We start from the raw sequence: 125835 nt of genomic DNA on the forward strand, positions 1-125835 counted from the left end.
GAAATGTGTAAACTGATCAACTGACATTTCCTGCCCAGCTTTAAATAACTTGACTTCCATTGACTAGACCACTTGCTCCATTACCAATACACTGCCATATTGTTTAAATAATGGTTTTCTATAATAACTTCAATTCAGCTAGCAAACCACTTTTCCATCCTTTCACGTTTGCGCAGCCTGTAACTTTGGTTGGTTAATAATATCAGCTTAAGGTCCCCTAATAGAGTGACTTATATCATTTTCATAGCTCTCCGTGTCTCTTACAAGAAGTCAGCTGCATTAGAATCAGAGACAGTTCCTTTCTGTATGAAACTCCTGATTCCTGGTATAGGGAACCTCCGTTGGACTCCAAATCTTTGGAGAGGTTCAGAACAAAACCTCTTTTTGAATCACGAGAGGCATATTTGTTAGGGAAGCTTGAAGGACGGGACATATGTCTATCTACCAAAAAAAGAGCCCCATTCAAATAGAGCTAATCACATCATTATGTACAGTTGTGCAGAATGAGGGAAGGTTATCTGTCTACTAATACTGCAGCCTTATGGACAAAAGGCTTATCGCAATAGTAAGTGTAAAATGATAATTCGTCTATAAAAGTAAGCTAAGTTGGAGTTAGAAGATAGGTTTACTGATACGCACCACTATCTCTATATATATACCCATGTAAATGCATATTGAATATGTATCTATACTTCTATACTCCTTTATAAAGATTATAGTCTCCCCTCCTTTTAGAAATAGTTACAGTTACATTGAAAATGACCCAATTTCCCCTAATAAACCCCCTATATTAGGAAGAGTCATTAGAAATTATCAATTTGCCCTTAGTGAACTAATTTACACCTTAAACCCTTATCTTAGTAATTTACACTCGAATCCCTTATCTTCTAAAGTAGTTCAACCTACACCAGTTGACACCGCCGTTATCAACACCCGTCGCCCCCATCACCATATCGTCGTCCCCACCGTCACCGCTCCCTTGCGCGGGTACCCTACTAGTTATTAAATATGTATTTCTCATGTAGTAAGCTTAGGATCTATAGTTATGGACGTGACCACGTACTACTAATATTAACTTGCATGTTTACTTTATTTCTCCAAAAATCTAGGATAGGCAGTTCTTAGTTATTACTATTTATATATGTAACTTGCATTTGAGTAAAGGAAAGAAGAAAAATATTTGGCAGTTGCTTCTCTCTCTAGTTCTCTATATCTTTGGGAGTTTTGTAGGTTTTTCTCCGTAAAGCCTATCAATTGGTTCTTCCATTGATCCTTAGCCCCCATGGCTTTGGAAGAACTCGGGCTCTCCATGTCTCTACCTCGCTTCACCGGTTCCTATCCTACTCGGTGGTTTTGTGAAGCTGAATGGTACTTCTCCTTTATGCAATCTATGAGAAAGAATGATTTCCATATGTTGTTGAGTTCTTTGATGATAAACCTCTTTATTGGTTCAATTCATGGTATTGAGGACCCGAACATCTCACATGATGAACGAAGTCGCTACCCAAACTTCCTCTTCCGCTTCCTCGTCCGATCCAACTACTAAATTGACCTATGATATGCCTAAACATGGGGTTGTCACACAAAGTCAGTTTTCCCCACACTGTTGACACCTCCTATTTCCATCCCAACTCACAAATGTCCAAAAATTCAGGATGTGATATCCATGGTCCCCTCCTCTCCGCCATTTGTTCACATCGTTATGACACACATCATCATCACCACAAAACTATCTGGCTTGATTCCCAACCGATCAAAACTGACAACTTCATCAAAGACGAGTCTTAGCATAATTTTGTTCGCTAGCCAGTGTTCAGTGTTGAAGAATAGAGACCCTAATGCCACCGGACGACGAGAATGGCGACCAGCGTGGCAAAATCGAACCGTCCTTGAGGACAAGGACGTTTTTAAGGGTGAGAGTGTAGATACGCACCACTATCTCTATATATATACCCACGTTAATGCAAATTGAATATGTATTACTAAATATGTATTTATCATGAAGTAAGCTTAGGATATATACTTATGGACGTGACCACACACTACTAATATTAACTTGCATGTTTACTTTATTTCTCCTAAAGTATAGAATAGGCAGTTCTTAGTTTTACTACTTACTGTGTAACTTGTATTTGAGTAAAGGGAAGAAGAAAAATATTTGGCAGTAGCTTGTCTCTCTCGTTCTCTATATTTCTTTGGGAGTTTTGTAGGTTTTTCTCCGTAAAACCTATCATTTACAGATTCATCTCTTAGAGAAATTGTGATCTAAGGCAAATATTGAGTTAAAAGTATCTAGTTTTGGGTTGGGTTTACTTTTGATACATACGTGTGACAAAAGAGACGTTACAGAATCTGAAACAACATGTGATGTTTATCGGTAGTTAATTGTTTATAAATCATAGTAGTTGTTCTGTTCTAAGGGACAGCTTGCGAGATAAGGTGGTCTACTGTGATAGTAGAACCAAGGTCGGATTGTTATGACAGATTTCGGCCAACATGTACAAAGCTTAGCATGTAAGCCCAAAGAAGTTCCATCCTACAACTATGTGGCAATAGGAGGAGTAACCCACAAGCTTGTATAATTGCTTAAAGTTTTTACATGTTCTAATGTGGGAATTTGGTTTTACACTTTTACGTAACAGAACGAATTGCATTGCCTACAATTGGAATTGGACCAAACTATGTTTTCTACGCATATAAACTGAAACATTTTTATATGGATCGATGTTTGACTCATTATAACTGTTACGAGTTTAAGAACTATTATGACAAACTTTGATGTCTTCTTTATAATAACAATAACACATTTCGGTAAACTGATCTTACGTCAAGGCAAGGAAGCCAGAGATAAATTGGTTTCAGATGCTTTTGCTAAAAGAAAAAAAATAAGTATTTCACCCCTGTTCAGATAAATCTTACTGGTTTCTCCAACTATTCATCGTTTGCATATTAGGTTTGTTAGAGTACAGATATAAGTTGATGATCCAAATCAAATACCTTGATATTTATTTCTTTTGTGTTTAATTATAATAGAATGAGTGTGAACCCAACAAACAATAATTGCAAGTTAAACTGAATTTGCAACTAAATAGAGGTCAAAATCTATAGGGGTATTCCCTCTTGGAATCCATACAAAAATGCCTGTTATCTTCCTACCCTTCCCAACTTTCTCATCTTACATAAAAAAATTTAGGAGAAAGGCCTACTCCAACTAATGACATTAAACAATTAACTCTTCTCGCCGTATTTTTATTCTTTAGACGGCTATTTGATGTTTTACTTTTATGAATCCCACCTACATATCATGCTCACAAGTTACAAGTCACGTCAACCAAAACAACCCTTGATCACATCTTCATTTCTTTTTACAAATTGTTTCTTAGCAATGCAACTTTAACAAGAATCACATATCACATATGACTGACCAAAACATATAACCTCACTATAATATAAGTTGTTCCTGTATATAATCAGATCATTTTCTTCCCCATAAATAATTTACTTCTACACAATACTCGCAAACTTATAAAATACATTTAAGCCGGGATCAGTTTGGAAGCAGTCTTTCTACCTTTGGGTAAAAGTATGACCGTCTAAATCTTACCTCCACATACCCGGCATATCTATATGATTGGGAATCGTGGTGGTTGCTATACAAAAGTCATAACTTATAACTAAATTAACAGAAAAGACTCCCACCCACAAATAGACAATCAAGATTCAAAAAATACATAAACAAGATAAACATAACCAACAATATAAAAACAATGAAAAGATATTCAGAAAGTGGACTAACCCAAGAACAGATAAAGTAGTTAGAACAAGAGGCTTAAGTTGTAGCCAATAACCAACAGGAATAGCACCACGAAGCTCAATCACAGGCAGTGTAGCCAAAGCAAACACAACAGCTTCATCCGGCCAACCTGACCCTCTTAAAAAATTTGCAAACTTTAGCCCAAAGCTTGAAGCTTTAATGGATTTCACACCAATTTTTGCTTGTTGAGCTTTAGACTCGCTAGGTGAAAATGCAAACAAAGCTACTGAAACAGAAGCCCATAAGAATACCCAGAATATGAATTTGGCTGGTGAGGTTTGAACCAATGGTAAAGTTTCATCCTTTTCAAGATTTTCAAGGATTTCATTTGTTTTTGTTGATGAATATATTGAAGAAATTGGTCCTGTAGAGCAAGTTTTTAGGTGAAAAATGAATTGGGGTGAGGGCGAAATTGGTTTTGAAATGAAGGGGGATTGATTGTTTTGAAGGAATGTGAAAGATATTTGGTGGATTGAGGTTTTGAAATGAGGTTTTTTGGGGGATAGTTTCAAGATTGTTGTTGATGGGTGTGAGAGATAGGAAGCCATTGATAGTGAGGAGTGTGTTTAATTTGTGAGAAATAAACAAGGGATTTTATATGCAAGTTGAAAAGGGTTTGGTTCTTTTGGTACCAAAAAAAACATCAAAATCTTCCAAGGTTATACATTTGAAAATTGAAATGATTGGAGTATTATTTTTTGTATTCCATGATATGTAATGTGTTATTGTAAAAATAACTACATCAAACATTTTCTAGTTACATTTCAGTTTTAAAATAAAAGCTACAAATAATCAAATATATGATGTATATCTTTTTTTATTGTTATAATTCAGTTATAATCTCACTTGATTAATCTTGTTTCAAAAAAGCTTTATAACTATAATATGTATTTTTGGCACAATTTTAATGGTCACATTTTAATTTACACATTTTCATTTTATTTAATCTATGGTGGATTGGTGTCTAGTATTTAGCCAATTAATTCAAGAAGTAATTGAGTGACGTATCTTGAGGAAAGTCGGGGTGACAAAAATTGCAGGAACTAAAACTAATACTAAAGTTTTTATTTTTCAAGCGAAGTATGGATAAAATAATACCAGGGAGTAAAAAACCAGAATGGGTTGATGCCCCTATGGATCCTTAAGGCTATGAGGAGCAAGGCTTCCTCATAAAGCCCCTCCTCGAATCATCTTTTGACAAGTGTCAATCCAGTCATCTAGGGGCTTTCTCCCATATTCACATGAAGCAAGGCTTCTTCATAATGTCTTTTTGTGGGCCAAACATGTATTTTTTATTTTTTTGTTTTATGTTTTGTTTAACAAAACTTTGGTTTTACAATTTATTTACCTTTGAGTTTTTACTTTTACAAAAAAAACCCTTCAAAATTGAGAATGTCCAAAATATTCAATATATTAGTCGTCCTTTGATATTTAATAAAGTTCAAATACGAGAACTCGAGTCAGTAACTCAGCATGGCAGTCATGGTGTTGGTTTTGAATTAACTCTCAAAATCAAGCTTCCCGCACCATTATATCTTTGTTGAAAATACCTATAATTCCTCTCCAAGTCACCGGTAATCCTTAAAAATAAAGGTTTATGCATACGAAAATTGTCTCGGGTTGAATGTTGGTGCATCAACAAAATAGTCTTGCATCAACCGTCGTTCGGCCTCCTCTCGTCGCCTATCAATAACAACCCTACGATGAAATCCCCTCAGTGGTGGCTCTTTATCTTCATTTTCGGCCACAACATGTCTAACTAAGTTAACAGCTAAAACTACCGCACTTTCGACGGCATCAACATATTCGTCGGAGCCTATAGAATTAAAAGAAGATGACGTTGATGAAGATGATCAACATTTCGACGGCTAAAACTACCGCACTCAAATTTTATGATAACATGTGTTACGGTTATATTATTCAATGCAGCAATTACAAAGTTATTGAACTTTTTATTATTATTAACTAAATATTACCTTATTTTAATCAAATCGAATAGTACTGTTCTTTATTTATAGAGACGTTGATAATGATTGATGGACAAAAGCGCATATGAAGACAAGGAAGGCAGGGGATTAACCAAGGGGATAGGTAATTAATCAATTAACTATTGGATTAATTGTCCATTTTCTATGATTCCAAAAGGTGTTTGAGAGTGGGATATTGCCCCCTTTTTATGTTATTTTGTGATGAGGCTATCTGGTTTACTATCCATGAAATGACAATTTATAACAAAAATGACAATTTATAACAAAGCGAAGAAATAAACAGAACTGTAATATATACAAAGACTTGGGATAATATAAACCTAAAAAATGTTGAGGCCATTTCATGTATCTACAATACATGAAAAGTTGCCTATGTTAGAAAGATTACGTCATGTCATATTGATAGAGATTGATTTCTAGAGAGTGGTTGAATGGTTATGATGAAAATAATTGTTAAATTTATTTAGAGTTTTGGTAGGGGTTAAATTAGAGTTTTCGCTCGCTAGACATTTACAGGGATGCAACCTTTTTCACCATGCTATAACGTGAATAATCGAATTAGCTTCAACACGCATTAACATCACACTTACCAACTCTTTTTTGAGTTTAACCTAAGATTCATTTGATTCAAATAAATAACAATACCACTAAACTAGCATTAGTACTTGAGCAATGAGGCTTGACTTATAATTTGTATTTCATAACTATACGAACTAACAAGGGGTCAGTCGCGAGAGATAGAAGGGGTGGTCCAGCGGGTAGGCTGGAGGGGGGCTCGTCAGGGGGATAGAGTTGTAAGAAATTAAGAAAAATCATTATGTATCATAGGTTTTTTTTCCTACAATATATTCAAATGGCTAAGTTTCAACATTCTCATTATATTTTCGTGTGCCGATATTGATTTAAACCAAAATATATAGTGTATTGACTTTATAAACCAATAAGCATATCGAACAACAAACACCTAGTATCATCAACACGCAACAAGGACTTAAAATAGCACACTAAACCATCTAGCCTAGATGGTGTACATAAAACTTATTTCTAATATCACGCATTAAAATACATTCGAAATATGACTTGGACCGTAGTGTTGACCTACTTATATAATATTCGTTAAATACAACTTCAGCGAAGGTACTGGATCCGTCTATCGGTCTATGGCCCTATATGCTCAAGTTTGTCTCTTTACTTCCTTATTTTATTGGAAATATGCTATATTGATCGAGAATAAAGAAAATTCGTATACACTCTCCAATTGATTGCACGCATCAAGAATCTTTTGTGGCATGCATAGGTACGTGGACAATTGATCCAACCCCACGTTTTTTCTTTTTGTTAGTATCTGCTGGAAATTTTATGTAATAACATAGAATATCCAAGTTAATAGATATGTTAAAAGGAGTTGAAAGAATAATTAACTAATGTGAGTATGTCCCACATTGGTAGAAGAATAAACATTAAGTATGTTTATAAGGAGGAGTGTTGGAGGAATTATAATTCCTTATAAGGGGCTACACCCCAAGTGAGCTAGGAGGGTGCGAAGCACCCGACGCGCCCGCGCCTGTGCCCGGGGGCGTGGGCGATGAGGCGTAATGTGACGTTTTAGTGGCGCACTTTGCACTTATTGGCTCGGTTATGGCTTACATGGCTTGATTATGGCTCAGTGGGTAGTTGTATATGGCTCAGTGGGTGGTCTTATTCCAAGCCTTGCACCTGGCAGGACACTTGACTTAGCCTTAAGTGTAACACATGTTGTTTAATCATGCAAACCAACATGTGTCCCACTAAAACATCCACTAACCAGTTTATATAGTGGTGTTTTGGTAGTTCAGAAACAACAGAAACACTCTCTCAAACTGGATCATCAACCAGATTTTCTTTCATTTTCTTCATATCGTTTTGTTCTTGAAGGTATAATTCCGGGTTGTGGTTAACTCCGGCAGTACAATTTGCTTTGGTTGTTGTACCCTGGGAAACTGTCGGGTTCACTTGGGTGGCCCGAAATCAGTTTTAAGGGACCTTGGTTTAACCATATCCTCAGCCCGTTTTTTGTCTTTCTTTCTATTTCTGTTATGTTCTTTATTTGTATTCTTGTATTGTTTAGTAGTACTTAACTGTTGTAATTTAATTATTGTAATTCAAATATATCTTCAATAAAATTGTTGTTTTCTTGAATGGTGTCCAACAGTATCGATTGTCACATTACATTTCTTTATTGCTATGAAATGGATATATGAAATCTTATCTAATTTTAGGTGGCCTAAAGTCTATGTATATCACTCATAATGTTTTTTGCGTGGTATCAAACTTTCATATACTGCTAATAATGTGCCTATTCAATGGTACTTTTAGAGATTCGACACTCATATAAGTTGCACATCATATTTCAAGTTAGATCAATTGTCCATCTCCTTAATTAGCCATTGTGCCATTTACCTCCAACACTTTCAAGAACAATTTTCACATAAGAAATGTATTGGTTCTATCTTTACCAACAACACAATAGTTTTACCTTTGTTTTTTTAAACTAAGCAAACATTTGATTAACATGTTTAAAAAGACATACATATCACTCATCGAAATAGAGGTAAGTTCGAACGGAAACGTAAAATCCCACATAATAGGAGTAGTAGAAGAAGAAACAGATCTAGCGGCCCGTTGGCAAGTTTGTTACATTCTTGATTTACCCACACATTTCCAAGCATTAACAAACATCGAAATAGATCATCAAGACACCATGGAGGGTCCGGTACACAACAGTAACATAACTAATTAGCCGTATGAGAATCCTACTCCACAATCCAATTAGCCCTGTTATTATATGACATGCAAAATAACAAAGAGTGGTTTTGAAAGCAATAGAATGTAATATGCATATAAATTTCATGAGAAAACAAAAAGTAACTCTGTTGGTCAACGTTTTTGTCCAACCGTGAGACTTATCGGAGCAAGGCTTTCTTTTAAGGCTTCTCATAAGGGCATCTCGCGACATGTGGCAGTACAATCAGCAAAGGATGTTTCTTTACTTTTTGTGGGAGCAAGGCTTTCTTTTAAGGCTTCTCATAGGAACCTACAATTTAATTATTTATATACTACTAACTAAATAAAATAATTAAAAAGGGGAAAAAGTTGGAAAAGTTACAGTTGGGCAGTCGCTCAAAACAAGAACAAATTTTGATAAAGTTACATGGACATGCCAAATGTCCACATATGAGTGGCCTAGACAATTAATTTCTTACAAGTTTAGTGGCGGGACCTGTGATGATTTCAATTCCAACTGAAATGTGCGTGCAGCTTTTACTCGTTTCAGAGGTGGGGTCCATAAAAAGTAAAGATGAAAGAGGCGTCCATTTCTTCACGCCATCTCTCCTTTCTCTCTCTCTCCAAGACGCCCCGTGGGGCAATGTACGGGGCTTTCCGGGGCTTCCCGAGGCGTTTTCAAGCCAAAAAAGTGAAAAATAGCGCCTTGCTCCACATAGCCTGAGGGATGAAAAAACAAGCTGGAATGCCTATCGGAACCATGTAGCTTGTATTACAGGGGCGTTCCGACCCAAAAACGCTTCCATTCCGTCTTACACCCTTCAGTCTTAGTACCCCATTTATGATTCATCCGCAATCCATGACTCAAATATACAAATCACACTCCTCGGCAATTGTTTATACAACGGCATCCAACCTGTCCACGGATGACCGCGAGTTTGTATAGTGTACGATCTAAAGATGTTGGTGTCGTGACGATGATGCCTCGAGGACGAACCCTCTAAGACTAGTATGAGCAAGGGGTTCCAAGAACCCCATCTCCTCCACTTTTTGTGACATGTGACATTAGGTGATGATATAGGAGTTCTCTTACACTGTGTTCTTAAGTTTTTTTAAGGGAATAAAAGAAAGGTTTACAAAATATTTTAAGATAAATTGTATTCTTGAGTTTTTTTAAGGGAAGAATGGAAATGAATTGAATGGAATTTCTAGTTGATTTTGTTCAAAAAAATTTCTTTTCATTTTTTGAATGATTTGAAATGATAGAAACTATACCCTTTCTCTTCCATTATTGTCTCTTCTCATCTTTTCATTTCTTTTAAAAGAAACTAGAGAACACAGTGTTAGAGCAAGGGGTTCCTTTGGATGGGGTTCTTTAATTTTTTTTATTTTACTTTATTTTATTTTTTTTCTAGTTTGACTTCTATTTTTTTTATTAAAATTTATAATTAAAAGTATACTTAAAAACATACAACAACTTAATAAAAACTAAATAATACATACTAAATTGAGTTATTACATAAATATTACAACATTAAGTTCTTAAAAAAAAACATATTACAACATTATTTAAAAAAACAAGCTACTCATCGTCATAACTAACGTACTCGACGAGATCCGGGAGGACCTCGTTATCGGGATCAAAGTCATGTGGTTGGATCGACCAAAGATGATCAACCAAGTTAGTCGTAAGCATGTTGTGTGTTTCTTGGTTTTTAATGGCATGGCGGTTTTTAATTTGTTGTTCGAGTGGAGTCATTCGTTCCCAATAATCCGGTACTAGAGAAGGTTCATCCCGATTGTAGTCTTGACATATGGTCTTGTCCTCGTCCTCCAATAGCATGTTATGCAAGATGATACAAGCATAAATCACGTCTTGCATGAACCTTTTGTCCCAATACTATGCCAGATGATTAAGGATCTTCCACCTCTTTTTTAACACACCAAAAGCCCTTTATATATCCTTTAGTGCCGACTCTTGCTATTCCTTAAAAAACTTTCTCTTTTCATCAACCGGATCGGTAAAAGCCTTGATGAATGTAACATACTCGGGGTGTATGCCATCGCCCAAGTAGTACCCTCTCTCATAAAAGTTACCGTTTGCATAGGAGGAACCTACATATAAGTAAATAAACATATAAAATTAAACATATTAGTAAATAAACATATAGAATTAAACATATTAGTAAATAACCGTATAAAGTTAAACATATACCTGAGGGCGCCAAACGGGATATAAGATCTTCAAGAACATGAGACGACTCGAATACGTTGATGTCATTATAAGACCCCTGTGGCTTAAAGAAAGCATTCCAAATCCATAGATCATACAATGTAATCGCCTGAAGAATCAACGAAGGTCTACCTATGTCACCCCGTGTGTGGGTGCCTCGTCATGTCGTGGGACACATCTCCCACGGTCAATGCATATAATCAATACTACCAATCATACCGAGAAAATCATGAACTCTTTCATGCACATCATATATACATACGCTGAAGATCGGTCCATGTTGATCTACATAGATATGTAGGTCCATACAATTGAATTACACCTATAAATATATTATAATTTTTATTGTCTTGTCTCATCAAGTCATATATATACATAAAAAAAGGGCCTAAACATATGTATCATAACATAGACAAAAGTATTTTCAAGAACCTTAAAAAAAGTGAGAACCTTTGAGAACTATTTAAAATCAATCTCAACCTTCAAATATTTTGATCAATGGATTACAATAAATATGGTCATTTTGTAATTAATTAAAATTATAATTTATTGATTTAATAGTGGTAAAGGGTAATTTAGTCACATAAAATTATTAAAAAAAACTACCCTAATCTATTAGTGAGCCGCTAATGTAGCCTTTTTATTGGAAAAGAAACTGCCATAAACTAATTTATATTCTTTATACAACCCAGTGCTCTCTTCATTCTAATAAAAAAAAGTTTACATTTGTATTGTGGACTGACTTTTCGTTGAGGCTGTAATATTACAAAAATACCAACTCTCAACTTGATTTGTGATGGTATGTAATTTACGTCAATTGGTTACCGTTCTAATTTTTGATTTTTTAATTGTTAGTATATATAAATGTTAATTTTTATTATTATTATTATAGTTAGATCTTGATTGGTCTATCTATGTTGGCCGATGAATGTGACAATTCACGTTTCAACACATGGAGATGATAAGGAACTCTTCAACATGCAGCTAGTTCGGAAGCAATAATAATTGTCTTATTTTGATGTTTTTTCATATTTTAAAATCAGAATGTTGAAGGAGACAATGGTATATATTGTGAATGAAAACAAAGATGATGAAGATGATAATCAAGTATATGATATTTGTAACAATAGAATTACAACGATTTTTCTTGTTTCTTTATAAGAACATATGTATGTATTTATTTGATAAATAAATGTATCATGAGACAGTTTGTAATCATGTGCATGAACAATCATCTGAGCATATGTATGCAATTGTATTGTAAATGAACATTTGATGTAATTAGTTTGTGCATATGTATCATAGTATATTATATACAATGTTTCATAAAAATATTTGGTGATTACATGTGCATGAATAATCATATTGGTGATCACATGTGCATGAACAATTATTTGAGCACATGTATGCTAGTATATTGTATATAATGTTTCATAAAATTAGTTGATGATCACATGTGCATGAACAACTATATTAGAAATCACATATGCACTAACAATATTAATATTGGTGATCACATGTGCATAACTATATTTTTTTTATTTACTATTAATTTAATTAATCAATTAAAAAAGTACAATATTACCCTTATAAATATGGATGGAAAAAAGTTCATAAAGGTTATTGCCTTTTTAAGGGTTTTTAAAATAACATTTCTCTCATAACATATACATAAACTAACTTATATATATACATAAAAAGGGCCTAAATATATACAAACTAATAATACGTGGGACAATCAAATAAGAACAACCTTAAAATAAGAACATGGTGAGAACACTTAAAAACTACATTTTGATGTATTAAAAGTCCATAAAACTAACATAGTTTATAACTAATTATCATTATTTAAGTGTTTAACAAAACATTGGTCTGTCAAAATTGAGAAAATCATATTTTTTATTTTGTGCATCCATCTTGGATGCATATTCATCAAAATGATGCATCCAACAAAAAACGTGATTTTTTTCAATTTTGACGGATCAATGTGTTGTTAAACACTTAAATAATGATAATTAGTTATGCAATATGTTAGTTTTATGGACTTTTAATGCATCAAAAATGATGTTTTTAAGTGTTCTCACCGTTCTTAATTTAAAAGTGTTATTACCGGAGTATTACACCTAATAATATAACACACACACATATATATATATATATATAATGGAACGTATATAAAAAGTAACATAAAAGCAATGTACCACTACAAAAATGGCCAAGCGCCTCTCGTCATTTGCAAATACTCGTCTAGCAAATCGCTCGTCACACCGTATGCTAGTTTTCGAATTGCGCTCGTACACTTTTGAAGTGCAGTAAAACCTAGCTTTCCCACGGCGTTCACTCTTTGTTGAAAATATCTATACCCCCTTTCCATGTTGCCCACAATCTTCAAAAACAAACCTTATGCATTTTAAACCGACGTCTGAATTGTCTCGGGGTGTAAGTTGATTGATCCGCGAAGTAGTCTCGCATCAAGTTCTCTTGTGCCTCTCCGCGACGACATAGATTAACTACCTTTCTTGTAAAACGCAGTTGCTCTTTTTCTTCCTCCTCTTGCGCGACCCTCATGGCCAAAGTAACGGTGGCAACAACCGCACTTTCAACGGCATCAACGTAATCGTCCAAACCGAACAATCAAAAGACGAAGATGACATTATATGATGATGATTCTAATTTAGTTATATGTGTTTTAGTGTGTGTGTATATATATATATATATATAGGGGATGTGAATATGGGGTTGTCCCCCATTTAAGCTTAGATGGGGAACACCTGACATATGGTTTTTTTAATCATAAAATTCATGGGGGCTCATGGTTTTATTTAAATTACAAAAAAATTAAAATATTTGATTGTGAGGTGTTCCCCATCTAAGTTTAGATGTGAGACAACCCCATATTCACTTTAGTTGTATGTTGTGTATGTTTTATAAAATGAAAGAAATGTAGTATATATATAGAGATAAAAGAATTAAAAAAAAAACTTAAAATCTGGTCAAAAGTAACGTTGGGATGGGGCCCAAAAGAATCGTTGGCTCATTCCCATAAGCAAATGTCTCCCCTCTCTTTTCCTTCAGGGTGTACAAAATTTTAACCGGAAATGTCGTGTGGAGCGGTGTGCCTGACGTCTCACAGGCGTTCCTGGCGTTCTTGGACGTATTTGGCCGACGGACGCATTACTCCTAGCAATCTAAAGTGTAGACAACGACAACGGAAGAAAGTCAAAAACGCATAACTTTACAACAAATCATGACCCGCGCATACGAATCTAGTTAATCTACTAGATTTTAGACCCGTGTCCAACACTGGACACGAGGTTTACGATATTATCAACATTAGATTTTTATACATTTAAATTATAAAAGCTTATAATTTTAAAGATATACAATTCTAAATGTTATTTTTTGCAAGTTGTAGTACAATAATCATAGGCTTGTCATTATCGTTATTAGCCGAAACATATTGATGAAATTGTTTGTTGTAGTCATTCCACAAGGCACATGCTATAATAATTCTTCTATTATAGAATTTTTTAAAACCAGTTGTACTCATAATGTGATATTATTATGAAAGATAATAAAGATTTAAAATATAAACATACTTGTGAACCTGTACTATATGTATTTGATCATAATGCGAGCCCATAACACGTATATGTTTATTTTCAATCATCTGTTTTATAATAATTAGATAATAATTAGGATTGTTTTTATATTATTTGATAACAATTAGGACTCTTGATTTAATTGACAACTGTAACTTTAAACATTAATACGCAAAACTAATATATAAAAAAGGAAAAACTTATGTACCTTTTTGTGTTTATATTAAATATTAAACTAAATATTTATAATTTATAAAAATCTAATCTAATATTTGTTAATAAGTCATTAGGTTTTGAAATTAATTTTTGTAAACAATATTTCATATGTCAAAATTTTTAGTTAGTTAAATGATTGTAAATTTTAAAAGGTTCTCTCAAGTTGATGGCTAAAAGTAAATATAAATTGAGTATTCAAGGTTAAAAAGTGTAAATTATTGATGGAAAACAAAAAAAAGTGTAAATTAATGAGACTTTTTATACAAATTAATATAAATACTAATATAATAATATATTTGGATAATGATTATTAGAATTTTTGTTTTGTAGTTAATCTAAATGATAAATATATTAAGTGGCTGAATGTATAAATAATGTGTGAATGTATTAAGTAAAAAATAGGTAATTAACGGTTATTTTTATTTATTAAGTAAAAAAAAACATAAAATTTAGCTGAATACATTAAATTCTTAATTAGGAAAAAAAAGAACTGGGCTAAGATTAAGATTATGATGTTTGCTTTTGACCACCAACATCTTGACACCTATACTCTTAATCCCTCCAACTCTTTGACCCGACCCGACCCAACTGCAAACTCTTGTACAGCTCTTCTTCAACCAAAAACACAAACTCAAAGTCAAAAAAACAGATCTAATAAAAAAACATGAGTCGAAAAAGAGATAAACCCTATAACAGCAATTTCACGCGCCACTCTCCCTACAACCACTTTCCGAAACGCCGACGTCCTCTTCCACCCCCCACCGACAATGACGACTACCACTTTTCCGACAAACCATCATCATCGGTCAATACCAACACCAACGCTGCCGTCGTGATCACTGGTCTATCCACTGATTGTTCTGTACTTGACATTAAATCAAGGTTTGAGATCTACGGTTCTATTTCACGTACTAGGATAGAACCCGGAGGTGTTGCTTACGTCACTTTCCGGTCAAAAGATTCTGCTGAATCAGCTATTGATGCTTCACTTGATCCTTCCTTTGGCATCACTCTTAATTCAAACAAAGTAATTTTTATTGAATCTTTATCTTAATAATATTATAACTATGATAATTATATATATGCATGTATATATTATATTGTATTAATTTTTTTTATAATATCCATAGCATTTATGATTTGATGCTATTTAGATATATAAAGTTGATTGCTTTGTCTAGTTTATTAAGTAAATTTTCAAGGGCTGTAATTTACTCCATTAACATTAGAAGGTGATGTTTGTGTAACATAAGTAATGGTTTTAAAAGTGATGATCTTTATAATTAAATGTGAAATTCATAAAAATATGAACTTCATAGTCTTATAGATACATTGTAGTATATGGTCTATAAAAATCGTTTTTTCTAAAAGTTTTCAATGACTGCAAAGGTACATAAATATAAAGTTTTAAAACCATCTTGTAGTGACCCGATTAGACGGCGGCATGGAAGTAGCATACAGGGAAGTAGGTCAGTTTTTAGGCAAATACACCCTGTAAGTTGGTTGTAAATTTTCAAGGGTTTGGAGATGGACAACTATAGTAAATCAAAGTTTTTAGGAAACAGCTATCTGATTTGATCAATTAGAACTATTGAATGGTCATTTAATAGGTACTTATAATGCATTACATGTGGAGATTAGAATGTAAGATTGATGTTATGTTGTAGGTGCAAGTGACGTGGGCTAACGATCCAGTTCCACAATGGAGGGAAGGGGTTAAATCGACGTCAAAGCTAGTGAAACCAGAGCTGCCTCTTAGTAGACATGGAAGAGAAAACAAGCTTGGATCAGCTATTGTCAACCCCAGAGATGAACAGAACGAGGCTCATGCAACTGTAAACAAAGAAAAAGTTAGTGTGATGAAAAGATTGAGTTTGCCAACCAGAGGTAGGGAAATCGTTGCCTATGATGATATTTTGTGATATTATAAAAATGGTAAAGCTGGAATAATTTATAGCATGGTGATTCACTGCTAAGATGTAGTTAAAAGACTTGTATATTGTTCTTAATTCTTTGTTTTAGGATAGGAGGTAGCTTAAAATCGCAACAAATAACAGGAGTAAGTGTTCTTGTTGTAACATTAGTGATTTAATTTGTAAGTGTAGCTTGTTGAGATTGGATCTTTGAGTTATGTTGGCTTTTTGCTTCATAATTGCTGTTGTGTTATTTCTGAGTGTTGGTTGAAGTTTGTTGGTCTTTTGCAGTAGTAGTATTTTTCTTATTAAGTGCATCTTTTCAAATGCAACTGGAAAAGGTTGACAGGGATGGCAAGAATATAGCTTTTTGTTGATCATAAATGTATCCTGGTTTCCATGGCTAAGTATGAGCTGCAGCCTGCAAGTAAACACGATTCGTGAAGATGACCGAACTTAAAGAAAAATGAAAATATTTGAAGACTTCATTCTAGACTGTTACCTGATATATCTCTTTTAAAGAGAATATAAAGGCTCAAGATTGGTGCTCAAGTATTTTCATTTTTCATCATATCTTGTGCAGGTTCTCCCTGCAATTCTATAGCCGAAAACAATCATTTGTAGAATTGACCTAACCTTCGTGCGGGTTTTCTGTCAAACTGCAACATAATTTCCGATTCTCTGGGCCTTTATTCATCATGTTCTGATCCATTGAGATGGTTATCTTCATCGTTCCAATACATTGTATCCTGGTGGCTTAGCAATTTGATTAGACAATGTTCTGTTATGGTTCATAGCATATCACAATTGTAGTATTTAGTATTTACAGAAGTATGGCATCTTTTTTTACCCAGCTGGAGGCAATGACTTGGGTCATTCATTGCAAATTTGCCATCACTACTACTTCAAAATCTGCTGAAAAAGTCATAGGTTCTTTCTACGAAGTTCATGCAATCCTTTTATACAATAACAGTCAACAGCCTGGTACAAAGCATATAACCCAAATCTGTTCTCAACATTTTTTTGGAAGGCATTATTATATAAGTATGTAGTTGTATTCATACACCACATTACCACAACCCGTATCAACATGTTCATAAATACTTACGTTGTGGTATATAGAAATATAATATATACAAAACTACTCGTATATGTATATTATATCCAAGATGATGTTTCAGGCCTGAACTTTTTTAGGTAAAAAATCGGGAGTAGCGAAAGAAACAGTTAGAAACGAAAACGATCAATTGAGACTCTGGTTAGGCCACATATATCTCGGTTAGGTTGCGTATATTTGAATAAAGAAATAACTTTTTAACCCCTGGTAACAAAAAAAACCTCATCGGTTCTATACAACATATCATTGTTTTAGTTTTTTATGGTGTTTATAACAGGAGTTGCTTTTAAAACACTAGGCTCTATGCTCTAAAAGGTTTTTAAAAATTGTTTTAGGGGTGTTTTGAATTGCATATTTAAGTACGAGTATATATATATATATATATATATATATTTTTTTTTTTTTGTAGAAAAGCCTTGATTAGCAAATTTTTTTGACAAATAAATTCTGACGAGAACCAAATAGTCAAACCCAGACTAAAATAAAAGTCAAAATTGAAGATTATTGTTTATATCTGCCTTCTGCAGTAATAAGCACACTGAGGCTGCAAAAACAAACATCTGAATCTATCACACAAGGTATTCATCATATTTTATTCTCAGTTGCAGTTTGTAGAGTTTATTATATTAATGTGTATTATAACGTTTAGGGTTTAGGGTATCATCCTATATCTATATTCGGATGAAATTTGAACAAAAAAGTTGCTAACTTTGGATGTTTAAATAAAACTTATCATTTTTATGAACTGGGTCTTTAGTCTTTAAGGCTATTCGATCATAAGTATAATAGATATAGGATAATGGAATCAAAAGAAAGAATTATAGATACACAAGAAATACCAGAAATATGGAGTTGGGGAGCAGGTACAGATGGACAATTAGGAACTTGCAAGCTTCAAGATGAATACATTCCCCAATCTCTCCCAATTCGCCATTCGTTAACTCATCTGTCGTGTGGCGGTGCTCATGTCATCGCCTTAACTCATGGTATTATGAAACCTTTTAATTTGTGTTTTTATCCAGGGTTATGTTTTTTGTATTCAAGTGTGTGTGTGTGTGTGTTTGTGTTGCCATTGTTTTGCAGGTAAAAAGGTGTTGACTTGGGGAAGAGGCTCGTCGGGTCAACTTGGTCATGGGAATTTACTCAATAGCTTAGAACCGAAACTTGTGAATGGTTTAGATGGTTTGAATATAACTCATGTCTCAGCTGGATGGAGCCATTCGGGTTTTGTTTCAGGTTTGTGCTCGCTTTTCATGAATTCGGGTCTGTTTCAAAATTTATGAGATGCTTTTTTAGTTTATAATCTGATTTTGGTTATTTGGTCCTAGAATGTGGACAACTTTTTACTTGTGGAGATGGGTCATTTGGTCAGCTTGGATTGGGTGATTATGGGTCTCAAAGCTCTCCTGAAAAAGTCTCGCATTTTGCATTGAGGCATGTTGAGCAAGTGGCGTGTGGGATGCGTCATTCGCTAGCCTTGTTGAAAGGTGAAGTCGCATTGAATCTTTAAAAAATGTTTTTCAGTTTTGGTTTTCATAATTGAATTTAGAATATGGGGTTTACAATATTTAGGTGAACATGGAGACCAGGTATATGGTTTTGGATCTGGGAAGCGTGGTCAACTAGGAATATCTAACGAGAAAGTCAAATCTGTAAGTCTCCCGCAGAATGTTTCTGGATTGCAGGAGGTAAATGTTAGTAGTATCAGCGCAAATGGAGATCATAGTGCAGTATTATCTGGTACCAATATGTTAAGATCAGATATTCGTTTATAATAATTTACAGATTGATAGTTTCTTTCCCCAACACTGATGTTATTTTTCCATGACTTTTTATTATTAGCTGATGGACCTTTGTACACTTGGGGAAGAGGGTTCGGTGGTGCGCCAGATGCTTGTTGCCCCAATCGTGTGAATTCATCGTTAACATTTACGCAGGCTGCCCTAGGTTGGAATCATGCTCTAATTCTCACAGGTATAGTTTGAAATGTGTCTTGCTCCTTCTTTTGTATTTGTATAATAGTTTAACTTGACTTTGAAAATATCAAATTTATGTATATCATAAAGTTATACTTGTACCTTTGATGATTTAACCATAAACTGGAATTTTTATGGGTTTTGTTGTACAGATGAAGGGGAAGTTCTGATGCTTGGCAGCCATTATGGGACTAATAGCAATCCTCAGGCGGAAAAGTTGGCCACGTGTATGTAATTACTCTACCCATGAAACTCTAAATTCCTAAATTATGTCCATAATTAGATTCTTAAATGAATGAATACAATTCTTTTTTAATTAAGAAATTCGCTAGTCTCGTTAAATATCAGATCAAGTGGTTGTTCAAGGAATTTATCAGGTCAATTTATTTCACCTTCAACTCAATCAAAGGTTTCGTTTCAATCTTACATCTACTTTTGATACTTTTTTTTTTTTTTTGCAAAGCTTGATCAGACCAAGACAATGAGGACATAGTTCTATATAACCTTGTTTAATGAAAAAACTATAGAAGAATCTTGCGGTTCTAAATCAATATTGTTAGTTTATAACAATATAGTTAACTGAAAGCTCTATATTACTATATATGTGCGGTAATGAGAGGAACTTGTTTGAACTTGCAGATGAGTTGAATGAAGCCCAAATAGTAAAATTTCATGGTTTGGATGGGATAAAAGTTGTGGGAGTTGCATCAGGATCAGAACATTCTGTCCTTAGCACAGGCAAGCAATATGACTTGCATCTTCATTTTCTATTTCATACCAATTAAAGAATGCATTAGGCTTAAGAAAGTTTCTTGGAATGCATTTTGTGGATGTCAATTCTCACAAAGATCGTATAGAAGTAGCAACCATCATATGTAGGGTATTTACTTGGTGTACTTAAATTTTGTGCAGAAAATGGAATGGTAATGACATGGGGATGGGGCGAACATGGTCAACTTGGATTAGGAGATACCTCTGATCATACTTGTCCCCAGAGTGTAAGCATAGCCAAAAACAATGCCCACAAATATATAACTACAAAAGTATACTGTGGAAGTGGTTTCACATATGTTGTTCGGACCTGGAGGCTGGAGGACTAGCCAGACTTGAAAAAGTACGAGTTGGGCAGGACCTCGTAGGTCACTAGATTTGTCCACAAATACATTTGGTGAAACTTGGAACTCAATGGTAAGAAAGTGTCAAATGATTCAAGTTATTTACGATTAGCTGAAAAGAACATTTGAGCTACATACTTCTTTTGTAGCAAATAGACTAATTAAATGTACATGACAACATGCATAGCTAGGAGATTACAAATATACTCATGAGTTTTCTAATATGATACTTATTGCTAACTTTTTTCATTAAGGTGAGAGTAGGTTAAGTCATCTTAGTAAATGCAGTAAGATGGATAGATTCACAAGAATACGAGTATGGTAGGTTTTTGGTTAATTTAAGTTTTCATTGCTTAAATATCCTTATACGATCTGTTATAACATCTTGTGAGATTAACCTGTTCAACCCTCACAAATCCTAAATCAATTAGTAAAGTAGTATTGTAGAGTTTTCTGATTATCGAAGGTAATTTGTTGTATATATAGAGTTTTCTGATAATTAGAAAGTAGTCGACCAAATTGCAAAAAATCCACTGGCCCTTGCGATTTTCAATCTGGTCAAATCATAGGGTAAACCTTGTGATTTGGTCAAATAATATCGGTGAGATCTTTGAACATTAACTCAATGATGGAAAGACTATCCTCTGTTAATGAGATTTTGTGTTCAAGTTTTGGGGAAGACATAAGAAGTCCTTTTATGAGGACTTGGTTTGGGTATACCCAGATTGAAGTATGAGGGGCAAGGGTTTTTCCCTATTAATCATCGTGCCTTTGAGAGGATTAGTAGGGGTTTTTTACTAATCGGGTATTTGAAATAGGCATTTCTATTTGGAGGAGCTTTTCAATGCGAACCCGGTTAAGACAACATATGTAAGACCTCCTGTTATTGAATCGTGATACGAACTTAAAGCGAAATTCATCTTTTAAAAAAATAATAATAACATCGGTGAGCATGTGAGTTGGACCAAACTACAAAACGCCTTCGGAAGGCTTACAAACGGGCCATAGACAAACCAAATAAAGAAAGGTAAGATTTAGTCCGTTATTAAACGTTTTACGATTTTTGATGTCTAATCCATTAACGGATATGCGATTATTGTGCATCTTTTTACATAAAATGAAAAATGGTATAAAAATTAAGAAAATGATAATCTTTTTAAAGATTAGCTCAAAAATCTACCTAAAACTATAAGAAGGTGACATGTGGTATACACTAATTTTCTCTTTCTTAATTTTGCCTCCTGATTTTTTCATATGTCATCATCTTATTGTTAAAAGAATTTTTAGGCCATTTAGTTAGGATAATTAATTATTTCTAAAAACTAGACGAATACCCGCGCAATGTGGGGTGTAGGCGGCGGCGTGGCTGTGACGACTTGTAATGACAACGGCGACGAGTAAGATAGATAATTGATGTGAAATAATTCACGTGATTTAAGAGTTAATGAAGATAATTTAGTTGATAAAAGATGTATGTTATAAATATTTTAAGAGATTAATAGATTCTAAATATAAAATACCTAGTTTGTATTATAAGTCAGTATAAAAAATAATTAAGTGATGATATTTGGTAAGTGTTCATCACTTTGAGTTTTCTTAGAAAATTTTGCATTTCTCTATTACTTTTTACATATCTCTCATTTTGGGTCATCTAGAAGACTCGAGATAAAGGTACTGTTTCGTTTTTGTTTTTTTCTCTTTCATTCGTAAAGCAAATATGCTGAATTGTTGATTTGTAAAATATTTTAATTACTTATTACTATTATACTAGCATGATGCCCATGTAATTTGACGGCGGTAGCGGCGTTGGTGACGGGTGTCGGCGGCAACCGATGGTGTTGTGCTGAAGCGATAGCTCACGAACTTTGAAAACGTCATCCCGATTCTTCGATCTCCTTTTCGTGATTATCTTTCAAAACTAAAAATTGCTAGTTCCCCTTCGATCATCAATCGTCATTATACGGGTTGACAGATTAAAACAAGTAGTCGTATATAGTTTGTTTTATCTTAAGTAGAAATAGTAAATAGAGAAGGGATTAATTGGCAAAAACGTAATCAGGTTGATCATTCGTTGAGAAGAACTAAACTTGGAACCTTTTGTGCATTTTGCTTATAAGTTTTACCCGACAAAGTAAAAAGCGAAACTCCACATATATATATATATATATATATATAGGTTTAGTGTTCGGGATCGTATGAAATACCACATTACCCGAAAGAAGAAGTACGTGATATGATTGTGGCACCATAAAGCTTAAGCTTTAGATTGTAAGGGGCAAGGGTGTAGTCGGCTTGTTTTATCGGCAAAAAAACATCGGCTAGGATCGGCAAATCGGCAACCCTATAGCATATGCATCGGCAACTTTAATCGGCAAGTTTGACAAGTTTTATCGGCTAGTTTTGACCGATGCAAGTGAACGTTGGGAGCCTCTTTTTTTTTTTATAAATATGGTCAAATATGCATCGGCAACTTTAATTGGTAACTTTTTGCACTATACCAAGGAATTTGACTAGTTTTGGCAAGATTTTTGGTATGACAAATGGTATGGTTTTATTGGCTTATTTTTTTTCTTTTTGCTAAACTTATTAATTTGTCAATACATTGACATTACACCATTGTCTTTAAAGGTACTAATTCTGGCACAGGCAGTAAAAACTAGATCAGTCAAGTGACTTAATATGTGTTGTGCCAATATCTGCAAAAAAATTGAAGTCCACTTGATGAGAATCATGCCAATATATTCCCATTCAAAAGTCGCATTGCCAATAAATGATACATATAATATGAATCATAACTTTTCATAGGAATTTGATCAAATTTCACCTTTAATTACTAATAATATATATATGCCCCACAAGAACTTCTGTGCATCTACTTATTATATTACCTTCGCCTCCCATATCCCCTTAATGAGAAAAGACATCTGTCACATATAATTCTATAAAACGTCGATACATTAGTAAGTTCTATATATGCGCATCTAAAGTGAATACACATAGTACGTGGCATGCATCTTGTGAAGAATCGCCATTATTATAATTATTATATGCACGTATCAAATATAGCTAGCTAGATAACTAGATATATACCATGAGCCGGCCATGAGGTACTCAAAACTGGGAAAAAGAGAAAATAATCATAGAACGTACTAATTGTTTGGTTTGATCGAGTTTTTATTTTATTTTGTTAGATTAATCAATCGCTATATGATGTACTATGTTAAAGGTCCACTATCTATAAAGATGATTTTGTTGCCATTTTCTTCATAAGTGACTGGAAGACTAACTACATAAAGAAGATTTTGTTGCCATTTTCTTCATGTGAGGATATGGTATCGTTGGATATTACTGTTGCAGCTACTAGAAGCTAGATGCACATTATTTTTCAAATAAATAAATCATTTTGTGTGAATCTTGATTTTAATTAAATGCAACGACTTAATCCTTTAATTATAGAGAAAGAAGTTAATAGCTAGCTAGCTAGCTTCAAGTAGTTCATGATCGATCATTTGATAGAACATACAAGTATCATAATTTTTTTCGACATATACATATTATTTATATTTATTATGTTTTCTTATGTTAATATTTGACATCTTTAATGTACGTACGTACCTTCTAACTAATTATCAAACTGAATTGAATCGATCGACAATTAATAAAAAGGAGAGATATAATGATACAATTAAGTGCATGGATATATAGGAATAGGATTTAGGGGGGGAAATGATCCCTACACAACACAATTTTACCATACACAATAATATATACATTAAAAGATTGTATTGTACAACTGTCTGATGCATGTATTGTTGTGTATGGTAAAATTGTGTTGTGTAAGGATTAGCTAACTTTAGTGGACATGAGATATATGATGGGTATTGATGCCTTGATGGGTAGGCAAAGTTGGGGTTAAAGTGGGGAGTTGGTCAATGTACGTAGAGACAGTAGAGACCACTTTGACAAATTATGGTGGAAAAAACTTTTCTATTTCTCTACATAATTATATTCATTTTTTTCTTCCAATAACTATAATTATACCAATTTACTCTAGTATGTATAAAACTTCTTAAAATAAAAAGAGAAATCGTTTACAATATAAATTGAAATATGTGTTTTCGTTATATTTCTTGGTCATACGATTACTAACCTTTTAGTCATATAAGTTTTTTGTGTATTAAATTCTAGTTCTTTCGACATTAAATTGTGGTTGTCATCTCATCTATCACATTAAAGATTGCTCATGAACCAAACTTCATTCGATATTATTTTGGAATTTGGATGTGAAGTATTTTAATGGGAAATGATCAATCTTCATAACAAAACAACTTAAAAAACTCCTAACGATTAGATGATGACATGTGAAAAAAATCAGGGATTAATATTAGAAAAGAGAATTAGTTAATAACACATGTCACTTTCTTATGGTTTTAAAAGAATTTTTAAACTAATCTTTAAAAGGATTTATTATTTTTCTATTTTAATATAATTAAACATACTTTCACCTGAATAATACAGTTTTGCAATTAAGTAGAAATGCCGAAATCAATCATTATTGTAAGTTTGTAACTGTTCATGGTTAGTTTTAGCGGAGTTATGTGATGGTCAAAGGTCATCTCAACCCACAATGTTGATATAACTTTAAATTTTCAATACTATTTTTATGTATTTAATCAGCTTTAAAGGCAATTAGCAATATTAGACTGATGTAAATTAATTTTATAACATAATATAATACTTGTTAATATCATGAAGATTGTTAGTTCTAAATAAACTTAGAGTGTTTGGTTGAGGTTAACGGGGGAGCAAATGAAAACGGTAATGAATAAATAGGGATATCAGGATATGATTAATTTGATTATTAGAGGGATTGCAACAATTTTGCTAAGTGACGTACGTGACACCATATCAGTTGGTAAACTCAATTCCGCTCGTCTATTTAGACGACGAGGCAGATAGGAACGCATGTAGGTCCTTTCATCTACCATATACTACTTGTTTTTACTATTTATAATTTTTCAAGATAATAGATGGTTGGATAATATGAAATTAAGCGATGAGGAAGTGTGAAGTGTTATTAGTGGAGGTATAATAATTGAAAATCATTCATAAAAGTGATGAGGTATTTTGCTAATTAATAAAAAAAAAACGTTAACATTTCAAAATTGATGGCTGAGTTGATCGACTAGTCATGTGCCAAACAAAAGCACTAATGCATGGTGTGTTATGGGTCACATGAAGTGCCTCACTACCCCAGTCAAAGTCGCTAGCTTAGAAATTGTTCACATTTTGTGTGTTTTCTAGTATTTGTTTTTTCATGTTATTCTTCTCAAGTTGTTTTGTGCTATTAGCTAGGACATGGCAAATTGGCAATCATTTCACAATTAGGAACCAAAACCTCTTTTGGACTCCTCCACCATAATACCTATATATTGTAATGATTAATTATGCATCCAAAAAGTGCACCGGTAACCAAATATAAGCGTATAATTACGAAAATGTGGGACACAGAACTTTAAAGGAGGTTTGCAGAAACTTAATTTGTAAAATATGAGCACTGATCATATCTTGAACTATAAAACTTATAAAGCATGACATATTTTATTTATTTTACAAAATAGTTACCTATGCAATTGTTGTTTTTCTGTGAAAGAACTCAAAGAACTATTGAAGTAGATCTAAAGGTTGTTGTACCCTAAAATGCAAAGTAGGGAAATAATTGTTGATTTCACCATCGTTATGATCATTTAATTTTGTTGAAACAAAACTTGTATCATATATAAATGTAAACATAATATACCAAGTCGCATGCATGAAAGAACTGATCATATTCAATAAAACTTGCGATAATAGAATATGAGATAAGTATCTTGAAATGTAACAAACTTTGAACGAATGTCTATAGTAGGAAATAACTAAAGTTGTGTGTATTATATGTAAACAACTCGAAAATAATGTTTATTGTATGTAAGAAAATGTATTCAACCAATTAAAATAAGACAAATGACACCTCTATATGGTTGCCACGTATGTTTTCTTACATACAATACACATTTTTTAAAGTTGTTTACATACAATACACACAACTTTACTTATTTCCTACTATAGACATTCGTCCAAAGTTTGTTACATTCCAGGATACTTATCCATATGCTCATAAGATTCCGTAGTTGATATTAAGGCGATCTCCAATGCCAAGGATATCTTGAGCTGTCACATCATATTATTAAAAATCCTTAAAATTCTTACACATTCTTAAAATCTTTTAGTTTTACCTCCAACCGTACAGACATACTTACATATCCTTACATCTATATAGTTTTGAACAACCTTTAATGACAAAAGATATCCATAGACAATTAAAGACACCTAAGGGCACCCAATTATACACCCAGTGGAAGAGCCAGGATTTTCAACCCGGGGTCGCCGAATAGTTTTCATGATACACACAGTACACACATATACACATACCCTAATATAAAAAGGAATATCGAATTGGGGGAGGAGATGGATAAACTTCGGCGTGCCAACATGATCGTCGTTTTCATCATAAATGGGGGAGGAGATGCCACCATCATTGCCGTCTTCATCATCGTCGGAATGGGTGATCGAGTGATTTTTTCCGTTCACCGTCGACCCTTTTTCTGGCCGTCCCTTTCCCGACTGATTTCACCGGAGATGGTGATGTTGAATAGATATATAGATAGATAGAAAATAGAGATGGGGAACGGTGGATCAGCGTTATAAAGAAGAGACAGAGATGTGTATATATATATATATATATATAGGTTTTAGGTAAAACAAAATAAGTATTAAAGTAAAACAAATAAAACAATAGGTTTCTCTTCACTGAAGATCACCGTGTATCATGAAAATCATCGTGCATTAATTGCTTCATGAATCTTCATGCATCAATTTAACCTTGATTTAAGGGTCAAGATCTTGTCTTACTTGTTGTTTAATACTTGTTTTATAATACCCAACCCATATATATATAATTATTATTTTATTATTCACAAAAAGCCAATCAGTACATTTTATCTCCCTCTATTTTGATAAACTTTGGCAAAATTTGGCTTATTTCTTGTTTGGTAACATGTCAAGCTTCAATTGGGTGTAGCCTTGTCAAAATATTGTCAAATCGACACCACATCCTTACCCCTTAAACTCAAATCAGATTTAAATTTATTGTTTCTATTCAGACACGCATGGAACTCTTTTGGAATACCAAGGAACCTACACGTATGATGACATTTTGTTTGTAAACGAGTTTCCATTCAAAAAGAAAGAAGATATTGTGTGGGCTTTGGGTTATTCAAAATATATTACTACAAATTTATATTTTGTCGATAAAACAACGGGATCATGATCTTAGCTTCAATTTTTGTCGTTTACGCGCAAGTCGGTCACCAATAGAGACAAAAATCCAGGACATACGTACGATTCACACATAAACTTACATTTTAGTAGTGTAAAATATAAGGAAATAAACATAAACTAGAGTTTTACTCCGGAATAAATAGTTGTACATTTAACCAATTCAGGGTTGAGTTTTGATATGAAAACGTATAACTTTTTTATACATGTTAAGTAAAATTTTAAAAATTTTGTTTAACATTTTCCAATAAACTATATACTGATTATATTAAATTTGGAAAAATGAGTTACATAATGCAATGATTAGTTAAATCGTTATTACATGTATGAAAAATAAAACATTGAGTTTTAATATGTAAATATAACTTTTGACTATGTGGTTTGTTTGAGATTGCATCAAGAAAATCACGAAGTGAAAATTAGTGGTTCGGCTTTTGTGTATAGGTGTTTTTTTTTGTCTTGGGTAACTGAAATTGACACAAGTTTTTTTTAATCATTTTAAAATCTTAACCGTTGTAGTAGATATTAGTTGGTGTAATTGTTGTATAGCTGGACATGTACATTATTTGTATCTTGAATAGTTGATATACTTTATATACTGTAATATGTAATACTATGTTGCCATTTAAAAAAAAAAAAAAGGTTTATTTATATTTATATTTCATATGCCAATCGTTAATACATATAATGATGTGTTAAGTCGAGCTCCAGGGGTTATGATTATTAGTTCTCTTAAATTATAATTCGAGTAATATTTTATAGAAAAATAACAATCATAACCATTGGGGTTATGTTTAATTAAACCATAACTTGAAACACTCCAACAAAAATTTCACTTATATATTCACACTTACTCTAAAGAAGATAAATAAATTTTTTAACATATTCACAGTTGAAAATGTTAAAAAAAATACACATGTAAAATTGTAAAAAAGTTTAAAAAATTATAATGTTTTCACACTTAAATATGTGAAAGTTAAATTGTAACACTTAAATATGTGAAAAAATTTACACTTAAAAGTGTGAACAAATATCAAACATATTCACACTTAAATATGTGAAAGTTAAATTGTAACACATAATTTCTTCACACCTTTCTTGTATGAATAAAATTTGGTGTTACAAATTAATCCTTACATTTCTAAGTGTGAACAATTGATGTAGTTTTACACACTTAAAAGTGTGAACTTTTTTCCCCCACATATATAAGTGTGAAAAAGTTATGATTTTTCAAATTTCCTCACACTTTTAAATATGAATACTTTTTTAACATTTTTAAGTGTAAACAAATTAAGAAATTTTTTCACACATCTTATAACTAAGTGTGAATAAATGACATTTTTGTTGTAGTGAAAATATGCATAAATATCGTATAATAGAACAATACCATGCAAGATGAATGTCAATTAACTATAGCCCGGCCTTATGTTTATCGTTTTTCATATCTTAATTATTATCATTGTGTCTACATCGTGAGATATAGATTGTTACCGAAAACAATTAAATTTTAGGTTACATCAAAATTACGTATGAGATTATGAATTTTGAACGTAAACTTAAACTTTTCAATAACTACATGGAACTTGAGGGAGGTGACAATGTTTAGTTTTTCCAACCGTCAATTTAGAATATATAAATGATTGAACGAGGGATCTATTATGATATTTTTATGTAATTATAAATTGATTTTGTAATTAAAATTTAATTTTATTTGTATAAACAAAGTGAATATATATTTTGTGTCTTTGTTCATAATTAATTAAGCAATTAACTAATTACCTAAGCTTACATGATAGAAATATCAAAACTACATAATTTTAATAAAATGCTATAACAAGTTCAAACAAAATATTATTTGTGTTGTTTTATACGAGTAATTTCTTTCTACACTATAATGTTCAATTCGTCTAAATGTCTAATCTCCATCTATTTCTATATTTTTGGTTCTTTGATCGATGTCCACCCATCGATCAGTGGCTTCTTAGATTCATTTAAACTTATTTTTCCTTTCAGTTTGATATTTGATTTAAAATAGATTGATATTTGTACACACTAACACACACCGATTGAGACAAAACTTGCGACATATAGGCTGCACCATATGTTAACTTGCCACCGGTTATTTATGAAATAGATCTAGGTTCTTGCTAGAACAGCAAAAGCCACGAAGACATTGTACGGTTTTGCAAGGAGTACGTACGGAATGGCAAACCTTTATAATTACTAATATCATGTCTTAAATATAATGCTTCATTAATATCCATCAATTGTTGATTTTAATCTATAGCAAATTGTCTTGAATGTTTTCTATTTAATTATACCAAAAGGTGAAGTCCCAATAGTATCGTCAGCCTCGTCACACAAATAAATTCTGCAGATTACATGGTTGAAACTTGACAAAGTCAAAGACTCAAATGTATAAACTATATTTTGTGAAGGATGATGTTTTATTGGAATGAGTTATATACAATGTTTGATATAGCAGGTACCATAACAATACATGAGACAGAGGATTTACACTCACTTATCATTTATGCTTTCTATTTATGGTTTTGAGATATATATGTTTCAAGTTAACATTATTACATTAAACGTAATACGAGTAATTTTTATGTAATTCATTCATTCATTGCATACAAGTTTAACTATATATATTTATATATCGAAGGTGAAATAGTTATCATGTTATTTGTTGTGTACGTTCCTTTAAATAATCAAAGGATCGAACATAATACTTCGTTTAAAAAGTTATAAAAACGCTCTGTTCGTATTCGTCCGGTTTATATACAAACCGTAATACAATTGATGTACTTTGAACTTGCTCAAAAGATAACTCTTACGCTCGTACAAAGGGAATAAAATCAAGAGAGGGTTTGAGAAAGAAGATGACTTCTTCTTTTCAATTTATGAATAACTTGAGAATAAAAAAAGTAATCATCCCGTCTATCATCAGATGGATTATTACATATAGTCTTCAAAACAAAAGCAAATATAGAAAAGATCTCATCTTGAGGAATAAGAAAAGATCATAACCAAATAATGGTAAACTAATAGTAGAAAGTATCTTAAAATAATGGTAGGAAATATCTTATTCCTTTATTTCTTGACACCATACTCCCTTGCTAACATAAGATTCGCCCTCGAATCTTGCTGATCGTCATCAATGGCCTCTGAGCTGCTGGCATCTTCATCTGTAACATAGGGAGATAAATCTGAGACATTAAATGTTGCTGATACATTGTACTTCCCAGGTAAGGCAATCTTATAGGCATTCTCGTTAATCCGCTTTAGTACTTGAAATGGTCCATCAGCACGTGGTTGTAACTTTCCAAACCTGCCAATCAGGAATTGCTCCTCACCAAGTCGTATCCATACCAAATCTCCCTCCTCAAAGATGACTTGTTTGCGACGTTTATCAACATGTTCCTTGTATTTCAGATTATTCTTTTCAATCTGGGCTCGAACCTGTTCATGCAACTCCTTAACTTGGCGAGCACGCTCTTCACCATCAGAACTGAAGTTAGTGGAAGTCAAAAGTGGTGTGAGGTCCAGTGGAGTAATGAGATTTACACCGTATACCACTTCAAATGGAGTCTTTCCTGTCGTACGGTTTTGTGATCTGTTGTACGCAAACTCGGCCTGTGTTAACACGATATCCCATTGACGAGGCTTTTCCCCCACTAAGCTCATTAACAAATTCCCCAAACTTCGATTAATTACCTCAGTTTGTCCGTCAGTTTGAGGATGGTGTGATGAACTAAATTGTAGTTGGGTCCCCATCTTTCGCCAAAAATGGCTCACAAACTTGACATCTCGGTCTGATGTGATTGTTTGAGGCACTCCATGTAGTCTCACAATCTCTTGTAAAAATAAATTAGCTATTTGAGATGCATCAAATGTCTTGTTGCAAGCAATGAAGTATGCCATTTTTGAAAATCGATCCACTACCACCATAATTGAATCTTTGTTTCTCTGAGTACGAGGCAACCCAAGAACAAAGTCAAGGCTAACATCCACCCATGGAGCTACTGGTATAGGTAAGGGTTGGTAAATACCACTGTTGATACTTTGGGTTTTAGCAACGCGGCACACCCGACATTTAGATACAAGTCATGTAATATCTTTTTCCATTCGTGGCCAATATAAATGTTCACTCAACCATGACCTGGTCTTATCAATCCCAAAGTGTCCCGCTAATCCCCCAACATGTGCTTCTAAGATAATCGACTCCCGTAAGGAACATTTCGGAATACATAAACGATTACCCTTGAAAAGAAACCCATCATGTATAATAAAATGCTGATAAGGTTGGTTTTGACACTTTTGCCATATACTTGCAAAGTCGGAATCGTCACCATATAATTCCTTCAATGTCTCAAACCCAACAGCTTGAACTTGCAAAGTCGTCAGTAGTGTATGACGACGACTCAAAGCATCAGCCACCTTGTTAAGTGCTCCAGCCTTATGCTTGATCGAAAAACTATAAACTTGTAAATATTCAACCCATTTGGCATGACGCGGTCTCAATTTGTGTTGTCCATTGATATACTTTAGTGCAGCGTGGTCAGAATACAAAATGAACTCCTTGGAAATAAGGTAATGATGCCAATATTCCAGACTTTGAACTATTGCATAGAATTCTTTGTTGTAAGTTAAATACTTTCGTCTTGTCTCATGTAACTTCTCACTAAAAAAAGCTACTGGCCTGTTTCTTTGACTTAATACCCCTCCAATGCCTACCCCAGATGCATCACAATGAACTTCAAAGACCTGATCAAAATCTGGTAGGATTAAAACAGGAGCCTCGGTAACTTTCTTTTTCAATAACCCGAAAGCTTCATCAGCCTCTCTCGTCCAACAAAACTTGCTTCCCTTCAAACACTCGGTAATAGGTGAAATAATAGTACTAAAGCTTCGAATAAACCGCCGATAAAATGAGGCAAGGCCATGAAAGCTACTTATATCATGAAGAAAATGACATTTTTTAATGTTAGCATATAACTTTTGAGCTCTTAAGGCCTCAAAGACTTGTCTAAGATGATGAATGTGAAAATCCACAGTGGTACTAAACACTAAAATGTCATCAAAATATACGACCAAAAACTTACCAATAAATGAGCGAAAAACCTGATTCATTAACCGCATGAATGCACTTGGAGCGTTAGACAACCCGAACGACATGACCATCCACTCGTATAACCCATCGCAGGTTTTAAATGCGGTCTTCCACTCATCTCCGGGCCGAACTCTAATTTGATGGTAACCACTACGCAAGTCAATTCTTGAAAATACTGTTACTCCATGTAACTGATCAATTAGGTCATCAAACCTCGGAATTGGAAACCGGTATTTGATTGTTATTTTGTTAACTGCACGACTATCAACATACATCCTCCATGACCCATCCTTCTTCGGAACCAATAGTACCGATACTGCACACGGGCTCAAACTTTCTCTAATAGATCCCTTATCTAATAACTCCTGGACCTGTCTTTGTAACTCTTCGTGTTCTCTAGGATTCATTCTATATGCAGCTTTGTGAGGTATAACAACACCTGGTACAAAGTCTATAAAATGTTGAATATCGCGCATAGGGGGTACCCCAAGTGGTAACTCATCCGGTACCACGTCGTGAAATTCTTCAAGTAATGACTTTATATGATGAGGGATATTTGAAACTGTGTTGTTTGACTCCACAATAACCATGGCAAACATATAAGTTGCTCCATGTACTTCTGAAATAAAATCTGTCCCAGACAACAAATAATTTCCCACCTCTTTTCTAAGATCAGATGGACCAAGGGTAATAGTCTTACCTTCCTTCTCAAAGGTGTATGTGTTCTTATAACCGTCATGCTTAGTTTTGCGGTCGAATTGTCACGGCCTCCCAAGTAACAGATGACAAGCATCCATTGGAACCACATCACATAATATTTCATCTGCATACTTCTTCCCAATGGAGAACTTCACCAAACAACGTTTAGCTACCTTTACTTCATTACCCTTCTTGAACCATGACAATTTATAGGGATTAGGATGATCTTCGATTTTCAAGTTCAACTTATCAACCATCGTCGTGGAAACTACATTTTCACAGCTACCTCCATCTATAATGACATTGCAAACTTTACCTTCACAGGTACATTTAGTATGGAAAATGTTGTGCCTTAACCATAATTCAACTTCTGTTACTACGCTTAACGTTCTCCTGACCACTAACGCCTCGCCAGAATCACCATAAGTAACCTCTTCATCAAAAATATGTCCCTCATTCTCATCCCCATATTCATCAAATACGGGCCCATGGTCTTCTTCTACAAATGTAATAATCTGGCGGTTTGGGAAATCTGTAGCAATATGCCCAAGACTCTGGCACTTATAACACCTCTTATTTGTTGTCGCCCCTACCTTGCTGGAATTTGTGTTTGGGTTTTTGTTTAGAGCCGGGTTATGAGTTTGACCCATATTAGAGTCTTTAGAAGTATTTTGGTTTATTTGTTTACTTGCATCAGGTTTATTAAAGTGGCTCACATACCATGAGCTACTGCCTTTATTCTTCAGTTGTGATTCTACTTTTAGGGACAACCGACAAACATCATTGTATGACCAATATTGTTGAAGATGGACCACATCAGAGATCTCTGGTTTTAACACTGCTAAATATCGAGCAATTATCTGCTCCTCTTCCTCAACAACATCACACTGCATCCACAAACGATCAAATTCACTTGTAAAATCCTCAACAGACATACTACCTTGTTTCAGATTTTGGTAGTCAATGAATGCTTCTTGTCGATAGTGCTCTGGTAGAAACTTTGCAATTAGTTTCTTTTTCATCTTGGCCCACGTCACAATCTTTGATTTTCCTTCTTTAACACGTTGTTTCTTAATATGTTCCCGCCATACAGAAGCATTTTTTGTTAACTTTATGGCTACCCATTTGACCTTTTGCACTTCATCCATACATTTATAATCAAAAACCCGTTCCACTGTATGTAACCAGTCGATAAACTCATCAGGTTGAGCTTTGCCCTCAAAGATTGGGATCTCAACTTTTACTCCGAGGTCTCGTGAAGGAAAATAACGACCCTGCCTGAAACCAAGAGGTCGATTAACCCCCCATGGATTTTCTTCTTCTTCTTCTTCTTCCATGCCACTCTCAGTCGAATTTGTTTCAGATCCCTCACTTTTTTCATCATTTTCGTGATTGACATCACGGAATGCGCCCAATCTGACCACCGCAAGTTGGCGCTCTAACTCTCGGATTCTTCTTCCCTGAGCTGCGATCTCGAGATCCCGCTGGTCCCGGCGATTTGGTCGTGTTTCCTCATCATAGGAACCCCCGCCACGACGAGGTTGTCTGCGCCCACGTGTAGCATTACGTCCACCACGACGAGGTTGTTCGTCTGCCATCTGTCTGATTTGAGGAAACTTAGCGCTTTGATACCAAATGATGTACTTTGAACCTGCTCAAAAGATAACTCTTACACTCGTACAAAGAGAATAAAATCAGGAGAGGGTTTGAGAAAGAAGATGACTTCTTCTTTTCAATTTATGAATAATTTGAGAATAAAAAAAAGTAATCATCTCGTCCATCATCAGATGAATTATTACATATAGTCTTCAAAAAGAAAGCAAATATAGAAAAGATCTCATCTTGAAGAATAAGAAAAGATCATTATCAAATAATGATAAACTAATAGTAGAAAATATTTTAAAACAATAGTAGGAAATATCTTATTCCTTTATTTCTTGACACCAACAATCGAATACTAGTATACTACATTCATCCCCGGCCGGGGTCCATGAAATAGTATACTCAAAGCAATTTGCTTAAAACTTTCATGTAAATATTTATATTTAGAAGGGTACAAAAGGACAATAACTATTGCATCCTCCCTCTGCCTAGAAACTAATAATTATCAAAACTATATCATGTGGCTGATGTCAAATTATCAAGTATAAATATATATATGGTGAAGTAGAAGGGAAAATATAGTAGGAAGCATTTGCCACATGAGAACCACAACAAGCATTTAAACTCTTCTTTTGCAAGTGCTTTCCGATAACATCGATCTCTTTCAAGCTAGCCCAATGCCACCACTATCTTTGCCGGAAAAAGATGTCGAAAAGGATCATAGCGACCACCATCCTCCACCACCAAAGTCACCCACCAAACGAAAACCCGGTGGTTGGAAGTCCATGCCTTATGTCTTAGGTATATATCATATATACCTTATTGTGTATTATATATATGTAACCTTAATTGTTACTACTAGCTAGTACTTGCCTTTGTAAGAAAATTATCTTTAAGGAATTACTTTTTTTTATTAACAGCAAAATTATATATACACATCGGCGGCAAGGTGCCGAAAGATTACATCATGTACTTTTGCATTTGTTACAAAAAGAAATAAATGATCATGATACAACCATTATTTTTTGTGACATTATTGCTCATTTAGGCTTGATGATATATAATCGGGCACTATTTTTATGCAATTAACACATTCATTAAATTAATGCATTGCACGAGTCATAACCTATATTTTATGTATTATAATTTTTTTTCCTTTCAATTTTAGACGTTTTATCGATTGTATGACAGGAAATGAATCTTTTGAGAGATTAGCATCAATGGGATTGTTGGCAAACTTCACAGTGTTTCTAATGACGGTATTTCACATGGACCAAGCATCATCATCAAATCTAATCAACATTTGGTCCGGTATCAACAATTTCGTGCCTTTCATTGGTGCTTTCATCTCCGATGCATATGTTGGCAAGTTTTGGGTTATCGGCGTTGCTTCCTTCTTTACACTTATGGTACGTAATTAATTAATTTCTCAACAATATTATAATTTCGATCATTTCTCAAAATTGCAACAACGGCTATATATATAACTGATGACTACAGCAAAAAATTAATATTACGAGTAAAATATTGGTAACATCCAATTAACTGCTACAATCTTTGTAGTAATTTTTGGTTTTTGATATTATATTATAGGTACATCCAACTGCTAACACTTCTAAAATTGGCTTAACATTACAAGAATAAACATATGACGTAAAATCTAAATATTAATATCTTGATTTTTATCATTGCACTTTACAAATCAAATAATAATCAATAATAAATATTTACTATAAGAAGTCAACATATATATAGGTATAAATAAAAGGGAAATTTTCATATATATCACATTTTAAAGACATAATTTTATATATGTTTTAAATACAAGTTTTTAATGCATAAATATAATGCTTTTAAAGATGCTTTGAACATATATGAAATTATGTCTTTAAAATGAGACATATATGAAATTGCTCCTAAATAAAATTATACTCTCTTTCTCTCTCTATTTTTTTTTTATTTTTTATTTTTTGATTTTTAATTTTGTAAATGACGTACCGAGGATTACATTTGCAATTAATTGAAGAATATTTATGTTTGGATCTTATGAACGAGAGTTTATTTATGCACTAAAAAAAATCAATATAGACATGATCAATATAATACTACTCTCCGGCCCATCCATACGCATGATACACGAGGTTCATATTTTATATGCAAACATAATATAAAAAAGAATCATGAATACATCAACTTCCTATATAGCAAAATCAACCACCATATCGATCATGAAAAGTAAAAAAATAAAACATATATAATCCCATCACGTCATCCACTGTGTCTCAAAGTAGTGGAAATTAATATATTTTATACGGATGGAAATCTTTAAAGTTATAGACAACTAGTCAGTATATAGTCGAAAGTTTTGACTTTTGAATTGAAATAAATAGTTTAGATCAAAAGTCATTTTTAAATTATGACAAAGTAAAATTTCCTCAACATTACTAATTTTTCAATTTTAAAGGGTCTTCATCTATTTTATACGAACACTTTGTAAGTTTTCATGGAGTCCACAAATCGCCATGAACGTCAATACATTATAAACAATTATTGCTGTTTTTGTATTTATTATAAATATATGTGTTATAGATATTAATGTAGCAAAGGGTGTTCTAGATATTATAGCCTCTACTCATTCATATTTAAAAAAATTAAATCTGATTATACGCAATAAAAGTTATTCATCTGTTTGTTCTGTTGTTATATTATTACAAAAATTATTAAACTAAAAAGATGGTTAAGAAAAGAATTGTTTTCTCGTTATAATGATTATTTTTTTCTTTAATGTGCTTATAGTATTGTTGCTTTAAAAATCTTCGCGGGACTTATATGAATTCAGCCAGAAAATATTTGAGACGTTTGATAGAAAAACTTAAGTGATCGATCGATCATTTGACTACGCAATACACCGGCGCGCCTTAGAAAATATTTTATTTTCCTTCTTTTATTACAAGTTGCGCGCGTACGTACAATTTAGAAAATCTATTGTGATAAATGTCATTTAAAATACAAGCGGCCCATCACATCTGCCATAAAATAAAGTCAAATCACCATAAAAATTGGCACTTACTTCAATTCCAATTCCAATTTCTGTGCATGCCATTCACTTACAGTACGTGGCACATGCAAAAAACCTTAAAACTCTAGAATTAAGAATTACTTTAATGTTCAAAAAAAAAAAAAATTTACTTTAATAAAATTATATAAATTAATCATGCATGAACAATAAATCTACAGACACAAACCGACATTTTGAAAAATCACCAAAATACGAATGAATAATTTATTTATTTATTTTTGAACGGCACCAATAATTCTTATTCATAAGATTTTTAAAATATACACCATGGTCATCCTCGTCCTGTCCTAATTAATAGCGGTGCACAACATTACAAATACATGGTTGAAGTAAATGCTTTTGAATTATTTAATCATTTACTAATAATAATCTACTGCTCATTTAGATGGTTTTGGATTTATTCCACCAATCGTTTAAGATATGCAAAGGCATCTTCTTCCTCTTCGATCCTTGTATAATACAATTATACGTACACATATTAATATTAACTCTTATTATTAAATTTTATAAGCCAATGAACGTCGGCCCAGTTGGTTAGAAGCACGTACTCTCGGTTTTATCCAAGGTTTTAAGTTCGTTCCTAAAGAATGACAAAAAATCTTGAGGTTTTTTTTTCTCTGATTATATACTGCTGGTAACGACTCATGGTCAACATCTCGTTGTCTAAGATACGTGCAAGGCTTCACTATTATACGGTGAGGTTTCCCCGACTGAATGTTAAAAAAAAAAAAAAAAAAAAAAAAGAATTACTCCACATTTTATTAATTTTAACTCAGACGGGCGGGTACTTCGATTGTACGAAAGTATACTACTAATAAACTTATTAATGAAAGGTATATCTATCCTTAATTAACTACTTCATAGTTCATACTCCATATACATATAATAGTAATAATAGTATATTGGGTGTTTTTATGATCATGATTCTTTTTCCCATGATTAATAATATGAGTATTTGAAGTGAACACTACTAGCTAATTAATTAAGTTAATCAATCGATCTTGGAGTGAAGTGCAGATATACTCGTATTGTTTATATTTATGTTTTTACAGGGAATGGTGACCATGACCTTAATAATGGCAATACCAAAATTGCATCCACCATCATGCACCCAACAGCAATCCCTACTCAATCAATGTCAAGGTGCAACCACTAAACAATTCGGCATCTTAGCCCTGGCCCTCGGATTCATCACCATAGGGTCGGGTGGGATCCGACCCTGCAGTCTACCCTTTGGGGTGGACCAATTTGACCCGACCACAGACGAAGGAAGGAAAAGCATCAATAGCTTCTTCAATTTGTACTACACAACCTTCACCATCATTTTGCTCATTTCATTGACTGTCATGGTGTACATCCAAGACTCCGTGGGTTGGGTTTGGGGGTTTGGTATCCCAACCGGGCTGATGGCATGCTCAATCGTCCTGTTCTTTATTGGCACGCATATCTACGTTTATGTCAAACCCGAGGGCAGTATTTTCACTGGGATCGCTCAATCACTTGTCGCAGCTTACAAGAAACGTAAACTTAAAGCTCAAAAAGGAATGACTAGAGAAAAGTTGTATGATCCGCCTATTACAGGAGGAACATATCAATATCCAAAGTTGCCTTTAACTGATAAGTTCAGGTAATGTATGTATATTTCTCGCCTCAAAAATTAATTAGTATATCAATGACAATTTTATATATGTACTGTTTAGCTAGTGATCACAGCTTTATGGACTGTCATTAGCGCAGTCATCAGGACTCCAGTCAGGGGCGGTACTAAAGGGGGGCAAGGGGTTTCAATGCCCCCCTCCAAATTTAAATTTTGTCATGTATTTTTAAATTTTTCAGAAAATTTCAAAAATTTTCTATAGGTTTTTAACATTTTGCTCCCTTTTAGATTTATTTTTCATAAGTTTTATAAGTTTGCCCCCTTTGAAATTTTTTCCTGCTACCGCCTCTGACTGTAGTTATGATTTCCTTTAATTTAATGTGGGTAAAGTTTAAAGATCTTTTTCATATTGATCAATGTAGGTTTTTGAACAAAGCAGCAATTATTACGGATGATGGTGAAGTAAACCCGGATGGAAGTCGATTAAGTCCATGGAATTTGGCAAGTATACAACAAATTGAGGAAGTTAAATGTGTGATCAAAGTCATGCCAATTGTAGCTTCGGGTATTATTTGTTTCACATCAATCATCCAACAAAGTACTTTCACCGTGTCGCAAGCCCTTAAAATGGACCGTCATTTGGGTCCAAATTTTCAAATTCCAGCCGGGTCTATGGGTGTTATCTCCATGCTCACCATTGCCATATGGCTCCCTATCTACGATAGGCTCCTTGTCCCCCTTATTCGAAAATACACAAAAAAGGAGAGTGGGATTACTCTCCTCCAACGTATAGGAATCGGTATCATTTTCTCTATCTTGTCAATGGTTGTCGCCGCAATGGTTGAAAAAATGAGGCGTGATTCTGCCAATCACCACAAACGGCCCGATGGGCTTGCACCCATATCGGTTATGTGGCTTGCTCCCCAACTCATCTTGATGGCGTTTGCCGAGGCATTCAATATTTTAGGACAACTGGAATTTTACTACAAAGAGTTCCCGGATAACATGAAAAGTGTGGCGAACGCGATGTTTGGTGTGACGGCTGGTTTAGCAAATTATATGAGTAGTATATTGGTTAGTATAATTCATAATTCCACCGGAAAACATGGAAGACCCGACTGGTTAACCGCAAATATCAATGAAGCAAGAGTTGATAAGTTTTATTACGTGCTGGCTGGATTTGGGGTTTTGAATATGATCTATTATCTCTTTGTTGCCTCTAGATATGAATACAAGAAAGGCATCCAAGTGCAGATCATTCAAGATGAAGAATCCAAGTTGTTTGTCGAGGTAAACGACATCAAGAAATGAGTGATCAGTTTGTTTATTTAGGTATATAATAGTACCCGTAGTAGTAAGTATATATATCTAGTGTACTGCTAGCTTTTAATAAAACATCGACTATAGCTAGTTTTCTAATGAATTTTGGTAATACAATTACTTTGATTGTTCTATTCATGCATATAATACGCACTTAATTACACAAACATATATAACACTACCCACGTCAAGGTTGTTCATGAAAAATTTTGTGACGGCGTGGATCGAGAATGTTTGTGAAAGATATTGCTATGGATCGATGATGAGCTAAAAAATATCCATCATTGGATGTTTATGAGAGAGAATGACAAATTGATGGTGATGTTTGTGTGTGTACGTATACTAATTGTTGTACTCATCTATGTTAATTGGGTATTTGTGGAAATGATTGATGTAGAATATAAAAATAATGTAAATTAAACTCAAAATTAAAAATAAAAGTCACATGAGTAAATTGACAATTATTATTGGTCGATAAGTTATTAAAACAATTTTGTTAATTTTAGTATATTAGATGAAAAGATGAAAAACATGATTTTTTCGATTTTGAAGGATCAATGTGTTGTTAAACACTTAAATAATGATAATTAGTTATGCACTATGTTAGTTTTATGGACTTTTAATACATCAAAATGATATTTTTTAAGTGTTTTCACTGTTCTTATTTTAAGAGTGTTCTCACCGGAGTGTTACCCATATATATATATATATATATATGAACAAATTTGAAAATTGATTAAACAATTAAAAACTTCGTAAATTCAACCGTGAAAGTGAGATTTACGAGTATATTAACATTGCAGTCCTTTACACATATGCGACAAATGCTTTATGATATCTCGCATGCCCAAATATGTTACTATCATATCGTCTTTATCTTTGTTTTACTATACTAGTGGTATTCTGTTGGTCAAGACCACTTCTATCTCTTTGAAAAGCATAGTCACCGTATAGCTAGCTTGTTTGCTTTATTATCTTCTAGAACTTTATATAGCAAATCGTGGACCTAAACTCTAAATTAAAGTCACCAAACTGAGGTAAATGAACCTCTTCTAATATACGAGTACTTAGTTAACTTTTACTCTCATTATAAATATGACTCAAACTTTTTTTTCTTATAAATATTAAGGAAAAGGATATAGACATATAGCAAAATCAATGGTAAGAATTAAGAAAAAAAATGTGTAGTACAAACATAAATGGAGTAAGCCTATGCTTAAACATATCTTTTAAGCATATACTGTAAATCATAAATCATTACTCCTAAAAAAAATATATTACTCCGTACTTTGTATAAAATTATTTAGTTGTTTTGAAAAGAATTTAGAGTTAGAAGATATGAAAGGTGTGAACACGCGTCACAATCCTAGTTTGAAATTGTCATCCAATATCATCGGGTTGTATTGGCATTATGCTAATCATGTGAACATCTCACAATCAAGCAAATTCTGCAAGTCAAATGACAGGTTTCCCGATTATACTTCGTTTTATATGTGACACCAAAATAAACAAGTCAATTTGGGGCCTTTGTTTTCTCTAATTAATCCTCCAGCAACTCAATATTCACTCACATTATTATATTATAACCTATATAAAAATTTTTCAAAGTGAATAATGAACCTAGCTAGTTGACGGTTAGCTGCGTGCTTAACTTTTTTCCCCTATTATTAGTTAATGTGTTGTGTAGATGTCACTTTTCTTCTTTATGCTTTTATTTTTTATTTTAATTTATATCATTATTTTTAGAGTAGTAATTATAACCTATATAAAAACTTTTCAAGTGAATGGTGAACCTAGCTAGTTGACTGTTAGTCGCATGCTTAATATTTTTCCCCTATTCTTAGTTAATGTGTTGTGTAGATGTCATTTTTCTTCTTTTATGTTTTTATTTTTTATTTTTATTTGTATCATTATTTTTAGTAATAGAACTTATATAAAAATTTTTCACGTGAGTAGTAATGTTTTAATGTTTCACACTTAACCGCTAAATCTTTTTTAAGACTTTTGTATTTTTGCCATTAAAGTTTTATTTTCAAAGATATCAAAACTTTTGGCGTGAATAAAGAAGCAGTTTGGCTGACGGCTGACTCAGCAGCTAGCTTGTCTGCTTAGGTTTTTTTTTTTTTTTTTTTTTTTTCATTTCTATGTTGTATAGTTATCACTTTTTTAATTTTTTTTAATTTTGATTTATATCATTACTTTTAGAGTAGTAATGTTTTAATATTTCACACTTAAACGCTAAATCTTTTTTAAGACTTTTGTATTTTCACCATTAAAGTTTTATTTTAGAGGATTCATAGTACTACATTTTTAGTCCTTTGTTTTCACCGTCAAAGTTTTTATCTTCGTATTTTTATCTTCCAAGAAATGTTGCAATTATTACTTCGCCACCAAAGTTGTGTTTTAAGATTTATGTTGTATTGTTTAACGATACGTTTTTTTCGTTGTCCGATGGTAACGGTTGACATATTAAAATTAATGACCCACATTAAAGTATATATCTGATTGTTATCCCTGACCAACGGCCGGGTATAACACTAGTTCGATATATTTGATGTATCATACCTTACTACTCTTGCATCACGAGATGAGGTATCCAGGAAACTTAACATCGGATGATAGACTGATAGTCACCACAATTTTCCTACTTTAATTAATTTTATCAGGTTATTGTTGCTATACATAGTTACGTTATAAGTCGAACAAAAATAAATCGTTTGAAACAACCCTCACCCGAACATACACACATACGCATAACGTATGTGTATCAGTGTATATGAAAGGAATAACTTAAAAAATTGCCACCATATATCAGGCATATTTAGGGCCTATAGTGAAATTATGAAATGGGGTCTCATCAGTTCAAAGTGTTACATACTGAAACTCGACTATATTATAGCTTAGACACACTTTTAGGCTTATTTGCTTTCAATTCGTCTCCAAAGTAAAATACATAAGAGACACTGAAGAAAGGCCGTAACTTTTTTTTTTTATATATAATTTAAAAGAAGACTATTACATATACATATCTATACTTTTATACTATCTTATAAAGCATTTTGCCATTTTTGAAAATCTCAATTCATGATTTGAAGTACCTAAAATACTTTATGACTTATCACCTCCTATGACCTATCACCCCTACCATCTCATCGCCGCAATACGCGGACACTTACCCGTGTACACCAAAATGTGGCTATCAAATATCGAGGCATAAAGCTCCGGTTATGACTACTTCATCTTTGAAGTACCATATATATACTCCTATAGCCAGCCATACATGCTATACATGATATATAAGTACTAGATCGTTAAAATCGTCGACTATCATACACTTAAGCGACATTTTATTAAGTAGTAGTCGTATAATTATTTACTTTTTCCATAAACTTGCATTAAATTTAAACAAATGGGCTAACATACTAATATCCTCCAAAGCCCATATTGTTCCTGGGCTAGAAAAAGAAGTCCATATGCATACACACAAAAGCCCATAATTTATCCTCCAAACATCACTATCACTATACTATAAATACTTTACTTTGATCATCCATCACTTCCTGCTTTCTTTCACTTGGAAGTAAATTAAGATCAAGAAAAACCCTCACTTTCATTAATCATCAAAATTAATAGAATAGATTATTATTAGTAAATAAAAAATGGATTCATCATCATTTCCAGGAGCAATTCATTTAGCAATAGCCACTTTATTCGGAGCATCAGTTATGGCAATCTCCGCTTTTTACATTCACAAACGCAGCGTTGATCAAGTTATCGACCGTCTCATTAAACTCCGTACCCGCCCCCACCAACAAGATGACGTAGATGATGATGATGTTGTTGAATATGCAGATACAAATGATATTAATTATATTCATCTCGATGATGAAAACAATAATGATGATTTAGATTATATTGAAGATAATGATGATGATGATTATGTAATGATGAATAATAGTAATACTGGTGGTGGGTATGGTATTTCAACTTCTTTGCCTAATTATGGATTAGGAAATACTAATAACGAATGGGTGATTAATACTAGCAGTAATGATAGAGTTAGTAAGACCAATACCAATACGACGTCGTTTGGTTCTATGGAGAAGCTGCTCCAAGATAATAACTTGCCGCCTCTCAGAATGAACCAAACACAAGGTTTGTTTTTCTGTTGTGTTTGTAATCTGATGATATTATCGTTTATTAGGTGTTATTATGTTTAGTACTGTGTTTGTGAGGTTTCTAGGTTACTGGATTGATTCATAGATTGAAATTTGATGGTTATTATTACTTATAAGTGACAAATAGAAATGTAGATGGGTATTTTAGACGAAATAAAACGGTTAGAAAGCTTGGGGATAATTAAAAAAACTTATAGAAAAAAACAGATTAAAAAGCCACCACCAAGCCAGCGTTAGACGGATTGTTATTGATGGTCTTAGAGTAACCATTGTAACAATGGTCCTATGTTGTGCCTGGTTTTTGGTCTTATTGCTACAATATCAGGGTGCAGGGCTGTATGTGGTCCAAAAAGCTAAAGCAAAGTTTTCATGTGTTGTTGATCAGGTGAACATCACCATGATCATCAACCTAATTCTAAGACTAGGGTAGGTTCTTATGGTCGGATACATACACCAAGATCACCAGCCAGCTATGCATACGATGGTACTGAAAACTCCGACGATGATGGAACTGAGACTGCTGTTGGGGATGACACTCAGTATTTTGATGAGAGCGTTAGCACTTCTGCCCATGTAATTTTAAGTCGCTTGATCCTTCTCATATGCAATATATTTTTATTTACTGGCATTCATGCTGTACTTGCTGCTTTGATCTTTGTAATGTTTCTGCTGGTTTCCTTTAAAAAAACTTTTTACTATCTAGGCACCACTTGTTTTATTTCAGGAAATATTCTCGGGCATTCAAAATATGTCTTTGCTTTTGCCACAAGCTGAGAATTCAAACATTCATCAAGCTAATTTACATAATAAAGTGGCAAAAGAAACTGATTCGACTGTGGATCATGTCAGCGGGAAAGTGGAGCTTCTTTCATCTAACATCCCAGTCAACGATATCCCGCAAACAACTATGATGAAAGGTAGTTTCAACGTCCTACTTCACGCTTCTGACTTTTTTGACTCTCTATCTTTAAGATTTTTCAGTTTCATGATCTTTATTGTTTCGCATTCAGAGTCATTGAATCATGAAGAGGAAGAAGTGAGGAAAATGCTACGTGAATGCCTAGACTTGCGGGAAAAATACGTTTTCAGGGAAAAAAATGTTCCGTGGGCACAAGAACATGCTGGAGAGTCTCAATTGTCTGTGAATAAAAGTGATCCATTTCGATTTGTACCAGTGGAAGCAACTAAAGTAAACTGGACTTTATCTCTTCTAGTCTACTGTTTAACGTGTCTACTAAAAAAAATTATAACCTTTTTCACTAAATATTTAAGCAGCACCACTTCAGGATGGAAGATGGAGTTGTGCATGTTTATGCAACTGAAAATGGTAAGCCCAACAAAGAAGACTTGATCATTCTGGTCAAATTTTGTATAAATGGATGCCTAGGCTGATTATTTTTATCTTCCTTTTTTAAGATTCTGTTGAACTCTTCCCTGTTGCAAGTGCGACCACTTTCTTCACTGACATGCATCATGTTCTGAAAGTAATATCCGTTGGAAATGTCCGTTCTGCGTGTTATCATCGACTAAGATTCCTTGAAGAGGTGATGTTTCTTATTTTCTTTAGAAGTTTTATTCTGTCTATTCATTTGACTTTATAATTGTGTCCTCATACTGAATACCATGCAGAAATTCCGTCTTCATCTGTTGGTAAATGCAGATAGTGAGTTTCTAGCTCAAAAAGGTGCGCCTCATCGGGACTTCTACAATATTAGAAAAGTTGACACCCATGTTCATCATTCTGCTTGCATGAACCAAAAACACCTTCTGCGGTTCATTAAGTCTAAATTAAGGAAAGAACCTGATGAGGTATTGTATGTTTGTCATATGTATCCACTAAATGTGCTTAGGCATTTAATGTTTCTCGCATGTGCTATGTATTCTCTCTCTTGTGATCTTCTCTCTTGATTTATCCATGTGTGGTCTTCCTCATAGTCACATCTTTAGGCAAATTTTTATGAGTCACTTTTCATCTTCTAGTTGTTTTATAGTTACAAAGTTGTATTCAAATTTTATTTGCAGGTTGTGATATTTCGTGATGGACAATATCTTACATTGAAAGAAGTTTTTGAGAGTTTGGACTTAACGGGGTTGGTATTTTGCTGTGTATCTTTAATTTTCAGTTCTATATTACCTCAAATACTGTCTCTCTGATAACTAAAAGCTGACTTCAGGTATGACCTTAATGTTGACTTGTTGGATGTTCATGCGGATAAGAGCACATTTCACCGGTTTGATAAGTTCAATCTCAAGTACAATCCCTGTGGACAAAGTAGACTTAGAGAAATCTTTTTAAAGCAAGACAATCTGATTCAAGGTCTGCCTCCTGTAAAATATATAAAATTTTTGTTTACTCATCCAAGTTAGGAAATATATTTGTTTGAGAACTTTGAGTCAGAAATGGACATAATATTCTTGTGATCTCAGGCCGTTTCTTGGGAGAATTGACGAAACAAGTTCTATCAGATCTGGATGCAAGCAAATACCAGGTGTGATTACGTAAACATTGATATTATCTCTATTTGTGTACATTCACAACTTCATAAATTTTTACCATGCTATTATTTTTGAAATTACCAAATACATTATGGCGTGGAACTTAAGCATAGCAATGAAAAGTTTTCCTCATCTTTAAGACACTAATGCTCTTTTCCTTCCAGGTGGCAGAGTATAGGGTGTCTATATACGGAAGGAAGCAAAGTGAATGGGATCAGTTGGCGAGTTGGTTCATCAACAATTCAATTTACAGTGAAAATGCAGTGTGGCTAATCCAAGTATCTATCACTATACACATGCATTCCCAATTTCTTTGTAAAAGTTTATTTTTATCGCTAAAAGATTGTGTGGGTCAATTTTCAGCTTCCGCGGCTATATAACATCTACAAGAGTATGGGAACGGTGACATCCTTCCAGAATATCTTGGACAATGTGTTCATTCCACTTTTTGAAGTCTCAGTTGACCCAAAATCTCACCCTCAACTGCACGTTTTCTTGATGCAGGTAAATTATAAAATTTGCGAACAACATTGTTGATTACCCATAATATTAGGTTCGATGTAATTAATATTTTTTTCTAACAGGTTGTTGGGCTTGATCTTGTGGACGATGAAAGCAAACCCGAAAGGCGGCCCACTAAGCATATGCCAACGCCAGCTGAATGGACGAATGATTTTAATCCTTCTTACTCTTATTATGCATACTATTGCTATGCAAATCTCTATACCCTTAACAAGGTTAGTATGTTTCTCTCTTACTTTCAGAGTTTTATCTTAGTTTTTTAGTTTTCTAAGTTAAGCTCATGTTCCCTTTCTCAGCTTCGTGAGTCGAAAGGACTGCCAACCATTAGATTGCGTCCTCATTGTGGAGAGGTTCTTAACTCACTCATTTCTTATGTTTAGCTTTTGCATTCTTTAACAGTGCTGACTTCATTTTACTTTAATATTTGCAGGCAGGTGATATTGACCATTTGGCTGCTGGATTCCTTCTATGCCATAATATTTCACATGGGATTAATTTGCGGAAATCTCCAGTATTGCAATATTTGTACTATCTTGCTCAGGTTAGCCATCGACTTACTAACATGGCTTATGAGGGCTGATGCGGCCAATTAATTAAGTCTTGGTAGTTATTAATGGATATTAACTTTTGCAGATCGGATTGGCTATGTCTCCACTGAGCAACAATTCCCTATTTCTTGACTACCATCGCAACCCATTTCCCATGTTTTTTCAACGTGGCATGAATGTTTCACTGTCGACTGACGATCCACTGCAAATTCATCTAACAAAAGAACCTTTAGTGGAAGAATATGGTGTTGCCGCCAAGGTCTGATTCCCCTGTTCTGTGTTGTAAGCTGTAATCACTAATCAGTGTTGTATTATTGTTTATTGCCTAACATAGTCGTGGCTTACAGGTTTGGAAGCTAAGTTCATGTGACCTTTGTGAGATAGCAAGAAACTCAGTTTACCAATCTGGATTCTCACATGCAGCCAAGGTAAGCCACATACAATTGTCGAGTTTAAAACCTGTATGTTGAGGGGATGCCAGCTGATTGGCGTTGTGATCTATGCAGGCACATTGGCTTGGAAACAAGTATTACAAGCGAGGACCCGAAGGAAATGATATACAAAAAACAAACGTACCCCGAATGAGGATTGCTTTCCGTCATCAGGTAGTTCCATCATTTTCATTATCATCCAACAACAAATATCAGATGTAAGGTTGCCAGCTTTTAGTAATATTTTTGATATTTTACAGACATGGACAGAAGAAATGCAGTATGTGTATGCAGGAAGGGCGAGACTACCACAAGAAGTTGAGTTTTAGTGGGGAGTTTGGAACCTAAATGTTATCTCTGATATCGGGTTCACGAATTAGACCCCCCTCCAGCCTCAAACCCAAAATCACATTCAACACATACACAAAAGTTAACCAATATCCAGGTCCAGATGGGCATCCAGCACCCCATTTTGTCTACTCACAGCTTCAGGGTTGGTGGGAGTTGAGAAATGCTTTTGCGCATATGCAACCATGCGAGTTTCTGGACTAATTAATGTTTACGGTAATAATATTTTGTGTTTGTTGTCACTTCAGATATGAGCAATTTTATTATGTTACTCTAAGCCACCATCTTGATATCTTTTTATTGAGATTTTCTATCTCCGTTGTAGCTAACCAGTTTTTCATACGGGAAGTGTCTTTTAGAACATAACCATCTTTCTTGACCAGATGGCGTAAGATTGAAGCTAAACTTAGCAAATGGTTATGTTGAATATATATTGCTGATCTTTACACATTTTCTTTAGTTTCTTTGTTTAAGCTATGGGTTACCTAATGTGGCAAAGTGGGTATGTTGTATATTGGTCCAATTGGGAATCTATTGAGACCTAATTACCTAAACACATTAGATATTATATTACAATATTACAGGTCATCTATTGTGTGTTTGTGTGTCTGTGTTTAACGGCAAAGTGTCCTATTCCTATAGCTACTAGAGATTTATCAAAATATCTGATCCAAAGTTATAAAATCTATAAGTAATACATGATCATGGCACAATAGATAATGAACAAGAGCATCAATAAAACCTTGCAACACAGAAACGTTCATTAAGACTTGTGAAGTTGTCTAATATAACATCATCTTTCATAACTACAAATAGCAGGGCGCTAATACAAGTTCATTCAAAACTTATGAAGCTACTTATTCATTCAGACACTTTAAAACTAGACCTTTAAGCATGAACCTTTTACTTAACTATTGTGTATCACCTAATTATGGGATACAAACTTAGAAACTCTTGACGAACCTCAAGTCTCTTGATCAAACAAGTTGGACATGAGATTATTGTTGACTAAAACCAGGAAATCCTTTTCTTCTTGAGAACTCTATACAAGTACTACTATCATTTTGTATTGCCTATAAACTCGAGAAATCTCAACAAACCAATCAAATTTGTCAAAAAATGATGTAAGTTTAACATTTCTAACAAATTTGATTGGTTTATTGTGTTTCTTCAGAAGTATCCCTTATAAGATGACCTTGATGAACTCCGGACCCTGAAACGATATTGTTTTTCACCTTCATTAGAATTTTGAACCACCACAACTTTCATGGTTACGTTGTTTGGGGGAAGTTGCAATCGAAGGGGGTAAAGCTTCCCGTCTAAAGGACTTTGAGAACACACTGTTATGTTGCGTAGTCTAGTTTCTTCCTCCAACATTTGAGTCAACTCATTAACCCCATTCCCTTTAAAACTAACACAAAATCCTTGTGCATTTTGATCAACTTCCCCATCATCGTCTGAAATCACATGATAATATATCGCTCTCCCTTCTTCTCTCTTTAGTGGTGAGTCAGACTGCAAAGAAAACAAACGAAACAAGAAATTAAGTTAACATGTGTAATTTCATTTAGTCAGTGGTGAAACTTGAACATTTGTATATATACCTCGTGGTTGGAGAAGGTTGGGGACTTAGACCAGTTAGTTGAAGGTGAGCTAGATGCAGAGGAAGTAAACGAATCCGAATAAGGAACCAACTGCATTGATTGTTCATTAGTATCTACAACCTCAATTTGCCACATGATCCAATCTTGTGTAGCACTCCTTTGAGGAATATCATGTGTAACCGAATTCCTCCACGGTGGAAGACCTCCATTCGCACGCAAATAGTGTCCATATCTCGTCTTGAACTTCACTTGTTTCCCATTTCCGATAGGCTCCCACTCGACCGAGGAGTCTAGACGACTAGGGACGGTTTGGAGGACTTTCTTTCCAGTCATTCCAAGCAAGAAAGGACTATTAGAAGCCGTTAAGTATTTATTGTAACAAGACTTTAAACGAATGATAGTCACATCATCGGGTGTATCCTCAACAAACTCAACAGTCCAACGGTTGGTTGTGGCAGTAGCGTCATGACCATCTTGAGAAACCGACTCTTGGTCATGGTTGGCGTGGAGGTATTTACCATGGAGGCTCCTTAGTCTAACCACTTTCACGTGGCGTAGGATTTCCATCGAGGATTGTCCCGAGTCGTGTAGGACCCCAACAGAACGTTCCTTGTGTTTGGTAAACTTTGTAGGTAAATGTAGTCGTAAATGTGGTAATTTCTGTGGAAAAGAATGCAAACGGTTGTTGATAAATTTGGTGACTTTAGTTTGTAATAAGTGTTGGGTATTTGTCACACTCATGGTACCTCGTAACATCTTCACCTGTCGTATACATTATACATATATGTATATATGGGTGTCAAACTCAAAGCAAACAAACAAGACTAATTACGTGTATAGATAGTTGAGTTTGGTGATCAATAAAAGTTAGTAACTTTTATATATTTGTTTTTAAAGTGAATCATCGACCACTTACCAAAATACCAAAAAAGTCGCATTAACTTCGAAATAAAAGTACGTGTGGCTTCTATCTAGATTATGAAAGTGATATTAAAGTTTATAATATGTAACATTTTTTATGAATTTAACATTTATAAGATATGATATAGAGATAGGGATCGTGAGTGTCACAACCAAACTCGTATCCACCGGCTTTTGCAAACTACAAAGATTTATTTATTTATTTAAATATATACTGTACTTAAGTTTCGGTAGTACACATGGCTGTTTATCTTTTTTGGGCTAAAATGACTTCTTAAACTAAGTTATCATATATTGATTGCGTACTTACACTTTCGGGGACTTTGTTGCCAAAAGATATAATAAATTCAGATATCAATAATACATTAATACGTGTATGCCTAGTAACATGATTTATTGTTCATAAGAGATATTATTGTTCGTAAGAGATGATAGTGTCAACCAAACTCGTATGGCGTCATTTTCTTTTAAAGAACCTGTTGAGCTAAAAATTCTTTATGATTATAGTTGTTTCAAATTGTTAAGACTAAATGGTATGAGGCCTTCTCATGAAGGGGTCTTCTGCCACATTAAAATACCAGGCGTTTTGCAAAAATGAGGGGTATAAGGCAACTCACTATTATGGGGTATCTTCCAATACTTGTTTCATTTTCATTGTTTGGAAAAATAGAAAATTAGAAAAATGAGGGAGAATGAGAGAAAGTTGACATAGAAATGCATTGAGAAGAGGAGAAAGTCAAATGATGGTCCACGGTTTTGCCCATCCGCCCAACCCATTTTTTAAGTTAGGAACGCCTTCAGGGGCAATGTAGTCGGCGTTCCAGGGGCGTTTCGGCTCTAAAACTCCTTGAGAAGGCCTTGTATCGCACAGTCTAAAAGTTTGTTGTGGTCAGTTTTTGATGTAACTTACTTTTTGATGTAATTGGTTACCCTCATACAGTACTTGTGGATTTTAGAAAAGTTAAAAAGTGTACTACGCTACTTTAGAGAATTCAGTCGCAATTTCCAATAGATTCACAAATTGTGGGAAAATGGTAAATAATGCAACGACAAAGCCGTGTAACAGGGACCAATGTGGGAATATATGTAGCGTGTATGTCAGTTCGGAAAAATGTACAGTAGTGTGTTATGTGACAAGACAAATGAACGATCACCAATGGTTTCCCTACGTTCCAAACCCTCCCCTCCTAATTGTCAAAAATTCGGATTCAACCCTCTATAGTTTTATAAACTCTAGCTTACACCCTTCAAGAATTTGTGAGTTGACAACTAAGACCAATCATTTTGGTAATACACTTCCTTTAAAACGAGTAGTTCGTTATTTTACTTTTATTTTTGGATATCTATAACTTATTCAAAAGCACTATATAGAATGCATTGCTTTTTGAACGGATGGATCTCTATCTTTTTTGGACACCTTACTATACCAAACATACAACAAATATATACTGTACGTATATAGTTGTATCAAGAAATCGTTTTGTTTGTCTGGTAGTGTAAAAACTAAGATATGATATTCAAAAGTGTTAGATATTATTTGTCATTATTCTTGGGAGTTCAAACTTGGTCCATCATTTGGTAGTTCTAAGCTATGAAGAACCAGATTCTTGTGTATGTCTTCAAATCTTCTAGTTATAGAATACAAAAACACCAAATATAATAATTATAGATACACTATATGATTATTTTCATAAAATTAAACATCAATTACTGTATTTATACTAAGAACAATTACACATAGGTATGGGGTTTCAAACTTTCAATATACGAACCTTAAAAAAACGTAGACTTTAGACAAAGGTCACTTAAGAAAAAAAAAAAGTTGAAACATAAAGAGCAGTTCATGTTGACTCTTATAAAAGAAGAATAAATATAATTTAATTAAAATTCAACGACATAAGTTAATAACATTGAACAATTTCTTAAAAAAAAATACCACGCCTAGTCTACACTCCACTTGTTGTGTAGGAGAAAGCATAATGGCTAGTAGTGTGTAGAAAAAGTGGTATGCCCAAAGATAAGCATTTTTAGAGGTGTGTATCTAATATGTCCACTAGTATGGTAAATGACCATATTATCATCCACCATATATGACACTCGAATTTTGACATATTATTAGTGGCTAATAACTCGGTGTTCTCATTTTTTTTAGAAATTAAGTCCACTATTTGCCTTCCCATCCACATATTTTGTGCCTTTTTTTTTCTTCTTCATAAGAATGGTGCTTTTTCATTAAATAATAGATTTTATAATAAATTGATGCTAAATTATCAAAATAATCATAATAATGATAATATGTCCATTTGTTTCTATCGAAAAGAGGTATGCAAGAAAAGCCGATTAACCTCAACAGTTTACAATAAGTACAGTTTCAAATAATATTCCTTACAAACACACACATTGTTTTATTCATTTAGAATCTTTTGGACCCAAATATCACGTAAGGATTTCTTCAACTTTATTCCTAAATTCTTTGGCTAATTAAGGACTTGGTTGTGTACTTGTGTTTGTTGTGTGGGTTTTAGATGTAGGGAATGGATATGAGATGTGAATTGATAATCTAATATCACATATTGGCAACACTTTTTTTAGGAAAACTACGATTTTGTTTCTCCAAGTATGTTATCATCACAAAATTCATTAGTGCATCATGATTGATATCTTATTTTACCTTTTAAATTTCATGGTATTAAAAGCTCTTTCTATTTTGACACATCTCATAAAAAAAAGCTAACAAATGTTTTTAATAATCGTGATTACTTACCAATAACCCTTGTTTTTATATACCAATTAAGTTGATAACATATTCAATATCGCTATTTCATCTATTGGAATAGTAATACTTTTAATGTTACTATTAGTTACTTATATTAAAATATACTCGGAGCATATCAAAAACTTTTACACCTAGTACATATATTTTTCATCCATTTTTATAGTTATTATAATAATAAGTTATTCAATTCCGTACTTTTTAATTTGAACTTAAAAAAGAAATTAAGCAAGCTATGAAAAAGAAGAAAAAGTACCTTCATCATAGAAAGAGTACGAGACCGAGGTGAAAAACCGGGAGAATGAATCGGTACGGGTGATCGAACCTCCGGGCCGAAAAAATCACTAGGCGGAAAACTCGGAACAATTGACAAACAAACATTATTATGATTAACAACCTCATCATCGGAAACATTAACGGCCTCAACATCCCACAAAATCCAATTATTAGTAGAACTAGTAAAACTTCCATCATGTGTAACCGTATTTCTCCAAGGAGGCATGGCACCATTAGCCCTTAAATACGTCCCAACCGACGATTTTAATTTAAATTGAAACCCGTCTCGAACCGGCTGCCATTCGATAGCTAAGTCTCTTGTATTTTCTGTCACGGATTGTATAATTCTGTTCCCCGTTGTGCCTAAAAGAACTTGTGTACTACAAGCGGTTAAATAACGCCCATAACAACTTTTGAGACGTATGACATGGCTGTTTGTTTCTACACGTTCTATCAACCATCTTCCTGCGTTTGTCGAACCGGCTTTTCGGCTTTGTCGAACGGTTAGACCGTCGTCCCCCGCGACTAGGTATTTGTCGAGATGGCTTTTGAGTCTCACGGCTACTGCTTTCTCAAAGAATTCCATGTTTTTTTTTATTTTTGGGTATGGTGAGGGAAGGAATGAAGGACTTGGAATTTTATATGTGAATGAAATTTGGGTAAAGTTATAAAATCCACCCTCTAACTATTTTTTGTGTCACACATGGTAATGTGTTTGTCACATGTGTTTGTTTTAAAAGTAAAGTTTATCTTGTGTTTAATGAAAAGTACATTTAGACTTTAGTGTTATGATCGTTACTTTTTCCATTTAAAATTAAATTTCTATATTTATATTGTGAACTCTAGAGAAAATTACTAGTTATGTTTTGTATTCACCATTAAAATATTAAATACACATTTTCTTAATATATGTATTTCTAAAAGTGTGTATCACGAAAAGTGTTAATTATGCCGTGTTTGTATTAATCGGTTACAAGTTGATATAAAGTTAATTAATATATCTCAAGTCGAACTATGTAATTAATACAGCGGGTTTAATAAACTAGTTCGTTGTATCGACATATTTACTGCACATATTTAATCAAAATATGTATACATAATACATATATATATATATGTATTGAAATTACGTCCGACAATAATGTAAAACCAGGCAAAAAGTATGTTAAATACGTGAATGAAATATCACAGACAAACATATATTATAAAAAAATACAACTATAAGTCTATAATAACACTTTCAATGATACAAAATATGAGTGTAAACTTTTGATTAATAGTTTTGAAAAGGTTAGTAGGCTGTAAATGACTTAGCTAAGAATTTTTAAAAATAATCATTAAAAAAGTTAGGCCATCTTAACATGGTTAGTAATTGTAATATCATTTAAAAATCAAATTTTTTTAAAGATAACAATTGAAAATGCTTAAAATTGCGCATTCGAGCAGTACATATTTCAGTTCGTGAATATTTATCTTCAAACGCAATCAAGCGAACATATTTTTTGATTTCATACAATTTTTAACGATAATTCTACCAACTCCTAAACTTTTCTAAAATAATCTTAAGATCATATCTGACCATCGAAGCAAGTAATCTATTGACCCTCACTTTCCGTCCATGCTACAATCGCCACGAAGGACCACCACTTTCCACCATTGCTATCAATCATATCAGACCAACAAGATAAATAATTAGACACCCATGTGAGTTGAGTGTACTATATATATGATGTGAAGTTACTAAAATCGTTAAAAAAAAATCTTGTGACTCGTGAAGAAATAGGTACGGGTATGTCCTGGTCTTTGTTACCCCTTGTTCTAGCTACAACTACATGTCCATATGAAATCTTATCTACTATCATAATGCATCTGATTCAAGTATCTTTAAGTAAGTAACCCTAACCAAACACTCTAAATTAAAGTGAAACAAATTAAAAATATATACCGCCTCAAATCAAATTAAACCAACCGGCCATCTATATATTTCCATGTTTACCATCATACTTTTCAAAAATAACCAACATGTTTCACAACGTTTTTCCTCTTCTTCATTACTACATAAAGATTGGCACCAATATTGCCTAGAGCAACAGAATAAAATAAAATGCGTGACTCATGACATAAAAATAGAAATATCATGGAACTAATTAATTATTTGGGTGTTTACTTTTTATTTTTTATGGATAGATGGAGGTCAACGGAACGACAAGTAGACAAATATCACGTTTTATAGAAATTTTTATTTTATTCTAATTAGGGGGATAAAAAAAAGGTAAGAATAACAATAACAATGTGAAAATACGGGGGTGTTTGTTATTGAGATTGCAAAACAGATTTTGCGTTTTCAAAATAGATTATGCGTTTTTAAAACTGTGTTTTGAAAAAAATAAGTAGGTACATGCTTCTTTACAACTGCGTTTTTATAGCAGATAATCACTTTTTTACACAAACACTTTTTTAGATTATCTGCGTTTTACGAACGTAATAATCAGATAACCAATTCAAAACGTATTCCCAAACACTCTATGTATATATAGACACTAAAATAACTCTTGATGGATACCAAAGAGTATTGATTCTAAATTGATATTGGTATATAGTTGAAATCTACTCCACCGTTTTTCTTATATTCTTTTGACCACAAATATCTAACAAAAAGTATGATATATGATGGAAGAGGTCATATAAATATAAGTTCTTTTCTTTTAGTTAATGAAATCAACTTACCCGTCATATATGATTCATTGTATCCTGTTAAAGGTCATCCTAAGAGGCCTCTACTTCTGGTGATGCAATATAAAAGACCAATTTTACAACCATATAACCTTATTAGTGATCTACGTAGCTTTAGATGTAAGCCTTTGAATGAAGCCAAACCGAACCAACTTGTCACCTCGTAAGCATATAAGTTAAGTTAGAAAGGTCTTAAACCTGCTGAAAGATTATTAAAGCCTACGAATGATGCCAAACCTTATGGACTAGTTCGAGTTTTGGTACATACGTTTGAATGAAATATGGTATCTAGTATGCACCTATTGCAACAAATCTCTTATATAAATAAAAGAATATTGTTTCTAAAAACTTTTTATCTATGTGGCATGTCATTTTTTTTTCCTAAACTATTTTAAAAAATATATGATCTCATAAAATATTTTCTTTTATTTTAAAAACTATCTTTTATATTAGGCAATATGCCATTTCTTCTTTTTTTTTTTAATTATTTTTTTAACCTTAATTATTTTTAATTAATATGAAAAATAATATCATAACTCTTTAACTTTAGTTTCATATCTACCATTGATTTATGATAGTTACTTTTTAATTTTTTATCACCCTAATCGGTTTTATGTATTAATGTTCATCTTTACAAGTATATTGCTATCTCCGTATCAAATTATAATGTATTGACAACAAATTAAATACATATTTCTATATATTTTTTGGTTTTAAATTTTTAATTAAGCGTCCCGGGTTGATTAGCTAGTAAAATCAAAACTAGAAAAGTAGCATACAAAATTAACTAAAGTATTAAGTTTCTCTCGTTTGGATTTGTTTTAATAAAGGAAACTCTTCCAAGCTATAAATGAACTTTAAACTGAATTTCGCACAAATGGGTTTGATTGGATATGAAGCAAAACAGATAACATTGTCTCATTTCAAACCAAATCGAATTTATGGTATAGTCTCTTTTTCTATGTTACTGTATTATTATTGTTTTTCTTTTTGGCGTTTTGACATACAATTGTCGATGGAATGCTAGAGGACCCAAAGTCAAATAAGGAACACATACCAACATGAAAGAGTTGAACCCAAGATCCATAAAGTTATTTGTATATCTAGGGTTTATCAACCAATGACCAATCGTGCCTTGATCATATTTAAGTTAAGCTAATGTACCAACATATTTTGATGTTAAAACAAAAGACTCTACATTTAGAAATAAAATACAACATTTGACTATTTAAGCAGAGCTACTCAGACAGAAGCAGATCTGAGGCCCAATAACGGCTAACGCTGTTAAGATTACATCTAACCCGGTCCAAATGTCCGAAAGATTGGTCCATTAAGTAAAGGCCCAGTCTAACTAAAGGCCTCTCATAAACCCAATCATTGATTATTTTATTTATTTATTTATTTTGAACGTCTATCCTTGTTTTAATTTTACTTTACGTTAATTCTAATTCCAAAATTGCATCGAGTAAATATGCACTGTTGTTTAGGCTGCTTGTCAATGAGCTGAATTGAAGAAAAGCTTGATAGGGTTCGAATTCGACTTAAAAATTTTTAATGGGCTCATTTGCTTCACGGGGTTCATCATAAAAGCTCGAGATCTACTTGAACAAAATCTGTAATAGTTTTGAATCTGTCTTGAAAAGCTCAAAAATATTTTCAAATACATATAAGAATTAGTTCGGTCAAATACATATAAATAAATAAAGTCAAATGCAGATTTAGACGAGCATATTTACTTTTTTAATATTTTCACTTTTGAAAATCTTAATTGGTAACCTACAATTTATTTTAATCAGAGTTATGTAGTGGCCAAGAGTACCCCATGATATTTGTAGAACCCTTTATTTATAATGCTTGTTTTTTAATGTATTTATGTAGTTTTAAAGGTAATTTTTTTTTTTTAACAACAGTGGTGATTGGACTCAGCGGCATGCATCTTCAATGTCCGGTAGAGATTGATCACGTCACCAGCACAGTCAATCCGAGGGCATGACTGGCGGTGGAAGTCTCACTACCGTTCTGGAGGAAACTAGCTAATGCTAGAGAAAACTCTCATGTTCCACCTCATTGGCAAAGACTTCCCAATATGCCTTTAAAAGGTTTTGAACACGTGACCAACATTTGGCTGAAAAACATAATGGGCATTAAATGTCCAGTTGGGCTAAATCCCAAGAACTAGTTTTAAAGGTAATTGACAAATGAAGACTCATGTAAATTAATTTTGTAGTTTAAGTTTACTCTAATCAATATCATAAAAATTGTTCGGCGATTCGAAAATTAAATTATTGACTCCGCCACTGATTTTAATGTTTGCCTTCTAATTACTTCATGAAATACAATATCACGCTATCGAGTATAAGACGTTCATCTACATCACCACTAAAATGAACTTTAAGATAGTTACACAAATATGAACATTTAAGTTGAGAGATATTAAATTTGTAACTTAAAGTCGTAAACCATTATTGCTAGGCGGCTTATAGAATTGCGACTATTTCACTCAAGTCTACCCAGCAGCCCTTGCAGGGATGTTTCTCGAAAACCCCTTGACCTTTTCAATTCGATATTTAAGCTTGTCGGCGATTTTTAAGCTGCAAATAAGCTTATTTTAATTTGGAAAATGATAATGACAGCCTTAAGGCTGTCACTAACAACATATTACATGTTTAAAAACTTGTACATTATATATTAAAAACCGCCCCTTGATTTTGGTATAAACTTTAATGCACCCAATTAGTTTTTATTGACAACCCTAAAGGCTGTCACAACCAAAACCCAATTTAATTTATTACAAGGTGATATTCGTCAATATGGGATTAGCTTATTTAATATAGTTTTTTTTTTCCCCTTAAAAGAAAAGATCAAAGTTTTAGTATGGATATATGAAGTATTATTTAGGGTATTAAACTGCAATCAATAATCATTTGTGTTTCTAAATTTTTTTGGAAGATAATAGCCACACAACAGTCTCAATCTCAGTGTTTAAGATTTCTTATCTTCAATATCAATAACTAGGGATAAACCTTCGTGCTCCTTGTCAATACGGGATTAACCTATGTGATTGAAAATTATGCTTTTTAAGAAGAAAACAACTCAAAAATTTGGAATAGGCATATATATATATATATATATATATATATATATATATTTAGAGCAGTAAGATTATGAGTAATTTTGTTGTAATATTTTACTTTTCGGGAAAAACCTCAAAACTCTGTAACGAGGTCTTCAATTACATTACAAATAATGTTTTATTTGGTTACATTTTTATTTAGCGTGAACAAACTAAAAATTTTGTTACGATTTTATATGTGTAAAAATTTATAAAACTCAAAATGTGTAAAAACTAATCTACACTAAAAAGTGTGTAGAACTAAAAGTTCATACTTTTTAGTGTGAACTTTCATAGTTATTTTGTAACACACTGTGAACAAATGGGGTGTTACAAAATAACTATGAAAGTCCATACTAAAAAGTGTGAAATTTTAGAATACCATAACTTTTAATTTGGAGAAATGTCTACACTCTTTTAGTTCTACATATTTTTATACACATAAAATGGTGATTTTTTTTTTCAATTTGTTCATGCTAACTAAAAATGTGAACAAATGTAACATTATTTGTAGTGTTTATTGCATATTTTAATTTGAATTATTTGATACATTTATCTATATACATGTATAGCGGTTGGGTATTGTAAAACAAGTATTAAAGTAAAACAAATAAGACAAAATCGTGACCCTTATATTATGGTTAAATTGATGCACGAAGATTCACAAAGCAATCGATGCACGATGATTTTCATGATGCACAATGATCTTCAGTGAAGAAAAACCTATTGTTTTATTTGTTTTACTTTAATACTTATTTTATTTTATTTGAAACCTACATGTATATATGTAATTCAATCGTGTAGTTTTCAAAAAGTTTTTATTAACCATGTAGTGTTAACTTTTATCGTCCTTTCTCTTTTATCAATCATAAATTCATAACTTACTTTTAATTTTCATCTCTACCACAAACCATCCACTGGCTAAGGGGATATATTCGATCATTTAAATAAACATTAGGGGAGCACATGTAATCTTCTTGGGATTCGTATTTTAAATGTAAATTTTACACAAATAGTTATACTGTAATATGTATCGAACTTCAATCACGTGTATTGTATGTAATAAACTTTCAAATTTTGTGCATTGTATGTTTCCGACTATATGTGACACCCATATAAGTTAGCACTTGTAAAGTTTTTATTGGTTGAATATATATAATGCACAAAATTTGAAAGTTCATTATATACAATACACAATATAATAATTCATATAAAGTTGTTTACATAACGATACTAATGACAATCTTCTTTTATCTTTTATTTACATTTACATATGTGCCTCCTTCTTAGAGTATATATGCCCCATATCATATATCTCTTTGAATATATATCCGATAATGGCAAAAGAGAGTGAGATGAAGCTTCTTGGAACCCCAGCAAGTACATTTGTTAACCGGGTTCAGTTTGTTCTCAACCTCAAGTCCATTGAGTATAAGTTCATTCAAGAAAATCTGTTTTGTAAAAGCGAGCTCCTTTTGACATCAAACCCGGTTCATAAAAAAGTTCCGGTCCTTATTCATGGAAACAAACCACCCATTCCAGAGTCTCTTATAATCATCGAGTACCTTGATGAATTGTATCCAGATACCCATCCAGTCCTCCCTTCCGACCCTTTTGATCGGGCTGATCACCGGTTTTGGGCATCCTACATTGACAACAAGGTATAATTAAGTTACAACTAACATTTTTAAGCAAATGTCCTTAATTAATACTCTCAATACAAAACTATTATATAAACAAATATAATTACTACTTTTTGGGTTTTTTTTTTTTTTGTTTAAATGCTATCCTTACGTACTTTTATTAAAATTTATTAAATAGTTGTACATTTACTAAAAAATGAAGTGGAATTTTGATATAAAAAGGTACAAATTTTTTTTATTATTATAATTTTTTTTTAATGTAAGTTCATTTTCCTTTTTATAGATAAACATGTTGCTAACATATATATGTTGGGAAACTATAATTAAAAAATCAAACAGTTTTACCCCTTGTATGAAGAGTTGAGGCGATCTCCAGAGGACGGAAAAGAAGCCATAAAGAAACAAATCATCGAAAAGTCGCAAGTATTGGAAGAAGCATTTGTGAAGATTAGCAATGGCAAGGACTACTTTGGTGGAGATGATATAGGCTATTTGGATGTGGTGCTTGGATGTTTTATTGGTTGGATTAGCATTTTTGAAAAGCTTCACAAATTCAAGGTGTTTGATGAAGCTACAACACCAAGGCTTCAAGAATGGGTAAAATGTATATGCTCACATAAAGCCATCAAAAGTAACATCCCAACTCAGGAAACACTCACCAACATATATTTGTTGCTTCAAAAATACAATCCATAGATATTATTAACTAAGTTTATATTTAATTGGCCGATATATATAGTGTCATCTAGCTAGCATCATTGTCTTTCAATCTGATTTGAAACATGTATTTTGTTTATATATTGAATAAATAAAGATCACGTGGTCTCTTTTAATGAGGCGTTAAAAGAGAAGTTTCCAGCGTTGTTTAAATTCGAAAAGGTTAAAAGTTGTAGGGTCTGCGATAGATATAATGCTGAGACCGAAAGGTGTGGCCGGATGTACGGTCTTGTTTTCTTGAAAATATAAAGTTATCGGAAAGAAAGGATAGTTGGTCATGGATTGGGGTAGATAAGAAGGAGCTATCGTTAAGTCTCTTAAAGGAGTTTTTAATCAGCAAGCGGACTAGAAACTTTACGTAAGGCCCCTTCCTAGTAGCACGGCCGACATCCAGCCTCGCTTCCGGAGCGTTTGGTCTGACTTCGGGTGTGCGTTTTGTGTAGAAGGTGGGCCCATTTTATGATAAAGGCTTCCAAAATAAAATAGAGCGAAGAATATGAGGTTAGAAGGAGAGAATTCTTCGAGTGTTTTAAAAGAGAATAAAAAATGAATAGTTGTAAAAATAACGAAAAAATAGGAGGGGTTATAATAAGAAAGAGCCTAATATGGTGTTTAAATGGACATCTATTTTATGCAAGTACGTAGTAATACTGACGAACAAATAATTTCCACACTTATAATTGCATTAAGTATGAAATTTGTACACATTTATTTGAACATTTTTTCTCGTACTTTTAAATATAAAGCTATTAAATTAATTTGTACGCATTTATTGATCTAGACACTTTTTACTCATTTAGTACGAACAATTCAACATACATAGAATCGCTAATTTGTTGTAATGTTAACACATATAAAATATTGTGATTGTGGTATTGTTCTTACCAAAATAATACTTGTGATAACGCTTAGTTTTTGGTTTTCTTTAGCACCGCAACTCATCAACGCATAAGCTTTCAGAGATCGAAACCGCCCATCGGGCGGTATGAATTCCCTAGTTGATCAATAAGGAAAGTCTTTCTAGCTACGTGATGATCGATCGAGCGAATAAGATAATCAATTAATCAGAGTTAGAAAAAAACACCAACCCCTAATTTCATGTGATACAGGGGCAAATAATAAAAAATCATTCATCGATTAACAAAGGAAGTCTTCCTACGTGATGCTTGAGCGAATATAATAATCATTTATGACTCAATGGGGAAAATCTTCTTATAAAGTTTTTCTTACGGCAAATTAATATATTCAAACTCTTAAATTGCACGTATGTTCGACACGGAACCAATACACTCAAACCCCCCAAGCCAATGAAGCTATAATCAAATTCTTGATTTGGTTCTTAGCTAATTAAATTAGATGGGTGAATTTAGGAAGAATAATTACACAACACTTCTTGCATGAATTAGAAGATTTGAGAAACAAATAATGGAAGAAACGGAATGAGTTTGAGTGGAAAGTATGAGTCATAATATAAACTAGATCTAAATCCCGCCTAATAGGCGAAAATGCCGAATCTATATTGTTATTTGATCTGTGTATAAATTTTTTGTGATTTTCAAACTTTGAGGAATAAGACACCTTTAAAAAAAATATTTTTTTCAAATTAAAAAGATATTAATTATTTATGATAACTCAAAAAAAGTTTATAACTATTTAATAAATTACAAGAGAAAAAAAACATACTTATGTTTACCAATTTATATTTTTTATATATGAAAAATTAGTTTATCTAAAAAAATATGGATTAATGTTAATCAATTTATATTTTATATATATGAAAAATTAGTTATCTAAAAAAAATGTGAACTAATGTTTACCAAAGTTCCGGTGTTGTTTTAAAATCAAATCATGCTACAAAGTAAGAATGTGTTGTATTGAGAATATCCATTTATTATTAGACTCACATCAGATCCAAGAATTTCATAAAAAGAAGCACACTATCAATTATTGGTATGTCATTTATATTGATATTTCAATTATTACATAATCAATCAGATATTGTCACTCTTTTAAGGACCTTTTGACATTGAATCCAATGCAACTTTCTCATGTACGGATTTTTTGCATATAGTATGTCATTAAATATGGAAGCAATGATTGAATCATTATGTATCTGAACAAAAATATTCATACACAACATGGTAAAAAACCTAATCTTATACATATGCAACTTTGAGTATTGATGAACTTACTCCAAATCTTTCATGTTAAAGTTGTTAGTTTCTTTCCCTCTAGACGAGCGGAAGATGTCCAGATTTCCACACCAACATACACTTCCAATGACATCTTTTATAAGTAGAAAGAACAATAATCATGAGAGTTGTATCAATATGACAAAAATGGAAATAAACAAAGCTGAGGACATGGGATTCAGATTACTTACCAACATTTTCAATTTCATCTTTGTTATCCGCCTTTGCCTTAGTGACATTTTTTATAAGTAGAAACAAAAATTAAAAATAATCATGAGAGTTGTATCAATATGACAAGACTGGAAATAAACAAAGCTTTGAACATTAGATTACTTACCGCCTTTTGCAATTTTATTTTTGTTATCCGCCTTCGCTTTAGTGACTTCATTAAAAGGAAGAAAGCTGAATCCGCCATATGGATGGCCAGTGAAACAGACTTCAGGACACACTTCAGTACATCGATAAAAGTTCATCTTAAGATCACCCTTTACAACACGATTTGAATCCTCAAAGACGCCACAACCAAACTTTTTTGATCAATACAACAACATCCTCCTTAAGTTGTTGATCAAAGTTTGGAATCAATTCCTTCTTCACAATTGCTTGAATCAAGTTTCCCTGAGATCATCAAAACAAAAAACCCAAAACAACAGATCTGTAAATGGTCTTTGAGATCCATGACCAAACTCTATAAACCGAATATTGTTGTAACCCAGCATTACAAAAAGGGTTTGATAAAAAAAAAAAAAAAAAAAAGGTTTGACAAAAAAAGGGTTTGAATCAATTATGATTAACCATAACTTTTTTACTCCTCAAAAAAGGTTTTGTTCACGAAATTGAGGAGCTTTTCATCATTCATATTATAATTTAGGGAATAAAGAGTTCATAACATGTATACCTTCTCATCAATCAGGATCATGTGAATCCCCACCCAGCTTTGTTTAACTTTACGGATGATCTTAACTTTCATGTTCACGAAATCTGCCTTAGCATTTAGCTCATCAACATAGTAAATTTTGTTGTTTGCCATGAGAATGGCACTTTGAATATCACAGAGAAAATAGATATGGATTGATGTGTGTATAATGTATAATTGTATCCATCTATATGTGATTACAACTCATATTTCCAAGAGACATACATATGGAGAAGAGAAAGAAAGGGATTGTTACTGAAAGCCTATAAGTGTCTTTGACAGCACAGGATTTTTTTCAAAATGAGATCAAAGATTCGACTGAATGCTTGTAGCATTGGTCAAACATTATTAGCTATTAGCTCTCATAGTGTATTTTATTTATATAGATATATTACAAAATCATGAAAGGATACAACAACCCTTTCATCTCCTTATTCCACATTTTCCCTAAAAGGGTATCTCTACACACATACGCACAAATACAAGTTGTCTAATCTATACACAGATACACACAAATAATACATACAAAAGCCTATCAAAAAACGTGACCCACTCACATCTCTCATTTGAATTCAAATTCCCTCCCTTTTTGTGTTTGACATAACTATATTGTATATACACACACTCTTTACACTATCAAAAACACACCATATGCATCATCAATGACACTATAATTCTCCTGGAAATGGCCTTAAAACTTGACAACTAAGCCTTCATGATGTCATTCCTCATGGAACTTTAATATATTAGGGAGATGGTTGGCTTTCTCACCTGATTGTCACGTTTTTATTAAATTACAAAAGATATGTTTGACCTGTTTTTCTTCAGTCATTCTTATATTCCGGCCTCTTATTTTTCCTCATTCTAAGAGATGTTATTGAAATACAAAGAGATGTGGCGACTTTTTCTAATTGGAAAAAAAAAAGAAAAACAGAGAAAGCTGACGGTTTACGGCGACGATGTAAATTACAGCGAGCTAGAGTTCATCTTGAGGAAAAAATGTGATCCCATATTCCCATGCATGGCAAACTGCATGCACCACGTATGATGGCTTATTGTTAGTCGCTTGCCGTATCTTGAGATGATCGAATAAGCCACGTCACCCACGTGCCTAGTGTGAGTCACATTTTCTAGATTTTTTTTAACTAGTAACGTTACTCGGGCGCTGCCCCGGAAGACATGACGTTGATTTCAGAAACCTTATATAGGTGGGAAACACATTTGTTTATTTATTATCTAACACGTATCCAAATATGTATTGTCGTATACAAACATTAAATATAAAAATCAATTACATAATCATTTATATGAATAGATAAAGTAGTAATAAACGATTGTTTAACATGTAACAACTATATATGATTAAATGAAAAAAGAATAAATAATATAAAAAAAAATGTGACAAAACGGGAAGAAAAAAAAAGAATATAAATGCACTACATTAAACTCTTATATACTTGAATACAAAATGAAATAAAAAGTACTTTACAAATCATTGTTGTAGGAAAAAAATAAATGAACCATTGTAAAATAATTTATAAAAAGTCAAACACGACAAATTTAGTTAAGTGTATATAACAAAAAGAAAAAAAAAGTTAAACAAAAAAAAGTTACGCACTTTTGTTAAACTAGGCGACCGATAAACAATAACATTTTAACAAAAATACAACACAAATACTATGTACTCTTACGTCCGTTAAATGAATGGATCTGATTTGCAGCAACTTTTTTAACTCTTATTAAACATTCAAGCAGCATCTAACGATAATTAGAGAAAAGGACATCATTTGTATCCGTTATTTAAATTTCTGCCCAAATAGAAGTTAACGTTCGTTAGCCCTCGGTAGAGTTTTTGTAATATATTTTAACGATAACGACGATTGTTGCTTAAGAATTTAACAGTAGGGGCTCACGTATAAAAAAAACTAAATGGCTTATGTGGCCCACCAAAATAATAAAATAAATTTTTTTTAAGATGTAGAGCGATTTAAAAAAAAACTAAAAAAAAATGTGGGCCCTAGTAAAAAGTAGTAAAAAGAATAGAGAAAAACACAAAACCTTAAAAGCCATGTGGGCCCCCACCAAATTAATAATAAAAAAAAGAGATTGTGAGATGGCACGAAAAAGCTTGCACTGGTTTTAATTCTATATACTACTCATATTATAGAATGAATAAGTGGTGAATTACGTTATCAAGCTCTCGTATTTTTTACTAATGAAGAGCGCATTTAATTACGAAAAATGTAATTTTGTTTTTCATTTCTAATTTTTAGAAAAATGAAAGTAATTTTTCATCTCTCAAAAACAAATGAAAAATTTAAAAACACGTTCAAAAATAGAAAATTTAAAAACAATTTGAGGTTTTTAAAATTTAGGAAAATGAAAAATAAAAAGTAGGTAACAATAAATAGTGTTTTCAAATTTTTCATAGAAAAGTAGAAAACATGGTTTTCTGTTTTTCATGTTTTTTTGAAAAACAAAAATGAAAAACAAAGGACGTTTTCCTTAACTAAACGCACCATAACCTTTTGGATTTTCAGTTTTCTACTTCTTTCTTTTGCAATCTATATTGCCTAGTTGGCCGATAACCATCTTTTCTACATATCTTTTATTATTAGTTGAATGAAAAAAGTCGAGTCTTGTTTGTAATATTCCATCTATTTTATCATTAAAATCTAAGCATTAAAATCCCTAAGTTTCATCGCATCTGTGATCACTGATCACAATTAAGGTATTAATGAGGTATTATACCGGCGGGGTGAGTCAATAAGTATCCAATTATGATATCGGAACTAGGATTCCCTCCATTATAGCATAGGGTATGGGGCTAAAATGCCGACCCCAAATCCTACCTGGAAGTCCGATTTCGTTCCACCCACCGTACCCCCCTCTTGGTTCTTGAGAGGCATTCTAGCGCCGAACGTCGGGGTTATTAGTTTCAATTGTATGTTAATTTCTTGGTTTGTAGTGTGAAAAGGGAAAAAAGATATAAAAAAGTTATATAGTTCGTAGATCTAGATGGACTGTATTTTCTTTCTCTTATATTGTAGATAGTAAAGGGATTACGGCACCTGAGTGTAACCACCTATTCCCAAATGGTTATGTAATGTAACCACCTAATAGAGTGGCTATGTAATGGAAGATCCTTTAATATTTGGGTTATGCCATGTAACGCGTTACCTGTTGTTAAGGTAACCGGTTACCCTCACCGTTGACCCTCGTTGACTTGGACACGTGGCGGCTGACTGATGAGTTTCCACTTATAAATATCATATATGTATACAGATTCTTTTAACTAGCAAAATTAAATCCCAAACAATAATTAAAAGATATCCCTTGCGAAATTAATAGCCACTGTTTATGAGTTTGTGTTTCAAACATTGAATCGAGTAGCATATTGAATTTGACTCTCCAAATTCCGGTTAAACATCCGTTACATCTACAGATTTCGGTTAAACATTGAACTTGAGATTCTGGTGAATTGGGGTTCTTCAATCCTCCAATCAGAACCCGACCCTGCAACCATAGACGATGGTTTTGTCACACCACGAGTTCATCATTAACCGCTGCCATGGCCACCCGCTCATGGTGGCCGGCAACCCCTCCAGTAGCAGTGGTCAGTGGCGGCTAATCGATGGTAGGCGGCGACGGAATTGGATCTTGATTGATAGCCGCCGATTTTAATGAAGAAATCGATTATGTAGGTTTCGATTGGAATGAATCGGCAACAAACGAAGCGAAGAAGAAGAAGATCGAAGGTGATAATTTGATCGATTAACAGAAGAGGTAGTCGAATTAAGGCCGACGGTTTTAGGGTCTACACCATCGAATTTTATCTCTATCTTTTTCGATTTATTCCCTACTTTCTTACGATCTTTTGGTGACTTTCTTGGCATGGTTAGGATCAGATTATGATAAGGAACATGAATTGGGAAACAGATTAATGATTTCGATAAACACGTTAGGATCGGTTTTGCCTAGGGAACATGGTTAGGATCGGTTTTGCCTAGGGAAAAAAACACACACAAACACCATCCCAAGCCCTCCTCTTTTTTAATAAACACATGGTATGCATGTGGCCTAACCGGTCACAAAAACTAGTGTTAGCCGGTGCGTTACATGGCATAACCCAAATATTGAAGGATCTTTCATTACATAGCCACTCTATTAGGTGGTTACATTACATAACCATTTGGGAATAGGTGGTTACACTCAGGTGCCATAATCCCAATAGTAAAAGATGCCTTCTAAGTGGATATGTATTATGTGACATAGTTAATGGAAACTATGAAGAAAATTATAAAAAAAAAAAAAAAACAGCTCTTTTGTTAGAAACAATATATACATCTGATCACTCTTCTATAAATTTGTAAAAGTTTCTTGGAAATTATTAAACGGGTGCATCGAGTTTGTAAATAAGATGGTTTGAAGATTTATGTATTTTTTTCATAATGATGTTTTGTTTTTCGTTATTGTATATTTAATGTTAAATGAAAGTAGTTTAGGTAATAATCTATATTTAATTTTATATATCTTATAAAAGTTAAAAAAAGATGAAAAATAAAAAAAGTTATATACTGCGTTCTCCATTGTTTTGTATCCATAACGATTCAAATTTAATAAAATGATGAAAACTGATGTGAAGCTAAAGTAGCATTCTGGATGGTTCATTCTGTGGCATGTTTGATGCTCTTACCCTTTAAATTTGTGTCGGCACGGGGAGATCCATGCCTCACGTGTCACGTGGAAATGAAAATGGATATATACACACATGAACATATAAGCACTAATTAAGGTGTTCGTTACTTAATAACACAAAGGCATAGCACGTGTGAACACATGTGTCGCACACATATGATATATCAAGGATGCAACTTATTGTGTTCATTCAATTCGCTACTATATACGAGTATATATTTATGTAGGGCTGTCAATGGGTTTTGGTTTCGGTTGACAGGTTCAGGTTGACGGGTTAGTGGGTTAAAAAACTCCGACCCTAATCCAACCCATTAAAAGTTTCAGGTCAGAAATTTCAATCCTGACCCACAACCAGTCAACCCATGACCCAACCCATGTGACCCGAGAAGCAAATATATATAAATATAAAATGGAATAAATCAACCAATATAAAGCTTTATTATTGATGGTGTAAGTTGAAAACGAATGGTACAAAAAAGAAAGAAGTACGAGGGTATTGTTAATACTTTGCACAAAGTTAACAAACTTAACGCCTCATCCTACATCACTTATCATCTCACAGAATTTTGAATCCTCCTTTTATTTCATATTTAAAGTTACTTTAGGTTAGAAATATAAAAAATGAGAATATGACGTATGAATTAGTGTAATGTGGAGTATGAACTATTATATATAATTCAATTATTTTAAAGATATTGGGTTGGCGGGTCGATCTGACAACCCAACAACCCAACCCGGACCCAACCCAGAAAAAATCAGGTTGGTGGGTTGGCGGGTTGACGGGTTGGTGGGTCGAAAATATACTCAACCTTAACCTGATTTTTTTCAGATTGGGTTCAGGTTGGGTCGAAATTGACAACCCTATATTTATGGATACGTTCACATATATAAACACGGAACATTAATGATAGGTTCAATATTAATTCATATGTCAACACGACATCAACGTACACATATAACTCACATTGGATGTGTGATACAACTAAATTATACTGGCTACCTGTTAAATAGTTTATTGTTAATATGAATCATTACACATGGATTAAAATAAATTAAAAGATTTCAAACAATTAATCAAAGTATTCAGCTAATTAATAATTAATGAGACAAGATGTTACGCATATATAAATTATTTTCGGCGCAAATGGTTTTTCATTTCTATATATAGACGTGTTTCTAATTAATCATCCTTAATTTTAATTAACTGTAATTATTATCAAATCAATATCAATGGCGGCAGAAAAGAGAGAAATGATGCTTCTTGGGTACCATGCAAGCCCATTTGTGAACCGAGTTCGGATCGTTCTGAAGCTCAAGTCCATTGAGTACGAGCTCGTTAAGGAAGATCCGACTCGTAAAAGTGGGTTCCTGTTAACATCAAACCCAATTTATAAGAAAGTCCCGGTTCTTATTCATGGAAACCAACCCCCAATTTCAGAGTCACGAATCATAATAATGGAGTACATTGATGAATTGTATCCGGATATCCACCCCATTTTCCCTTCCCTCACTTCCAATCGGGCTTATATCCGGACGATGAGGCGCTCATGAACTTGTACAAGGTCCGCCAATCTCTTCTGAAGAAATGAATTCAATATATATGCATATATAATCATGTTTCTTTATATAGTTTATCTAAACGTACGTACTATCGTTAATTATTTGCATATATGTGCTCGTTATAATTCATAGTTCAATTAGATTTGAAATATGTAATTTGGATTGAGTGAATTGAAGGTCTCTCTGTAGTTCTTATATAACGATTATTATCAATTCTTCAATAAATTGTGGTTAACGTACGTAAAATGTATTTTATTATTCTTCTATGCCTTTGTCACTTGCCTTCATTCACTCTTGTAACTCAAGTAATATCCCAATGCAAGTATAGGCCCAATTAATTAATTAAATTAATTAAATAAGAAACTTAATTCGGTGTGTAACCACCTTCCTGTTTGATTATATTGATGTTGCAACTTGCAATTAGGTTACATATATATATAATTGTAGATAATGGTTATGTTTTTTTGGCCATGTACTATGTCTTGAACTGTTAACACAACATTTTGTTTTTATGAAGGTAAAATGCTAAACAATATGCTTAAAATTAGTCGAACATTTTATGTAAGTTATAAAAATAGATAACTAACGGCAACGTTTTTTCACGTTAGTTTAAATACGAGAAATACTATAAATACAAAGCATAACCAATATTAAAGTAATGGTTTCAAACCAGGTAGAACCTGGAAGATAGTTTGAAAAAAAATTAGAAAGGTCCTACCGGGAGTCGAACCCAGGTCGCAGGATTCAAAGTCCTGAGTGCTAACCACTACACCATAGAACCTTTGTTGTCACTACATACAGTTTGGTAACATATATCTTAATGTAGAAAAATATAAATTTAGGCAGGATATGCTATTCTATAGCACTAGAGCACTGGTGCTTGTTGAAAGCTATTATATATCGTTCGAACACGATTCAATAGGTAGAGTATTGATTATTGAAGCTTTACGTATGGGAAGCCCTATTAGTACCATTGATTTTTATTATTGTACCATTTATTACTACAAAAAAAGCAGACAATACAAGTATGATATACACAGAACTGGTAGATCAATCAAAAGTTTTGGTACGATTATCAATTCTCTTTATGTATGATCATGACGTGAAGATTGATCACTTTTTGTGACTATTGAGGCAATGTGATTAAAAGATATTTAGATGTTAGAAATATTAATATATGTTGTATGGTATGACAGTCATTGGTGGTTTTTGGTTAGGAGGCCTTGATGAAGAAGCTATTTAGATGTTTGTGATTTTATCAGAAATGTTTGATCAAAAAGGCCAGTATTTATAGGTAAATTTAAATGACGCTCCCCCAACATTCAAAAAGCAAAATAATTTACACTTCCAGTCCCTCCAACGTTTGATCAATGAGGGTGGTCGATGATGTTTTTAAGGCCAGTCACACGTTGGGTGACCAATGCAATTGGACAGAATCGTACCACGACAACTGCGGAGAAAACAAATCAACGTGGAAAGTCAAATGCCCCCAACACGACAAGTGGTGGCTGAACGAATATGCTAATCGTGGCTTCGGGAAAATGCTAGTCAAAGATAATGACGAGTAATCGAAACGTTATTATATATTTCGTGTTTTAATCACGTAATTTGTTCTTTAATTATGTCTTTTAATCATGTAATGTCGTTTGATAATAAAATGTGTTTGATTGTTACAAAAAAGTAGCCGTTAAAGGGACTAAAGGTGACACTTCTAGGAACCAAATTAATACAAAGGTGACACTTAAGGGACCTGTTTTGCCAATATTCAAAACTTACAACTATCCGTTGCATTAAAAAAAAAATCAAACAAACCGCTCGTCCCTGCAGGAACGAACCACCCGGACGAGTGACCCGAACGAGTCCCACCCAACGGTGTGGACTCGTCCCTGTATGTCGAACGAGCCTAGGGACAAACCCATTGGCTACCTTCTAATAGTTCCGAACAAACCCTTAAAAAAATAACACTTTATTGCGTTTCAAAACTATTATCCCTAGCCTAGGATCACATAATTTAATAGAAATGGAATTATTATGTTGGGTTCGATTCATGAAAAATGATACCTTATATATCTCATTTTAATTTGAAATGTCTGCATCTCAAGTGAGTCTCTACTACAAGCTAAAAACATAGCCATGAATTATGGCATGAAAAATAGGAAGTAAGATAACATCAGAAGCTCAATGAGGGAAGTTCCCTTCAAGGCCATTGATGGTGTGGAAAGACATTAATACGAGTAAAAACGTAACCTCTAACCGTGTGGGCCTTTTATAAGTAAAAGGGGACCTTCTTTTTTAGGCTATGGCTCTATGATGATTGTGAAGGGAATAAAGTAGAACCCACAGCACCCCAAATGTACGTTTCTTTTGCTTATTTTGAGGAGGGTGGAGTTGGTTATGCATATCATCTACAAAAATAAAAATGAGGGCTAATATGTGCCTCTCATTACAAAATCACACCAATAATCCAATTATAAGCACATTATGTTGGGAGAACTCATCATGAATGCAACTAAAAAACCCCTTTTGTAGATGCATATTATAATCTTCCAATAAAAGTTGTGAACACATTAAGTTTTTGCTTTTTGTTTTAATCAAATTAACTTCTATGTCGTGGGTTATGGCCAAGGTCTTAATGCAATCTGTCTATCCTGTGGTAAGGAGAAAAATTATCTACATCGTATGAAATGACACACTTATTGAGTGAAAAGGGTGAAAGCAAAATGAAAATGAACATCTAAAATGATATATATGATTCCTTTTAATTTAACTACTCCACATAGTGGATCACATTATTCCCCGAGTTATGCTATGATCTTATCTAAAGCAAAGAGAAAAGGGTAAATATTGGAGAATCATATTCTTTCTTCAATATTCCATTACCTTTCATCTATTTCTATTTACTTGTACAATCTATTCACTGAGACTGAATCATGTAAAAGTTTTACTACTTAAGCTTAGTATTTGTAAAAAATACTAAAGCATCAATTTGTAACAATCTATTCACTGAATTATGTAAATGTTTTACTACTTAAGCATAGTATTTGATACATGTAACAGTGTTACTTGTAATCATTTTTGTTGGATCATAAAAAGAGATTTTCAACTTTATATTACGAGTAAATCAATATTTAGTTCAAGGGTTTCATTTACTAACATTAGAATATGAGAGGATGACCTTCAAAAGCATATGGAACCAAAGCATCAATTTTTGTACCTAAGATGCACCGCAAACTAGATACATACAATAATCCCCAAGAGACTATAAGGCCGGTGCTTATAACCGTCCTCCCGAGCGTCCTAGGTGCTCCAAGACGCAGCCAAGCTATAGGCATCGATCGTCCTTGCGTTAGCGTCCTTGTGGTTGTTCTTTGCGGAGAAGTTGAAGGACGACCGTTGTGGGACCAAAACTAGCCGTTTGGCTTTTTTTTTTTCTTTAACCGTTGTGGGACCAAAACTAGTTCAAGCGCTATCAAGAGGCTGCAAGAAAGGATGTCGAACGAGCTATCGGGGTGCTTCAAGGTCGTTGGGCAATCCTTAAACATAATGCCCGCCCGTTTTCGGTGAACAAAATAAAACGTATTATGTATGCCTGTGTTATTCTACACAACATGATTGTTCAAGACAACGGTAACGCAATATCCGACTTTGAGGAAGATTATTTGTCCGATCCAACACATGTGTCCAACACGTACGTGGGATGAAAGGGTTGCAACACAAATGCGGGCCTTCGGTGAGTTACGTGATAGAAGGACGCACCATCGACTTCGCAATGCTCTAGTGGAACATGTTTGGAACCTCCCGGAAAATTACCGTCAACGTTGATGATGTTTTATTAATGTTTTTATTATGTCGAGGATCGTAACTTTTTAAATAAATGTTGTAATGTGTTTTTTTTATTTATGTTATCGTGTTGTTGTCGTTATGAATAATTGTGGTTATATAATAAAATGTGTTTTTTCAATTAATTAAGTGTGTTTTAATGTTAAATATATATATATATATATATATATATATATATATATATAGTTATAAAAAATGTTAAAAGAATTGATAATGTGGTGAAGAAGTTCTGAAGAAGTTGTCCTTATAGGCAGTGTGTGTCCTGGGGAGAGTTCTAAGGAATGTGATGCTGACGTGGCAGGCAAGAAGTCCTGAGTACGACCTGCCTATAAGCACAGGCCTAAGTACCCCATCCATCCATATTCCATAAGACTCAGCAAATACAGACTTTTTTGACATAAGTATATACAAGCCATGAAGCCATTATATAATATAAACCCCTTATGTAGCTTTCTCTTAATATATACATCTCCTGATTAATCCAATACTTCCCCTCCCCATCTCAATCAACAAAATGTCACTTCACACAAACATTTGGTTTTCTTTGACAACCAAACTAGCCATAATATCCATTGTGGTCATCCTCTCCTCTTCCCTGACCACCTCACAAACATGTAAAAGCACATGCGGCCAGGTGCCGGTAAAATACCCGTTTGGAACCGGCTCGGGATGTGGCGACCCTCGGTTTCAAACCAAAGTAACTTGCAACAATCAACATCTCACTTTTAGTACACACACTGGAAGCTACCCGATCACAGACATTGACTACTCGAACCAAATCATCTATATCACCGACCCATCGATGTCAACTTGTGCTTGCACTCAACCTAGTAAAGGCTTTAGTCTTGATTGGGACGCGCCATTTAGCTTCCATGACGATACTGTTTTTGCTCTCCTTAACTGTGACGTCTCCTCATCGCCAATATTTAAATCAGAAGCTGGCCGTAACAGCTCAGTTTCGCCAGTTTGTGATTCTGGGAGTGGGAGTCGAGTTTGTGCACGCTTAAACTCTTGTCAAGCAGTTAGTCGGCTTGAGATCCCTGTTTCAACATGTTGTGTCTATACACCGGTGGATCTTGGGCCAGCCTTTGAGATGGATTTGCAGAAGTTGAACTGTGACTCATACTCGGGTTTGTATGGGTTTAACGGGCAAGCAGAAAATCCGGACACCTGGAAGTATGGTGTCACATTAAAGTATAAGTTTAACTTCAACAACGAATATCCACCAACGTGTGCTAATTGTGAAAAAACCAACGGAGTTTGTGGGTACAGCGGACCTTATGATTCATTTGTCTGCAATTGCCACAGTGGAATTAACACAACAGCAGATTGTTCGTTTGAAGCAACATGGAATGATTCTTTTAGGTTTCTTCCCAACAAAGATGGTAAGGTTACTTAGCGTTCGTTCCAAGTACCACCCTGTTTTCTAGCTATGCTATGTTTTATATGACAAGTGTACGTTTTGAAATATCTGCAGGAGGTATTTTGATGTATGCAGTGGGATGGCTACTGACATGGCTAGTAGTGTAGATCACAAAGATTCTGATTTGAATCAAGCAGTTCTTAAAATCATAATCCAAATTCATCCTGTCTAAAGAGAATTCGTTCTCAAATTGTTTCTGGGTATTAAAAAAGCAGTGATTAAGTCAAGTGATTGCAGTTTCCCGATGAGTTCTTATATTTCGCATGGTATTTGGTAGATTTCATTGTTAAACCTCTGTACATATGATGTATTTTATGACGAAGATCAGTGTTGTAGTGTCGGTTTGTACCACTAGAATATTGTATTTGTTTGCGATGAGGGTTTTGGTCATATTCACTCCAATAGTCCAATGGAATAGACTAGTGGTTGGTTCAGGCTGGGGTTCCTCAACAGGAAGTAATTTCAAGTTTAAGCACACATTGCCTTACAAAATCCCTTTGAAACCACGCCCAGGTATACGTGAAGATTTGCCGGGTTTATGTGGAGTCCGTTTACGTAAACCATGTGGACTAGTGAGTAGTGAGCCACCAAAGGTAGTGTTACTACCAGTCACGGTCAGAAAACTATATCTATATTATATTACAATAGTCCTCCAAAACTACTAATAGAAGAAACCAAAAGTTGTAACCCAAAACCAGAATCGAATAAGGTTCTCATTCCTGCACTTATAAGAAAAAGTCTAAATTACAGCCTTTTGCACTATTATTTAGCAACTCTTTTTCCAAGGCTCTAGATAACTTCATTAAGTTATAGATGGTGAAAAGTTACGATATGGTCAAAGTCCAATCTCAGTTGCTTGTTAAAGCGCACAGACTATGCTATAAACAATCAGTACCACATATATACCGGCTCTTGATGCAAGTCTACATGTGATCCCATAACCATTTTGGATTTTCATATAATGTCTTCTAGTTCTCTATGATTTGAATGGGATGAAACTCGACTGAACCAAAACATAGAGAATACTAAAATCATGAAATAGACATCCTAGTACTCAGCCTCGAAACTGACAATGAACAGGCCTCTAATTGTGGGTTTGGTTTCATCTTGGGTCTTAAATTGACTTTGAGAAAGCTAATTACTACTACGTCAAAGTAAACAGTCCTCTACTAATTCATACCCAAATCCAATTGGACAAATCCGCTGTGCGATTGTGTGTGCATTAGCAACCCACCCATGCCTACCCCTTCTTACAAACCCAAACAACCAAGGCCATAATGCCTTGTACTGGTTAGAAAAGAGCCACATACTATATACTATTTGAAAAAGCTTTGCTCATGTATTAGGTTACTTGCAAAAAAAAACTGCTATCTGTTGAATCATGCATACTTCCTTAAAAATTCCCTAATAAAGAATAGACCTAAAGTGTTCTACTGATGCATGGAAACCTCGGGAAAATGACAGAAAATTTGTTAATATAAAAGCAATTTAAAGAAATTGTAATCTTGAACTTGTACTACTGAACCTTTTATGAGGACGTAGAGTCCAATAGAGGTGGGAAAATGGTCCGCTGGGAGCTTTTGAAATTTAAAATAAAATGGCCAGGTTAGATAAAGAGTCAAAATGGATAATTTTATGTACCGCCAGAAATTGGAATTTTTTGTACGGATGGGACTAAAATTTCATCCATTGGTGTAACTAGGAACTTTACCTAATATATTTGCAAAAGTAGGAAGTTCGGTGTCTTAAACACCGGACTTGGCCACGTACATTAAAGTGCGGTTTCTACACCACCGAACTTGCCCACTTTGTCTTCATTGTATTAATGTTTACTCAAAAAAAAAAAAGACACCTGCATAAAAATTAATGGAAGTACGGTTATGTAGGTACCGAACTTCACTTTTTTGTACGGCACATGCAGACCATATATATTTATTACTTATTCAAAACAACCAACTTCAACCATTTTAAGTGATAGGAGCCAAGTCCGGTGTCTACATTGCCGAACTTCAAACTTCAAATGCTAGTTCGGTGTCTGCATTACCGTACTACCTTTTCTGAGCAACACGTGGGCAAGTCCGGTGTCTACTTTTGCAAATATATTAGGTAAAGTTCCTAGTTTCACCAAAGGTTAAAATTTTAGTCCCATCCGTACAAAAAATTCCAGAAATTGGGCTAAACTTATGCACATTCTTTCCAAATCCTTTTAAAAATCTTCAATACTTAGTATGTCACATATGATACAGGAAATATATTATTTTGATAAAAATAAAAACAAATTAAAAAAATAAACTAGAAGGTATCGTTAAAACTTAAAAGAGCATGACTTCCGACCCATTCAATGTATTTATTGATAAAACATAACCTGACTGGACAATTACATGAGTAAATGGGGGTAAGATCACATATTCAATGATGATTACCCTCAATATGTGCTCTTATTTCTTCATCCATGCAAGACTACCAAGATTGTTTTCACAATTTCACTTCCTAACTTTTGCGTACTTATTTTAGAAAACCCACATGCACTGATTAGCTCACTTCAAGAGCAGGGCCTACTGCTGATAAATGCAGTTGGAGTTTGCATGTGTGCATTTAGACCATTACCAAATTTGGGATCACAGCAGGTGTTGAACTTGACTTACATTCAATGCAGCTCCATGCTACTCCTATCTGGGCCCAATATATGCGTTACCAGAGGGACCCATCACCAGTGCACACGAATGTGTACAATGTACAAACATCTATCTAAATTATTAGGGATATATTATTGGCGACAGAAAAAAGTTTTACCCTCTTGGATATGGATTCCAGTTTTCTTTAAGATTGAGAACCAAACAGAAAAATGCATATGAAAAGAGAAGAGAATGAAATAATCTTTAGATATTAAGCATCATGTATTCAATTGGAAGCTTACACTATTGGCAAATTTATAATAGCGGTTCTTGATTTAACCCCAACATGTGGTATCTCATATGATCAATTCCATTTAACCTTACACAGCATAAGATCTGCTCAGGCAATTCCTCTGTTTTGTTTCCCTAATTCACAGAAAAAGAAAATGACATCGAGTTACAAACTCAAAACAGAAAGAAAAGAAAAAAATAAGAAACCTAACTAAGTTCTTTGAGTACGAAAAAGACTCGCCTGAATCGTGAGACCCACATCTAATATGCAGTTTTTTAGTCTATTTTGGAATGCTTCAAACCCTTTCCTGGAGATATAACTAAATCTATGCATATCCAAGTCAATCTCAAAGTAATTTTCTCCCTGCAAAATAGTCCACCAGTACTAAGAAACAGGAAATTGAATAGAGCATTAACATGGTTAAAAAGTTAGGTAGTATATATTGAAAGGTTTAGGAAAAAGGACAAACAGAAACTCACTTGATAGAATTCATGTTGTGGACGTGAAAGCACGGGTTTTTCATTGTAAGCATGCATAAGTTTCCTCTCCGGTGCACTTAACTGAAGGTCATCTACATTTACAACGCGACCCAATATTTTCAACCTTTCACGGTATGGTACAAGTGAATCAACAGGGAAACCTTTGACTTTTTCTATTTCATCATCTAGAATCCTCTGTTTTGGGAAAAATTAGTAAGTTGCCATGAAGGGATAATCAGAAATAACGGGATGATGCATATGTTGATAGTAGTTTCTCACTCTCATGTTGTCTTGAAACTGAGATGAAAGTTCCTTTGAGTAACTATCGGAGACTTTAAAATACAACACAATGTTCATTCCTTCGCCGTCTATTTCTCCTTGGAAAAAGGCAGCAGGGTACAATGGAACCTGTAGCGAGGCCACAACAACAAAAAAGTTGTTAGTTTTAAGATGAGTAACCACAACATGGAATTATAAAGAAGTATGGAAGAAAAGAAGTACCTGAACATTTACAACAAGAATTGATGGAAGTTCACCAGAAGAAGAACCAACGCCAGGTAGCTCAACAAATCGAGCAATGTGATCAATTTTCCTTTGAGATAAGAATACATCAACACCAAACGGGTAATATGCTGCATAGTTAGGAGCATGCTCTTTCTTTTTATCCCTGTAAACGTTCAATACAATAGGTAATTAAATTCAGAGACCAACTATATGTCGATATCAACCAATCATAACTTCTTTACCTCAAATAATTATCCCCTCGTACCCTAAAAGTCTTTGGTTCAACAGGTGACCATGAATCAAGTGCTGTTTTGTCTAGTGGACAGAAGGGTACTTGTGAACCAGCTATCGGTCTTTGTAGCTGCATCTTAGAAGAAACTAAACAAAGATACAAAAAGTAGGTCAAATTACAATCTAGTATTCATGACCCCCATGAAAAACAACAACCGAATGACAAGAGAGTAGCTAAAGGGCTCACATATGCTAGCGTTGGGATGTCCATCTTTCCATTTAAAGGAGAGTTTATGTGTAGTCTTTTTCCTTGCATTTGGTGGGCTAGATGTGGAACTTAATGACCTTCTCTTCTCAACAGAGGGACCTGTAGCAGCCAGACAAGGTAGACAATTGCTAGGGATTATTCCACAGTCCAACAAACCATCCTCTCTTCCGGCATTTTCATCTACAGAAGACGATATTTCATCAAGATATACAGGCTTAATCTCATTAGACGGTCCATCTGCTTTCAGTCTCGAACTCATCTCTTCTGGATGCACAGAACTTCTACGACTCTCACCGTCTCCATGATTGATATCCCTGAGAGAAGCAATGCTTGCTCTGGAAGCGCCTTCTGAGCCAGTTAAGGACATCACATCTAGTAGTGCATATATATGCAATACATAAGATACAATGACAAGATTAAATTTTACCCAAAAACCCCAAAACAATAAAAATAATTTGACTTTAAATTACCATCAAGAACACTTTGGAAATCTTCTTCACTGCAATCAGAATCAAGAACTGCAGCAGAATCATACCATGATTCATCAGTGCTCCCTGCTAATTAACAAATTAAATTCTAGTGAGCTAATACATTAAGACAAGAATCATAAATTTATATAACCATCACCACATTGCTTAGTGGCAAGGAATCATATTTCCTCAAAAGAGGTCTCAAGTTCGAATCTTCCCCTATGCAGAGTGGCCAGGGAAAATAATAGACCCGGCCAACGGTTAGGCCGCTAAAAATGCTCGTGGTTAAAAGAAGGAAAAGCATATTTCTAAATATTTATCATAGAAAATGTAGCCCTTTTTATTAGCAGATACATACACTGATACACAAAAAGGATCTCTAAAATTAGTAAAAAATTGAATATTCAAGAACACCGCCGCTAGAAAGTAGTCCCAAAAAAGAAAAACCATCCACAATTACACAAATAACATATTATATAAACAAATGTGCCGTCTTGAGTTTAAAATATTCTTAATTAATAAAAATCATTCAATATATTCTACGAGAATTTTCTAGATCAATATATTCAATTAACCAGCTACAGTTTTCACATTTCAGTACATGTATAATATATATATATATATATATAGAGAGAGAGAGAGAGAGAGAGAGAACCGCGAAAAGTAGGATTAACGAAGGAGCGATCAGAGGGGAGAGATTTTGATTGATCGGAAAAGCGAGTGGAAACACGACGGTTAAAGTCCTTGGTTCGTTTCCGACGGAATTTCCTCTTTGATGACTTTAATTTGCCTCCGACGCAACTCTCCGGCGTCGACAGGCAAGCTCCCATCTAGCCGGCCTCTATATATAAAATATATCTGTTTCTGTTTATAAAATTTTGTTTTATTATATCAACAACACATTATTATTAAAGGATGAATCCATCCATGTATAATAAGTAAAAAGAAACGTGAGAATTAAGATATCATCAATTAGTCATATACTATTCAACAACCGCTTCGTATATGTCTTCATTCTAAAATTTTCTCTCTCTCTCTCTCCCCTCTCTTGTAGATATATAAATATATATATATATATATATATTGTGTGTGTGTGTGTGTGAAAGAGAAAGAGAGAGGGGGAAAGAGAGTTGGCGATCGATGGAGAAGATGTTAAGGAGAAAGTCAAAAAAAGACGTAGGAGTTGAGTAGTGAAGACGGGTGGGTGTTGGGTTGGGGGGATGGATGAAATTATACGCATGTATATGTATGTATTGTATATTTGTATTTGTATTGTTTTCATAAACTTATTAAAAAGTTGGTTGTAGGTCCCTCACTGGTGGTGTACAATAGGCACTGCCATCTGGATATACTGCTTATTAAATTACTTACAGTCTTACACTATTAATATATCTATCTTTTCATTTCATGGGAAATCTAAACGTGTCTCTCCCGGCCTGCCTGTGTTTGTATGAATTAATTAGGAGTGCTATTATCACTGCATTTGTGGGTGGCGTCAAATGATTTAGAAATAGATACAAAGGTAATTCATTTATAATTAAAAAATAGTGTAGATATTTTAAGAAATAATACATCTATAATGTAAATATATGTAAAAAAGGTATTATGAGTATTTTTCATATGATTCTATAAATTTTATAGCTTTGAATATGAACATTTTAATAGGTAATATCGATAATATATTGCCTCCTTCTTTCCTTTAACAAAAAGAAAATTAATCTAACATGGGGGTAAAAGCTAGACAAAAAAGAAAAACAAGGATTAAAGAAGAATTGATGGATATAAAAATGAATTAAGTTGGAGCGTGTTATCATTCTCTCATTCTTATTTTTATATTGTATGTATTCCAGATATTCATATAAATATAGTTAGATCGTATCGCTAAATCCTTCTTCCTAAACTTTTTTATAGTTTATAAATCTTTGTTCTGGTATTGTTACTTAAAAATAAAATACAATAATAATAAAATTTCTGATAAGGTTTTAAAATTTTTCACCGTCTCAAAGCAAGGTTCGTTTAATTTAAAGCATAAGTTAAAAATACATGGTAATTCTCCTTTGTCTCGTGACATTTGTCATATAGCAAAACAATTTAAGGAATCTTTCCCTATAAGACCATTTGTAAAGTCTAGGTGAAACCCTTAGGTGAAATGACTAAGCATGAAGGTGAATGGTTGTGAAAGGTAGGTGAAGGCTTAAGGTGAAAATGGTAGGATAAACTCTTCACATAAGTGAAAACGAGAGTGTGGGTCCATTTTTTTTATTTATATATTAGATATTTTATTTTGATTGGATAGTGGAATATTAATTGTAAGACCATTCTTAAGAGTAAGGTAAAAGGGGTAGGTGAAGAAAGGTGATGAGAAGGCGAAGTGTTAAGAGACATAGATGAAATCGAAAGGTGAAGAGGGTGTAGGTGATTTGGTTCATCTAAGGTGAAAGAGTGATAATGTGGTCCATTGTTTTGTTTCTATTATATGTGGTATTTTCATTAGGTACATTGTAGGATATTGTAAGACATTTTGAGATATAATAAGGTATTATATTAGAAGGTGAATGGTTAAGTGGAAAAGAAAAAGTGATAATGATGTTGATGTCGCAGGAAAAAGTGTAGGTGAAAAAGGTGAACGGTTACGAATGGTCTAAAGGTATTGTGTTTTTAATTAAATAAAAGTGGGAACCAAATGATACGTGAATGGTTAAGGGGAAACATAGAAGGTGAAAGAAATAAGAAGGTGATGCTGATGTGGCTGAAAAAAGTGTAGGTGAAAAGGTGAACGGTTACGAATGGTCTTATAAGTTTCTCTTGGTGATTTGATTCATTTGGATCTTTTGATATAGGGATCAACACGGGTCAAAACCCGGCTCGACCTGCGAGAGCATGAAAACGTGAACCGTGACCCGACCCGTGTCTTCACAGGCCGGGTCGGGTTCGGGCGGGTCATGGCTTTCCTTCACACTTTTGTCGGTTTTTGCCTTCACCCGATCTGGCCCGACCCGACCCGTCCAACCCGTGACCCGCGAAAACACCAAAAGCTTGACCCGTGACCCGACCCGTTAAGGATTCTGGCCGGTTCCATGTCGGACACGGATCAACGGTTTTTTTTCTCATCCTATTTTGATATCCTTACAAAGACATGTAGACGTGTAATGGGAATCAAATTAAATTCATATGAATATGTATTTACATGGAATTTTACCCTCTATCCCGGATTAAAACCGCATGACGTATGCCATATATTTTTCACTTTAGCTTATACGGCAATTTTGCTTAAATTTGTAGAAACATAACGTTTTGTGAATTGTTTTGTAATTTGTATGTTACTATGTTCCGTATCTATTTGTCTATTTGACAATCATCATCGAAGGGTACTTGATTTTGGAATGTGGGGCCATATAACTTGTACGCAGTTTTGCTCTTTAATATGAGTTGTAGTTGTCTCAGCTGTCTGTCACCAAAAAACTTTTAATTATTTGATTCTATTTTACAAGAAAACCAAAATCTTTGAAATCATTACATTTCAAATACCAATTTTTGTATTTAGTATTAACTATTAAGTTGTTAACAAATACGTTACTACTTGCCTCACTTTTGTCTTCTGAAAGTCTCGAATGATAAAAGGTTTGTCAACGGTACCATTTGTATGAAAATATTTTTCAAAATGTTAGATCGTTTAGTAATCTAATGGTGTAGACGTTTAGTATTAGACCAAAGCATAGTATTATAACGTGGGATAGTTGGTGTAATTTTGCTTTACTTAATCCCTTTATACAGTTTTGCTATATTGACTGATGTGAATATAAGTTAACTTTTAAAATAAATAAATAAAATAACTTAGCCCAGAAAATATTAGTGTAGTAATAAATACTATACTATACATAAATATAACTATCAAAAAACCTAGTCCATAAAATACTATAGACGTTTCTAATTTGTCATTTAAAATGCCCCAAATAAATCCGATAAAACGACAAAAAAAAATAAAAAATTAAGATGATTTTAACAATTTGTTATATGATGATAAAACAATAAACAAAGAAGATTTGTTGTACAGGTTACGGTGATGACAAATATTCTTCTTCAAAGATGTACACGACTTGTCGACTTACTAGGGTATTGATAAAATTGTTATCAATAATTCTCAAATCACCACATGATATTTTACTTTTAGACATTTCCAATTGATATCTCACAAACATAATTCTTATATTTAAAGGTAAAATTTTTTCACAACGACATCCGAAAACTTATGGGGCATGCAGAAACCATATACAGATTATACTATGATCAAATTTACATTATACTATGAGCCATTTCTAGATCTTTCTCTATATAAAATAAGCTAATCAAATTGCTATGAATCATAAATATATATATATATATATATATATATGAAAAAAATAAAAAATAATTAAATAGGAACTCCCTGATCCCATGTACCCACTAATCCTTCAGTCAAGTTAGTGTCCATGTGAATCTCAAACACATAATAATCTCCTGATTATCTTAAGTTTGCTTTTGACAAGAACTCAAAACCCCCCTGAAAAATGTTAGCTGGTGGCCACTGGGCTATTATTACCCAATGGTTAATCGCTATGCATCATAAGTGAACCAATGTCCAACTTTTTATTTTGAAATCATCAAATAAGAAATCGTTCTTTAGCTCTTCATAAACATGTACTATTATATATATATCCTAAAAAGCAAGTTTGCTTTGTGAGACAAATGTACTGTAGCTAAAAGTATAAGTTATAAAGCTAGAGATACAACTATATAATGCATAGATAAAACAAAAACATTTAATAACTTTAACGGCCGTTAAATATAACCATAAAAAGTACTACAAATCAGGTCATTTTTCTAACTGTCGTTAACTTTCATATTTACAGTTTGCTCCCCCAAAGATTTATTGTTGCACAACCAAAATAATTAACAACGGTTAAGTGTTGTTTGACTAACTAACGGTAGGTACAAAATGGCATTTAACGGAGATTTTTTTTTCAATTTTAGTTTTTTTAACTTTTGCCACTAAAATTTGTCTTAATTACTTTTTGTCATGTAACTTTTGGTTTTTAATCTTTACCCAACAAAAAATTTATTTTTTTCTTATTTTTAACAAATATCTTTTACTTATTTCATAACTTTAACAAGCTTTGTTTTCATGTTCAAGTTTTTTAACTTTTGTACTTTTTTCTTCGTAACTTTGCTTTTTTTAGGTCTCGCTCTGAAAGTATTCTTTTATTTGCTTTTTACTACATAACTTTTGTTACCAAAGTTTCATTTTCTTTACTTTAAACAACGACTTTTATTTTCTTAAATTTGTTGGCACGAAAATTTTGTTTTTTCGGCTTAATGTTTTTTAACATTTGTCACGAGAGTTTTGTTTTTCTCTCGGTGCAACGCCCGAGTAGAAATACTAGTTTTTTCAAAAACAAAACTCCTAAAGACTATTACCAGGTAATTTGCTCTATGATGGGTCATGCATGCGCAAGTGCGCAACCTTCCAAATCCAATGGCACAAGCCAAAGAGCAGTATTTGTTTTTTAAAATGAATTAAAAAGAGCAGTTTTGAATAAAAAATTACGGTATTTCGAAATATTCAATATCATCATTAACAAAGTTTTGATTTTATAATCTTTGAATTTCCCTAGAAGAGTGGTTATAATAATAGTGATAGTCATAAATGAAGGTAGTGGGTACTTTTTGATGGATTCGAGTAAGGTGTGAATGATACCCAAAAGATTCGCTTTTTGCTTCTTCAGTCTTCACAGTCTACATTTTTTGAGACCATTTATTTTTAGTTTGATTTGTTAATTTATATCCTAGGCACATATTAAAAAATAGTAATTATAAAATTAAGTTAACTAACTTAAATATATATTTGTTGAAGATTTGATAAGTTTGTACCTGAAAACACAACTGAGCAATATCCATTATTAATTCAGTCTTCATCAGTGTGTAAATAACTAAACTAACAGACTTGGATAGCTTGTGGCTCATAGTAAGTGGCTGGTCGAAGACACACGTCAAACTTACATGTAATAGTTTTTAAGTTATTATTTAAATTGTGTAACATTGTCAATAAGTTATTGAAGAACAAATTAATCAAATTATTGATCGTAGCCCACAAGAAAAAAATATTACCAGTCCAATCAATGGGCTTAAGTTGTAGTGGTACCCTAATGATAAATGATCCATATATAGGGCTACAATTGCAAGTGGGCTTAAAACTTTATTGAAGACCAAGCCGGGCGCCGAAAGTCCAAAACTGCCAGAGATCTGATTTGAGTATTTGAACTGACCCAGAAAAATAACTAAGAAAAAAAAAGATATATGAATGTGTAGAGCGGGGGAAACTCAGATCCCAGCTGTGACATATATTCGTAAAGGACATAAATTTTTTGAAAATCACAAACTTGGAAGAGCTAATTAATCAAATTGTCATAAAGAATGCTATAAAAGCTTCACGAATAATCAGTTTAACTAAAACTAATATAGTATGTATTAGTTATTATTTCTCATTCTAATATTATGATTTTGTTATGTAAAGAGAATATGTAGTTTGATTTTTATAACGTTAGTTATTATTAACAAAAAAAAATAGTTTGTACATTTGAATTCGTTAGGAATTATGAGTTAGAAACATTTTTGTTTTTGTTCAACCTGGGCACTTAAATCTTTAAGGTCGTCACCGCAAGATATATCACTAAGATGTCGCAAGTTGAGATAGCACTACACTTTCGTCATAAATCCCGCTTCCAAGGCCACTTTGGTCTGACTCTAAAAGTCCCAAGAGCAAGTGACACTACAAGAAAAATGTCTTTTAGCGACATGTTTAGCGTCTTGTTTAGCGACTTTTTTTAAGCTAGCGATTTAATTGGTGACTTCAGGCTTGATGTCTCTAGAAAAAAGTCGTAGATTTTTGCGTCATAGAATGAAAGACGCTAAATATTGCGACACATATAGAGACACCGCATAATGTGACGCAATTTTATTTAGCGATATTATTCTTTCTATCGCTATCAACGGCGCTAACTTTAGCGACTGTGCCTGCAAATGCCGCTACCGGTGACGCAAATTTAGCGACTATGCTTGTGAATGCCCACTAACGGTGACGCTAATCTGTAGGAATGTCGCAATTTAAGTCTCTAATTAAGTCGCTGATCTTAGCAACATTTCATGTCCCGTGGGCCATGTCATCTTGTTCGTTATGACGAAGCTTCACTTAATACTGAATAAACTCAAGCTTGTGAGAGCTAATAACTAATAATTACAATAAAAATAAAGAACTTGGTATTCAAACTCAAAGTATTAAGCATTGCCACCATTCATCATTGTTCTAAAGTAAACTAAACATCATATAGTAATATAGTATTAAGCTAAACAACCAGCTCTGTGATAATTCCATTGCTTGATCGGCTAAACAAACGTGACTTGCTACCCCTTTCAGATTGTAATCGTTTGTCGATCTAGAACTAGCTGCATTCTGTGGTGGTTTGAATATCATCATTGATCAACTCCTGAAACGGGAATTCATATAATAAATCCATATACTATAATTGTTAGAAGAAAAATAAGACTACGACTGAATAGAAAATCACAGAGTTGCATAGACCATAACTACATGACTAATTGTCAGGTTGTTATTTGCATTGCTATTACTCCTATATAGTATTGCACTCGTATATTAACATTCTGCATGAACCAGAAACCAACACTCGTGCAATATTAAACTCTAGAGCAGTCTCTACAATAATACAAACCTGCTCTTAGCATAACCTTAATACTAACCCGTTGTAAGCAAATGCCCTCCAAGCCCCGAAGCCCGTTGTAAGCAAATGCCACACGACTAATCTGCAAGAACATTATTCAGTTTCCTAATCAATTCACAAACTTTTAGTTCAACCATTTAAAAACCCTTATTAAAAACTAGTGTTTAACCACACTCACCTCTGTATGTATGCCTAACCTTCAATTCAACCCCATGGAGAACCTTTGCAACTAGTTCTTGACTACGCCGACAATATAGCAAAACACAAAACTGAAGATAAATACTAGCACACACATACACAAATATAAAACTGAAGATAAATACTAGCAGTCTAGCACACACATACACAAATATAAAACAAGAGACACACAAGCTACCTGGGAAAGGTAGGAAGGGATGCACTAGCTTCAGTATTTAAGTACACGAAACTTTCTCAGATTGATTCCATGTTTAATGTTAAAAGTCGTACAGGGGTCTGCACTGCATACCTTCCCAATGTAAATAGATACTATAACATATGTACTAATTACAATCATATTAACCTAATTATTTATACTCAGCAGCAATAACGAGCACTTAGTGTCAATCACAAACCTCATGGATATCGAAACAAACGCATAATACAATATCAAACAGTGTCAGCAAACATCAAAAACCTCATGGATATCGAAACAAACGCATAATACAATATCAAACAGTGTCAGCCAAACATCAAAAACCTCATGGATATCGAAACAAACGCATAATACAATATCAAACAGTCTCAGCCAAACATCAAAAACCTCATGGATATCGAAACAAACACATAATACAATATCAAACAGTCTCAGCCAAACATCAACATGTACTATTTTTCATTTAGTCATTTGATCGAACAGTTAGTGTGCGTTCTAAACAAGTCGCAACTCAACAATAAAACTCACAAAACACAACAATTTGATATCAAGACTATTATAACTTCAAACAAGTTTATGCAGACTTTTGAATATATATATATATATATTCAATATATATACACGCAATATTTAGGAACGTGATTGAGAGATTACGATAACTTATCATCAAAGTTAACTAAATCAGCTGATTGAAAAGTTGTAATTCATACCGTTAATGGCGGTGGTTCTGAGCGGCGAAAATGTGGTGAGATGATGCGGTGGACTGCTTAGATTGTGCGATTGTGTGGTGGAGCTGCGGTGGATAGAGCTCCGATCTGCGATTGGATGAAGCTACGGTGTAAACCTAATTTTTATGCGATCTGATAGAGCTCCGATCTGCGATTGTGTGGTGGTGCTGCGGTGGATAGAGCTCCGATCAAAGTGATCTTTTTTTGTGAGATTTTTTTTAGAATACTATTTTTTATGTGGAAACTAGAAAGCCTTTTTTATGCCGCGTTTTTATGAGTATTTGGTGAGACTTCTTTTGTTTGACCACAACATTTTATAAACATGATAGCTGCCCATCAGTTGATTTTTATATTTTTAAATATAGAACCAGAAAAAGTCTTTTAAGTTTTTTTTTTATTACTTTCTGTTTAAAGCTTATTAATTGTCATCAAACAAAAACAAAAATAAAATGAAATGTTTTAGTCAACATAATAAAAACTAAAACATTAAAGCCACATATTTGTTTTTAATTAAACTATTATTATTATTATTAGTTATTAATAAAAGGCCAACGACATCATTATCGACTAGTTCATATGAAGACGCAAATTAGCGACATCATTAACGACATTCGTTCGTAAGTCGCAATATTAGCGTCATCATCAGCCATTTTTCATAGACGTCGCTAAATAGCGACTTAAGGGGCTACAACACTTGCGTCTTATTAAACTAGAAAAATTTTGTGACTTGGTTTTCGACTTACGTTGCGACAAGGACAATTAAAAAGACGCTAAACAAGTCTCTAGTTGAGTCTCAAAATAGCAACTTTTGATAGTGTGTCGCTAAATATGTCTCTAAATGAAAGTTTTCTTGTAGAATCGGAATTTGAATACTTAAACCACTTTTGTGAATGACGTTGAAAAAAAAAATCACTTGATGACACGTCAAAACGTCAATATTATTGCTATTTGTTATTGTATTTGCATACAAACCAATCACACAGACAAAACCATACAAATTATGCATAAATCACACAACTCAAGCACTTTATATTTGATAAAATCATACCAACCAAGCAAGGCTATAACTCGTAATATCGAACTTGACACAAATATGAATAACTACTACATCATTCTCTTTGTTACACATCTACGTTTTGGATTATTGGATATTACTTTGTTTTAGAAATAACATGAGCAGAGAATATATCGCATCATTGTCTATACTATACACGCGACCCTAAAAAGCATTGAATGGACTCTTCTATGTTCTTTCTTGAGGAACGATCAAAATTTCAATACCGATCGAGTTGACTATGTAGACATGTAGTTACCATAGAACAACATATCTAGGTCAATGCCACATCGTGGGCCGTACCAATACCTTTAGTTCGACCCATTTCTCTCTTAAATAACATTGTCATGCAAAATTGATCCGAAAATGAAATAAAGTTAGTAAACAAGGTGGATATATATATGATTATTAATTGTAACTTCCTGTTGTAGTCCATATTTGTCAAAGAAATTATATGCCCTTTGGATCTAAAATGTGGGTTCTATTAATATCAAGGGGACGGGAAATCGAAATGCCCATCTAACTATGTTTCACTTTTTGGTTGTATCTCATAATGGGCTATTCCTTACTGTTTTTAATTAAGATCATCATAAAAGAACATTTACAAATGGGCACACTCATCAGTCATCACATATGACATAATGACATATGTTTTAAGACTATCATAAATGATCATGGTGGTTAGTTAGCTTGAACCTATAAAAATGAATATATCACGTCTCAAAGACAAAGTCGATCGAAAACTAAACAGTAACTAACTAGATTTTAAACCCGTGTTCAACACTGGACACGGAGTTTACGCTATTATCAATATTAGATCTTCATAAATTTAAGTCATAAAAGCTTATAGCTTTAAAGATATACAGTTTTAAGTATTATATTTTGCAAGTTGCAGTACAATAATCATAGGTTCGTCACTGTCATTATTAGCTCAGACATATTGATGGAATTGTTTGTCATATTCATTCTACAAGCCACATGTAATATTTTCTCTATTATAGAACTTTTTGAAATCAGTTGCACTCATAATATTATATTATTATGAAAGATAATTAAAAATTAAAATATAAACATACTTATGATCTTGTACTTGACATCCAAGTATATGTATTTAATCATGATGCGGGGCCCATAACACGCATAGGATTGTTTTTATATTATTTGATAACAATTAGGACTCTTGATTTGAGTGACAATTATAGTTATAAACATTAATACGAAAAACTAATATATAAAAAATGCGAAAATTATGTACCTTTATTATTGAGAGATATAATGAATCTTGAATGAAGTTCATATTAATTTGGATTTAATATTCAAGTAACCCTCTGTTGTAAATCGTGCTTTGTTATGTGGTCGTCCCATGTTGTGTAATTACTATTGTTTTTAGGATAAGGATGTTATATATCGTTATCTGTTATTATGTTTGAGATATGTATATAGAGTTCAAATTGTGTTTATGTTAAATATTAAACTAAATACTAATATTTATAATTTATAAAATCAAATCTAATATTTGTTAATAAGTCATTAGGTTTTGAAATAATTTTTTGCAGACAATATTTAATATGTTGATATTTGTTAACTAATTAAATAATTATAAATTTTAAAAAATTCTTTCAAGTTGATGGCTAAAAATAAATATAAATCAAGTATTTAGGGCAAAAAAGTGTAAATTATTGATGGAAAATCAAAAAGTGTAAATAAATGAGACTTTCTCTACACAATAAATATAGTAATATATTTGGATAATGATTATTAAGAATTTTAATTTATAGTTAATTTAAATGATGACATAAGCGAAAGTAATTTAATAAAATTGAGCGATTTAATTGGTTAATAAATCATTAGTTTAACTGTTTTATGGTATATATTAAGAATTTAAGATACAGGTTAAGACACAACTTTAGTAAATTACTAGTTCAAATAATGTGACAATATGACAAGCTTAAAATATGTATGGTCTGAGCAGTTAATATGGATCATAAACTTAACATCCTTCCGTTTGCCATTCCCTGCTTTTCTTTCCATTAATAAAACTCGGCAAGTCGGCAACACAAAGTTATTTCGTTTTTCTTTTCCTTCTTTTTCTTTTCTTACCATTAATAAACTTTGGAAAAAGACATAAATGCAAGGAGACACATATACGTACAATAACATTGTTGATATGGAGTGTAATTCTAACCTAAATGTCTTGGATCATGATATTTAAGAAGAAAATGTTAACTACAATATTATACCTTTAATTTCATATCAAAAATTTACTCTAAATTTTATGTCATAAAACTATTTATGCACATTGTTGAAGCTCGGTTGTTATTAGCAAAACCCAACTTAAAACATAACAAAGATATGTATGAAATTTTAATTATATGAAAAACTTTATATTCTACTTTTTATAAACATTTATCCTCACTCAAAACCAGATACATACATAAATCTGATCAACCTAAAGAAGAAATAAACTGCTATATGTATAATGAATGAGGATTCTTTCGAGTTTCTCAACTTGACTAGTCAAGTTGGAGAAATCTTAACCATTTAATTATTAATAAATGGTTAAAATGTAAAGTTGTATTTTAAATCTACGACCATTGATTTTAATCAAAGGCGGCCCAAATCATATATGGGTCAAGCAACAGCTTTGGGCCCCCATATACACAAGGCCGCAGCTTTTATAAAATTTGGACTTCTATATTAAAAAGATAAATAAAAATAAATGGTTATGTAAAAAATAGGGTATGAGTCTATGAGAATTGAAAAGCCTCCAGCGTCCAGCCCTCACGCAGTCATGCTCACACCTCACGTCCTTGAAAATTGAAAAGTCACCTGCCACCGATTAATTGTCCAATCTACAATATATCTTCTTTAGCTAACATTCATCAATGTTTATGTTTATTTACTTTCTTTCCGAGCTTATTTATAGATCATGCCATCCTGGTAAATATTGCTTTTGTAACCATTGAGCGTTCTTTATCAATGTTCAACTTGCATTGTTCTCCTATATTGTACAGGTACATTTGTGGATTAATATTACACTAATATTGTCCAGCCTTTAAGACATAGCATAGCATTCTATTATGCACGAACATCATAATATGAAATAGAAAAGTAAGGTTTACATTTGAACTTCCTATTTCGTTTATGCTTTTCTTTTAGCTTCAAGTTTGGTGACCAGCAAATGAGGACGAACATACTAGTGACATGCATGAGGTGTTGATAGCAGCACAAGAGATAAGGTTGTAGCCTTTTTTTTCTTTCTTTGTTTATGTTACTTTTTATACTAATAAACTAGGCCTCAAAAATTGATCTCGTTTAAGGCCACCGAAAAGCTTGAGCCGACACTAATTTTAATTTAATGGTCAAGATGCTTCTAACTTGACCCTTCAAGTTAGAAGTAACATGAGGAGATCTACTATATAAGGATGAGAATTCTCTCAAGTTCCTCAACTTGACTAGTCAAGTTGAAGAAATCTTGACCATTTAATTATAACTAATGGTGTGAAGAACAATCAAGTTGGATTATTGTGTGAAGAATAAACGCACACTATTTAGCTTATACATGTTATAATCTATTTGATATTTTGATCTGTTGAGGAATAACAATTTATTCAAATATGTTTAAGTTACACTTATAAGTAACTTCGCTCTAGAATTTGAGCTCTAAAACGTACATAATCGGTCGGGATATGATTCAAAGTTTCAAACCATTTATATATTCTAATTAAGTGCATACATAATTTTGATATATAAAAATAATCGTCGACTGAAAGTTAATATGAGGATTGGGAAATATATATAGATCCTCTAAATCATCTTCCTAAGCTATATGATCATGACATTTATTTAAATCAAATGATAAAATTGCGAGAAAAGATTAATGGATTATATTTGTTATGCATTCATGACATTAGAAGAATTATTAAAAGAAATTATTAAAAATATATATCATTTTCCATAGGTTTTAATATCGTAGGTTGGCATGATGACGGCATATATATATATTTTGTATAATAATAATATGGTGGTAGTAATGTAGTATAGTACTATAGGAGTGTAAGCCGGAGAGGGTGGGTCAGTGGGATGTAAGCACGGATCAGTTAAAGACTTACACTGTGTTCTTGATCAGTTTTGTAAAGGGAGAAAAGAAAAAAATCCAAGTGATTTTAAAACAAGTTGAGTTCTTGAGTTTTTTTTAAAAGTTGGAAAGGAAATGATTTGAAAGGAAGTTTTAGCTGTTTTTGTTTAAAAAAAAATTCCTCCCATTATTAGGATGATTTGAAATGATCAAATCTTATTTTTTCTTATCATATCACTTATTTTCTTTTCTTAAAAAAATGGACTCAAGAACATAGCATTAAAGTAGCAGCAACGGCAAGTGAAGGCCGAGTTGGTGAGTAAGGATAACGGTTTTGTGGGGAATTGGAGACAACTAATTACATGAACCCATGTGGTTAATTAAAGAGATTTAAATATGTGATACAGTGAAGGAACTATGTGGTGGTTCAGGATAGTCATAACAACCTTACAATGATTATAAAACTTCATAATTCTGGTATTATTTCTATGTATTTATTTAGTTTTAAGGTAATTGACACCCAAACTAGCGTAATTAAATTTTGTAGTTTATCTTTACATATTATAAAACTGTTTGGCGACCCTAGAATCTAAATCTTGGCTCCGCCACCGGATATCCACATGATGACATGTAACAAAGCTTTTAATTAAGGTGCGATAAAGAAATTGTAAATTAATCCCCTTGATAATAATCCTATTAACAATCTTATGATAATAATCTTATTAACAATCTTATTACATGATAAATGTAATTTAGTTTTTTCCCTTTTTAATTTCGTCATTTCATTTTAACAAGTAATCGTGATTCAATTATTAAGTATATTAAGTGGATATATCATATTTCCGTTATATATTATTCATCATTAAGAATATATAGAACATATATTTACCTGAGAAGCTTAACTATGAACTGACTTTTGACATTTTAATACTTCATTTGTTATCTATATATGTTTTTAACTGGAAAGCTAATTATATTTTTGCATATAGCTTGATTAACTTACCATACAATAAAGTATTACAACAAATTATACGAACAATTAATGCATATTTGTGATAAATTAATCATGGATTGATATCACTTTCCTTTTTAATTGGTCTTAGACATGAATACCGTATTGATATAGGTTTAGATCAAAAGTTCAATATATCTAGCTAGGCATTTGCATTTTGATAAATCTATTATCAACATGCATTATCAAAGCCTCAAAACAATACTCTTCATTGAAATACATATTTAAATCGAAATATTTAGAACTTTTATACACAAAACTTAAAATTGTATATCAATATCGTGTCTCAATTAACCTAACAATAGAATTTAGAGACATAATATTATTGTACACTTATAAATTTTATGCATAAAAGTTTCAAATTATCAAAGTGCGATTTTGAAGGATCCTATAAGATCGATAAAATTACCAAATGGGTGAAACCCAGGTAATATCACTAACATGTGACCATATAGGTTCACAGATGAAGGTTGCAGCTCAGAGATTCAAAACATGTGAGGATGACACTTCACCGAACATGAGTTGTATGCGTTGTACGTTCTGCCTATCAAGACGGTACATGGCGTTAAAGGGTTCCCACTCACTTTTTTTTTTGTTTTTTAATGATTGATTAAATTAACATGTGCTTCAATCGATCAATAATCCTCGACATGCGATAAATCTTACTCCTAATAGAATCATGTTTGTCTTACCGATTAAGGTAATTAATCACATGTTTCACATGTTACTAAGGCCATCTTATGTCGCATGTTCTTTCTAAAAACGTAAGATAATGATTAATTAAATTTATTTGATGCTGGTCATGATGGCAATTTCAATTTTTCCACATGCTTGAAATCGAAAGGTAATCCACACAAGCATCTTTAAAAGTTTAAAAGACCGTACAGAAGGTTCTTTATTATCTTTATTTTGTTTATCCAATTATCTAACGATAATATTCATTGAGTTTTTTTTTTATTTTTTATTTTAAGATAGGTGTGGATCATTTGCTCGCGACAGAGGATCTAACTTACGTTGTCTTAATCGGGTCCGCGTTAGAGAGCATTCTCACCCTCAAAACCTAGTAGGAGGAGAAACCCCTAACTAAATCGTCCGTAGGCATGACATTTAATTGGGGTAAAACCCTACCTCGTCTGCGGGATTCAAACCTGCTTCACTTAAGGACTGAATTTGTGAAATTTTTTTAAATGTTTTTTTCATGTCTCGAATTCGAAACCTCCAACACGTAATAGTTACATCTTGTGTTAATAATAATTGAAAGAAAATATTTAAAACACTTGTAAGAGTGGTTTGTATCAAAGGAAGCTTGAAAATTTGTGAAAATAGGATAAAGAAAAAAATTTCGCCAAAATAGAAAATGAAAAATTGTTGCTGAAAAAATAAAATGTCAGTCGCATCAACAATACAATATTTGTACAATCTTTTAAAGAATAATATTACTGAAAGGCATATTGTATTGTAATAATATTACTGAAAGACGGAAACTTATGAATAGTCTCATCGTCACGTGGTATTGTTCTATTGAATTTCTTACATCCGCATTATTATTTGGATTTTATCATATCCGATCTCGTTTGTAAACAATTAATGCTCATTAAAAGTCATACAAACCATTTTTTAACAGCTAAATATTATATATACCAATTTATTTTTACACATAAATTACCCTATATATTCCTATACTAAGGTTTGAACCTGGTCAACTTCTCAAGAGGCATAAGTCTTTACAAAGTGGGCAACTCCTACAATAGTACAATTACCTATTCCGCCAATCTTCTTTGGGTTTTTGCTCACGTTTCATATCCATCGATCTTCTTGGTTTATTATTTGAGGATCAATCTTTCGAAAAGAGTTAGTTTGATCTAAAGAAGCATGAAATTTATACATAAAAGATTATTGTTACTGGAATTACCCTTAACCTTTTCTCGTATCACTAGTATAGTAGTATCACACTCACTCATATACTAATTACATGTACATATCCAGACATAAACCCACTTGCATACATACATGGTTGCATGTATTAACATTGGATGAGTGAGAGACTTAGGTTAGGTGAAGTTGGAGAAAGGAAAAGGGTAAAGGCTCTTTATTATGATGATAGATGTCTAACTGAAATAGATAAATATTAGGCAAAGATTGTAAGGCTTGTCTTCTAAAGTATCTTTCATTTGTTTCACAATCACTTGTATATATATATTTATCGTTCTGAGTTTGTGACACCAAACTTTAGTTAGGTCCATCATCCATATTCTTCTTTTTGTTTAAAGAATAGTGATCCAAATTCAATATTCTATTCGTTTTAAAATAAATGTCTGGTAAAAAAAAATCGTAACATTAAATAGATATACAACTATTAGTATAATGAGGGTGTTTGGTATGATTAAATAAAATGAGAAAAAGAATGAAAAAGACTTTTTTGTTTAGTTGCAATTGCAAATATCTAAGTTTGAGTTATAAAAAATGAGGAGTACATCAAATGATCAAATGAAACATATAATAATGGGTACATGATTACGGTAATTTATTTTAGGAAAAAGAAAGGGGTACATGATTACATGAATTAAACTTGTATATGTGACATCGACAGAGGTGAAACAATATAATGAAGGTAGTATAATTATTGACCCGACCCATTCCCGATCAACGTCTGTCTTTAGTACTTCCAAATTCCTCTTAGCTGGCTTCAAGGATGCAACTGCTAATTAGTGTGTGTACTAGCTTTTATAAAAAAAAAAAAAAATTTGGATAATGATAAATCAACCTAATTGGTATATCTAAAATTTAACCTAATTATAAGATGATGACAAATGAAAAAATCAGATAAAAAATTAAGAAAGATAATAAGTGGAATTCACATGTCAAATTCTTAAGGTATTAAGTTGATTTTTAGATAAATAAGTTAGGTTGATTAATCATTTTTTAAAAAATATATATTGCAAAACCTTTATTAAAAGCTTTCCTATAAAAATACGTCGCATCTCGCATGTAAGCTGAGTCAATAAGATTGAGCTCTTGCTGTTGGACAAATTTTTTAGTTGAGTCTCCATCTATACTATTAAAATAAATATTCTAATACTCTTTATTCTTAAAAATAGTTAGAAAAATTGAAAATTTAAAAAGTGAATCGATCATTATATCCTTAACTAACTTCCTTTTGAAAAGACTTATAATAATTACCCTTGTCTTTAGTGAACTAACATATCTCATGAACAAAATATTCTCACGAGTACCTTAAGTGAAATATACTTTGTAAAACACGAGAGAAAGTACTCGTGCGTTGTGGCGGTGAGATGGTGGGTACGTCATAGGAGGTGATAGGTCATAGAGTGTGATAGATACGTCATAAGAAGTGATAGGTCATAGAGTGTGATAGTGTAACAACCCAAACCTTTTAAACAAAATCGAATAATTTTTTTTTTTTGTGCCCACTGCGGCGCAATGGAAAACTTCGGCAGAAAAAGGATAAAGACTCACTGCGGCACAATAAGGCATCACACACCCACTGCGGCGCAGTGAATTTCCTCGGCAGCAGTTAACCAAAAGCCCACTGCGGCGCAGTGAGCTAGGACAGGCACCCACTGCGGCGCAGTGGAGCTACCTTTTGTTCAAAATCAGGTTTTCCATGCACTTGACTCTTTTTGTTAACACCAAAACACCATTTCAACTTCAACATTTCTAAATACCAAAACACGACATTTAAAGCATATAGATCACCCATACTTTGAAATCATTCCTTTTTACAAGACTTTTGACTACAAAATTCCACAAGCGGGTCGATAACCTTACTTGGGTGATTATCAAGTTAGTACAAATTCTACCATTACTAACGTTTCCAACGCAACTACAACTTTTCAGAAGTTCATTCAAAATAATTTGACCAAGGAACAAGTATCAAAAGCCAATGGGTACCAAAGAGATCATCTACCCAAATTATCCCAAAATGCCAACCTTCCGAATGGCAAGAGCTTCCAATTCTAACTTCAATCGATCGCTTCCTTACCTTTGCTACTACCAACTCCTATAAGAGAGTTAAACAACTAAAACATAAGCAACGCTTAGTGAATGCATACACATATAATCATAATCATGTATTTTCCACTATGTGCATCAAGCACCATATAAGCCTAGCAAGCTAGCCTTTTCATACATTTCAAACAACATACATTCATTTTCAACATGGCCATGGACAATTTGGCTAGTAGGAATTTACCCACCTACTAGCTCTTACAAACAAATTGACTAGTAGGAATTTACCCACCTACTAGTTCTAACAAACAACTATCAAATGGGTCATAGAAATTTACCCACCTATGACCTCTAGTAAAAAGAATATGATTATATGCATATACACTCACCTTAAACTTGGTTAGCTGACACAACAAGGCTACAAGATCAACAATTTAATCTTCAACACCTATACAAGAGTAATCACATATCTTCTATGAGTTCCATGACTTAACTACTTACATTCAACAACTCTAAGATTATGGTGTTTGGCTACTAAACACCTTCCAACAAATCTCCAAATTCTCAAAATAAAGCTTTATTTCATAAACACTAGCCAAACACCATGAGATTCTTACCAAAGGGGATGCTCACTAACAACAAATTCTTTCAATCAATAATCCATATATCATTCAAATTTAGTTAGGGTTTTACTTGAAAAACCCCAATAGTAAAACCCCCCAACTCTAAGGCTAAGAACCCTAAATTTTGATAACAAATAAAACTAGGGTTATGAAATCAATACCTCAAGAATGAGAGACAAAGAATTAGGGTTTTCAAATTGAAATTCTTCCCCTTTTTCTTCCTTAATATTTCGGCCACCACCACCTCTAAGAAAGCCCCAAACTTCAATTTCTAAATCAATTGGAGATGATTATTGTTATTGCTTTAGGATTACAATTCTTTACTTTTAGTTTTGAAGCTTCAATTGCATGAATTTGAAGAAGAATGAGAGGAAGAAGGTAGTAAGAAGGTTGAGTGGAAACTTAGTGGGAAAACATAAATCATCAAACTTGGTGGCTGGCTTTTAACCCTGCTAGCCACGTCCTATTACATATTTTGTGTGTAAAATACCCGCTAGCCACTAAAGTTTCAACTAAATTAACCCCTTAACTCAAAACAAAATACTAGGAAATTAATTAAATGTCAAAACTACAAAAAGGGTTAATTTTCTATTATTTTAAAATACTGGGATGTTACAGATAGGCACATCATAAGAGGTGATAGGTCATAAAGTGCGATAGTCGAATGTCTTGCATGTACGTGCTTCACCATCGAATTTAAAAATTCGTCGAAAGTATACCGAATGACCTCTCTAATGAAAGAACATGAACTTTTAAGAACACCCATATAATTTTTATAATTTATCGATGTACGGTTTTTGAGATAAAAAATTTTGAATGAATTAGAGGAATAAAATGATTTATGAAGGAGAAGTTAAAAAAAATGAGTGGTTAAGAATTTGAGATCCAACGAGAGAGATAAAAATGAGTTGTTAAAAAATTGAAAGTTAAAAAAATTTAGGGTAAATAAATATTTTATAATGTAGTAGAGATACATACTATATTACTACCGTCGATTGCTAATGAAAATGATAAAACTGTAAATTTTATTCAAAAATGTAATTCTCTAAAAATAAAATATTTTATTACTAAATTTTGCTTTTTAAAATGAATGCGTTAAATTTTCATTTAACTAAAAAAATAAATAAACTATCATAAGGAGTAGGTTCATATCATTTTTATTACAACGACGTTTGAAGGCTACGTTTTACATTGGGGTCGGAGTGCTATAATTGCTTCTTTGGCTTATTAAATAATGATTCAAAATCGTATATATAAAGTAGATAAGATTTTTTCGATATCTTCATAATTGAAATATCTATATCTATATTAAAAGAGTAAGAATCCTAGCATTTTAAAGCCCTCTTCAAAATTAAACCTATTTTAAAACATTGTCACCTAGGATTATATCATATGTGTCATCTCTATAATTTTTTACAATATTTATCATATTTATATATGTCAAAAAAGAATTTAAATATTAAAATAAAGACTAACTAGCTAATTAACTCGGGTTCAACTCGGGCATATTAATAATAGTTTTTTAAAAGCGTATGATCATCCTGCTGAAGTTGCGACGAAATGGATTGAGTCTATTCTGAAATATCTATGTGATTATTTAATACAACATTTTTTAGTTTTGATAATATAGCTATCTTTAAGCTTTTGTGTATCAAATATATTTGATGTACTTAGACAACAAACATTAATATATTTGATGATAATTTTTTTAATTTAAACTTCTTAAATCAAGCTATTTATTTTTTTTATATAAGATACTTAACATGTAAAAAAAAATATGTAGTTATATATTTTAAACTTCAAAATATTCATTTTACTTGGAAATAAATAGAAAAATGTCTATATTTATTAAAGTTTCATCAAGACTTAAATGTAAATTATAAAGTTATATGAAAATTTAATAAAATAATTAAGATAGTGTTAAGATGGATTAATTTTTTTAAAAACTAAAATGTTGCTAAAATTATAATTTTAAATATGATGTCATAATTTCTAAAAACATTTGTAAGAAAGATTGTGAGTTTGACACATAGAAAATTTTCTACAAAAATCTTCTAGAAACAATTCTCTTTTATTTATATAAGAGATATACAAAATTAAAAATATAATATTTTAACTTTGGATATACGTAGGATTCCCTACAAGTACATTAAACTAAATAAAAACTTTATATACACATAATTATAAGAAAAAATAACAAAATCAAATCCCATATCAAAATTAAAGCACGTACATTAAAAAAAAAACATAATCAAATCTCATACCAAAACTAAAACATGTATAAATTTAACATATATTTTTAAATTTGGAAAGTATTTATTTATCAAAAATTTGTGTTTTTATCCTTTTTCTTATTCCAAGTAATTTAACATATATTTTTAAAAAAAACATAATCAAATCTCATACCAAAACTAAAACAGGTATAAATTTAACATATATTTTTAAATTTGGAAAGTATTTATTTATCATATTTTAATCTTTCAAGGGCCAAGATCTTCTCAACTTTACCCCTCAAGTTGGGATAACTTGAGGGGATCTCTACCCATAGTTTAATTGGATACGTCATGTATAAGGTTTTTTTTCCATTTATCCCTTTATGTGTAACTTATGTTATTGTTGCCAAATCAAGCTTGATTTGATCCTATCTATTAGGGGTGGTCATCAAACCGTCAAACCATCAAAACCGAATTAAACCGGGGTACTTGGATTCGTTTGGTCGGATTGAGTTGTTAAAGTCTGGTTTAACGATTTAAGTTTTGAAAAACCGGATTCCCTAGTCTGGTTACAGCTCTAGCAAAGAACAAACCGAAAAAAACCGGACCAGACCAAATAATATATATGTATATTTAATTTACATATATATTAAAGTTACCGGGGACATTTTTATTTTACATCTATATATTTCTTTAGCAAATGAAATATATAAATATATGAAATGTCTTTTAATTGTGGTGTCTATTTGTTTCATAAAAAAAAAAGTTATATAGAAATATGCATAAATATATAGAGAAATAAGGAAAAAAAATATATAATAAATGAAACAATCGAACCGGACCAGCTTATATGGTTTGGTTTGGTCCAGTTAGACAAAACACTTGGTTTGGTTTGAGAAATTTTAAAAACGAAAATGTCGTTTCGGTTTGAAATTTAGTCAAAAACCGGACCATGAACACCCTACTTTCTATTGTCTATACCCCTTTATACAAAAAATAACACACTTTCTTTTAAATGTTGAAAGTTATACATTATAAAATTACATTTATACCCTTCTTATTCCCTATCTTTGAGCACACACAACCCATTACTTAGAAACGAAATCACACATAGAACACATAGTATTATTTTCTCAAAAAAAAAACACAAGACATAGTACTGTTGACGGTAACCATCATGACGTGGTGTCAATTGTTTTTTTTGAACGACATTCAATTATACTCTTACTTCTAAATTACACGTAAGCCTGGAACCAGAACTCTCAAAAAACCCCCTATTAATCCACCTCACAAATGTGAGAAGTGAGACTCGAACCCAGGTAGATCCTCCCAAGGTCAAAGACCTTACCAATGAGCCACCAACCTCATTGGCCGTGGTGTCAATTCTATCCGTCACAACGTGTTGGTACTATGCTTGTATATGTTAAGTCTTTTAAGTAACACATAAATAGCTTTATAAATTACTTTGTATCAAATACAAACATGATAATAATGATACGTTAATATATACGAGTAGTTAATAAACTTTTTTTTATTGATTATAAACAATAAATTACATCATTTAACTAACTAAAAACTTTTAAATATAGTACAATATTTAACTAAAAAGTATCTTTAATCTTGTTTATTTATACAATACAATAATTATCATTGTTTTTATAACTTATATGTTTATATTCATAAAAGTTTAATTTATTAAGTGTACTTTAATTTGGGCCTCATGGACATAAAAAGGAAAACCGAGATAAAAAAAAATTGATGCTATAATTTTCGGATAAAGATCCTTTAAAGTTGGATTAACTTCATAAGTAAAGTTGGCGAAATCTTAATCTTTAAATAAAAATCAAAGATCAAGATTCAAATTTGATTTTTAAATCTTAACACTTGATTTCAATACAAAGGTTGAGAATTGTCTAACTTCGCCAATGAAGTTATCTTAACTTTAAAGGATCTTAATCCATGATTTTCTATTAGCATAAAAGCCTGTCGGGTAAATATATGGTAAATCTGATAATCAATAATTAATTTTTTTTTTCTTCTCAAATTATATGTTTGATATATTTAAATTGTTTTTCACCATTAAACACACTTATCATCTAATATACATGGTCTATCAAAAATATCATTTATGAAATAATTTAAAACATTGATAATATTCCTTACTATTCATAAATAACTAAACTACTCATTTTAAATCGATAACTTTTTATATCAATAACCTATTATAGTCGTTGTCACAAGTCGTCATTATCACTGTCGTATCATGTGGATAGATATCTAGTTATGATATAATATCTAAAGCAAAGTTAACAAGATCAATACACTTCGTATACTAAAAGGAAAACGAAAGCATTGGCATCAACTATCCTTTTTGATGGCCTTTCCTTAAATGGAATAAATCTTCATTATTATATCAATCAAAGTCAAGTAAGTAAATATCACATGTTAATCATGCACCACTCATCATTAACAATCAATTTGTTATCTTCTAAACAACAAAGTTTTTTTTATCCACTTTTCTCTTTGTCAATATACACGACTAGGAGATTGTTTTAAAAGGTATATATGAACTAGTATAAAATTAATTATGGGTAGTTGTATATAAAAGTAATACTTTGTATGAAAGGAAATTTACTTGGTTGAAGTTATATAGATAAGCTTATATACTACGTATACATTTAGACGCATCTTAACGTATCTCATAAACTACTAAACTAGTTGCATAAAATGAATTATGAGTAACTACAACATAACATCTATGTTGGATAAGAAAATGATGTAATGGGTTTGCAGATCACATAAACATTTTATTATAAGATCAAAATCGCTTACGTTTAAATTCACATAATAGATAACAGGGATTTTCGAATATATGCCTTAAGGGCACATGTAACACACATTAATTATGATAGTAATTTTCACTTGGAATTAACATTTGACATTAATTACATCTACTTTTTATATTTAGTCAAAATTACCCTATTGTTATTCTCTACTAAATTTTTCTTATTCATTAATTGCTAATATTTTAACATTTATCAGATGATGTTTCTAATATTTTTTTTACACCAAACCACGAGACCACCATTTTTAAAATATCAACCACCTGAATTTAAAAGTAAAGGTAATAAACAACCACTCGCTTCCATTTTACATTTCAAATGTTGAACTGTAACATAATCATACAAAAATGAAAACCGATTTTGTTATTATTAAGCTTTACATTTTGTTTTTTAATGTTTCATATTTTATTGTAATATTAAGTTACCATTAGCTTGGATTCTAGAAATAAAAATTTTAGAAAAAATATAATGAACAGCACCATAACAAATTAAGCTAATTAATGAAAATGCTAGTAGTTGTCTTATAAAAATGTTGGCAGGGGCTCGATCTGGTCTAGAAATAAAAAAAAAAAAACTGAAAAAACAATAAAAAGATTTGGAATATTAGCAGCCATATATGAATGAATGAAACAAAAGTTTAGAATAACAAAAGGGTAAACTTGACAAAATATAAAAGGTGAATAGTTAAGGTGAAATGCTAATTCCAATTAGAATATACTAACATAATTAATGCTTGTCACATAGGCACATATTAGAAAAGCCCTAGAAAATATTAAGACTTTTGTAAAAGTACGTAAAAATTATTCAATATAATGAGTTAATGGATCGTTGATTTGGCTTATTACAAGGATGGTCTTATAAGATTATCTTTAATGCAAAAATCCTTATCAATTCATACTTGTTTATATCATTGAATCATATTCATACTTGTTAGTGTTTAATGATATGTCTGTTACATGTTTGTCCAAAATAATGAGTAATAATGTGATGATGTAAAAGATATAAAAAATATGTAAGGATTTTGTATAGGTAAATTTAAGAGATTTATTTATAAAACTTTTAAGAATCTAACGAGATACAATAAAGCAAATAATATGACCAGATTGTATTTTTTTTGTATTGGTTGGTCTTATTAGCATTGTTTTTTTTAATATTGACAAAAAATAATTCGAGTATAATGTTTAACGACGTCTAATGATGTTTTTGAGTCTAAACAGATCAATTAAAGTGTTGAACGTGAGTAAATCGTAGGGCTGAGGAAACACTTGCATACTGCAAGATTTTATATCTATATACCTTATTAAAGATTATACACCCCTCTCAAAATGGAAAGTGTTACCAAAATGTTACATGCGAAATTACCAAAATGTCCTTAATAAACACCCCCTGGAAGGGTTTTTATAAATTACCAAATTTGTCCTTAATGAATTAATTTACATCCTAAACCCTTGTCTTGTTAATTTACATTCTAAGTCCTTATCTTATAAAATAGTTCTATTATCTTAACATCAACTTATACCACTCGACACTAATTGTCGATGTCATCACCACGCGTCACCGACCCCACTATACCGTCTTCGCTGTTACCGCCGCCGCATTGCGCGGATACCATGCTTGTTTCATATTTATAATTATTGTTAGGAAAATACTAAATGCAGCTCTTAAGCCTGCACTTAACATATATAAAAACTTTGTATATATTTCATATCAAAAGTTATGATAAATGTACATCTATTTAATACAACTTAACTGCATTCTTGTGTGTTTAGCAAATTCCTTGTTGTTGTTGTTGTTGTTATAGAACATTATTATTATTATTATTATTATTATTATTATTTATTATTATTATTCTTATTATTACTACTACTACTAGATTTTAGACTCGTGTCCAACACTGGACACGAGGTTTACGTTATTATCAATATTAGATCTTCATACATTTAAGTCTTAAAAACTTATAATTTTGAACATACATGGTTCTAAGTGTTCTATTTTACAAGTTGTAAGACAATAACCATTTTCGTCACTGTCATTATTAGCCGAGACATATTGATGGAATTGTTTGACATAGTAATTCCACAATGCACATGCTATAATAATTTATCTATTATAGAAATATTTTGAAACTAGTTGTACGTATAATGTGATATTATTATGAAAGATAATTAGGAATTAAAATATAAACATACTTGTGATCCTATACTTGACATTCAATTATATATATTTGATCATGATGCGGGCCAATAACACGCATAGATTTTTTTTCAATCATCTGTCCTATGATAATTTGATAACAGTTAAGATTGTTATTTGATAACAATTATGACTCTTGATTTGAGTGACAACTATAACTTTAAACATTAATACGCAAAACAAATATATATATATAAATAATGTACCTTTTTGATTGAGTGCTAGAATGAATCTTCAATGGAGTTCATATTGATTTGGATTTAGTATTCAAGTAACCATCTGTTATAAATCGTGTTTTATTATGTGATCGTCCCATGTTCTATAATTCCTATTGTGTTTATGATAATGATGTTGTATATCGTCATCTGTTATTATGTTTGGAGTATGTATTTAGAGTTCAAATTGTGTTTATATTAAATATTAATATTTATAACTTATAAAAAATCTAATATAATATTTGTTAATAAGTCATTAGGTTTTAAAATAAATGATTGTAAAATTTAAAAAATTATCCAAAGTTGATGGCTAAAAATAAATGTAACTTAAGTATTTAGGGTTAAAAATTTAAATTATTGTTGGAAAACAAAAAGTGTAAAATAATGAGACTTTTTTTTTACAAATTAATATAAATATTAATATAATAATATATTTAGATAATGATTATTAGGATTTTTAATTTGTAGTTAATCTAAATGATGACATAAGCAAGAATTAATTTGATAAAATCGAACGATTTGATTTGTTAATAAGTCATTAGTTCAACTGTATTATAATATAATATTAATATAAATTTATATATATATATATATTAAAAACAAAGATACGGAAATGCGTGCAAAGAATAGTAACGGACAATTTTAATTTTTTTTGGGCCCATTTTCATTTTTTTAATGGGCCAACTTTATTTTTTTTGGGACCCTTTTTATATTCTTAATTTTGGGTTTGACAAATTATGTTTTGATATTTTAAATTGCTTCCAATTTGTTTACAAAGATCACTTAGACTATCTCCAATGGGGATATTTTTGGACACCCTTGGTGCCTTTAGGTGCCCTTGAATATCCTTTGCGGTTAAAGCTTGTCCAAAACTAAAGATTTTTTGATGCATGCCCTTACCCAAGGGCATGCCCTTAAGTGCCCTTACTTATATTTTTTTTTGTTTTTAGTGGAGTTAAAGGATATGTAAGGATATTTGTATGGTTGGAGATAAAATTATACGATTTTAAAGATTTATAAGGATGTGTAAGGATATGATGTGGCAGCTCAGACACGCCTAATGGGCGTCATTAGCATTGGAGATAACCTTATTTTAATTGCATATTATTATTTTTTAAATTTGTAACATATTTAAGATTATCTCATCTTATTAAAAATGTACTAATTACATAGTATATATACACATAACAGTAGGGTGTATGTTTTGAATATATACACCTAACCATCTCCGAAAAATTTGTTTGCAATACTTATTAGTTTCAATGTTATTTCGGTTGATGTTATATTATTGTGGACTATTTTGTTTCAGTTTTTATTTTCAATGATTTGAGAAATTAGCTTTAACTATGTTTGTATTATTATTTTGTATTTTTATTTTAAATATTCTATTTTCATACTTATTACAGTATCTTTTAAAATTTATATAATATATTAATTTGTTATAAAATTATACTGTCAATCTTTTAAATTTAAAATTGCTTACTCATTAAAAAAATCAATATCAACTCAGGTTTTGAGCTATATAATGTTTATAAAAGCATGTAATAATTTTTTAAATAGTACGAAACACAATAAATATAATGTATCACGGGACAACGCCTGAGTAATGTATCTCGTTTCTATATAAATATAAAAAAAAAAAATTAAAAAGGTGTGTGTAAGTGAGTGAGTGAATATAAAAAGGAGGCAGTCGACAAGAAAACGCTTGACACTCCGAGAATCCTCACTCACAAGTCACTTCTTTCCGCCTCCCGAGGTTGGTTTTGCTAACTTACGCTGCCTCCCCTCAACCTTCTCTATGTAGTGCTACACTACGCACCCCGCCTTCAACAACCTCCCAAACCCCCCTCTATGTGCTTACACATATATATACACAATACACTTATCTATATCTATCATTTTCCTAAATTAACTTAGGGCTTCCATTACTCACATATTGAATTAATCCACTACATGATTGAATTGGATTTATCAAAATTATTATATCGATGGATCCGCCAGTGATGATGAATTCAGGTGGTTATAGGTCAGCAGCAGGAGGAGGAGGTAATTCAGGAAGCTCATTATGTAATTTAACCGAGATCTGGCCTTTTCCTATTAATTTAAGCGGTGGCGGTGGCGGTGGTAATGGCAATACGACGTCGTTTAGTGTTAGCCAGTTAGGTGTTGATACTAGTGGCGGCGGCGCCGCCTTTGTTAATGATGAGGATAATGAGGATGATCCTATGTTTGTTGATCAAAGAAATATTAATATTAATAAAAAAAGACGTGATGATGATGATTCTTCTAAAGCTGTTTCTACTAGCAGCAATGGCATGGTATATCATTGTATATATGTGTATCTATATATATATATATATATATATATTATAGTGTGTGCTAATATTCTCTATATGGTTCCAATTTTATTGCAAAGTATCCGAAGGGACTGTTAACTATAGATATGAACTTGTTATTATTTTTAAGTGGTTGACTTTTATGGTCAAAGTAAGGACTGATATGATAAATGAAATTTAAATAATTTTGTTTAGAAATGAAAAAGATGATTATTTATTGAATAGTATGATATGATGGTGAACTAAAGAATCACTTTTGTGAGTTCGAAATTTATTTAAGTTTACCAACTTTTTTGTTGGTATTTGATTAAATTCATATATACAGTTCATTTCTGGTTGCATTTATGAATTTTGTTTTCTTTTCTATAAATATTATTTGGATTAATAATTTGGGTTTGGATTTGTTGTTGTTACTTTTTGTTATAGAGTAATTGTTAGGGAAGTAGAATTGAGTAGTTAGTCAGGGCTAATGAAAAAAGTTGTGATTTTTTTGGTTAGCTTGACAGTGACGGTAAACGTTTGAAGGGGCTGGCGTTAGAAAATGACAACCCGGAATCTAAACCGGAAATTGAAAGAAGTTCTGGGAAGAAAGCGGAAAACAGTGGAAAAGCAGCTGAGCCACCTAAACAAGATTACATTCATGTTCGAGCACGAAGAGGTCAAGCTACTGATAGTCACAGTCTAGCGGAAAGGGTAATTTGTTACGAACCTTTAAAAATGTCGGGTTAACTTTCTTTTTCTGTTTAATGCTATAAAGATTAGGTTTCGTGTGTGGCTTTCTTTTTGCTTGGTTTTGATGTATTTAATGAACAGGCTAGAAGAGAGAAAATAAGTGAAAGGATGAAAATTCTGCAAGATTTGGTCCCTGGATGTAATAAGGTGTGATTTGTACATTTTCTTGTTATGTTTATGTAATTTATTTTAGTTCATTAGATTAAGAGTCTTTTTACATATAAACCAGGGTGAATCCTTTTTACCCAAAGAAAGCTTGCGTATATGCTTTCTTAGATGAACTACTTCTTAGTCAAAATTTATACACTGATGCTAGTTTTTAAATTTTGAGTGGTGAAGTGCACACAGAAAAAATTTAGATGCCGCGCCATGTGAATTTTTTTCAAACGGCTTAAGTTTTTTAGTCAAGTTTCTCTCACCAAATTCTTTCAAAGCAGCCTAAAAATAGTACAAACATGAGTATACGTAAGCCCATCAAGCTGTCCCGTGACATACAACCATTTTTTTAAATGAACGGCCAACCAATTTATTTTCCACTGGAAAAAGTGCTAAAACTACAATGGCAGAGGATGATAAATTTGAACCCAGTACTTGATTTATTATGAACATTTTTCCAACTTCAGCTATTGCTGGAATAAAAACTAAATTTTGTGATCTCAGGTCATTGGCAAAGCACTGGTCCTTGATGAGATAATTAATTATATACAATCACTACAACAACAGGTCGAGGTAAGTATGTTTTCCCGGTATGTATTACTTGCCATTTCAATGAATATTGTACTAATTAAGTTGAGTGGGACAGTTCTTATCGATGAAGCTTGAAGCTGTTACGTCTAGATCACAGCCAAGCCCCCAAGGATTTCCTTCAAAAGATGTAAGTATGGATTTTTTGTGTCCTTTGACAGTACTAGCTGATTTGTTATATTATGTTAGCCCCAAAATGGGAATTTGGAGAAAGAATCGGCAGCGTTTTCAACCCATCTACTTAAGAATGTGTCAATATCGGTTATGTTTTTTAGCGGGTCTAATTGGTAAAATAACTTAAAAGTTCGCTAACAGGGGTATATGTTGGAAGTCAACCAAAGCCTTTAACTGGGGTTATCTGCATAAAAAAGCAACGAATTATCGAGAATTTCCAAATTAAGAAATCAAGTATAAAAGTTATCTAAAATAAAAAAAACATCTTTCGATTTTCATCAATTACGGAAATCAACTTTTCATTTTCTTCAAATCCAGAAATTAAGTATAAGAATTATCCAAAATAAAAAACCACACAAATGTTGACATGTGTAAAGAATTTATACAATTGATAAAAATCAAACGTTGCTTTGATAATACTTGATTTCTAAATTTGGGACTTCATGCAAAGTTCGTTAATATTTTATGCAAATAACCCTATTTTTAGTTGTAACTACCTTACTAAATCCCTTCATTCGTAAATATAATCTAGGTCATATATAGGGGGATGGGAATATAAGGCTGTCGGGTATCTAAGCTTAGGTGTGAAATACTCACATATTGTTTATTTAATCCATAAAAATCATGGGGGCCCATGCATTTATTCATTAAACAAGAAATAATAAAATATTAGTATGTGAGGGATTACACACCTATATATATATATGTGTATATATATATATTTTGTAGTCATATTAACCTTTTAGTTTGAACAAGAAAAAATGGTTGTGGGTTTACTTGTTGCCTAGACTGTTTCAACATGTACAAAACACTACTCATTTTGCCACTTCTAGGAGTTAGTAGACTGATTCTTGAACCGATGCACCTCTGCTATTTCATTTTTTTTTTAATTTCATGCATTGACTTAGAAGAGAGACAAGGTACTTCTACTTTCTAACAAGTCAAAACTTGTGTTTTAGTTTGGTCAACAACCATTTGACATGGCTGGGGTTTCATATGGATCACAACCCACACGTGAGTTCAGCAGAGGATCATCACCAGAATGGTTGCACATGCAAATTGGTGGCAGCTTTGAAAGAACATCATGAGATTTTACCATTATCCGTAATCAAATGGTAATAAAGATGCCATGAAATGGACAAAGCTTGATTCTACATGGAGCTAATGATTGAGATACTACTAAAAAAAATATATGCTATACAGTCATGAAACTATATCTATCTCCATATGTTTGTGTCAGAAGATGAAGAAACGTCATATGCATGTATGCAATACTCTTACTCATACACCTCGTAGAGTCGTCTATGTCCTTTTACTTGCATACAATATGTGATGAAATTGTTTGTCCTCTGTTTTCTAGAGAAGAAGCATAATTTGTATCGAAAGAACTCTCATGTACCAAGACTAAAAAGAATCGTCTAAATAAAGTTCAATCGATTATACTCCTAAAAGTTCTGTTTGCATCCATAACTATCTATGCTTGTTGTGTTTATACATTTAAATCAGTGAGATAAATGATAATAATGTACAACCAATGAGAAGAGGCATCAAATGTGCATTTATATGGCACCAAACATTATGATTACGATAATAACTATGGGGCCTTAGGGATTTATTAGTTTCTATCCTTTTGGTTGTTGTGGTTTATGAATTAAGATATGATTTGATAGTTATTTAATTATGCCTTGTTAAACTAGTTGATAATAACCAACTTAAAGTTAAACGTTGTCACTTTAAACGCCTTAAAGACTTGGATTACTTTGTGAAAACAATAATAATTAGAAGATTTGAATGCAATTTACTCCCACCTAATCGACGTGTGGTTGCTCTTATTCAATGTGCCTTACCTACACATCCAGTAGACGAGTACCTCAAATGATAGGTTTGTGGGAGATAAAAAGCCTAAAAAGTTTATATAAGATATGAATTCGAGTTATAAAATATGATCCATGCTTAATGCTTTGTTTAAATTTCACTTACATCCATTATTAAATTGTCATTTTCAGTCCTTCTGTTAGCGGGACTATGTCTTCGAAAATTTTTCGATTTACCTCCACCAAAATTTGGTGTCTTTTGTTCGAAACCGTAATCAAAATGAAATAGAGTTCGAAGGAATATCTATGTGAGTTTGATTCAGCGTTTGATTAAGACCCCGATGAATGCCAAGTGTTTTAGGTTTTTTGGAATATAATACTTATCAAAGAAAGGAGATTGTTTGGTTGTATTTGTTTCATTTCATTCTAATTTAAGCAAAAGATGAGACCATTCAGTTTAAAATGTACTGTTTATATGTTAATAGAAATTCTTCACATGGAATTGCTTTCGAGAGAAGATATTCACAGGTTAAGTGAAGTGAGCACATTTTTTCATGTAACTATCGCTTGCGTTCTAAGATGAAGTTAGAAGTATTGTGATAAGATATCATTTATTTCGTAATTTAACCATGATCCAAAGGTCAAGATCTTGTCTTTTTTGTTTTACATTAATACTTGTTTTACAATACTCAACCCCTATATATATATATATATATAAAATACTTAATGTTGGTTTGTCTAAACTACAAGCAGTCTGACAGGTCATTGAGTCAGCAGTCTAACTCTGTATTTAAAAAAAAATGTTATTATTGTAATATATAATTTGAATAGTTGCAATGACATGTCAGAGAATTACGCTTCAGATTCAGGATATAATATAAAATAAATACGGACCGTCACATTTAAAACGGTGGATATTTGATATTTATTAACAAAAAAAAGAGTAAAAAACAAAAAATATCCATGTGTTTTCACTATTTATCACTTATGGTCCATCTTTCTTAATATTTTACAATATCAATCACTTACCATCCTCATTTTAACCCCATCAATAGGTGTCTCATAATTCTCCATCAATATAAGTAGGCCCATTCGAGTGAAAGACGAGCACATACAACCCATTTGGCCCATGAGATATCAAACGATATGGATCTTTTGAATTTACATACATATATCCATGTATATACATACAAACGATTCACATGAGATATGAAACGAGTATGTAGGCCCAAGAGGCTCATTCGATTGAAAGACGAGCACATACAACCCATTTGGCCCATGAGATATCAAACGATATGGATCTTTTGAATTTACATACATATATCCATATATACATAAAGACGACTCACATGAGATATGAAACGAGTATGTAGGCCCAATAGCCCCATTCGATTGAAAGACAAACACATATAATCCGTTTGACCCGTTTATACAAATGATAAACATAATTTGGCCTACTATGCCCATTCGAGTGGAAGACGAACACATACAACCAATTTGGCCCATGAGATATCAAACAATATGGATCTTTTGAGTTTACATACATATATCCATATATACATATAGACGACTCACATGAGATATGAAACCAGTATGTAGGCCCAATAGCCCCATTTGATTGAAGACGGGCACTTATAATCTATTTGACCCGTTTATACAAATGATGAATATAATTTGGCCCACTAGGCACATTCGAGTGAAAGACGAGCACATACAACCCATTTGGCCCTTGAGATATCAAACGATATGGATATTTTGAATTTACATACATATATCCATATATACATACAAACGACTCACATAAGATATGAAACGAGTATGTAGGCCCTGTAGCCCCATTCGATTGAAAGACGAGCACATATAATTCATTTGACCCGTTTATACAATTATTGAACGTAATTTGCCTACTAGGCCCATTCGAGTGAAAGACAACCCATTTGGCCCATGAGATATAAAACGAGTGTGAAGGTCCACTAGGCCCAATAGTTCCATTCGAGTGAAAGATGTGCATATACAACCTATTTGACCCATTTTTACAAATGATGAACATAATTTGGGCCATAAGGCCCAATAGGCCTATTTTTGAGAAGCATATTGACCCATAACATATTAAATTTTTATGATTTTTTTTATATAGAAAATGTTACTTTTTGTGTTGTTTTATAAAATATGGACTATCAGCCATAAATTACTCTCCGTTTTATAATATACGGATAATTATGGGACACCTATTGATTTGGTTTTTATGCCATTTATCTAATACGGACCGTATTATATTAGTCAGGTAATATACTCTTTGTTTATAATTATGGGCACTTATTGATGGGGTTAACGTGGGGATGATAAGTGATTGATATTGCAAAATATTAAGAAAGAGGAACCATAAGTGATAAATAGTGAAAACACATGGACACTTTTTGTTTTTTACTCCTTTTTTTGTTAATAAATATCAAATATCCATCGTTTTAAATATGTGACGGTCCGTATTTAATTTATAATATATCCTGAATCTGAGGTGTATTTTCTGACATGTCAATGCAATCATTGTGCCGTATTTGTACACCATTTTTTAGCCTGTTTTACTTTATACGGGGCGTTTTCATTACCAAAATGGGAAGTAATACATAAAACGGGTCGTATGAGCGTTGTGTAAATGAACAATTGCCGGTGTGTAAATAGATCTTCATATTGGTTTAAGCATGTATTTTTAACCTCCGGATATCTATACATGATCATTACTTTTATGTCGTTAAGTTGCCCAACGCGAGTAACACGTGAGGGCAATAAAGTCTTTTGACATTTTTTGTTAGGTGTAACTTGTAGTTTTCAAAATTTACACTTTTCATACCTGAATAAATTACAAATTCAAAAGTTATATTTTGATTTATTCAAATACTTTTTTTTCTTGAATTTGTGATTATTACTATTATTTTAGATAAACTAGAAATAATGACATAGAAATCAAGGTAAAAGTGGGAGAGGAATGTGTTGTCAAAGTCTAATCCATATTTTTATTTGTTATTTAAAATATTTCATCAAGTGTTATATAACACATAAGTATTATATTTATATCTATATCTATAGTTATATTTATATTATACTATATTATAAAGAAAATAAGGTTTTAACTTTCAATTTCAACAATGTACACATTATAATGCATGATGTATCATACATCAATGTCTCATAATTTTCAACTATTATTTTCACCTCTCCTCAAATTTCAACCATTCAATTTTTTATCCCTCCTCCATAAATCATTTTATTTTTCTAATTAATTCAAAATTTTTTATCTAAAAAATCGTACATTGATAAATTATAAAAATTATATGGGTGTTTTTAAAATTTCATGCTCTTTCATTAGATATGTCATTCGATATATACTTTCGACGAATTTTTAAATATGAGGGCGAAGCCCGTATTGCTAAAACATTTGGCTATCACACATATCACCTCCTATGACCTATCACTCTTTATGACTTATCACCTCTATCATCTCACTGCCGCAAATACTTTATCTTGTAACACATAAAAAGACGAAAATCCATTGAAATCTTTCAATGTGGTTGAAAGGGGTTAAAACTTAAATTTAACCAACCGTAGGGACCATTTGCAAAATAACAATTCGGTAGGTGGTGTAAGAACCCAAACCTTTTTAAACAAAATCGAATAAATTTATTTTTTTTTATTTTACACCCACTGCGACTCAGTGGGGTTAGGACACCTCCCACTGCGACTCAGTGGGAAATCTCTGATCTGCAAGCGCAAAAACCTCCCACTGCGAGTCAGTGGGAAATCTCTGATCTGCGAGTGAAAAACCTCCCACTGCGACGCAGTGGAGCACCACACACCCACTGCGGCGCAGTGGTTTTCCTCGGCAACAATTACCAAAAAGCTCACTGCGGCGCAGTGAGCTAGGACAGGCTCCCACTGCGACGCAGTGGAGCTACCTGCAGCAAACTTTTGTTCAAAACCAGGTTTTCCATGCACTTGACTCATTTTGTTAAACCAAAACACCATTTCAACTTCAACATTTCCAAATACCAAAACATGACCTTTAGAGCATATAAATCACCCGTACATTGAAATCATTCCTTTTTACAAGACTTTTGACTACAAAATTCCACAAGCGGGTCGATAACCCTACTTGGGTAATTGTCAAGTTAGTTACAAATTCTACCATTACTAAAGTTTCCATTGCAACTACAACTTTTCAGAAGTTCTACCAAAATAATTTGACCAAAGAACATGTATCAAAAGCCAATGGGTACCAAAGGGATCATCTACCCAAATTATCCAAAATGCCAACCTTCCAAAAGGCAAGAGCTTCCAAATTCTAACTTCACTCGATCACTTCTTTACCTTTGCTACTACCAACTCCTATGAGAGAGTTAAACAACTAAAACATAAGCAACGCTTAGTGAATGCATACACATATAATCATAATCATGTCATTGCAACTCTGTGCATCAAGCACCATATAAGCCTAGCAAGCTAGCCTTTTCATACATTTCAAACAACATACATTCATTTTCAACATGGCCATGGACAATTTGGCTAGTAGGAATTCACCCACCTACTAGCTCTTACAAACAAATTGACTAGTAGGAATTTACCCACCTACTAGTTCTAACAAACAACTATCAAATGGGTCATAGGAATTTACCCACCTATGACCTCTAGTAACAAGAACATGATTATATGCATATACACTCACCTTAAACTTGGCTAGTTGACACAACAAGGCTACAAGATCAACAATTTAATCTTCAACACCTATACAAGAGTAATCACATATCATCTATGAGTTCCATGACTCAACTACTTACATTCAACAACTCTAAGATTATGGTGTTTGGTTACTAAACACTTTCCAACAAATCTTCAATTTCTCAAAATAAAGCTTTATTTTATAAACACTAGCCAAACACCATGAGATTCTTACCAAAGGGGATGCTCACTAACAACAAATTCTTTCAATCAATAATCCATATATCATTCAAATTTAGTTAGAGTTTTACTTGAATACCCCAATAGCAAAAACCCCCAACTCTAAGGCTAAGAACCCTAATTTTAATAACAAATCAAACTAGGGTTATGAAATCTATACCTCAAGAATGGGAAACAAAGAATTAGGGTTTTCAAATTGAAATTCTTCCCCTTTTTCTTCCTTAAAGAATCGGTCACCACCACCTCCAAGAAAGCCCCAAATTTCAATTCTAACACAATAGGAGATGATTGTTGATATAGTTTTAGGATTGAAATTCTTTAATTTATGAATGAAGATTCAATTGCATGGACTATGGAAGAATTTTGAGACAAATGAGATAGTTGGGAAAGAAGTGAACTTGAAGTGGGAAAATATGAGTCATAAAAGTGTTTGCCTGGCTCATCACTTGAAAGCCACGTCCCATACAAAATTTTTAGTGGGTTTAATACCCACTAAAAATTATTAATTTAAAAGTAATTGATATAAATAGTAGTGTAGTTATTTTATGGTTAAGAGTTTATTTTTTATAAATAATTTTATTAAGAGTATTATAGAGATATTAAGTGAAAATATTTAAATTACTCGTAATAAATAAAAGCAATAGATAGTTTAGATAAATATAGTTGAAAAATATTTTAGGAATTAATAATGTGTTGGAAATTAAAAGTGTTTTAGGTATCTTAAAGGTAGAAAGTTAAAAAAAGGAGAGGGTATTTTTTTTTTTAAAGAAAAAAGTATAGTTTTTTTTAATATAGAGTATATATATATATATAGATAGATATATGGGTGGGCGAAAATCATCGTGAAATTAAGAACCCTAGATGATGGGACACTTTTCGAACACAGCCTGGTGCAGGCACGTTATGAAGGTAAATGGGAAATCAGAGGATGAATTGTGGAAGCATCCAAGGGAGATGGATATTTGGGGGGATTCAGCCAAATTCGGTTGTTCCTTGATGATGTATCACCTTAGAAGTGAGGAAAGTGAAAATGGGGTTAAGGTACCAGACAAAGGCGGTACTAAAGGGGGGCAAATTTAAATTTTTGTGATGTATTTTTAAATTTTTCATAAATTTTTAAAAAAATTGTATAGGTTTTTAACATTTTGCCCCCTTTTAAATTTATTTTTCATAAGTTTTCTAAGTTTGCCTCAATTGAAATTTTTTCCTGGTACCGCTTCTGGTACCAGATCCAGATATTGGGACTTCTGAAAACAAAGAGGACAAGATGACGAAGAAGGTGGCAATGAGGAGGAAGACTATGAAGAAGAAGAAGAATAGACAAGCACCAGCAGCGAGGACGCGATGTTTTAGATCTGAAAAGGAAGAAGAACAAGACGAAGAAACATATGCAGGCTTGTGTCCCCCTATTTATAATTGAAGGGTCTACTTTTTTTTTTTTTTGCTTAGGTTTGCTTTCAAATATAATGAACCTATATACAGTATGAACTTTGTCTTGTAATGAATATTATCCGTTGTATGCTTGCTTGCGCCTTTCTGTTAGAAACTTTATTATTGAACCATCTATATATAGACCAACCAATTAGCCACCAACTATGGCAATTCGAACATGTTATTTGGTTGATTGTTCACGGGTAGTAGATTGCTTACAAGTTGCATCGAGATGCTTTAACAAGAGGTTAATTGGACTGGTAAACCTTCAATTTCCTCTTATAAAATAGTTGTGACTGCTGCTTCAATTGACTAAAACTAGGTTCAGAATTGCTTCGGTTTTTTTAGAGCTGCCAGATCAATTCAATAAAGTGTATACGGAGATATACCCTTTTAAGCGGCTCTTCACTGGTGTTGTCTTATATTAATCCGTATAAATATTCTCACAATTTTATCTACTGCCAAATTCTGATTTACCTATTGTACTAATAGCTGTTCAAAAAAAAAAAACTTATTGTACTAATATGTAGATATCCAGTGATGAAATGCTTCAGTAATTATACATATCTTATTGACAAATGAAAAACTCACTCCTCTAGCCTTTCAATCAGGACTAATAAAGTTGATCATTGGAAGGAGTGAAAGCCCCAGTCTATTTGTATCTCCATATCCTCTCTCCCAAAATTTGTCAATTAACTTTTACCAACCTCCCCCTCTGCTCTGCTAAACACCTTTAGATCCTTTTTCTATTCTTTCTCAATGTCGGTTAGTTCTACTTTTTGTTATAGTGCATCAGGTTGACCCAAACACTTTTTGTCTTTGAAACTGAAACTTTTCTGATAAATAACTAGTTTTTCAGATATGATTTTGGAAATTCCATCTATTAAAGTAAGCTTTGGGAGATTATCTACCAGTTTGACCTCTCTCCTAATAAAGTTAGTTTTTATTTTTTATTCATAAGGTAAATGGTGCAATTGAAGTGTGTGGCTGTGTGCTTTCATGTTTGTATATCTACAATGTGTCGAAATTCACATTGTCATTCAAACATAGAATCTCAGGAATGAACATTTACTGAAAACCGAAACAGAAGATCGATTTGATTTCTTATTCATAAGGTCATATTTGAATGGTTCGATATTGATCATTATTGGGAAATAAAACTGCCCCGCCACAAAGTTCATGTAGTAGACGGGCAGCGTCTTCTCCCATTGCTTGTGTAGAAGTGGAGGCATGCTTGAATGCTTTTATAGTCCCACAGGTAGAGTCTCTGTATCATTTAATCTGCCACAAAAGCTTACCTTACAGGGAAAGGTAACTTGAAGGTCTTAAGCTCTCGTGTTTTACATTTTGCCAGCATAACGTTTCTGTTTTCTCTAACTTTTATGAAAAGTTAATGCATTAGGAAGCCGTCTTACCACGAGAATGAACCCAGAAAGTTTCCCTTCAAGCACTTAGAAATGCCTCAAGTTTGATCCCACTCTTTATAACAGTTGGGGATAAAATCCAGTTCATGAACTTGGATGGATGTGCTATAATTCAACCTTTCTAACAAGTTAAATATTCAATCTTTTAGTTTCACGGTTTCATAATTTTCTCGGCTAAACCATTTTGCAACTTATTTTGGCTTAAGGCTTTGTCATCATCAAGTGGTGTCATCACAAGACAGTATTCTTATTCTTCCAAGTCAAATCAATTTTTCTCTCCAACAACACCCTCAAAAACACCTCATTGCCTATAACCTCATTTCTTACTCACTTCTTCCTTTATTAATCATATTTCATTTCTTTCTAAACACAAAATAAACATTTTTATTGATAATAACCCATTACAATACTTAAACAAGGAAAATAATACGATTACATATATAGTTTCTCATGAATTAGGTTCATTGCCGATTTCACTTCATCTACCGTCTTGTTTTCATCCACCCCGTTTTTTCCACAGGCCGGGACTTCTGGACTCGCAACGTGTTACCAGCTTCACGAATTAGGTCCATTGCCAATTTCATCCTATCGACCCTCCCTGGCAGATATGTCAAGTATTGTTGGCCGCCCCGACCGTCCTTGTGACCGTATTGCCCATGTGCGTTTAATTTTTTATATTCTGCCGTATTTTATGGAAGGTTAATAAGTTATCATAAGCTAATTTTAGTGTTAAATGGAGTCTTTCACCTCATCTAATGTCATGTGATTCGTCCGATCCCACAAGAAAGCCATTTGGAATTGTGAATGAAATGGTTTAATGAAAGCATTTGAAATGGTAATATTGTATAGAGATTGAGAGAGGAATTAATAAAATTTGAGTGAAGTGGTGATGCAGTGGTGTGAAATAGTTGGGTTCTAAAGAGAGTAGGGTTATAAAAAGCAAAAAAAAATTGCGTCTAATAATGGACGCATCTTCGACGGCGTCACATGCCAAAAGGGTTGAGGGTAAATTTGAAAAAGTGGTTGACACTTGACATTAGAACAGGTTGTAACTTGTAAGTGACGCATACATTTCTACTCGATGAGAACTCACGCGTTACAGCGATATTAACAAATTACATCACATTATTCCCTTTATTTTAGTTTATCAATTAATATACATATCATACATCTATTAATTTTTATTCACAGTATCAATGTATTCTATTTATGTCATGAGGTTTAGAAAACTTGATTAAAGATATTAAACTAACGAATAAGTGAGTATGTATTATATTATTACTGAATGATAAAATGTTGTATTCATTTTTCACGTACTAATGACCAGCAATCCTTGTATATAATATATAATATAAAAGTTGAGTCATAAATTAAATCTAAAACTAAAATAATCTCTCTTCATAATTATTATTATAGCTCTAATTTCATGGTTTCATGGTTTACAAATGTATGTAGCATGGGTAGTATCTTGATTTTTTATGTGATTTGTTAGTGGGTATATGCCTTATTGGAAGAGTTATTAATTGATTCCATTATCCATGTAAGTGTAATTTAATGAAAAGTTTTGGAATTTCGTTGGCCTTATTATTAAGGATAATTAGGAAGTTGAAAGAATAGAATGTAAAAAAGACTAATTAATTCTCAATTGCTATGGTTACCTTATTTTCCTATGATTATGTATATGTAAATGTATATATATGTAAACGTGAGCTTTGTGATAAATAGATAGATGGTTAATGAGAATTTATTGAGACGAGGGTTATAGAATTTGTTTGGTTCACGATGGGAGTCTATACATCATTTAGCATTCTTCTCTTCT

General features: G+C 32.7%; 12 protein-coding genes and 1 non-coding gene across 17 annotated transcripts in view; 8 read left to right on the top strand and 5 right to left on the bottom strand.

Annotated features, from left to right (window-relative positions):
• Nucleotides 1–4384, bottom strand: part of LOC122609836 — a 10088-nt gene extending 5704 nt beyond the window's left edge. The window contains exon 1 of the mRNA XM_043782786.1: nucleotides 3797–4384. Within this exon, the coding sequence (XP_043638721.1) occupies nucleotides 3797–4362 (566 nt within the window). The 5' untranslated portion in view covers nucleotides 4363–4384. The remainder of the gene's footprint in view (nucleotides 1–3796) is intronic.
• Nucleotides 4385–15212: 10828 nt separating this feature from the next.
• On the top strand, nucleotides 15213–16765 carry LOC122578728 (uncharacterized protein At1g27050). The gene is made up of 2 exons (XM_043750750.1): nucleotides 15213–15643; nucleotides 16284–16765. The coding sequence occupies exons 1-2, from the start codon at nucleotides 15281–15283 to the stop codon at nucleotides 16536–16538; spliced, it is 618 nt and encodes a 205-aa protein (XP_043606685.1). The 5' UTR covers nucleotides 15213–15280; the 3' UTR covers nucleotides 16539–16765.
• Nucleotides 16766–18080: 1315 nt separating this feature from the next.
• On the top strand, nucleotides 18081–20986 carry LOC122578727 (ultraviolet-B receptor UVR8). Of its 2 annotated transcripts, XM_043750749.1 has the most exons (9): nucleotides 18081–18224; nucleotides 18404–18632; nucleotides 18730–18882; nucleotides 18975–19133; nucleotides 19219–19386; nucleotides 19489–19620; nucleotides 19775–19849; nucleotides 20262–20360; nucleotides 20535–20986. In XM_043750749.1, the coding sequence occupies exons 2-9, from the start codon at nucleotides 18446–18448 to the stop codon at nucleotides 20720–20722; spliced, it is 1161 nt and encodes a 386-aa protein (XP_043606684.1). In that variant the 5' UTR covers nucleotides 18081–18224; nucleotides 18404–18445; the 3' UTR covers nucleotides 20723–20986. The 2 variants fall into 2 exon arrangements, with proteins under 2 accessions (XP_043606684.1, XP_043606682.1); XM_043750747.1 differs by having other exon boundaries at nucleotides 18081–18632.
• A 13005-nt stretch (nucleotides 20987–33991) lies between these two features.
• Nucleotides 33992–35527, bottom strand: LOC122610839. The gene has a single exon (XM_043783795.1). The coding sequence runs from the start codon at nucleotides 35525–35527 to the stop codon at nucleotides 33992–33994; it is 1536 nt and encodes a 511-aa protein (XP_043639730.1).
• Nucleotides 35528–36098: 571 nt separating this feature from the next.
• On the top strand, nucleotides 36099–41661 carry LOC122609953 (protein NRT1/ PTR FAMILY 2.13). The gene is made up of 4 exons (XM_043782915.1): nucleotides 36099–36332; nucleotides 36723–36940; nucleotides 39663–40237; nucleotides 40630–41661. The coding sequence occupies exons 1-4, from the start codon at nucleotides 36209–36211 to the stop codon at nucleotides 41516–41518; spliced, it is 1806 nt and encodes a 601-aa protein (XP_043638850.1). The 5' UTR covers nucleotides 36099–36208; the 3' UTR covers nucleotides 41519–41661.
• A 3445-nt stretch (nucleotides 41662–45106) lies between these two features.
• On the top strand, nucleotides 45107–50481 carry LOC122579526 (probable AMP deaminase). Of its 2 annotated transcripts, none has more exons than XM_043751709.1 (19): nucleotides 45107–45682; nucleotides 46091–46278; nucleotides 46430–46622; nucleotides 46716–46894; nucleotides 46978–47032; nucleotides 47122–47249; nucleotides 47335–47514; nucleotides 47728–47795; nucleotides 47880–48022; nucleotides 48133–48194; nucleotides 48366–48479; nucleotides 48565–48705; nucleotides 48786–48938; nucleotides 49020–49073; nucleotides 49154–49264; nucleotides 49357–49530; nucleotides 49619–49699; nucleotides 49778–49876; nucleotides 49963–50481. In XM_043751709.1, exons 1-19 carry the CDS (start codon nucleotides 45187–45189, stop codon nucleotides 50029–50031), a joined length of 2688 nt encoding a protein of 895 aa, XP_043607644.1. In that variant the 5' UTR covers nucleotides 45107–45186; the 3' UTR covers nucleotides 50032–50481. The 2 variants fall into 2 exon arrangements, with proteins under 2 accessions (XP_043607644.1, XP_043607645.1); XM_043751710.1 differs by having other exon boundaries at nucleotides 46981–47032.
• Nucleotides 50482–50786: 305 nt separating this feature from the next.
• On the bottom strand, nucleotides 50787–56221 carry LOC122579590. 2 transcript variants are annotated; one of them, XM_043751778.1, is made up of 3 exons: nucleotides 55605–56221; nucleotides 51655–52314; nucleotides 50787–51565 (listed from the first exon to the last, which is right to left on the bottom strand). In XM_043751778.1, the coding sequence occupies exons 1-3, from the start codon at nucleotides 56208–56210 to the stop codon at nucleotides 51221–51223; spliced, it is 1611 nt and encodes a 536-aa protein (XP_043607713.1). In that variant the 5' UTR covers nucleotides 56211–56221; the 3' UTR covers nucleotides 50787–51220. The 2 variants fall into 2 exon arrangements, with proteins under 2 accessions (XP_043607713.1, XP_043607712.1); XM_043751777.1 differs by having other exon boundaries at nucleotides 51655–52416.
• A 6516-nt stretch (nucleotides 56222–62737) lies between these two features.
• On the top strand, nucleotides 62738–64073 carry LOC122579352 (glutathione S-transferase U17-like). Its single transcript, XM_043751515.1, has 2 exons — nucleotides 62738–63130; nucleotides 63452–64073. The coding sequence occupies exons 1-2, from the start codon at nucleotides 62807–62809 to the stop codon at nucleotides 63806–63808; spliced, it is 681 nt and encodes a 226-aa protein (XP_043607450.1). The 5' UTR covers nucleotides 62738–62806; the 3' UTR covers nucleotides 63809–64073.
• Nucleotides 64074–72865: 8792 nt separating this feature from the next.
• On the top strand, nucleotides 72866–73186 carry LOC122610840 (probable glutathione S-transferase). Its single transcript, XM_043783796.1, has one exon. The coding sequence runs from the start codon at nucleotides 72866–72868 to the stop codon at nucleotides 73184–73186; it is 321 nt and encodes a 106-aa protein (XP_043639731.1).
• A 718-nt stretch (nucleotides 73187–73904) lies between these two features.
• Nucleotides 73905–73976, bottom strand: TRNAQ-UUG. The gene has a single exon. It is a non-coding gene; the product is annotated as a tRNA-Gln (tRNA).
• A 3540-nt stretch (nucleotides 73977–77516) lies between these two features.
• On the top strand, nucleotides 77517–78697 carry LOC122579990 (wall-associated receptor kinase-like 15). Its single transcript, XM_043752257.1, has 2 exons — nucleotides 77517–78420; nucleotides 78513–78697. The coding sequence occupies exons 1-2, from the start codon at nucleotides 77550–77552 to the stop codon at nucleotides 78563–78565; spliced, it is 924 nt and encodes a 307-aa protein (XP_043608192.1). The 5' UTR covers nucleotides 77517–77549; the 3' UTR covers nucleotides 78566–78697.
• Nucleotides 78698–81310: 2613 nt separating this feature from the next.
• On the bottom strand, nucleotides 81311–84526 carry LOC122578318. 2 transcript variants are annotated; one of them, XM_043750252.1, is made up of 9 exons: nucleotides 83973–84526; nucleotides 83318–83401; nucleotides 82827–83219; nucleotides 82591–82726; nucleotides 82346–82511; nucleotides 82124–82252; nucleotides 81845–82039; nucleotides 81606–81728; nucleotides 81311–81499 (listed from the first exon to the last, which is right to left on the bottom strand). In XM_043750252.1, exons 1-9 carry the CDS (start codon nucleotides 84145–84147, stop codon nucleotides 81389–81391), a joined length of 1512 nt encoding a protein of 503 aa, XP_043606187.1. In that variant the 5' UTR covers nucleotides 84148–84526; the 3' UTR covers nucleotides 81311–81388. The 2 variants fall into 2 exon arrangements, with proteins under 2 accessions (XP_043606187.1, XP_043606186.1); XM_043750251.1 differs by having other exon boundaries at nucleotides 83318–83404.
• A 27559-nt stretch (nucleotides 84527–112085) lies between these two features.
• LOC122611312 (transcription factor BHLH089-like) lies at nucleotides 112086–115848 on the top strand. The gene is made up of 6 exons (XM_043784321.1): nucleotides 112086–112729; nucleotides 113246–113440; nucleotides 113561–113626; nucleotides 114140–114208; nucleotides 114282–114353; nucleotides 115357–115848. Exons 1-6 carry the CDS (start codon nucleotides 112400–112402, stop codon nucleotides 115483–115485), a joined length of 861 nt encoding a protein of 286 aa, XP_043640256.1. The 5' UTR covers nucleotides 112086–112399; the 3' UTR covers nucleotides 115486–115848.
• The last annotated feature ends 9987 nt before the right edge of the window (nucleotides 115849–125835 follow it).

The sequence above is a fragment of the Erigeron canadensis genome, chromosome 8 (assembly GCF_010389155.1).
Source record: "Erigeron canadensis isolate Cc75 chromosome 8, C_canadensis_v1, whole genome shotgun sequence".
Lineage (NCBI taxonomy): Eukaryota > Viridiplantae > Streptophyta > Magnoliopsida > Asterales > Asteraceae > Erigeron > Erigeron canadensis.

Bases quoted from the DNA above. Each gene is read 5' to 3' on its own strand.
- LOC122579352 (XM_043751515.1), top strand. From the start codon at position 62,807: ATGGCAAAAGAGAGTGAGATGAAGCTTCTTGGAACCCCAGCAAGTACA. The intron at 63,131-63,451 runs GTATAATTAAGT...AAAATCAAACAG, and splicing joins CATCCTACATTGACAACAAG to TTTTACCCCTTGTATGAAGA.
- LOC122611312 (XM_043784321.1), top strand. From the start codon at position 112,400: ATGGATCCGCCAGTGATGATGAATTCAGGTGGTTATAGGTCAGCAGCA. The intron at 112,730-113,245 runs GTATATCATTGT...TTTTTTGGTTAG, and splicing joins CTACTAGCAGCAATGGCATG to CTTGACAGTGACGGTAAACG. The intron at 113,627-114,139 runs GTGTGATTTGTA...TTGTGATCTCAG, and splicing joins TGGTCCCTGGATGTAATAAG to GTCATTGGCAAAGCACTGGT.
- LOC122578728 (XM_043750750.1), top strand. From the start codon at position 15,281: ATGAGTCGAAAAAGAGATAAACCCTATAACAGCAATTTCACGCGCCAC. The intron at 15,644-16,283 runs GTAATTTTTATT...GTTATGTTGTAG, and splicing joins TCACTCTTAATTCAAACAAA to GTGCAAGTGACGTGGGCTAA.
- LOC122609953 (XM_043782915.1), top strand. From the start codon at position 36,209: ATGCCACCACTATCTTTGCCGGAAAAAGATGTCGAAAAGGATCATAGC. The intron at 36,333-36,722 runs GTATATATCATA...ATTGTATGACAG, and splicing joins GTCCATGCCTTATGTCTTAG to GAAATGAATCTTTTGAGAGA. The intron at 40,238-40,629 runs GTAATGTATGTA...TGATCAATGTAG, and splicing joins CCTTTAACTGATAAGTTCAG to GTTTTTGAACAAAGCAGCAA.
- LOC122578727 (XM_043750747.1), top strand. From the start codon at position 18,446: ATGGAATCAAAAGAAAGAATTATAGATACACAAGAAATACCAGAAATA. The intron at 19,134-19,218 runs GTGAAGTCGCAT...TACAATATTTAG, and splicing joins TTCGCTAGCCTTGTTGAAAG to GTGAACATGGAGACCAGGTA. The intron at 19,621-19,774 runs GTATAGTTTGAA...TTTGTTGTACAG, and splicing joins TCATGCTCTAATTCTCACAG to ATGAAGGGGAAGTTCTGATG.
- LOC122578318 (XM_043750251.1), bottom strand. From the start codon at position 84,147: ATGGGAGCTTGCCTGTCGACGCCGGAGAGTTGCGTCGGAGGCAAATTA. The intron at 83,405-83,972 runs GTTCTCTCTCTC...TTTGTTAATTAG, and splicing joins CGTTAATCCTACTTTTCGCG to CAGGGAGCACTGATGAATCA. The intron at 81,500-81,605 runs GCGAGTCTTTTT...TCTGTGAATTAG, and splicing joins ATGTGGGTCTCACGATTCAG to GGAAACAAAACAGAGGAATT.
- LOC122579990 (XM_043752257.1), top strand. From the start codon at position 77,550: ATGTCACTTCACACAAACATTTGGTTTTCTTTGACAACCAAACTAGCC. The intron at 78,421-78,512 runs GTAAGGTTACTT...AAATATCTGCAG, and splicing joins GTTTCTTCCCAACAAAGATG to GAGGTATTTTGATGTATGCA.
- LOC122610839 (XM_043783795.1), bottom strand. From the start codon at position 35,527: ATGGCAGACGAACAACCTCGTCGTGGTGGACGTAATGCTACACGTGGG.
- LOC122579590 (XM_043751777.1), bottom strand. From the start codon at position 56,210: ATGGAATTCTTTGAGAAAGCAGTAGCCGTGAGACTCAAAAGCCATCTC. The intron at 52,417-55,604 runs GTACTTTTTCTT...TGTATACGACAG, and splicing joins GTACTCTTTCTATGATGAAG to GTGAAGATGTTACGAGGTAC. The intron at 51,566-51,654 runs GTATATATACAA...TTTTCTTTGCAG, and splicing joins CAACCTTCTCCAACCACGAG to TCTGACTCACCACTAAAGAG.
- LOC122579526 (XM_043751709.1), top strand. From the start codon at position 45,187: ATGGATTCATCATCATTTCCAGGAGCAATTCATTTAGCAATAGCCACT. The intron at 49,265-49,356 runs GTTAGCCATCGA...TAACTTTTGCAG, and splicing joins ATTTGTACTATCTTGCTCAG to ATCGGATTGGCTATGTCTCC. The intron at 49,700-49,777 runs GTAAGCCACATA...TGATCTATGCAG, and splicing joins GATTCTCACATGCAGCCAAG to GCACATTGGCTTGGAAACAA.
- LOC122610840 (XM_043783796.1), top strand. From the start codon at position 72,866: ATGGCGGCAGAAAAGAGAGAAATGATGCTTCTTGGGTACCATGCAAGC.